This window comes from Gossypium raimondii, chromosome 11 (genome assembly GCF_025698545.1).
Source record: "Gossypium raimondii isolate GPD5lz chromosome 11, ASM2569854v1, whole genome shotgun sequence".
NCBI classification, from domain to species: domain Eukaryota; kingdom Viridiplantae; phylum Streptophyta; class Magnoliopsida; order Malvales; family Malvaceae; genus Gossypium; species Gossypium raimondii.
The window spans coordinates 62,642,729-62,778,024 of record NC_068575.1 but is presented as its reverse complement, the minus strand read 5'-3'; the positions used below and the strand labels follow the sequence as shown (position 1 = coordinate 62,778,024).

The 135,296-nt window shown below is 32.0% G+C and overlaps 17 protein-coding genes, 1 long non-coding RNA gene and 1 other non-coding gene across 24 annotated transcripts; 7 read left to right on the top strand and 12 right to left on the bottom strand.

The window, feature by feature from the left end:
• Positions 1-511: 511 nt before the first annotated feature.
• LOC105801721 (zinc finger protein BRUTUS) lies at positions 512-9,311 on the top strand. 2 transcript variants are annotated; one of them, XM_012632968.2, is made up of 14 exons: positions 513-1,049; positions 2,425-2,634; positions 3,495-3,689; positions 3,777-4,117; positions 4,636-4,864; positions 5,210-5,378; positions 5,488-6,714; positions 6,795-6,966; positions 7,134-7,355; positions 7,432-7,569; positions 8,055-8,289; positions 8,416-8,475; positions 8,788-8,859; positions 8,981-9,311. In XM_012632968.2, the coding sequence occupies exons 1-14, from the start codon at positions 765-767 to the stop codon at positions 9,128-9,130; spliced, it is 3,705 nt and encodes a 1,234-aa protein (XP_012488422.1). In that variant the 5' UTR covers positions 513-764; the 3' UTR covers positions 9,131-9,311. The 2 variants fall into 2 exon arrangements, with proteins under 2 accessions (XP_052479996.1, XP_012488422.1); XM_052624036.1 differs by having other exon boundaries at positions 512-1,049; positions 3,495-4,117.
• Positions 9,312-10,642: 1,331 nt separating this feature from the next.
• Positions 10,643-16,731, bottom strand: LOC105801722 (AMSH-like ubiquitin thioesterase 1). The gene is made up of 14 exons (XM_012632970.2): positions 16,337-16,731; positions 15,147-15,211; positions 14,963-15,038; positions 14,713-14,865; positions 14,450-14,544; positions 13,840-13,945; positions 13,722-13,768; positions 13,128-13,467; positions 12,928-13,017; positions 12,785-12,847; positions 12,585-12,659; positions 12,201-12,263; positions 11,161-11,213; positions 10,643-11,070 (listed from the first exon to the last, which is right to left on the bottom strand). Exons 1-14 carry the CDS (start codon positions 16,448-16,450, stop codon positions 10,896-10,898), a joined length of 1,515 nt encoding a protein of 504 aa, XP_012488424.1. The 5' UTR covers positions 16,451-16,731; the 3' UTR covers positions 10,643-10,895.
• A 1,343-nt stretch (positions 16,732-18,074) lies between these two features.
• Positions 18,075-20,094, bottom strand: LOC105801724 (40S ribosomal protein S7). The gene is made up of 6 exons (XM_012632972.2): positions 19,981-20,094; positions 19,325-19,399; positions 19,153-19,226; positions 18,943-19,066; positions 18,500-18,682; positions 18,075-18,406 (listed from the first exon to the last, which is right to left on the bottom strand). The coding sequence occupies exons 2-6, from the start codon at positions 19,397-19,399 to the stop codon at positions 18,287-18,289; spliced, it is 576 nt and encodes a 191-aa protein (XP_012488426.1). The 5' UTR covers positions 19,981-20,094; the 3' UTR covers positions 18,075-18,286.
• Positions 19,697-21,880, bottom strand: LOC105800876 (translationally-controlled tumor protein homolog). Its single transcript, XM_052623721.1, has 2 exons — positions 21,560-21,880; positions 19,697-19,714 (listed from the first exon to the last, which is right to left on the bottom strand). Exons 1-2 carry the CDS (start codon positions 21,878-21,880, stop codon positions 19,697-19,699), a joined length of 339 nt encoding a protein of 112 aa, XP_052479681.1.
• Positions 21,881-25,547: 3,667 nt separating this feature from the next.
• LOC105801725 (transcription factor BEE 3) lies at positions 25,548-27,542 on the top strand. The gene is made up of 6 exons (XM_012632973.2): positions 25,548-25,901; positions 25,988-26,107; positions 26,691-26,756; positions 26,867-26,935; positions 27,201-27,278; positions 27,395-27,542. The coding sequence occupies exons 1-6, from the start codon at positions 25,548-25,550 to the stop codon at positions 27,410-27,412; spliced, it is 705 nt and encodes a 234-aa protein (XP_012488427.1). The 3' UTR covers positions 27,413-27,542.
• On the bottom strand, positions 25,770-29,826 carry LOC105801726 (uncharacterized). Of its 2 annotated transcripts, XR_001136041.2 has the most exons (6): positions 29,589-29,826; positions 29,359-29,441; positions 29,003-29,253; positions 28,833-28,917; positions 26,831-26,860; positions 25,770-25,881 (listed from the first exon to the last, which is right to left on the bottom strand). It is a non-coding gene; the product is annotated as an uncharacterized LOC105801726 (long non-coding RNA). The 2 variants fall into 2 exon arrangements; XR_001136039.2 differs by lacking the exon at positions 26,831-26,860.
• Positions 29,827-30,221: 395 nt separating this feature from the next.
• LOC105801727 (kinesin-like protein KIN-14P) lies at positions 30,222-36,665 on the bottom strand. Of its 3 annotated transcripts, XM_012632980.2 has the most exons (22): positions 36,496-36,656; positions 36,347-36,399; positions 35,712-35,839; positions 35,492-35,626; positions 35,068-35,195; positions 34,880-34,963; positions 34,686-34,763; positions 34,514-34,606; positions 34,383-34,412; positions 33,653-34,072; positions 33,492-33,573; positions 33,317-33,412; positions 33,071-33,250; positions 32,876-32,982; positions 32,601-32,782; positions 32,337-32,501; positions 31,999-32,252; positions 31,728-31,891; positions 31,145-31,269; positions 30,917-31,048; positions 30,653-30,744; positions 30,222-30,573 (listed from the first exon to the last, which is right to left on the bottom strand). In XM_012632980.2, exons 3-22 carry the CDS (start codon positions 35,737-35,739, stop codon positions 30,509-30,511), a joined length of 2,640 nt encoding a protein of 879 aa, XP_012488434.1. In that variant the 5' UTR covers positions 35,740-35,839; positions 36,347-36,399; positions 36,496-36,656; the 3' UTR covers positions 30,222-30,508. The 3 variants fall into 3 exon arrangements, with proteins under 3 accessions (XP_012488434.1, XP_052479190.1, XP_052479191.1); XM_052623230.1 differs by lacking the exon at positions 36,347-36,399; XM_052623231.1 differs by lacking the exon at positions 30,222-30,573 and having other exon boundaries at positions 30,917-30,971; positions 36,496-36,665.
• A 28,239-nt stretch (positions 36,666-64,904) lies between these two features.
• LOC105801729 (hypothetical protein) lies at positions 64,905-65,952 on the top strand. The gene has a single exon (XM_012632983.2). It carries the CDS (start codon positions 65,089-65,091, stop codon positions 65,776-65,778), a length of 690 nt encoding a protein of 229 aa, XP_012488437.1. The 5' UTR covers positions 64,905-65,088; the 3' UTR covers positions 65,779-65,952.
• A 5,163-nt stretch (positions 65,953-71,115) lies between these two features.
• Positions 71,116-77,545, top strand: LOC105801730 (serine/threonine-protein phosphatase 2A 65 kDa regulatory subunit A beta isoform). Its single transcript, XM_012632984.2, has 13 exons — positions 71,116-71,283; positions 71,639-72,053; positions 72,503-72,749; positions 73,337-73,449; positions 74,108-74,187; positions 74,484-74,625; positions 74,750-74,830; positions 74,979-75,083; positions 75,565-75,747; positions 76,084-76,176; positions 76,305-76,444; positions 76,536-76,602; positions 77,236-77,545. The coding sequence occupies exons 2-13, from the start codon at positions 71,661-71,663 to the stop codon at positions 77,350-77,352; spliced, it is 1,761 nt and encodes a 586-aa protein (XP_012488438.1). The 5' UTR covers positions 71,116-71,283; positions 71,639-71,660; the 3' UTR covers positions 77,353-77,545.
• A 794-nt stretch (positions 77,546-78,339) lies between these two features.
• Positions 78,340-83,449, bottom strand: LOC105801731 (aspartyl protease APCB1). Its single transcript, XM_012632985.2, has 9 exons — positions 82,629-83,449; positions 81,462-81,579; positions 80,954-81,183; positions 80,620-80,859; positions 80,061-80,214; positions 79,879-79,964; positions 79,268-79,382; positions 78,927-78,999; positions 78,340-78,654 (listed from the first exon to the last, which is right to left on the bottom strand). Exons 1-9 carry the CDS (start codon positions 83,222-83,224, stop codon positions 78,536-78,538), a joined length of 1,731 nt encoding a protein of 576 aa, XP_012488439.1. The 5' UTR covers positions 83,225-83,449; the 3' UTR covers positions 78,340-78,535.
• A 1,364-nt stretch (positions 83,450-84,813) lies between these two features.
• LOC105801732 (DExH-box ATP-dependent RNA helicase DExH3) lies at positions 84,814-93,959 on the bottom strand. Of its 2 annotated transcripts, XM_052623801.1 has the most exons (19): positions 93,442-93,959; positions 92,950-93,104; positions 92,760-92,847; positions 92,274-92,516; positions 91,799-91,894; positions 91,091-91,279; positions 90,820-90,979; positions 90,608-90,738; positions 89,765-89,938; positions 89,364-89,636; positions 88,985-89,179; positions 88,181-88,384; positions 88,030-88,099; positions 87,779-87,927; positions 86,972-87,280; positions 86,638-86,697; positions 86,324-86,476; positions 86,088-86,198; positions 84,814-85,883 (listed from the first exon to the last, which is right to left on the bottom strand). In XM_052623801.1, the coding sequence occupies exons 1-19, from the start codon at positions 93,802-93,804 to the stop codon at positions 85,416-85,418; spliced, it is 3,591 nt and encodes a 1,196-aa protein (XP_052479761.1). In that variant the 5' UTR covers positions 93,805-93,959; the 3' UTR covers positions 84,814-85,415. The 2 variants fall into 2 exon arrangements, with proteins under 2 accessions (XP_052479761.1, XP_052479762.1); XM_052623802.1 differs by lacking the exons at positions 92,760-92,847; positions 92,950-93,104; positions 93,442-93,959 and having other exon boundaries at positions 92,278-92,418.
• A 3,231-nt stretch (positions 93,960-97,190) lies between these two features.
• Positions 97,191-99,166, top strand: LOC105801734 (T-complex protein 1 subunit delta). The gene has a single exon (XM_012632991.2). The coding sequence runs from the start codon at positions 97,391-97,393 to the stop codon at positions 98,990-98,992; it is 1,602 nt and encodes a 533-aa protein (XP_012488445.1). The 5' UTR covers positions 97,191-97,390; the 3' UTR covers positions 98,993-99,166.
• Positions 99,167-100,399: 1,233 nt separating this feature from the next.
• On the bottom strand, positions 100,400-101,420 carry LOC105801740 (hypothetical protein). Its single transcript, XM_012633001.2, has 3 exons — positions 101,151-101,420; positions 100,915-101,035; positions 100,400-100,725 (listed from the first exon to the last, which is right to left on the bottom strand). The coding sequence occupies exons 1-3, from the start codon at positions 101,334-101,336 to the stop codon at positions 100,565-100,567; spliced, it is 468 nt and encodes a 155-aa protein (XP_012488455.1). The 5' UTR covers positions 101,337-101,420; the 3' UTR covers positions 100,400-100,564.
• A 970-nt stretch (positions 101,421-102,390) lies between these two features.
• Positions 102,391-107,486, bottom strand: LOC105801738 (probable protein phosphatase 2C 8). Its single transcript, XM_012632996.2, has 10 exons — positions 107,135-107,486; positions 106,881-106,989; positions 106,074-106,110; positions 105,907-105,951; positions 105,160-105,212; positions 104,391-104,534; positions 103,882-103,965; positions 103,288-103,377; positions 103,132-103,179; positions 102,391-102,734 (listed from the first exon to the last, which is right to left on the bottom strand). The coding sequence occupies exons 1-10, from the start codon at positions 107,398-107,400 to the stop codon at positions 102,624-102,626; spliced, it is 987 nt and encodes a 328-aa protein (XP_012488450.1). The 5' UTR covers positions 107,401-107,486; the 3' UTR covers positions 102,391-102,623.
• Positions 107,487-110,948: 3,462 nt separating this feature from the next.
• Positions 110,949-114,706, bottom strand: LOC105801739 (probable lipid phosphate phosphatase 4). The gene is made up of 6 exons (XM_012632999.2): positions 114,491-114,706; positions 113,913-114,000; positions 113,623-113,826; positions 113,340-113,528; positions 113,156-113,215; positions 110,949-111,456 (listed from the first exon to the last, which is right to left on the bottom strand). The coding sequence occupies exons 1-6, from the start codon at positions 114,704-114,706 to the stop codon at positions 111,335-111,337; spliced, it is 879 nt and encodes a 292-aa protein (XP_012488453.1). The 3' UTR covers positions 110,949-111,334.
• A 1,243-nt stretch (positions 114,707-115,949) lies between these two features.
• Positions 115,950-118,234, bottom strand: LOC105801737 (protein PLANT CADMIUM RESISTANCE 6). The gene is made up of 4 exons (XM_012632995.2): positions 117,480-118,234; positions 117,244-117,315; positions 116,400-116,612; positions 115,950-116,293 (listed from the first exon to the last, which is right to left on the bottom strand). The coding sequence occupies exons 1-4, from the start codon at positions 118,138-118,140 to the stop codon at positions 116,214-116,216; spliced, it is 1,026 nt and encodes a 341-aa protein (XP_012488449.1). The 5' UTR covers positions 118,141-118,234; the 3' UTR covers positions 115,950-116,213.
• Positions 118,235-120,245: 2,011 nt separating this feature from the next.
• On the bottom strand, positions 120,246-120,317 carry TRNAD-GUC (transfer RNA aspartic acid (anticodon GUC)). Its single transcript has one exon. It is a non-coding gene; the product is annotated as a tRNA-Asp (tRNA).
• A 740-nt stretch (positions 120,318-121,057) lies between these two features.
• LOC105801735 (carbon catabolite repressor protein 4 homolog 3) lies at positions 121,058-126,845 on the top strand. Its single transcript, XM_012632992.2, has 13 exons — positions 121,058-121,408; positions 121,486-121,649; positions 121,727-121,792; positions 121,895-121,947; positions 122,034-122,115; positions 122,598-122,684; positions 122,993-123,085; positions 123,182-123,214; positions 123,342-123,454; positions 124,970-125,081; positions 125,202-125,287; positions 125,367-125,451; positions 126,332-126,845. Exons 1-13 carry the CDS (start codon positions 121,129-121,131, stop codon positions 126,434-126,436), a joined length of 1,359 nt encoding a protein of 452 aa, XP_012488446.1. The 5' UTR covers positions 121,058-121,128; the 3' UTR covers positions 126,437-126,845.
• Positions 126,846-128,593: 1,748 nt separating this feature from the next.
• LOC105801733 (hypothetical protein) lies at positions 128,594-134,656 on the top strand. Its single transcript, XM_012632990.2, has 9 exons — positions 128,594-129,044; positions 130,555-130,728; positions 131,365-131,761; positions 131,922-132,205; positions 132,312-132,380; positions 132,464-132,520; positions 133,188-133,240; positions 133,334-133,409; positions 133,503-134,656. Exons 1-9 carry the CDS (start codon positions 129,004-129,006, stop codon positions 134,434-134,436), a joined length of 2,085 nt encoding a protein of 694 aa, XP_012488444.1. The 5' UTR covers positions 128,594-129,003; the 3' UTR covers positions 134,437-134,656.
• The last annotated feature ends 640 nt before the right edge of the window (positions 134,657-135,296 follow it).

Genomic DNA, 135,296 nt, shown 5'->3' with positions numbered 1-135,296 from the left:
GCACCACCTACACTAATCAAAAGCTCTCATTCCCCTTTTATTTTGTAGTTCAATTTTTTCATGAAACAATTTTGAATATTACGAATTTACGAACCAAAATTTAAATAGTTTTTCTTTGATATCAGACACTAACCATCAAATTAACTTAGATATAAGGAATATTTTTCCACTCGTCTATGGGTAATGATCAGCTATATAGATTGCTGAATCATCGCTTATAGTTAACTAACAGATTTAAAAAAAAACACTTAGCAACTCAATGACTTAAATAAAAAATGCAAATAGTTTAGTTTTTTAAATAAAAACTTTCGAATAGTTTAGTGACTTAAATGAAAACTTTCGAATAGTTCAATGATTATTTTGTAACCTTTAAAAGTTAAACGACCAAAACGTAAATTTATTAATAATTTAGTGACCTTAGGTGCAATTTACCCAAGATTTATAGAACAATCCAGCGTGGCAAATCACGCCACGTGGCACCAACGAGGGTATAAAAACGACCACATTCCCCCACATTCTTATCACACCCCGGTCTTAAACATGGAACACCCTGCCTCGAGCCTTTCCTTCCCTCTCATCTCCCGTTGAAAATCTCAAACCAAATACCAAACAAAACAAAAACCGGAAATAGATATATTATTACGAAGAAGACAAATAACAAATAGAAAAAAAAAGTTAAAACAGCAGCAAGAAATTGAAGGGCGAAGGAGGAATTAGTTTAACAGAGAAAAACGGAGAAAGTCAAAGGAGCCAAGAGTTTTCAAATGGCGATTCCTATACCGGAATTGCGACGTGGAGACGAAGCGGTGGTGGTATCTACCGGCACGGTGAAACCGCCGCCATTTGGAGGTTTGTCGGAGGAGAGTGAAGAGAAGTCTCCGATTTTGATATTCTTGTTGTTTCATAAGGCGGTGCGGAATGAGCTGGATGCGCTTCACCGTTTGGCTTTGGCGTTTGCTACGGGAAACAGTGTTGATATTCAATCGCTGTTTCAACGGTACGGTTTCTTCAGATCGATTTATAAGCAACACTCTGTTGCCGAAGATGAGGTACTCTTTTCTTTTTGCTCTTAATTTTGTTAGAATTTTCGAATGCTCTGGTTGTTTCGGCAAGAGAGTTTTGAAATTTTGAACAACTTGTTTTTCTTTTATTTTTGAATTTGGTGAATTTTGGATAGTATTTTTAGTAAATCATTGGAATTTATGTCTCTACACGCCTAAGTATGTACGTGGACGACTGCCTGTTTGTACACCGTTTCATTTTAGGTTCTTAATTTCAATACTTGAGTTAATATTTTTCTTTGCTTGGTTTTTGGAAATTACGAAGGAATTAATCATTTAATTGCGATTTTTTTCTCTTGTTTCGAATTGGAGTGCATTCGTCGCATTTCAGTCTTTTTTTCCTTTAGCAGTGAAAAAGGAAAAGAATATATTTTGATTTGTAATCAGCTATGTTTTATTTATAAGCATTTTGACTGTCGGTTGGTGGTTTTAGTGGAGTCATTTTTTTCTTATGGAATTGATTTTAGTATTAATTTTCCATTTCCCTAATTTCATGACAAGTACTTCTGCTTCTTTTCAGAGGACTGTCCTTGTAGATAAATTATTGGGGGGAAAAAACCTTAGTGGAATACTTTTTCACTAATGATGCAATATATATTCTTGGTTTTGTTTTAAATTTTAACAATTTCGGTGAAGAATGTTGAAATTTTATTTTTCTAAAACTTGAAACATGATAAGTTGAACTTGTGTTGATTTATTGAATTGAGTATTTGCAAAATGTACCAATGTAGGATGCTATGAGTCTAACAGAGGCAAGCTTGTGAATTTTCTTTTTAATTTGCAAAACAAGTTTCAGTTGCCACTTTTACTTCTAGAGGAGCATCACAGTTTGGAATATTATAAATATTGCAAGTTAGAGGCAAAGATTTTTGGTTTAAAATAATTTCCTTGCTAAGATGTTTGGTTTCAATGATTAATTAAATTTCATTTCTCCATCAATGGCTTTGAAAAAAAAATGTATTGTTTTTACTGATCTAAGCATACCATTCAAAGAGTCTGCATCTATAACTGAAAAGAAAAAATTATTAATGTCTGGTTTTTCTGAAATTTGATTACACTTCCATTGGATTTTCTATCTTTTATTTTTTGGTAGTGTGACAACTAAAAGTTTCTGAACTTGCAATGTAATCTTTGAAACTGAAAGTTCTGGTACCTCCTGCTTGCATTTTGTTTTTTGAGAGAAGTGGCAGGATGCTCTCCTGATGTTATCAGGAAATATGCATGACCATGGTTACTTAATACCAACTGTTAGCTGCAATTCTAAGATTTCAATTTTGATTCCTGGAAGCAGTCTAGTGCATTCTTTGTTTCCTCTTCTTTCTACTATATCAGAAATTTTACAGCATATGGATTTGAAATGCAGGTTATTTTTCCAGCCCTTGATATACGTGTAAAAAATGTGGCAAAAACTTACTCCCTTGAACACAAAGGTGAAAGCAACCTTTTTGACCATCTATTTGAGCTTTTAAGTTCTTATATGGAAGATGACGAGAGCTTCCCAAAGGAGTTAGCTTCTTGTACGGGGGCCCTTCGAACATCAATTAGTCAGCATATGGACAAAGAAGAGGAACAGGTATGAGCTTATGTAGTGTTGCTTTTCTATTTCAGAATTTATGCGATGTATTGAACAAATTCCTTGCTTAGGGTATCCTAAATATAACTAAGATAAAAGATCCACACATTTCTTTTGTGCTTGACAACTGCTTTTCATGTGTTCAATTTCAAAAGAACTAGTGTGTGCATAGTTGGTTTTTAACCTAATAAGTTAGCTTCTTTTTATTGTGGTGTGCATGCTCCTTTGTTATAAACAATTAGTCTTTCTCTCAATTTTAGTTTTTTTTTTTTTACTTGGTAGCTTACTTCATTTAATTATTTCTGATTATTGTTTACCATGTTTTATTGACAGTGTTTTAAATTATGCACAATTTGAGGCTTGGTTTGACAAATGTATTGAAAAGTGCATTTCTTTTATATGTTATGAATCTGCATAGGACTAATGAGTAAATTGTTTTTCTCCCCCAAGTGCTGTATCTATGACATATATATCAACAGATATCCAATAATTTTGTGCAAGTTTGTTAGGCTGTATTGATTTTTCTCCAAGAATTATTCAGTTTCATGCTTTTAATGCTATGTGTTCAATTTAACTTACTGGATATGCAGCTGCTCTATTGTTTTTGACATGTTAAATTCCCAAGCTATGCAAAGAAGAGGCCAATTTGATATTATAACTTTTTTTGCTTCATAAAGCATGAATTTTAAACAGCTACAGATCCATTGCAATAGTTATTCCTTTATCATCTAAAACTAATTCTCTCAACATGAGTCAGTTGTCTTCTCTCTTTACTGCTTTAATCATCAATCCAGAAGACCACATGTGCTATAATAAGGCTGTATTTTCGGGTTACATGGTATTCTCTTTGAATATGACAGGTTTTTCCCTTGCTTATTGAAAAGTTCTCACTTGAAGAGCAAGCATCGCTAGTCTGGCAGTTTTTATGCAGCATTCCTGTGAATATGGTGGCAGAGTTCCTTCCATGGCTTTCATCATTTCTCTCACCTGATGAATATCAGGACATGCAGAAATGCTTAAGCAAAATAGTTCCCGAAGAAAAGCTTCTGCAGCAGGCAAGATTTCTATTTTCACCAAACCATTTATATATTTTGGACAATTTTTTTATGAGCTTCCTAAGTGTTAATTCTTTACTTTTAAAGGTTATCTTTACATGGATGGAAGGGAGAAATGATGCTAACTTATTAGGAAAATATCATTTAGATTCTCCTGATGGCTTAAGCCAATCATTGGACAGTAGAACCTGTCCTTGTGAGTTACCAAAGACCGGGAAAAGAAAATATTTGGAGCCTGGTAGTATTCTTTCTGAGACGGATGGCACACATCCATTGAATGAAATATTGCTTTGGCATAATGCTATTAAGAGAGAATTGACTGAGATAGCTGAGGAGGCTAGGAAGATTCAACTTTCTGGGGATTTTGTTGATCTATCAGTCTTTAATGAACGATTGCAATTTATTGCTGAGGTTTGCATCTTTCACAGGTATTTTTCTTGTAATCTTCTTGTTTTTCTGTTAGTTTCTCCGCTTACTAATAAATTCTACCTTAAAAATCCACTGGGTCTAACTTTCTACCTTTGCCCCAGAGAAGTTATTGCAAGCATCCAGCCTATTATGCCTTGAAAATTAATTTTTCCTTTAATTTAATATATATTCCTTTTAAAACTCATTTATCATTTTATTTAAAATAAAATTAAATATAAATTCTATTATCAAAATGAGTTCCCACATTAGCATAAAAAATATTTGAAGATCAATCTAAATATGAATAGTATATGTTCCCAGGTCAGAGCAATCTAAAGCTGTCCCCCTGCCATTGCAGTTTTTTTTTTTTTTTGTAAAAGCCCTCCCCTCTTTTCTTCAGCTCCCATCTCAAAAAACATAAAAATAAATAAATAAATAAAAGATCCTGCCAGGGCAAGGTGGATTGCTAGTTTTGCTGTATACTTGTTTGCTTATATTTTAAGCAGGAGATTGATGATTGGATTGCTCTATTATGAAGTATTGCAGAGGACAAGGTAATATTCCCTGCGGTTGATGAAGAACTGTCTTTCATCCAAGAGCATGCTGAAGAAGAAAGCCAATTCAACGACTTTAGGTGTTTGATTGAAAGTATTCAAAATGCAGGAGCAGTTTCTACTTCAGCTGCTGAATTTTATTCCAAGTTATGTGAGCATGCTGATCAAATAATGGAAACTATAATGACTCATTTCCATAATGAGGAAGTTCAGGTGAGCTGTTTTTTTGGGGTTGTTCGGTAGTGCTCTGGTAAAACATGAAGTTTTATATTCCCGAACTGTCCCAATTGCACATTACTACACAGCCATATATGCATACACCCACATCACCTGGGAAGGAGAAAAAAAAAGGGGTGGGGGGTTGAGATGAGGGAGAGAGGCTGTCGGGTCCTATGACAATATGTGGAAGTGCTATATGATAATATTCTATGATTTATTTAAGTATATTGGAACTAAAGCTCTATGTTTCCATGTGCTGTAATTGATTAGACTATTTTGTGCAGTTCTAGAAACCTATGGTTATGTGAATGTTTCTACCCTATTCTTGTTGATTTCTAGGTTCTTCCAATTGCGAAAAAGAACTTTAGTTTCAAAAGGCAGCGTGAACTTTTGTATCAAAGCTTGTGTGTAATGCCCTTGAGAGTGATTGAGCGCGTCTTGCCATGGCTGGTTGGGTCATTAACTGATCATGAAGCCCGGAATTTCCTGAAGAACATGCAGTTGGCAGGTCTACACATCCGTTCTCTATACAGCAGTTTAGTCAATTTATGTAATACAATTAAAGCTTTCACTGCTTGATTTACCCTTTCTAACTCACTGATACTTATTTGATTCAGCTCCAGCAACAGATAGCGCTCTCATGACACTTTTTTCTGGGTGGGCTTGCAAGGGTCGAAACCAAGGCATGTGTTTGTCTCCAAATGGAAATGGTTGCTGTGTTAAAAGGTTCAGTGACATTGAAGAAGATTTTGTTCAATCATGTTGTGCATGCACTTCTTCCATGTGTATGAACGAGACCTGTTCAACAATTCATGGAGATGAAGTTAAAAGGCCAGTCAAAAGAAACATTTCTGATTCATGCAAAACCGGCAATGCTGCTGAGCTGTCAGTTAGTGTCGATGCCCATGAGCAACCTTGTAATGAAAGGTCTTGCTGTGTTCCTGGTTTAGGAGTAAATACTAATAATCTGGGGTTTGGTTCTCTTTTAACAGCCAAGTCTCTGAGATCTTTGTCTTTTAGCTCCTCCGCTCCATCTCTAAATTCCAGTCTTTTTGTCTGGGAAACAGATAATAACTTGTCTGACATTGGCTCAGCAGATCGACCAATTGATACAATTTTCAAATTTCATAAAGCCATCAGCAAAGACTTGGAATATCTGGATGTTGAATCTGGAAAGCTTGGCGATTGTGATGAGACATTCCTTAGGCAGTTTATTGGAAGATTTCATCTATTATGGGGTTTATACAGAGCTCATAGTAATGCCGAGGATGATATTGTTTTCCCAGCATTGGAGTCTAAAGAGACACTTCATAACGTCAGTCACTCATATACACTAGATCATAAGCAGGAGGAAAAATTGTTTGAAGACATTAACAGTGTTCTTTCTGAACTCTCACACCTTCATGAAAGTTTTACCGTAGGTCATATACCGACTGATACTGGCACTGAACTTTCTGGTGCCTACAATGGTGATTGTCTGAGAAAATATAATGAGCTGGCTACTAAGCTTCAGGGGATGTGCAAATCAATCAGAGTTACCCTGGATCATCATATTTACCGAGAGGAACTTGAGCTTTGGCCGTTATTTGGTAGATATTTCTCTGTGGAGGAGCAAGACAAACTAGTTGGGCGCATAATTGGCACCACAGGTGCTGAAGTGCTTCAGTCAATGCTGCCATGGGTAACTGCAGCCCTTACTCAGGAGGAGCAAAATAAAATGATGGACACATGGAAGCAAGCAACCAAAAACACAATGTTCAATGAATGGCTAAATGAATGCTGGAAAAAACCCTCCGAATCATCTTTGCAGAATGAAATGTCAGAAACTGGCATTTCTCTAAAAGGTATTTGGTAATGATATGCATTTGGTTTGAACATTGTTGCGTGGAACATTTTAATTTATTTCTCAAATGTTCTGCTCTAGGTAATGATTTTCAAGACAGTTTGGAACAATGTGATCAAATGTTTAAGCCTGGGTGGAAAGATATTTTTCGAATGAATCAAAATGAGCTTGAGTCAGAGATACGGAAGGTTTATCGGGACTCAACTCTTGATCCTAGGAGAAAAGCATATCTTGTTCAGAACCTTTTAACTAGGTTTGTTCCATGATATTTATCTGCTTTGTCTATTCTAATTCCTAGCGTCATTGGCATTATATTATGTGTTTCTTACCCTCTGTTTCTTTTTATTTTTGGTTCATCATTGATTCTTTGTTATTCTTTTGACATGAGTTATTAATCAGTTAGTAAATTGTTTATTTTAGTCGTTGGATAGCTGCTCAGCAGAAGTTACCCCAAGCAGCATCCAGTGAAGCTTCTGACGGCGAAGATGTATGGGGATGTTCTCCATCATTTCGAGATCCAGGGAAACAAATATTTGGGTGCGAGCACTACAAAAGAAACTGCAAACTCCGTGCTGCTTGCTGTGGGAAGTTGTTTACTTGCAGGTTTTGTCATGACAATGTGAGCGATCATTCAATGGATAGGTAAGTTTGAATAACTTTTCTCTAATTCGAGGTTAGAGTTCTGTGCATATGATTTTTTTTCTCTCAACCATTTCAGGAAAGCAACCTTAGAGATGATGTGCATGAGTTGCCTCAAGATTCAACCCGTTGGTCCAATTTGCATTACACCTTCCTGCAGTGGACTTTCAATGGCAAAGTATTATTGTAGCATATGCAAGTTTTTTGATGATGAAAGGTATTTGTTCTTCTTGGCAGTTTTCATCTTGCAGCAAAACTTTACCTCCACTTGAATCTATCCGAACTCTTTTCATCATATTTCATATTCAACCTGTAGAGGATTACCCTTTTAAATTGTTGTAAACCACCTTTATCCTTATGAAGACGAGCACACACTTTTTTAACCCCCATTGTCAGAGCTCTTAGAAAACAACATATCCATTTCTGACACTCATACCTAAGTCCGAGTAACATGCTTGTCCACCATTTTCTCCTTTCCTTTCCCCTCATAGCTATAACATGTAAAGGCCTTTGCACTACACTTGCATGCTGAGAAAGTAGTAAAAATAATTGTTTTGTTTCAAGGTTGTAACCAGAATGAGAATTTGCACTTGTACCATGATCACTAATTTGGAAATACTAATGAATGGTTCAGCGGTTTTAGATTCTACTGGAAGAGACGGTGCTAATCTTTGACCTATCCTAATAATTTTTCTGCTGCAGGAATGTGTATCATTGTCCATTTTGCAATCTATGCCGTGTTGGTAAAGGACTTGGCATTGATTATTTTCATTGCATGACATGCAATTGTTGCCTTGGGACAAAGTTAGTGAACCACAAGTGCCTGGAGAAAGGTTTAGAAACCAACTGCCCTATTTGTTGTGATTTTTTGTTCACATCAAGTGCAACAGTCAGAGCTCTACCTTGCGGCCATTACATGCATTCAGCTTGTTTTCAGGTTCTTGGCTTTCCTTTTCTCCTACTCCCAGTACCCATTTTTCACTTGTTTCTTTATGTATGATTATCTTTGAAGGAACACTGCCAAATTGGTTATATGCTAACTTCACATCTTTTGCTCTGTTAGGCATATACTTGCAGTCATTACACCTGTCCACTTTGCAGTAAATCCTTGGGAGATATGGCGGTAAAAAAACTTTCTTGCACCTTAGCTTCTTATGACTTGTAAAGAGCTATATATGTTTTCATGTTTCTCATATCAATATTGAAGATGGCATATCGGTACACTGGTGTGCTCATTTTTTTATGCCTTTTCATATATTTCTAGGCTCAAACCCCTTTAAGCACTAAGATACATGTAGGATATGAACTGCTGTTCACTTAGTCCTCATTACATCGATCCCTGGATAAGAGACAATTATCCTGTTATAATGAGCTTCAAAGTTCCATCTTGGTGAAGCATATTTATGTGATCTTTTTCATTTTGGTTAACTTTCAGGTTTACTTCGGTATGCTTGACGCATTGTTGGCTGCTGAAGAGCTTCCAGAAGAATACAGGGATCGGTGTCAGGTTTATTCTTTTCTTACCTCAAAGGACAAACTGGCTAAATGTTACCCCTTAAAAGATAACTATAGAATGAACTAAGTTCTGAATTTTATCTTTACTAATGGCATATATACACAATCCACAGGACATTCTCTGCAACGACTGTGATCAAAAGGGCACAGCTCGGTTCCATTGGTTGTATCACAAGTGTGGATATTGTGGATCGTACAACACTCGCGTGATCAAGACCTCGACCCAGACACCAACAACAGACTGCTCTACTGTGAATCAATGAAAGGTTTCTCTTCTTTCCCAAATAATGTATAGGTGGTAGTTTGTAAATAACATGTATAGGCAAATTATTTTTTCCCCCCAATTGCGGCATAGTTTCCTTTTGGGAGCATCTAGACGCTCTGATAGAAAACACTACCAAGGCATTGAAAAGTTATAAATGTTTAGAACTATTTGCTTCTCTATACCTCCCTTAACCTTTTTTTTTTTTCCCTTTTTGGTGCCGAGTCAAGTTATAAATCGAGGGAGGGAGAGTATTTTTGAACCTAATCATTAGGGTGCTGATAAGCGATTTTAATCACTATAAACTAGTTGGTGTTAGTTGACAATGTAGCCAGTATCGTATCGGTATAAGCCCGTACTGATTGGTATACATTGACAATATATAGAAGTAAAATGAAACGACATTCTTAGCTTAAAAACCAGTTGCACCGAATATACAAGTTTTTTTTTTTTTTTTTTTTTCATTTTTGGCATAATTATATTTAAAAATTAAATTGTTTTTATCAGTACCGGATAAAATTTATTATGGTTGTAAAATATATATATGTTTAGTTAAATTTTTTTTATGTTTGCATGTAACTATATAGTAATCGAAGTATATATAATTTTGTTTACATAATATATCTTTAAATTTAAAATGGTATGTTGAAGGTCACTGGTATTTACCAATATCAGATCAAAATCGTTGTTCCCACCGGTATGGTGTTCACTATTTCGATTAATCACTCTTTGGAGGATTGCTTTTTCGGTGCTGAAAAGATGGAGTCAAATTGAATCATCAAATCGGTTTAGTGAACACAAAATCGAACATCTACTTAACGATCAATAAAAGGAAAAACAGTTTAATTTTGTAACTTCTACTATAAATTTGTTTTTACAGACCGAGGTTAATTTAGACAATAATGACATTAATTTGGGCGATTAAAGCATGATTACTATAAAATTTAATTTAATTTACTTTTTTTATATAACGCTTATTTTTATCCATAATTTTTTCTTAATCTCACGCATTTTCTGAATTCCTACAATAGTAACAATACCAATTAACTATACAATGTGATTCCACAGAAAATGACATCCCATCTGAAGAGGATTTCTTCAACATGTTTTTACATTTTGGATAGCGCCAGCAAAAGCAAGAACCAACTCGATAGTTTCCAAAATCGGGATCTGTTAATTGCCTACCCTTAACTATATAGTTGGACAAAAGCTAATTCAACTATATAGTTAAGGCTTTCAGTTCACTTAAATTCATAAAAATAAAAAAATATATATATCAAAAATTCAGTTCAACTGTCACCAGCTAATTTTTTACCCGATTCAATCAGTCTATACTAATTCCCAGATTAACCAGTTCAATACCCTTCTCTGAATTAATGCCTCAACCCAATCAATCCAACCGGTCGATCTGATTCAAACAACCTTGTCATATACTTTAGATTTTATAGATTGCTTTTAAAGAAAACTCCTGGTTTCCTTTGTTTTAAATTAGAAACCCCGGGGAAAATTAGGGTTTACAAAAAATCCAATTCAACTTCAAATGAATTAGAATTTCTCTTGTTTAATACAACAAAAGAATGGAATCCAGAGCCACTTGATGTTTTGTATCCCCCCTCCCTCAAATCCGTATTTTCCTAAACATGCAAATACTATGGTATACAGTCTTGTTTCTCAAATGTCTCTTTTCCTTTTAAACAAACAGGCACTTTTTACACTTACTGATGGTCAATCAACCATTTGCACATATGATGGCTATGATTGTGAGATCATCGAAGATCGATGACGTCAAAGTTCAGATTTGGATTCATATACACATCTGTACATGTACTGTAAAGGGGGCCACCATCTGGAGGTTGAATGTGTGGATGAAAGCCACGTTTCTGGCACTGTCTAATGACGGACATCCCACCCGGAGTTGTCAAACGAAAAATTCCATGTTTTCTGCACTTGGAATGATGAAAAGTTATCGGTAACTGGACATATAGAAAAAGGATAAAAAATTGATTACTCATATAATAATATGCTTCCCACCTCGAAGCATCTCTTGGTGCCATTACGATTGCTACGGATTCCGGCAACATAATCTAGATACACAAACAACGACTTCAGAACGTTTAAATAACAATAAGAAAACACACATTGGCTTCTCTACCGCTAAAATGTGGATACAAAGTTACCAAGAGAAAGGACAACACAAGAGCAGGGTATTTTTAGATCGGTACGCTGAAAGTAACTCCTTCCAAATGTTTAAAACCATATTCTAGAAAATCCCGCAGGGAGGAGAAAACGTGGTTCTACGGGGTACTGATCTCCTCTTCTAATTTCATAAGCAGAATGCTAAAAGAACATCTAAAAACAGGTTCAGAAAGACCACCGTGCAATTTTTGGTTACATAGACATTGGGAAACCATGGAAAATAAGAAAGTTTAAAAAATAAGAACACAGGACCAATCGATTCTGAGGTTCTTGTTTGAACACCCTGGATCAAATATGAAGCACGATTTCAAAACAGATGATTAGTGTTTCACTAGAAACGGGTTTAACCACTTATATTAAACACTGAAATTCCTTCTGTCCTACCAAATCTGGAAATTGGACATTTGATGCCACCACAAAATCTGAAAGTTAGGTTAGTGTGAAGGAGACGAGTAAGAGGGTTCAGAGACGGGGAAGGAGAAAAAAAAAATTCTATCTGAAAGAAGAGAAGATGTAAAGAAAAACAGAAGTTTTTATTTATTTTTCTGCCACATCACGTGGCACTTTTGTGACAAGCACATGCCATGTCACCAGCATCATACGTACATACTCCGTCATGATGTTATCTGTGACTTATTTTTGAGTGACCATAGAAACTTAAATGTTACTGACTAAAACGCTAGATTTCATAATCGGTTGACCAAAATAAAAACGTCACCCGAACTCCCAAAGTTGGGTAACTATTTGTGTATTTTACCGTTCAAACTAATGACCAAAATGACATTAGCAGTGAAAAATGAAATAGCTGAAAATATTTACAAATGAACCAAAATCTGTAACAGACTAGTTTTATAATGATACAAAAAGGCACATACCTGGTATGAGTAGTGAGTATGGAGATCAATTGATGACATGAAACATGATTGCGTAGGATGTGTCTGAGGATACAAACATAAAAAGATATCATAGAAAATATGTTATCAGGCATGCTAAATGTCAATTATGAAAAAGGAACAGATTTGAAAACTATGTTGCGATATATGCTGCTGTATACTCATACATATGACATAAGATCCGCACAAATATCTTCCAAAAGTAGAGAACTTAGGAAAAACAAACAAGGATTTATCAAGCCTTTAGGTTATTAAGTTCACTCATCAACACAAACGTGAATAACTCACCTAAAACCAAACTGCAAAATCCATTTGTAGCTGAGCACATGTTTAAATATGAGGTTAAGTAGATTATTAAACACTTACATGAATCCAACCCAGTGGAAAGAGAGATCTCTTATCCTGTACTTCAAATATTTCCTCCTCATTTGTTGTTTGGCACTAATAAAAAGAAAGTGTAATAATAGGAATCACATAACCCGCTAAAACAAGAGTAAAAGAAAATGAAAGTTTTGTGACGAAAATATTGAATTTAGATATGGTAATTCAAAATGAGACAAGCATACTGAGTCAGATGTTGATTCCTGCTTTGGGATAATAAGTGCTGTAACATAGAACTTCCTATTTTTCTGCAGACCAGTATCACAATAAAACTTCAGTATTACATTATGTGCAGATCAACAAAATGTCTTAAGGCATCAGTACTTACAAGTGAACCTGCAAGAACACCACAAGTTTCTAAATTCCTATTTGTATTTGATTTAGCCAGCTTCATGAAGCTTTCCATCATTGTTGTTGACTGAACAACAAATGGCAAGTCAAGAAAAGTGGGGCTTGTTGAGGATATAAACATGAAAAGATGAAGATAACATAGAATAAACATCAACAAAAGATGTCATAAAAACTTACAATGTGCAACTGTAGAGGAGATTCAGAAGGAACAAGAGCTTCCGTTGAGGGGTTATCTATTCTACAATCTGTCTCCTTCACCTGGGGAGATATTGCATGAACCAAATCCTGTACTTCTGCAAGTACAGGAGGAGGAGATGGCTGTCTGGTAACATTTATATGAACCGGAGCGGTTTCTGATTCTTCAAAAGAAATCATTGGACAAGGTTCATCCACATGAGACTTCTGACTATTCTCACAATTGCCAACAGTAACAGTTGATTCTATGCTTGATGCTTCAGGTTCTGAGTTGCTATGATCACTTTTGTCTGGAAGTTTATTTTGTATAGCCTGCTGCAAACTGTTTACACATGAAGACCATCAGATAGAAAAGTATTCATGAATTTCTCCAAAACAATCAAACTAAATAAAGAAAAAGATAATAGCATCACAATTGGAGTTTTTCAAATTTACTTCAAAACCAATATGCTTCTAAAAAATAATCCTTCAATGCCTCTAGAAACCATCTTATTTTCCTTTAACATCAATTCAATCAATGTAACTGTGATCAACAATAAGTTATTACACATTCCCAAAACCAAAAAAGGAGCGGACCTTGGAAATTCAATTGGAGTCAGGTCAATATTGCTTGGATATTGCACCTGCATTAAGAAAACTTATGTAAGCCAAGTTTCTTTGTGAGGACCAAATAATTAGGAAGATACTATCATACCCGTATATTAGTTTTAGGAGGCTGCCACTGCCCATAAAGCCCATTTGGACCCAGAATAGAATGTTTCGAGAGGGTTTCGTCCTTTGGACGCATCAGGTTTAATGACCTAAAATAAGCAACAAAAGAAGGGCCCTCAAAAACACTTTTCCATTGTAGCATGCACTAAACTCTGGAGGTTAAACTCTAGATTCAATTCCTAAAACATAAAAAAGGCCAAAGCTTGAAAATTGTAACAGTACAGAATTAAACTCCAGATTCAATTCCATTGTAACTTCCTCATTTTCAAATATCCATTTTGATGCATTTAGCATCAAGAAATGATACTGGTATATAGAACAGTCAGTAATACTCCTATAAGGAAATTAAAAGTACAAAGGCATAAGCTAAAGACTCATAAAGTTGAACAGAAGAAAAGAGTTTTGCACATGCAACAGTAGGTAATCACTTGGAGTTGTCTATTGCAGCAACCAAATATTAGACATGAGCAGGATGGGGAAAAGACCAAAGAAGAACTTTCTACCCTGTTCAGGTGCTGAAACCAACTCTTTATTTCAAGGTCTGAACTCTAAGCAACAATACTGGAAACCCTAAAATTAAGAAAGCAACTTACATCCTCCTGAACTGCTCTTCCATTGGTTTAGAATATGATAATTGCTGAGCTATTGGACCATAAGAATTAAATTCTCGCGCAGCTGGTTTAACTGCCTGCAATTTAACAACAGAATTCATTTTAAATCTGAATCTACAAATAAATTAGAAATTGTGTAGATACAATTATAAAAAAACACTAACTCAGACTATGTGATCAAGAGGCAATCATAAAAAAAATTAAAGTAACAGCTTATTAGCAGAATAGAGAAGCACTAACAGTACCTTTGTCATACCATAGTATGTTAAACTCTGGTTTTTAACAGCAGATTGCTGTAACGAATTACTTTGATTAGTATATCTTCTGTTTAATTCATTGATCTTCTGCTGCACTGCTGGCTTCAATTCTTCTAGCTCATTCAAGGCATTGAGTAGTCTCTACAGCAAAATTTTGAAAATCAAATTTCATATCAAACCTTTCAACCTATAACAGATGCGAGTAAAGATGGGAAATCAAGGAGAGAGAAGTAATTACACTTTTCAAGTAGACCTTTTGGCTTTGTAGTGATGCTCTATAATCTCGATGGAATGGTATTGTTTCAGAAACCAAACTGAAGAAAAAGGGCAGGTGAGGAGGGGTACAAGTAACCTTACATACATTTTAAAGGAATACTAAAATTATCAAATAATCCACAATGAAGTGTCCTTGTCTCACTCACCCTGAAAACCTTAGAAGCATGATGTATAGATCTATGATGTTCTTCTCAGCTCGAAAGATGTCAGCCTAAATAGCATTGAGTATATTATAAAAATCAGACCATTTAGAGCAAGAAGGCAATAATTTGATATATTAAGAAACAGCATACAAGCATAGTGATGTTAAAAAAATAATTATAAGGCAAGTATAAAGCATGACCACCAAAATCTTTAACAAAGATTAGCAAGAATCTAATGTTGCACCTTTACTTGGCAGTCCAATCAGTAATGTATATGCATTAAACCCTAAAGAACAAACCCCAATGGAGTCATCAACACTCCAAATCCAAAGTAATCCTTTCAGCAAGTTCAAAATAATTCGCTTTCCATTCTCAGTACAATTTAACAATTTGCATCACAGACAAAATGCTTTGCTACTTTTTCAAACTCATTTCACTCTCAACATTTCTTAGCTTCAATACAAGCCTAACTTCTCATATTACACTCCACGTTTTAGTAAATGGAAATGCTATACAAGACTAAACAAACATCGATATGAACACATAAATAGGCCCTTAAGATTTAACACTCCCTCTTTAATAATTAATAACCAAAACTTTCATGAAAGCAAGTGTCATTTATGCATCAAGTTCACAACCAAAAGACAAGAATGCATATTTGAACTTTAATTGGAAATTCAGGGTAATAGTATTCCACCAGATAAATTGTGTACATCAGCATCAATTTTATACCACAATCTTCCATACTCTTTACCGTTATCTTTTATCCATGCTGGCATTATAGTAATTAAAACTTTCCATCCATTGAAAGCTACATCGTATCCCAGCTTTAGTTCTTGGATTTTGGCTTCCAGAAACAAACATAAAAATTTGATTTACATACAAAAATGCAAATGCTTCTCAATAATTAAAAGATAAACAAAATTACACTCTTCATAGAGAACATGACTTTGCTAAAACCGTCATGTTACATTGGCGTTCCATTATAGTTATTTTTTTCATTTGAAATTTTTCCCCTATTTTGCTAACTATTTAGGAACCAAAACCAACAGCGATATCCAATCGAGGTTTAAGTCAGTTAATCAACTAAAAATTACCAAAATTTGGAAACACAAACAGCACAAAAGATACAATATAAATACAGAACTAATTTAACATGAAAATATAAAAATTTAATTTCTTAAAAAAGAAACCTGTTTGAGAATATTGTCGGCAATCCGGTAGTAATAGCGGAGGGGGATCCGATTATCAACATCGAGTCTTTGCGCACTCGCCGCTATGTTTATTCTTTCCGTCGAGGACATCATCCCTTCCTTTCTTCTCCTTCAAAACTTCCCTTCCCTTTCGTTTCCTTTTCCAATTATCAATACAACATCCGTCGGATCGGCGATTCGGTAATGAATTCGGAGAGCCTTGAAGCTTCGAAAGGGGTCGTCAACGGCGGATCGGGAGAGAAGGAAGGGATAGGATTGAAAGAGGAAAAGTCATTCTGCTATCCCGTAGGGGCAATTATGGAAATGCAGGGACTCTTATTTCGACATTTTATTATACATTTTCAGGGTACGTTTGGTGTATAGGATTTTACAAGATTCAGTTGACCGAAACGGAATAAGAATGAGAATAGTATGATGATGATATATGTAAAATCACCTTTTCATCCCCTTCTCCTTAATGTTTTAACTCTAAAATTTTATTACAACTATTATTTTAACAATTTATTCAAAAAATATATTATATTAATCTCTTGCTAAAAATGTTAAATAGAAATGATAATGTATTATAAACTAATTATTTTAATATTATGATCTCTTGTGTTCAAATTTTATGATCGCTATTTTTACATTAAAAATTTTATTTAGCGGTGATGGAAAATTTTAACTCCACAAATTTTAACATGTGTCTTTAAATTAAATTAAATTTATTTTTTAAAATATGTGACAAAATCTTAATCATACTTGTAAAAATAATTTCTATACCAAATAATTACTTTTATAAAAATTTAAATATTCTTAAAATAATATTTGTCCAAGTAATTACCGTTATATAATACTTGTTGTTTCATTATAAAGGTAAAAAATGTAATTTCACAATTGAAACTTTAGTTGATTAAGTGGTACAAATTCAATCAAACTTTTAATAATATAGATAAATATTTCAAAATATTTAATCTATAATATATATCAAAGGAAATTCTTACTTGACACGTGTTCAGTATTATTTTTGTATTTTACAGAAATTTTGGTAAATATCACTTTTGGTCCCTCTAGTTGACACATGTTCAGCCTCTGTTTTCTTTTCCTTTCTGATTAGTCACAAAGTTACTAAAATAAGTGGTTACCCAATTCATTTTTTTGCTTAAATTTTCCTTACCCCTCCACAACCTCCACTTTTTGCCTTCTCACTTTATGCTTCCACCTCTCTCTCTTCCATTTTTTTATTTATTTTTTTATTGTAATTATGATATCTATTATCAATAACTAATTTTCTTACAAGAAGTAAACAATTGATCATAAAATATATTCTATTCTCCAAACACATAATTAAAGAATGGAGTAAATAATCACCGTTTTAATTTTCTTACTTTCATTTCATTTCAAGAAAACCGAATATCTTGAGCGCCACCGTCGATGGTCTTTGATAGTAAAGAGTCTAGCTCTCTTGCCCCTTTCAAATGGGGTGGTGTCAATTTCGTAGTAATCACACGTTGAATGACAATAAACATCCACTCAAAATCAAGATCATGAAAAACTGCATTCTCTACTGTAATTAAAAAAAACACCTTACTGATCCACGAACTGTCCCAGAGGCTTTTTCATTTGCTAAACCATTTTTTTTTGTTCGAGGAACGATGATCATTCGATGAGATAAAGCATAGTAAAATGGATTTTATGAGAAAATTGAGTCATTCATTAGCTTGAACCAACGAAAACCTTTTCAAACTCACAAACCTACATAATTAAATGCCATTACCCAATAGTGAAATATACGTTCATAACAAAGAAAATAAATTCACCATGACACTTTCTCTGCTAGTTTAGCAACTTATAAATGTCGATGTCAAAATTTTAAATACCCTCACAAAAATAAGTTTCAAGGGTAAAAGGACCAGACAGAAGGTGTCATATCTTTTAAAAAGGCCTTCTTTATGCCTCTGTAACTGGGAACTCAAACACAACATCCTTCCCTGCGAGCTTCCGGTAAACTGCTGAAAAGGTTTCGAGCTTGTATTCTGTGTTGTTTCGTTCTTTGGGGTCCAAAAAGACCTGTACAAAAAGGGTGCCAAACAATGAATAAGCAACATTTCCCAAACTGTTTTAGTATTAGAATAAAAATATTTCATTGCAGCAGTGTTGTACCTTCATTATCTTCGATCCATCGATTCTATATCTAGTACGCTTCCCGACAATCTCAGCAGGTAAAACAACATCTTCGAGCATTGCCTCGTGTACGGCAGTCAGTGTACGGCTGCGTGGCCTCTGAACAGCTGAGCCCTTCTTTGGAGGCCTCAATATCCTTCGAGTTGCAATAAGAATCACATCCTATCACAGACGCATGAACTAAGTTAAAGCTTAAAGACAAGAAGATGCATACATCAAGCATATCAATAAAAACATTCCAACTTCATCACAAAGAGTACAACATAAAAACTTAAGATAAACAGTAACTACATATCAAGCAAGGGATTCACAAAGACATATGTCTCATTTCTTGTTGAACTGCAATGTCTAAATGACCAACTTCCAAATTTCATTTAAACTGCCCCTAATTTGAAGAAAAAATAGCTTAGTCCATTCCTCACCTTGCCACTGAACTTCTTTTCGAGTTCCCTCACAAGCTTAACATGAACCTTACGGAAAGCTTTCCTCAATCTGTAGGGAACATGGACAACAACAGCTTTTCGGCTCCCAGAAACATCGATTTGGCTGCAAGTGAATAAGTAATATAGTCATATGGTTGATAAATACAGAAGTAACTTTACAGTTACTGGATCCCAACAAAACATTCTTACACTGCTGAATTAATGTAAAGATCTTTGAGGTCACTTTTCAGGTCCTGGTTGGTATTCTCCAAATCAAAGAATGCCTGTTACAAACATACATCCACAAATAATGGAATCACACCCGGGATTGCACATTCTCAAGAACTTTACAAATTAAAAAATTTTAAGAGTAATTTAAAACCTGTGCAACCGACTCCTCGAATTCGGTTGGTTCAACATCCTTATCTTTGTGGATCTTCTTCATCGACGTATACATCTTCAAGATTTGCATTGCAAGATTCATAAATAAAAGAAGTCAAAAACCAGTTTCCATACATAAAAATATAATTACAAAATCATACTGAAAAAAGAATAGGTTAAGTAAAATGCCTTCCTAATTTAACTAAATATTAAACTAAGATCCAACTTCTGGAACTATAGCTCAATTTATACCAGTTTCAATATTCAATAACAAGTTTAATAATTGATAAAATTTTCATTCAATCTGTTCAAATTACATGTTCTATTCTATGAAAGGAAATAAATGAATATTTCCACTAGAAATGGTTTACACTCATTTGACAACAAATTCCTAAATAGAAGGGGGAAAAAACAGCTTATCACACATCGACGCTGCTCATAGGCTTACATAAATCTCATCGATCTAAGTGGTTGTTAATTGTTTAGGAAAAAGCAATTTACAATACCGAAATCTGCATACATACACTCGAAATTTTATGGATTCCAAACAAATTTTCGCACAAGCGAAAACAAATAACCTTAAAACTACAAATTCAAACAAATTCCCGCAATATCTAGGCGATGAAGCAAGTAATAGGAAAATGAAAGGTGGCGTACCTTGGCGAAGAATGATAGAGTCGAGAGAGAAGTATAAGCGGCTCAGTTAAAATCTTTAGGGTTTCTACCGAAATACTTAATTTATAGTGTGACATTAGAAGTGGCCCGTTTCGCTAGGGTTTTTATATATAAAAGTATGGCTATGTACTCAAAGTCATGTTCCATTTTAAATTTTTTACTCGAAAAAATAAATAAATAAATTTTCATATATCTATATTAGACTTTTTTTAATTATCTTTAAAAATTGTTGTAGCTGATAAAATAATCGATCATGAGTATAGTTTAAATTATATCGACCATCGAGATTAAGTTTATTTACAAGTTTGAGAATACTGTGGTATTTAAACACTTTACAAGATCTTTTAGGATTACATATATTCAACTAGTTTTACTGAAGTATTTCATTAGACAAGTAGATAAGTTTTTTCATTTGTTTCACGAATCGAATTAAATGAAGTAGGTTAAATAAGTTTCATTTAATTAATTGACATTGTTAGGCAATATCATATTATTGATTACAAACTTTTATCCGCGACCCATAACACTAACAAGTGTATTAAAATAAGAAGAAAGTTGGAAGGATCTTAACCTAAAGAATGTTGCATTTTTTTCTTCCCGCAAGTACAAAAATGTTGTGTCAACAGCACCGTTCTTATAGTAAGCAAACAGTAATCACTCGCTGAGGCAGATTTTGGGCCAGTTCTTCATTGCTTTTGAAAAGTGCTATGGAAAAGTGCTTTTGAGAAGTACTTTTGAAAAGTTTGGTTTAAATTTTGAGTGTTTAGCATTGCTGTCAAAAAGTACTTTTGAGAAATAAAATGTCTATTTTAGACATGTTATTATCAAGTAACAAATATGCATTTAAATAATATTTAAATTAGTTAATATTATTATATTTTAGTAAGAATATAAAGAATTTATTATAACTTGTTGTCAATATTTTAATATATGAAATATAAATTTTAAATATTTTTAAGTAATAAATATTAATTATTTATAAAATTTAATTAGAATATATAAACTATATTTTAAATATTTAAATATAACCATTAAATATTTGTAATTAGTATTTTAAAAATATTTTTTTATTTTTAATTAATTATTTTAACACAATTGTAATTAAGCACCAAGAAAAAAGAAAAGAAAAACACTATGTTATTGGATGGGTGAAAAAGTAATTAAGCACCAAAAATGCTTTTAGAAGAGAAAAAGCTAAAATTTTTAGCTTTTCCTTTTCAGCTTCTTTTCAGAAGTGTTTTTCAAAAGTACTTCAGAAAAGCTAAAAATTTCAGCCAAAAGTAGCTTATTCTTCACAGCTTTTCTTTCAAAAGTGTTTTTGGAGTCAGAAATGTTTTTTTTAAGCAATGAAAAACTGGCCCTTAGGGGGTTAGGAAGCCCAGTGTCTATTAAAATCTAAATTTTATCATTTTGATTTATTAAATTTTTTAAAATTTTTAATTAATAAAAGTGAAATTATATTTTAACCCCTTAAAAATAATAATTTTTTATTTAATCCTTTAAAATTATAAATATATAGATGGTTTAATTTCGGCCTACTGATTTTTTTTCCTCGCTTCACCCTTTGATCACCCGTCGTCTCGGACAAAAATTGAAAGTCCTTTAGTTTGAAAAGCAAAAACTTGGTTGCTCCCTCATTATTTTTCTTGAAGGTCTCTTTCTTCTTTGCATCCAATTCCGATGTCAAGTTCTTGATTAACTTGTTCATGAACACGACAAACTGCTTCTTGTCAGAAGGTGTTGCTTCTAGCCTAAAAGGGTAGACAATGTGAACAACCTTCACAGCTTGGTCATCACCACCTTGGGCAGAAGGATTGGTTGCATGACCCACTTTAGCATCCCATTCTCGATTACCCGTAAGGAGATTCTGGTAAACCAACATGATTGCGGTCTCTCTCGAAGCGAAAAGCTAAACGCTTTTTTTAGTTCTGACTTCTGAGAGTGGAAGAGAGAGACGCAGGCGGTGACATAGGCACAAGTTGAAAGTTTGATTTATATAGCTAGTAAGATTTCAAATTAACTTACTCATATGTTGCTTTTTCACTGTTACTAGTTGGAAGTATTTCAAATTTACTTCATAAATTATATATAATCATTATAAATATTATACTTTTTCATTAACATCTAATGAGAAAATTGAATTGAATATAAAATTATTTGATTCCTGAGCATATAATTATAAAATATGTATTCGTTAAAGAAAATGGTACTTGATCTGATTTCTTAAATAATTAACAAGAAATAAATTGAAATGAATATTGGTGGGCCTAATATTGAGTTCCAAAGCCCAAAACTATTTAGCAAATTGACGTCCTGAAATCAAGTCCAATTTTAATTTTAAGATCCAAATATACAAAGGCCCAAGACATGGAATTTAAGCAGGTTTAAAAAAGCGTAAGCTACATCTAATGTCCCTCAACTATTAGTAAATATATATTTTAGTCACTCAATTTTAAAAAGTTAAATGGTCACGAATTATTCAAAAATTTTCGTTATTGTATGGCCTTTTAGGATGTTAAAATCATTATTGTATGGCCTTTTTTGTCCTTATCGTCTGCACTAATCAAAAACTTTTTTTCTCTTCACGTTTATAGTTCAATTTTTTTTCATGAAACAGCTTTGAACGTCGTGAATTTTCGAACCAACATCCAAACACTTTTCTTCTCTGATCTCTGACACTGGCCGTTAGATTAACTTAGATCTAAAATATGTTATTCTATTTGTCAATGGGTATTGATCTACTGTACCTATTGTCGATTTGTCACTTTGAGCTTGCTAACTAGACTTTTGAAAAATAAAAATTTAACAGCCCAATGATTTAAATAAAAACTATCGAATAGTTCAATGACTTAAATGAAAACTTTCAGATAGTTCAAAAATCATTTTACAACTTTTTTGAAATTAAATGACTAAAATATAAACTTACTAATAATTTAGCGATCTTTCATAATTTACCCTTAAAAACAAAGAAAATTGACTCTCAATTTATTTATTTTATTATAAATCTCAAATAATTAATTTTATCAATTTATAAAACATGATGCATGACCTTCAATTGATGCAATTATACATATAAAATTTGATTATACATATAAATTTTTAATTTTTATTTAATTATACATATTTAAAAAATAAAACAGAGGTATGTACTTATTTTCATATTAGATAAAAATGATCATATGTATATGTTGATAGCAATAATATTAATTTCTTTTTTCTCCATCACACCAAATATAGTGTTAAAGATTGTCATAGTTATGGTCCCCATAACTTGGAACTAACGTGTACTTACTTCCAAGTGTTTATGCCTCAAAAAAATTATATTCCTAAAGTCAAACAAATCCTATTTTGGGTGGGAAAACACTTAAATTGAGTAAAATGGGTTGCTTAAATTGTTACCGTGGGAATCTATTATCATTATTATTATTGGGCCACCAGTTTCCTACTTTCCGTTAAATTCCTCAAACACTATCCAATTTTGCTTCAATTTTACAAATTATTTTTAATATATATATAGCTAAACTACTACTATTTATCTTGTCTTGTTTTTAATGGAAACCTATCGATTTATGCTTTTAGTAGGGACTATGATTTTTTGAATTTAAACGTGATTTGATAAATAAATAAATAAATTCAACAATAATGTAAATTTGATCGAATAAATTATTTCCGAATAGTTTATTTGAAATGATATCCGACTTAAGTTTTATATAAAGTGTAATTAAATCAATTTATATATACTTTTATTCTTGTTTTAAAATTGTTATTATTTATCTCATTATTTTTTATTTATGTTTTTTGTAGATGACGATGCATTGGTTATGAAGTGCAATTTGCATTGAATTTATAATGGATTCATAAGAGAAATTGAATTCAGAGTTGATACTTTATAATATTTTATGACACTTTTCAATACTTAAAATTAAATAAAATTTTATAATGTCTAATTCCTTTTAATAGAATTTTATTTAAACACAAATTGATTGATTAATTAAATTATTTAAAATTAAAATAAATAAATTGGAAAAGAAAAACTTAAATTTGAATAACATCAAGTCAAATGATAAAAACTTAAAATAACTCACATTTTACATAATTATTTGTATTATTTAAAAAATTCTAAATTAGAATATACTATTTTAGGATTATTTATATATGGACACGAAACTAAAGGATATAGGCATAAACGACATCGGAAAAGGACTACGTGCCCATGCAACTTGGTCTGCTAATATTATTGTTGGCCACGTTAATCTTCAAGCGGTCGGCACAAAAGAAGCCAACATTAATTTATATCGAGTATTTTATTTGTATGAATTTTATTTTTATATTAACTATTTGTAAAATATACAAGGAAGAGTAAATGGGGTCAATTTTCTGATGAGCGGAGCTGAGATTATTTTATTTTTATTGTTTACTTTCAATTTTATGTCTTTGTAGTCAAGTAAAGCTTCTATTTTTTTTAGACATGTTCACATGATTGGATAAAAAATATAAAACATGTCTACACAAGTTATCAAATATGATCAAATGATTGCATGGAAGCTATGCATTTAAAGTATTATTTTATTTTTAAATTTTAAATGTAATTTAAATAGTTAATATTGTTAAAGTTTTTTATTAAATTTATTGGTGTGATATTTTGAAATAAAAAATTCACTTGATGTCATGCAACACCTGGATTTAATAGATAAATTTTAACGGAATTAACAATTAAATTTACATTTTAAATCTAAAATAAAAGTGATTCTAGATTTGGTTATCTAAACCCGTCTATATATAAAATTATTAACCCAAACCTATTCTAGGCTTTCGGTCTTATTATTTTTGAAAATATTTATATTTTTAATTTAACAATTAATAATTTTATATTATTCATCAATTAAAATTTTAAACAAGACTAACCCAAGTCCAATATCATATTATTCTAGGTCTGCCCATTTAAAACCAGCCCAAACTAAGCTCAAGCTTTAAATATTTAAATTTAAGCTTAACTTATATTTTAGACAAGTTTAAGCATTTGCTTAAATTTATTTTTCAAATCTAATATTTTTACTTATGGAAGAACAATTTTCAGTTAAACTGAATTAATTGATTTAGTTTATTTTGATTTAGGCATTTTGTGCGGTTATTTTAATTGATTATCTATTGTTAAAATTTTAAATTAATTCGACCGAAAAATTAACTTAATTTAATACATATTATTTATTTATAATATATAATATATTATTTAAGTTTAATAACTAAAGTTGATTAAATCGATTAACTGATTGACCTAAAGTCAATTTAATTATGTTGATTGTTGAGCTTTAAATTGATGAATCAGATTTCGTAGATTATAATCAATTAAATTAAATAGGTTTAATAAAAAACTGACGCAATTTACTAAAAGGCCGAATACTCTCCTCTATATAAACCTTCTCAATTTCGGATCAAACTTCGAGTTTTATCATGATCTCACATTATAAATACTACTCCCATTTCTTATCATCCGAAACACCCATTCGATTGTATCCCCCCCCCAAAAAAAAAAAAAGAAGAAAAATCTCATGGCTGATTTCACATTCTTGGATATCGATCCTACCATGGAATTACTTAACCAATTCCCTGAACTAAAATCCTTGAATTACCAAAGCTTTTCACCTTTCTCCACCACTGACAACAACCTGTTCAACAATAAAGCTCAAAAGATCCCAACCATTAATAACTGGGGAGAAGAAGATAATAACTTACCAGGTTTTACCCACAATTCAGTACCATCAGTTTCTCAGCCCATTTTCACACCTGGAAATGAATTCCATGAAGAAACCCACAAGAGAAAAGAATTGGATTTCGCATGGGAAACTAGTTTCTGGAATTCATCGTCTCCCCATGTTTATGAAACTGAGATCAACATAAGAAACGTAAACACGTATATGATGTTCTGAAATCATTTTCTTGAATTCTCTTTTCATTTTTTTTAGTGTTTTTTGGTTTTACTGTCTTGAAGAATCCAGGAAGAGGGAAAAGAGCAAAAAGCAATGGCAAGGAAGAAGAGAAACCAAAAGAAGTGGTTCATGTTAGAGCTAGACGAGGTCAAGCTACCAATAGTCACTGTGTTGCAGAGAGGGTTATATACTTATAACTCAATTTCCTTTCTCATGAAATTCAATATTGCTGGGGTACCAAGTACTTCGGTAGAAGTCTTCGAACTGTCGTTCTTCAAGTAGCTGACTCGGCCCCTCAGCAACTAAATATATTGCTTCAGTATTATGATTTTATCCCTAACCTCCATGTAGAGCCGTATACAATTCATGGAAAGAGATGTCTTGACTGGTGTAGATAAGTATCTGCAAAACTCGGAGAAGGTGTCTATATAAGGCGTAAGAATAATAATGGAGTTATCTGAATGCCGGACGACTCAAACCACCAACCGATGCTTAAAAGCGCCTTGGTTGGTAGGTAGAATCTCGGGGTGCTCCTGTAATTTTATTATATTCACATGTCCTATATAGATATCTTTCTCAAATCCTGCAGATACCTATCTCCATCAATTAAGACGTCCCCTCCATAAATTATACACGACTCACCGTGAAAATTGAGAACAAAACTGTAACACGCCTTCGGTTGTTGGGGGACCGAATTAGCTGTCCAAAGAACAACACTTCAAAGGTCGATAATGAAAATGAAGCATTTTCTTTTCTGCCAAACAGGTTAGAAGAGGGAAAATAAATGAGAGACTAAGAAGCTTGCAAGATATAGTCCCAGGGTGCTATAGGGTAATTATTATAATATTATGCTTCGAGTTGCATCATGCATATGGTATAGCAAAAACAACAAAGATCGTACATACATGATTTTTTTATTCTGATGTGTTGATAATCTGCAGAATATGGGGATGGCAGTAATGTTAGACGAGATAATCAATTATGTCCAGTTCTTGCAGAACCAGATCGAGGTACGTTGAATAACAAACACATCATTTATTCACAATTTTCTTGCTTTCAAGCCATTTTTCATGCGAAGGACAATATAGTCAATACATGTACATATGCATGTATGAATGGCTGATAAATTAACAGGAAACAAAAAAACCGAAAATCGATTCAAATTTATTTAGTTTCGGTTTATCCGAAAATTCATTTTCTTGCAAAATAATTTTTTTTTTCAAAATTAAATCCAACCGCATGATTATAATCTCTCATGTATATGAAATATTACAGTTTCTTTCAATGAAGTTGACGGCAGCAAGTGCATGCTATGACTTCAACTCAGATTCAGACGATATGGAAACCATGCAGGTGCTTAAATTAATTTCCTAACTACATTTTTTTCCTTTATTTAAAATTTCAAATTCTTTATAATGAATTGAATCTCACAAAATAATTGGTTTCCAATGCATAAAAAAAATCATCAGAGGAGGCAAAAAGGTTGAAAAGATTGATGAAAAAAGGATATACAGGAGGGTCAAAGCTGCTTGCTTTCACTCATCTCTTTGACTTTAATTTCTAGATGTTATATATCTCTTTATTCAAGATCATATTATCAAATTAAATAAATATTTTGTTAACTAATAATTATAATTTTTAACTAAATAATTCAATTTAAAGGGTTGACCCAATGACTGAAAGTATCGTTAATTGGACTATTTTTTAATTCAGTACATAACTGATTTTATAATTTACAAGGTAGGAATACGAGTTTCGAACAAAACACGGTTTCAAAGTTCAGTCAAAGATGAAAAACATGTATCCAAAAGATTAAGGTACAAATTAAAGACAAAAAATTGTAACACTTGCCACTCTTTTTATGATGCATTCCCTATATCCAAATAGACAAATTGACACTTTCAATGTGTTCAAAACAATGGCATAAAAACAACATTTCACCAACAAAGCTGTTGCCCTTTGAAGCAATTCAAAAATACCAAGCAAAAGGGTATCTCAAGTCCCTATTATCAAGCAAAATGCCATTGCTCTAAATAGGAAACAATGAACTATAATAATTCTCATTGTTTATAAACAAGAGATGATCTTGGAAGAGATCGGCTTTCTTATTGGAAGAAGCCTTTAAAGTGTCACTCTTTGAGCAGTTGATCAGACCCTCAAACAAAGGTATTGTTCTCAAGATGTCTATGCATGATTTTAGCCCCCAGTTTTTGTCTCCCGACTCAATGTTGAGTCCTCAACGGGTTCACGGAGTTTAGTGGGAGCGCTTGATCCAATAATACCAAGTGGTAGTGTTCTTGCCCAATAATGCCTATTAAGGGCATGGATTTGAACCCCCACTAAACTCTGTGAACTCTTCGAGAGCTCTCCGCAAGTCCGGAGACAAAAACCTAGGGCTAAAACCGAGCATAGACATCCTGAGAACAATACTTCTATTAAGGGTCCAAGACCGGCCTAGAGAGTGACTTCCTCTCAACATTACTTCTACTCGGGAGAGTATTAGCACCAGTACGTGTCCAACAAAGGCATCAATAAGCCAACTCCATGGCATAACAAGCCAGCAATTGTATGCTTGCAAGCTTTCTATGGCACTACTAATGAATAAGAAAGAAGGGAAGGCTACAGCATTTTGCATATTATTAAGGCTTGTGTTCTGTTCTTGGGACAGGGAAGGCTATCCCATATCTGGAATTTTCACCCATCAAAGCTTGAATCTTACATGACTAACTTTTAAGGTTCATTTATTTTAGTTATCAATCCAATAAAAATCAGCATGCAAGGCTCGAAATTCATGTTACGACACTGAGTTTCAATAAAATTTGTGCACGAACCATTTCTGTAGAAACTCACATTGCATTGCAACATCGAATCAAACAGACAACGTTCCAATAGGCATGAGGAGCTTACCATTTTCATTTTGATTAGAGTGATGGTGAATGGATTCATTGTTGCTAGAAGAAGAGGGTTCAACAGCACTATTAGCATCGGGTGCCTAATAAAAATAAATGAAGATTTCAATATATATGATACTCATTTCATCACAAACATTGAATGAATGAAACGATATATAGACATACCTCTTTGTTAAGCAAGCGAGAAGTGGCAATCATTAGATTATTCAGATCTTCGCCAGGAAATTGCTTTTAAAAAAGAAGAAGATAAAATCATCTTCACAACTTCATTCAGTCTTTGAAGCTCAGCTTTCAAGTCCTCTCATTCTTCATTTCTTTGCATTGATTGAAAATGCGAAGGACCAGCCTTAACCGAGACGAAGAAGCAACCGCTCCTACACAACCACCATGCCCTTTTTTATTCGGTCCTTGAACTTCTGGAATGTTATATACATAAAGAAAAAATAAATAATTTCAAAAAAAAAAAATTAAGGATACATGAACACGATGATTTATTTTCCAATTGGTGTTTGCATATATACCAAAAGCAAGCTGCTCCAGAGATTGCTGTTCATGTTGTGGTGGCATTGATTGATGCTTTTGAGGTTGAACAGTAGATTCAGCTCTGCGATTCGCAGGGACAATATTTCGGCGTTTGCGTTTCGCCATTTCAAATCAAATTCAATAATCGAAAAGGGAAAAAATCATTATAAAAGAATATTAAATGCGAATAAAATATGCTTATTAAACGAAATTTGAATGCTGATTTTACCCTTTTTCCTTTGAAGAGAGCTATCGGGCGTAGCGAAGGTGCAGGGGAACAAATAACTGAGGAGGGGTTTTCCGGATTTTGGTTTTAGGGTAAATAAGATTAGGGTTGGGATTTTTTATTTGTTTAGTATTAGTTTTTAGAGACGAAAAGCGACATAAACCGTCGGTATATGTCCGAGAGATGGTAACAGAAAGCTTTTGAAGTTAGATCAGTACCGACGGATTTATCGTTTAGTTTCTGTTCTGGCGGGAAATATAAGCCTGTCAGCCAAGTAGGATTTTTTTTATCCGTGAGACATAAGATTTGTGTTTTGTGTCATCATTACTTTAGAACTATTCAAAAAATATTTTTATTTTTTAGATATATTACTTTTTAATGCTTAGGAGATGATGATGTTGTTTTATCTCTAAATAAAGAAAAAACATACGGAAAAAAGGTAATATTTGAGTTTATATTGAAGTTAGAAAATGTATTATTCGATTTTTCTTAATATGGAAAAAAGATGGTGAGAAGATTTGTTATTATTAGAAATAATGAAAAAATATTGTTATATTACTGTTTAAAATTTAGGCATATTTAAAAGTTAAGTTACCCATACAATACAACAAAATCTCGAAAATAAATTTCACGAAATTGCAAGAGGTAATAGAAGGGAATTAGAAAGGAGCCATCGTTAGAAGACATACAAATTTTGTACATATGTACATACTCCAATAAACATCAATTACAGTGGTGATCCAAGGGCGCAAGAGAAAAGAATTATACTTTTTAAGAAGAAATCAAATTTTGTAGCCAATTCCAATTGGATCCAAAACGGGCTACCATATAATTAATAACTCCAAAGACCAATGATAAATACAGCCTCAACACTATAAAACAAGGATTGTTGTGACCAACTGCAACTTTTTTGAGTATCTAATTTACACCTTTTTCCTGACAACAGGCTTAACCAAATTTGAACTCGAGCTGAGAGTCTTTTTAATGGCTGAAAAGATTAATAAAAGAGAAAACTTTAGAATGATACCATATAAAAAGGTCTAATTTTTGTATGAAAAGTTCCGTACCGGGTGAAGAAGCTCTCGGAGATTCTGATTTTGATGTTGGTGTTGCTTGTGCAGGTTTTTGTAAAACTCGGACCTTTGGTACGACCTTGGGCCTGCAGAAAGTTAACTTGCATTGAGTATAGCTTAATACGATCGCATTCAGAGTCTGCCCGATGAAATCGAACATCGAACACATACAGACATGTCTGCCTATGTGTATGTATGTACTAATTGCAAATTTCTATATCTGTACTAAAGCTAAAAGAGCATTAAACCGATACTCACTTCCCCAGAGATACGCCTTCGGGGGAATGCACGTATTCAGCTGAGCCATCAGTTTCTGTTCCCATAGAAAGAGCAGCATCAGTTATTTCGGATTTTTCATCGTCCGTTGAACCGGTTTCAGACTGCTTATCACTGTGAAACCAGTTGTAATGATCAGAAACTGTTTTCTCAGTATGTCCTAAAAGCCTATTCGGAGTTTTTGGCCTATAGATGGGGGAAGAATCATACCTCAAAGAGCCTGTTCCGGGCTGCTCACCATCGATCCCGGGGTATCCGTTTTTTAGATCTTTAAGTAAATGCAACCGTTCAATCTCCTCGTCCTTTTTAGCTATCGTGTCCTTGAGAGATGCCATCTGCAGAGCCGGTTAAACTTAAGAGAACAATAACGTGAATGGAGATTCTATGTTGTGTATATATGTATGAATGTATGTATGTATCCGTATCCATAATTCAAGTGAAGAACATAGGGAAAGTTGTTGCTAAAACATAATCAAAGTAACATTATTCCATCTACTAAAGCTAAATGAAGTACATTTGGTACGTATTCATCCATTGCCAACCAATCTGTCCGGTCCATTTCGTGCCTCTAAACCGACTTTTTTGAAACAAAAGCGTAAGCAAAAGATGTTGCAAATACTTCTTATAACACAAATATTTCAACAAAGCATAAAATCTTTTATATAGTATCACGTTTCAGGTAATGTTATATGCTGAACCATGAAAAGATCATACGCATTTATGAATCCAGTCAAGTTCCAAATCAAAAATTATAAACTCATATACGAAATAAAAGAGGAAAACAAAACCGTACCTGCTCCATTAGTTCCTTAACATCCTTCCCTTCTTTGCTACTTCGTGCAGCACCTAACTCAACTCCGGAAACTCGTTCTGCAAACTTCAAAGTACTCAAACTTTCAGAATATGAAGTGACATCGGGATTGAGCTGCACAAACATAAGGGTCTTTGCTTGTCCTCCTGGAATATATATGAAAAAACCACTTAGACGAACCATGATATCGGTTTTATCATTCTAAAACCCGGACGTGATTTCATACAGTTTCAGAACATAGTGAAATAAGTACCGAGAGAGCTTTGAAGTACTTGAGTGAGCTTGCTATTTCTGTATGGTACATGAGGGCTCTTTTGTGCAAGAGCAAAAATTACATCTCCAAGGGAAGACAAAGATTTATTAATATGTTGTGCTTCCTTAAGTCTATCACCGGTTACCTCGGATCTATCTACTCTTTCACTACCTGCTAAATCTACCAAATGCAGATTACCATATATATAATCTCCCGCCTTCAAATCCTTCCCACGAACATGCACGGTGACAATGCTATAACCAAAAACACTAAATCATACGTCGCAGAGGAAATATTCTAACTCGAGATGTGTATTGTAAAAGATTAAATATACGAACCTGTGTGATCGACTACTTCTTTCATTTAATGCAGTAGCACTAACGGTTCGATTCTTGAACCCAAGATTAATTAAATCAATTACATCTGTGGTTGATAGAACAGGGTGCATGCTAGCATCAGGTACAGCTAGTCCATTAGGTTGAGAGATACTGGTAACCCCCATTGTGTGCGGATTAAGGAACACAAAGATAACTATATCGCAACAATAATATCGAAAGTAAAAACACTTGAAAAGAGAATGTATTCGGTGAAAAAAAGGATATTTCTTTGCAGGACCAGTACGATTTGATAATAAATCACGCACTTGATCGTTGTATATTTCTACCACTTGAACCCCAACTTCATATTGAAAGGTACTTCTTCTATTTTGAGAGATTTTGAAGAGATTATTCAAAGCTCGAAAATTAACACCCCATTCTTCTTCGGTTGCATCATTAGGACCAGTCTGGAAATGTCAAACGAAAAAAAGAATGGGATTTGTTCGAAATGTTTGTGTAACTTCATGCGCTTAAGAATAAATGAATGCTTAGTTCCTTACCATTGTATATGTTTTCCCCGAACCGGTTTGACCATAAGCAAATATGCAAACGTTATATCCATCGACTACCGATTGAATAAAAGGTTGAATATCAGCAAATACCTCTCCTGTCCTTAGTTAAAGAGTTCTAAAATTAGATAATCACAATGTTTTCGCAAACTAATATTTAATTTGGCAATGAATAGAAACAAAAACCTTGAGTAGCAGCTGGACCAAAAACTTTATTGAACTTAAATGTCTTTTGTCCCTCTTTCCCTGGCTTGGCCGGGTTTGTAACAACCAACTGTCCGTTATCACCGATACTTTCTACGATTGTCTGTTTTCCATTTTGTCCAGGCAGAAATGGCCTTACTCGACAGAAAACTCTAATGTTACCTGGAAATAAAAAAAGGGTTAGAAAATAAAAGCCGATAACTTAGTATAGAAGCTACTTCTAGGCACCTCTCAAATCTTGAATCTCATTGAAAAGCTTCCGGTTTTCATTTAGAACTTCACGGTAGTTCCCTGCTGCATCTGCTAATGCTTTAAGCTTTACTTCTGAACAAGAAAAAGGTTCTCATAAGAACTCTTATCACTAACAATCCAAGTTGACAAAACTTTTCCACAAGAAACGTACCTAATAGATTAAATTCCTCGAAATAGCTCTTTTGTGTTTTCAAAAGTTCTTGCTTGATGGCATTGGAAGTAAACCTTAAATCCTGAATACTCGTACGAATTAGTATGAAGGATGTTTGAAGAACAAAATACAAATCCAAGATGGTAGAAATCCATAGGTACCCTCATTGCGTGAAACTGAGAATCCATAAAACTTTGGTAGGTGTTCACTTTCATGCTCCAACTCTGACATTTCGACTTGGCACTCGTTTCGAGCTCTTTCACTCTATTGTTGGAATCATTTAGGAGGGACTCAAGCTCGTTTAACCTCGCTTGAAGTCCTGCCTTGACACCCTCAGTCTCTTTTTGCATTTCCAAGCACTGCTGCTCGTGTATTGTTTTGGCCATTTCTAGTTCTTGTTTCAGTGATGCAATTTCACGAATGTGTTTCTCGGTTTCCTGTTTAATGGCTTGTTTATCAATTTTGTGTTTACTGGTTTCGTGTTCATGGGTTTCACGTTTATCAGTTTCTTTCACCGACTCTCTTTTGTCCTTCACCTTCTCCTCAACTTTCCGATTTTCTTCCACTTTGGGGCTCTCAGTCTACAGAAAAAGAGAAAAGATTCCATGAGAAATATATGTATATATATAGTGTTGAAAGGTATATGTAACAAGGAGTGACCACAAAATCTAATAACAAGGAGGAAAGAACCTCCAAAACCGGGATACATAGGAGATCATGATTGGTTTAATTTAGTAACTTCATTTAAAAGAAACCTCATTTGAGATTTTTGCAATAAGTAATGGATAAACAATGTGGAAACCAATAGCTAATAATGAATGCCTGTGATAATATAGGACAAAAGCAGTTCAAGGCTGTTGAACAACGGGAAATAATCGTTTTTCTTCGAACCTTTGTCTGCTGAGGATGAACCGTGACAATCTGTACCAAATAAGGTCATGAAATACGCCCAGTTTAGCATCTACAACTAAAAGAGAAATGCATTTTGGAATCTAAAAAAGTAATCTTTTTTTTCTTCCAACCTTAATCTCTTCACTGTTCCCGGCTGCAAGGGTCTCAAGTACTCTGATTCTCGATTTGTATTTCTCCTCTCGAATCTTGAAAAGATTGTTTTGCTGCGGGCCATAAACCACATAAAAATCCATAGAAAAACCAAGAAAATATCCAAAGCAAGATATTTAGAATAGGATTTACGGTTCGTAGATGATCTGCTTGAGTTGATATACGTCGTTCAATCTCCTGCACAACTTTTCTCAAGAGACATGCTACACGCTGAGCAACAAACGTAACATCATCATGTTTTTTATACCAAAATATACAAATGCGTACGTAAAGAAAGGTACACATTCGCATAAAAGTTTAATGTATAACTTAAAATACCCCCTTACATGAGGAATTTCACCATTCTTTCTATCTAAACTTTCATCCAAAATTCCATTCACGACACTTAAAAGCGACTGAGTCGGAGCATTCTGCATGCAGAAAACACGAGAGAAGGCATTATATACATACAAATAAATCCTTTGGGGTATTAAAAAATGGAAGGCATTAAACATAGTGAATGTTGACAGCTTACATCTAAACTGTTAGACTTCATCATCTCTGAAATTTTTGCCCCGGGGAGATCAGCGTAGCGCCCTTGTTTCCATTGAAACACCTCATGAAAATTGTGTCCACCATGATGCAGTCCTGTAGTTGATTGTTCTGCAGAAGATGAAAAACAAGAAGAGTAAACCGGAGACATGAACAGGCAAAATAATTGCATTTAGCCGTATACATGCATGAAGTAAACGGATACACACACATATATATACGGTTTCAATATACATGTTATTTTTGTATTCTTGTGCATAACTAGACCATCAAACTGAATAGCCAGTTAACTAGAACCATCTTAAATCTATACATACATTACTTATAGCACTTAAATAGCAAAATATGGCAGATGCAACATTATCGAACATGGATTAGGAGGCACTATAACGAAGCATGCAACTTACGCTGATTTTTTAAGTCAGAGGAAGCCTTCCTCCTTTCTTCTCCGGATAATGGTGTGAGAGGACCACGGAGTGGTGCATCCCCAGGAACATTTCCCGCTTTAGTATTAGAATTCTTATTGGACAAGTTACCACCAGCTAAGGAGGAAAATGAAAAAACTAAACCATTTAGTTAAAACAAACAAAAAGGAAGTGCAAGGGAGTGATGGAATATCAGCTTTACATTGATTCTCGTAGTTACTGTTTGCCATTGGTTCGAAAAAACGGACAAGCAGTTATGTTAGAGCTGTCAAGTCCTGATCAAGTTGTAAGAACTTTTGGTCCCTCGTTAACATTTTGTGTAAACCGGTCCTGTTAAACAATTAACTCCAATTAATGAGCATGTTTTACATTAGAACAAACAAGACAGAACCTAACTCAGTGTTCTTACAAAAACACAAAAGGTAGCCATTATTCATTAATAGTTAGAATCATACAGAATTAAGCTAACTAAACCAAATGATACTATCAATACGTATGTATATAATATCTTGAGCTAACACTGATATTACTGCATAATAAACCATGTTGCTTTCTATTGGAATATCATTACTACATTGTATACGGTTGTTCAAACATGTATTTGTATTATACTTATGATATACTATTATAGTAAAATTTTCATAAAGAACACAAAGAGAAACGAATTGAAACAAGACCCGTCTATGCTATGTCCAACACTTGTATTCAATAAATTCAAACATGTATTACAAAATAATAAGAAAATTCTTACCCGAATCCGAATAACATATATATTCACTAAAAATAAGCTAAAAATATGATAAAAACAGTGAACACAAGCCAAGATTTTCAGTTTACCATTGGAAAAAAAATTGAATTTGGAATTTACCAATGTCCCACATTCTACAATCCTATACACAAAGCTAAAGATTATCATCAACATTGTTAAAATACAAAAAATAACATAAAAAATCAACAAAGTTCGTAGAAAAAAAAAATCCCATTACCATGAAATAGTGGAGACATTGATAAATCCCAAGTTCAAACCTTTGAAGAAAAAAAAAAGACCCAATGTAGAGCCAGGCACGCTAATCAAACTCAAAGGTGAAATGAAGTTTCCTTTGGGATTAAAACAAAATAAAAATGATGGAATTTGACTGTTTTTTCGTTTTAAATTGTTTGGTATTCCGTGTACCAATGGTGTTTCTAAGGGACAATAGTTGGGAGAAATGAAGCGACAAACTAGGAAACCAACTCTGTCATTGAGTGTTTGCCACGTGTCCAGGATCCGACATAGATGCTCCATGTTTTTTGCTTTTTATTTTTGTTGTTATTTTAAAACTGGGAAATTGAAAAAAAATAAAACAGATTAAGCAGATAATCTGTATTAGTTAAACCTAACAAATCATTACCAAATTTTACATTACGATTCTGTTTGCTTTAAAACTGTACTCAACTTTTCATATATTGTGCTTTTTAATATTAATTTTTGATGTGTTATAATATTATGTGGATTTTATTTATTTTCACGTGTTAAATTTTATGCTCCTCTTCAATTTCATCCATTCTTTAACTTTCAATTAATTATTAAAAATAATCAAATTAAACTACTGTAATTTTACTTACGAAAACTAATATACTTTATTATTTTGCATGTAAAATAATTAAATGTATTAACAAAATTCATGTTTACCTGATTGAATAAATGCTATAAAATAATAATAATAATAAAATCCAAGTAACAGTTAGGAGAAGCTGCTGCTGCCTACTCGTTGACGAGTTTGAAAATTAGATATGAAAAAGCATCGATGGGATAATAAGGCTAAGAATTACAAATATAAAATTTTAAAATTATTGGTGGATGTATTATTGAGTTAAATAATTTAATTTAATGATTATGTTTAATATTAAATAAGAATTAATGTTTAATTCTGTATTTGTGGGTGTATTCTTTTACTAAAAATACATTTTAACAATTTTTTATGATTACTTTTTGGGATAAATATTAAAATTAATATATAATGTATAATGTCATACATTAATTTTATGCGAAATTTTAATTTGATTTCATTTTATAAATCACTAATAACATTATCAAATTATCATCATTTTATGTTGATACATTGCATACACAAACAATTAAATTAATCTAATATAAAAATAAATATATACAATTACATTAAAATTAAAGTTGATATATAAATTTAATATTTATTCTTTATTTTCTTTTCATTATTATGATATTTTGGGCCTTGGTCTTCCTTCTGGAGGAACCCAATCTCCTTTTCTAGATTTTATTGTGAGATGGGTCATGGCAAAAACCTTAGCATTTAAATCCAAGAAAATTTGGATTAAAGCTCTCTTTTAGCATTGAAATAACATCTCTTAACCATTATTCGAATCTAGTGATTAAACTTAGATATTCTTACAATTAGTTACAACAAAAATATATATGATACTAAGTAAATTGGGTGATCTCTTCGTTTTAGTTACTATGAAGCTTCATAAAAACTAAAATTTCAAGTTTAACCCGACTTGGCTCCCAAATAAATCGAATTTAAATGTACCTTTTTCACGTATCTACACTCAAAAAAAAAAAAAACAGTCGAAAGTTAGTACCTAAAAAAAGCAAATTGTATAGGTATATGTATGTGTGTGTACAAGAGGAAAAAAAAAAGGTAGATGTGATGAAAACAGGAGCTCCCTTCAGTCCAATGGGCGGGCAAAGTATGAGGAAGGAGTTGGTGCTCCCATGCCATGCATCGGGCCAAACTTAACCCTTCGTAAATATTCGTCATTTCCAGCTAGTCAGCCAATATATATAATAGAATAGAAAGGTTAAGCGTAACCGAATGCATGAGATGGCAGCTCTTTCAGCCATCTCTGCCCCCTGTATTGAACTGAGTGGAGCTCCTTTGCTTCCTGCTATGCCTGCCTGGCTCCTTCCCACCTTGGCTGCTTCCTTAAATACTAACTCCCAGCCCCTCCCATCCAATTCTAATGGCTTGCGAGTCTAATCCAACTTTTCATTTTTAATATACTATTATATTATGAAATTATGTTTTTTACTTTTATTATACAAAAAAAGTGTAAATATAAATGAATTCGAATTTAAAAATTGATAAACGAGTTTAATCGATATTGAATAGTTCGATTATGTCTCGAACATTGAAATTGATATTTGATCGAGCATCGAATTTCAAGTCGATATTAAGCTCGAACTTGCTATTATTCAAGTTTCGCAGCTTGATTACACCTCCAATATCGAGTTAACTCAAGAGTCTTCATCCAAGTTTTTGTTCATTTTTCTTAATTTTTTTATTACTTGTTTATTTGCAAAATAGTCACTAAATTATTTGAAATTTTTCATTTAAATCATTAGGCTATTAAAATTGTTAATGTATGGTCTTCTCTATTTACACCGTCTGCACCAATCGAAAGCTCTCGCTTCCTTTCTTTTCTATAGTTTTGTTTTGTTTTCATGAAACAGTTTTAGATGTCACAAATCTATGAACCAAAATCCAAACAAATTCCTTTTTTGATTTCTGATACTAATCGTCATATCAACTTAGGTCTAAGGTATGATCTTCTACTCATCAATGACTACTAATCCACCGTACCAATCATCGCTTGGATCTTGCTAGCCGGACTTTAAAAAAAATATTATCAATCCAGTGAATTAAGTAAAAACTTTCAATTAATTTAATGACTTAAATGAAAACTTTCAAATGGTTTAGTGGTCATTTTGTATCTTTTACATTTGAGTGACCGAAACATAAATTTGCTAATCATTAAGTGACCTTAAGTGTAGTTTATCCAAATACTTATCATAATAAAATAAATTATATTTTTAATATGATATTTCTTTATACCTCGTGTTAAGATTATTACCTTGTACGAAATAAAAGTAATGATAAAAGAATAAAAATAAAAATCTCATTAATTACAAAGAAAATATTGAAAATATACTAAAAATCAATTCTTTATCGAACTAATCTAATTTTCATTCAATCTTTTTATTGATTCAACAAGTTTTTCACAATTCAGAGTTTATCAAATTTTGACACCCACTAAACCGAATTCATCACTAATTTTTTATTCAACTCGGGTTGCTTTAAAAGGAAAATTATTCATTGCTGTTGACAAAGAAAACCACATTAGGGGAATATTCTCAATCTTTCATGTTAATCCTGTTGCCATTTGGTTTCGGTGAGGGTTTCTTTTTTATTTAATACATTATGGGCGGCGTATAAACGTACACATTCCTAGTTAATTATGTAATGTTTCTTGTATTTAATTTTTTTAAGTTTTTCTAATAAGGTGTAATAGCATGATTAACTGTCGACATATACACGACGTCAAAGGAGCAAGGAAATAATATATAAAAGTAGCACCTCTTCAACCTACACCCAAAATATCTTAAAACTCTCAAATTAACCATTAATTCAATTTAAATTTTCTTTAAAAAATTAGAATTTTATTTATTTATTATAAATTATAAAATTATTGAAAGATGTAAAATTAATGATTTTATAAATTTATTTTTATTACCACTAAAATAATTTAACATAAATGAGCTTATCAATATAATTATTAAATAATTACCTTAACATATTAAATAATCATTTTGCGTCATTATACTTCGACAATGAAGTGCTTTGAAAGCTTCGGTTGCGTTGCGTTACCGTAATTTCCAGGTTATATATATGCTTTGACAATGCCCTGCGAAAACCCCACCCTTCAACTTCCCTCTTCAATCTCTAAACAATCATTTAATTAAATCCATAACAAATATCTCATCATGACACAAATATATTTCTTTAATTATATTTTTTTGAGTCTGTTGAGTTTTAGTACTGTTGTCAGTACAAGAGGGAATAGGTTCGCGTGCCTTGAAGCACATTATCCTCCTATCTAAACATTAAGGAGGGGTTATAGGTAATTCTAGATATTATCTTAAAAAGAGACATATATAATAAGATTATTTTTTAGAAAAATATTTTTCATATCTGAAAAATCCCATAATAATCTAATTCATTGATTAGATCATAATCTATTTTTTTTCCGTATATAAAATTATATATTTTATATTTTTAGTGTATCAAATAGGTTTAAATATATATTGGGTCCTTTAACTTGACACTTTTTCTCAATTTGATATTTTAAAAAAAAATTCTTTTTCAAATTATTACTTAAATTTTTATTCTATCAACTCTTCTAATACCATTGTTTTATAACATCATTAAGCTTGGACATGTAACCCATTCGTTTCAGTAAAAAGCCGAAGGCAGTAGGGTTAGCAAAGGTATTGGTCTAACAGCCCATTACCAATTACGTCACCCAAGGCCCAAACTAAATTCAAATTTTACTTGGTCCAACAGCCCATTAACAATTACGTACGAAACCTTTTCTAAGGGTAAACTACTTTATTAGTCACTAAGTTATGAGAGAATTTTTGTTTTAGTCACTTAACTAAAATAAATTATAATTTTGTCACTGAACTATTCAAAAGCTAAGTGACCGAATTGAAATTTTTTTAATTAAGTGGCCAAGATGAAAACTTACCCATAATTTAATGACTAAATGTATAATTTACCTTTTCTTTATAGAAAGTTTATCTCTCAATTTCTAATTTAGTAATCATATAGATGTTACATGTCAAACATAGTGACATTTTAAATCTATGTTGGTTTCTTTATTTCTTTTAATTACATCAATGGATATTATTAAAATTAATTATTGTAAACATTAAATTTAAAATATGTTATTAATTCAAAATAATTTATTACGTGACGTAATTTACACGTGTAAAACTCAAATCAATATACTTAATATCTCAACACTTGAACATTTTCATTTCAATTAAAATTTTATTGACATGTGTATCACGGTAAGAGTTTTATTACTGAAATTGGAATACAAGCACAGTTGAAACTATGTGGTTGGGATGAGCCATCCACCACCCCGACCTCAATTTCTTTGATTCAACTCAACGTAATCTCCATCTTTTTAGTTTCCATGTAGTAATCTCAATTTTCTTCTTCAACAATTTATTCATAAAACTTTGAACCAACCACCATTGACAGCACTTTGCTGTTTTTAAGGTTTTTTAAATTGTAAAATTTGAATTCCTTTTTCCAAGGTTTATTTATTTATAATTAAATAAATTATTCTTTGACATGCTTAAAGCATTAAAGTTGAAGATTCTTTAGAATTTAGTTTAATGGATTTGGAAATTGGAAATTTGTGTGTTTTTTAAAGGTATAACTTTAATATTTGACAAGTAGGTTGTTAGTTGCAATAGAATTTTTTTTCCTTTTGTGATTCTTTTTATGAAGTGGACATTTGATGATAGAATATAATGTTGGTTTTATTTGTGATGGTGATCCATCTTGCTTGGAACTTGATTAATATCAATTTAGTGATTAATATGTACTATACGTAGGGTATTTGGATGATAGCGGTGGTCTATTTATTTATGTGTATATCATTTAAGTTTTATATATTTCTTTAAAAAGTGAATGTTGAAACATTAAGTTAAACCCAGCAATCAAATACGTGTCTGAATTTTCCTAAATTTCGAATAATTGAATTAAATAAAATTTTCGTTGAAATTTATTTCGGGTTTATAAAAGCAAAAATGAAATCAAAACAATGTTATAGAGTATCCAAAATCTAAGAAAAACAAGGATCTTTGAGTTATTCTATCATGGTTGGAATATTCTCCAAGCAAATGTGCAACATTTTGTCTTCCATGTTTTATGTTTCACAAGAAAACTTTTCATTTCGCATCAAATATATTTACTTAGATGAATTTCAGAACTATAAAAAAAGATTTATTATGGTTAAAGTCGTGTATTTTTCAGCACATATTAGAAAAGATTACACTTCTCCTCATCGAGATGCAAAAAAGAATATTGGCGAATCACAGTAATCAATCTTCAAATGTTAACAAAATTTGAACACTTTTCCTCTCAACAAGCTTAGATAACAATGTTCGATTAAAAGAGAATGATGGGTTTTTAAATGTGATGATGAAAGTAGAACATTGCAAACATTGGGAAATTTTATTCGGATGCTTAATTTGATATATTCTTATAGCGATAAGACAATAATCCTTCAAAAACTGTAATGAACTCTTTATTCAAAATACAAAAAAAGAGGAAATTTTGCAAGTATTTCAACTAAAGTAAAAATTGTTATTTTCTTGAAGAAACTCGAGATCAATCTAAAATGGAGCAAATGTAATCTAAAAGTGCGAGATTTATCTTCTTCTATACTACAATACAATCATTTTCAGCAATGAGCGCTGTAAAAATAATCTCCTCTCTGATTGTTTGCTATATATATAATTGCTGAAACATTTTATACAAATTCACTTATAGATGACTTTCATGACATGGAAGAAGGACGCCTTCTGTTTTTATATTTAAAATATTATTTTAGCAGTGAATGTTAATGTTTTATCATAATTTCTCTAAACATATCATATAGTTTCATATACGAATAATGTAAATATATTTACATTTTATTTTATTCACAAGCTCATATCTATATACCGTATTCGAATACATGTAGCGATATCATCAATAAGAAAGTGGAGCTTAATTAATAAGCAAATAGCTTTTAGAAAAATAAAAGAGCATAAAGAAGAAATGTTAATTAAGCTTTGTGATAAAAGCATATTATTAGCAACTACAAGTATGCAAAAGAAAGTAGGATTAGCATCTTAAAGTGGGTTTCAACATATTGGCAAACAAGAAAGAAGATAATAGTTTGTATTTATTACCTTTTTATACTTGATTCTTAAATCTTACTAGTGGGCTGCGCAAATCTTCCTCCATTATTGTTTCATTTCAACACATTCTCTTTCTTTTTCCTTTTTCGGTCTCCATTATTGTTTTGTATTCAACTGTCATATGTAAAAAAAAAATAAAATTAAGGGATTAAGTAGTAAATTTACCATTTTAGGGGTTAAAGTCATTATGTACCTTATTTGCTTTTGTCATTGAATAGTTACATTAAATTTCGACTAAGTTTACAGTTGAATCGAGTCACTCTTAAACAAAAAATAAAAATATTCAATATTATTCTCTCCATCCACGAGACTTGAACTCAAAAACCTTATTCAATAAGTATCGAACTTACCATTCAACCCAACAAGTTTTTGTACTTTTTTTAAGCCTCTGATCGAGTTGGTGTTACGAGTTAACTGCACGCCAACTCACTTGAGAAATACTAAAATACCCTTTTACATAAAAAAAAGGTGTATTAAGTGTGCTTTTATCTTTTTACATTTTTATATAAAATCAATAAAAACTCAATTGTAGTACAATTTGAACTCGTGATACAATAAATTTTAAATATTTAATTTTATCATTTCAACCAAAATTTTAATTATTTTATTACTTTTTTAAAAGAATGTAGTCAATACATAATTATGTTATTCACCTCTATACGGAGACCAGGGACAACTTGGCTCCCAAAATTTTTAAAATTTAATTAGTCCTCAATTTTAAAAATTTTCATTATGCCTTTATTTTAATTATTCACTTTCAATTTTTTTAGGAATTCTCATTATTCTAACCATCTTTTAATATTTTTATTAGATCGTTAATTTTTAAATAAATCATTAAACTCTTTAAAATTTTAGTTAATGTGGTATAATAAGAAAGCATTTAAACACCTTTTGCATTCTCTAGGTTTGCTAACCACACATTTCAATAAACAAACAATAAATAAAAGGTAAAAAAATGAACTATTAATAATGGTATATTTTGTGTTGTTAAAATAAAAAAGCATTATTACTGTTTTTATATAAAATTTGACATATTAAAAATTAGTATCGTATTTAATATTATGGAGCTAAAAAAAAAAAAGAAAGATAAATGCATAAGTAGGTAACATTTGAGGTGAGTATTATAGGCCAAATGTCAAATCAATTTGATGGCAATGTTTTTGTTTTGTGAATTATGTGGGGACTGCATCAACTGTTTAAATAATTTTGTCAACAGTGTCAGAGAAGAAAAAAGCAAAACAGTCTATAATTGTTTGTGGGGTCTTTTCTCTTTGAGTCTACTCATTCAATTTTACCTAAATATAATAATTGAAAATAAAAAGGGCAAGTCTTCAATACAACTGTTCATGCCCCGACAGCTGGTTTGGATCCGGTTGGGTTTAATTTTTTTCTTTTTCGAGTCAGTCTGATTTGACATGATTTATTATTTAAAGTAATTTTATTTTAATATTTATATATTTTATAATTAGATGAAATAAAAATTCCTTTTCTACTTTGACCCGTGAACATCTTTAATTTGAGATAATTTGTAATCAATGAGGCTTGAGGTTTTAGATCTTTTAAGTATTTATATTTAAGTCGCATCATGCACAATTATCTTGCATTGGTCTTCAGTTTCATTATGTGTTATTATCGGTTATATTTTAAGTTTTGGTCTATTTACGTTTTTTATTGATTTGATTTTACTTTATAGTTATTCATATATATACTTATACTCATAAACTCTTAAAAAGAAAATAGGAAACAGTGAAACTTCATAGGGTCTTTCTGTCCAAGTGTGGGTATTCCGTATATTTATAAATATATCTATTTCATCGAGCCTCTCTCCGAGGTAATGCCCAAATCGTTATGCCTTTTGTTCGAGTCATAATTATATTTATTACTTTTTAGATGTAAAGGTTTTTTAATCAATTTTCAAATTGATGTCTAGATAATTTGTGACACCAACTTAATCAAATAGTTAAATATAATATAAATAATTAATTGTAGAAATCTTAATTCAAATTTAAATATTAGCACCAACATGTATATTATCAAAATTTTGTACCCTTAATCTCTGTAATGAGATCTTTTCAACTCACTCATTAGAATATTTTATTCTAAATAGGAGGTAGAATTAATATCTAAGATGACATGACACTTTTCATGCCAACACTACTAAAACCTTAGAATCAAAACAAAATTATGTCATTGCATTATTTTTCTTTATTCTAATAGTATGATCCATACTCTACCTCATTACCCATTAGGATGGCATTAAAAATATTCCTTTAAAAGCACCTCAATAATGCAACTTTGATCTCATTCCGATTAAGTAAATAAATAAAACAAACAAAGAATAAAGCATATATATTTAAAGTTAAGTATTTTGTATTTTTGGGTGGAGATAAAAGGTCAATTTATAAATTTAGGCACCAAAACATATATATTTTCTTTTGAATGAAAATTTATTAAAATTCAAAAAAAATCAAAGAGTGTAAAGAAAATGAAATTCCTTATAAGCCCTTTGAATTAGTCTGTATTAGAAGTGTTCATCATCGTATGATTTATTTTAGGTATATATTTTTCATTTTGAGGTAGGTATTTTTTATTTAAAATAAAATATATATTTATATTTATATTTATACGTTTTTATAATTAGGATTAAATAAATTTTATTAATTTTAAATTAAAAAAGTCTATTGTCGAGCTTGGACGTGCTAAGTTTAAGCTCGAGTTTATATTTTTTATTTTTGAAATTGAGTGTGGATTCAATCCATAAACATCTTTAGTTCACACATATATGTATATGACATCCTTGGATAGTGATAACCAAAGATTAACCGAGCATTACATGTTATGATATTAATATTAGTATTCATTTGAATACAACTAAATAGATTGTATTCAAACAAGTTAATGATTAAAGATTTATTGGAATATAAATTAAAGTTTAGAGGCTTATTTGGCTGTAATAAAAAAAAAGTATAGGGAATTATCCAAAGATAGTCATAGAGTTCAAGGACCCAGTTAGTGTTTTAGCCATTTTTATGTTGCAAATCCAATTACAAATCCAAGTATAAATAGTACATATCCCAATATTAACCATTAAAAGCATGATCAGACGAATAATTAGAATCTATTTGAATTTAAATCAAAATAAATATGGATAAGACGTACACATAAAGATAAATTCTCCAAATGAAAAAATTTTCAATTTAATAATCTTAAAATAAAGAAACTATAAGTCAATATATAATAAAATTATATTTTACCCTAAAAATGAAAAGAATATATGTTCAATTATTTAAAAATAATGAATTAATAAACTAATAAACGATAAACTTATATTTTGATATCTTAAAATTTTATAATTAACTTTCACATCCCCCACTAAAAAATTCTAGATTTGTGCCTGCATACACGTGATAGTGGGAGTTAAACCAATATAAAATATTGATTGAGAACGGCCAGGGGCGGAGCCTCCCCCACCCCACCCCCTAAAAAAAGAAAAATTGCTTATCTAGTCAATTTAATTTCTAAAAAATCACAAGTTAGTATAATGGTAAAATAATATTTTTAGCCCTAATTTTTACCTCTTAAATCAATTTTCTAGTTTCGTCCTTGATAAACACGTACATAATTTACGAAATGTGAGACTTGAACTTAAAACTCCAAATTCTTAAACCTCAAATTTGCCATTAAACCGACACCATATTAAAATGGTTTTTGTGTGTGAAGTGAACTTGAAATTATTCTTACCTACAACTTGGTTATTTGAATCATAGAAGAAATCCCATTCTTTATTAAAGTTGTATCAAGTTTTCATCCTCGGAATTTTCTTTATCACTTTAGAGACGCCAAGTATTTTGGTAAGAAATATATGCTTTTGGATAGCTTGTTTCATTTAAAAGCAAAAGGCTTATTTTGAAATTCTGAATTGTAAAATGGATGCGGTAAATATCTTGATTTTGAGATTTTCGAAGTTTTTCCCAAAATTGTATCCTTCATTTTCTTTTGTTTCAGTTTTACTTTATTTATAGTTTTTAGTTTTAAAAGTTAAACAGTAACCTTTTACTTTTCTTAAAAAATTATTTTAAATTATATCATATTATATTTGATATGTTATTTAACAATTAAATTAACTGTTTTAATAATAGAATTAATCAATATAACATCAATAATTTAAAGATGCAATTAATCAATGATGGTCGTAATTTGAATAAATTGATCTTTATTGTTTTATTATTAAAAATGAATGATCTATAGAACTAATTTTATCACGTGCTATTTTAATGGATATAACATGGTAAGTTTCGTTAAAATTAGAAGTATGTTTGGTCCTCAACTTTGAAATAAATCCTAAGATAGTATATAAAATAAAATAAATCATTTATTACTTTGTGAATGAAAATAAAAGAAAATTGTGAAAAACCCAAAATAATTCTCAATTCGATATACGCGGAAATGAAAAACTTTAAAAATAAAATCAATTAGGTGGGATAGGCAATTAGGCAAAAGCAACTTTAAAAGTAACAACAAAAGTGTGGGAAATCTTCTTTTACAAACTTCCCAATTTTAATAACACCTAAATGTGTACATGAGTTATTTTAAAAGATATATACGACACTAATTTTTTAAGTAAAATTAGAATTTGTCACATTTTATTATTTGAGCGAAAATAATTAAAATGTTTAAAATATAAAATAAAAATTATTAGAGGTATGAGAAAGTGGAAATAAAAAATGAGAAGTGAAAATGACCAAAAAAGTTACCTAATTGGATGAAATGAATCTGTGATTGTTAGGAAAATAATTATACCTATCATATAAAATGTAATTATATAATTTTAAATTCTAAAAATAAGTTATAAAAAAAGTGACAATATTATTTCAGATTTTTTCTAGATAGATATTGAAACGTAAAATTAAATCATTGTTTCTAGTATATTATTCTAAGCGGTATTCGACAATACTATTATTAATAAAATTTAGAATAAATAAAATCCTATTTATTATTTTATAATTTTGAATTCTTTGAATTATTCTTTCTCCAACATTAAATATATACTCGTAGTGATTATCAGTTAATTATTAGTCAAATATAAATAATTTATAATAAATAACACATAATTATATGTCCAACTAAAAGTCTTAAATTTAAATTACTATTAATATGGTATAAAATAATATTTTAAATTTACACTATATGCATATATATTTGAAATTTCGAATATAACCATTTATAATTACTTGCATAATTGTCTCAATTTTCATACAAAATTTGTTTTAAAAATTATAATTTAAAATAGTTTTTAAATAAAGTAGTGTCCAACTAAATCATGAGATGATATCAATATATTTTATTAAAATAATATTGTTTGTACTTTTGTTTATTTTCAATTAGATACAACATAAAATATAGTAATAGAAAAGTCTAGACGCACCAAGGAATCCTCAAAGACCTGAAAAAAATGCAAACAACGTTTGACATATTTAATTAATAAATATTAATTGGATTGCCGTCATAGTATTTGATAAGATTTTAAAAATTAAATCATTTGTGCTATATTTTTATTATGTGATTTAATCCCATTTTATCTTATTTAATATGGGCTCATTGACAAAATTAAGACCCTATTTTTTAAAATTCCAACATTAATTTAATTTAAATCACTTTCATATTTATTTCCCATCAATTATAGCATTATGGAAAAAGAGCTTTATTGACAATGTTGGCTTCCATGATGGCTTTTGAGAAATTAAAGAAAAAACACACACACGCACATAGCTTTAAAATAAAATAAATATTAAATATGGGTAATTAGTTGAAATATACTGTTTTTGACCGAAAATTTGATTTACTTTTAACTATTAGAGTTAACAAATGGTTGATTTTTTTAATTTAAAATTATCGGATTTTTATCACTTATAAAAAATAAAATCTTTTGTGCAATAAAAATAAAAGCAATTTTATTTTCTTTTTATTGTTTCTGTTTTACTCTTCTTTAATTTATTTGTAAAAGAAAATGTCAAAGGAATTCATGATGCTGCCTTTGAATTAAATAGATGTATTTAAACTTTTGAAATTGTGACTTAATTGGATGATATTTGTCAACCAGATTTGAGCAAGTAGGCTTTTTGGAGGGTTATTTGCTTCTTTTTTAATAAAGAAAATGCATAAAAGTGAAATTACTTTATTAATCATTAATTTTAAAATAGATGGAAACAAAAATTCTTATATTTTTATTAATAATTAATAAGACTTCTATATAATTTTGTATTGTATATTTTTGAAGAAAATATTCTAAATTTAAGCTATAGTTAGAGATAAGTTTGGTTCAGTCTTTTTTTTTTTAAGAGTGTGTTATAATTCGATTAAATTTAATTCTCGATTTTTATGAAAATAATCAATTTAATTCAAATATTTATATTTTAAATTCATGTCCATAACTAATTAAACACCTTAATTGAATCGATTTTAATTTCTCAAATTTATACTTATACCAACATAAATCCTTTGCCCTTCTATTTCCAAGAAAGCAACTACATCACTCTCTCTTTATTTTGACTAACAAAAATAGCAATTTATAAATAAATTTCTATATGTATTTAGACTCTTAATAGATATAAAATTATGGGGAAAAAATCTCACACAATTTGTGGAATATTTTAAACTTTACAAACGAGTTAAGGGTTTGTAATCCACATTTTAATTATGTTTGTGAAAATAATTTGTCAAAATTATTATATTAATGAGTAATTACTCAGTATGCTAGCAATAGAAAGTTTTTAATCTAGGGTTAAAATTCAGTTTCATGGTTTATTTATTTATTTTAATTTTTAAATACGACTTAATAATATATGGCAACATTTTAATCTCACTGGTAAGATTAAAATTGCTACTGTTAGTGTACAAAATAATTATCTTATATTATTAATATTATAAATATTTTATGACTACTTTAAAATATTTCATCAAATCGAGCTAAGTGCCTTAAACTATTTTTTTAATATATGGAAAATTCCAACTCACACTTGTAGTTCCCCCAAAATACGATATTATTATATCGATTAAGTTAATAGTCAGTAAACAACTTGAATCTCAAAATCAAGACAGTAACGTCGAATAAGACGTTAAAACTGTTTTAATGTTAGATATTAATTAAGTTTTTTTTCCTTTAAAATTAAATCTTAACCCATTTTATAAGGCAATATCATGGTTAGGTTTAAATAATTAAACCTTACTAGGGTAAACTTTTGAACAAAGCTTTGCTTTTTCAAAGACGTGGATACGATTAAACCTAATAATTCTCAAATAAATTCTAAGACTTGCTCAAAAAACATCTACGACTAACATTTATTACTCTTTATATTTTTATGAATATTTATCAAGTTCCTAAACTTTATTTAGTATATTTCGATCACTTAACTTTTAAAAGTTACATAATAGTCAGTAATGTTATTAAAAAATAACGTTGCACATCAATTCAAAGGATTAATAGTTAACTTGTCCCTAAACTATAGTTAAAAAATCATTTTGATATTTTTAAATTTTATTAACAATAATTGTAAAATCATATAAAAATCAATTCTGTCAAGGAAAAGCCAAGGACTTTGCACCTAATTTTTTCACATCCAATGTCATAAAAATCTCATTCTTTCAACTTTTATAAAAAAAATATTAAATACCCATTCACATTGATCCTACTCGTTTCTTTTTCATTTGCTTTGTTGTTTCACACTCTCTTCATTTTCATCTTTTTCTTTTTTCTCTTTATTCATGCAATTCGGCATCGGTTTCACTCTTCCTAGATCATTAAAAATAATATATATGTTTTTATTTATAGTTAAATGTAAAATATTGACTTGAAATTTGAGAGAATAAAAAGAGCACTTTGTATTATAAATTTAAAAAAGCCCAAAATTCCAAAACTGAAACTTACCAATGAACCTAGACATTATAATAAAACATTTTGCTCTTCTCTCTTGCTTTCTTACTTTTTTCTCTCTCACTTTTTTCATAATTATCAAGAAAATCTCGTAGATAGGTCGTTCTTGATAAAACCTTTTACATTTCTCAAGAATGAAAGTAGTGTTGCAAGCCTGAATTTTGTTTATTGAATACTCGAGCAGCAATAATCAGTCTAATAGTGGAATCTGAATATTGCATTGAGATGTATTTTGGTAGGGCTTTGAGAAAAAAAACAATTTATTTTTTCATAGCAATTCATGAGATTGAAGGTGTTCATCAATGGTGGAAAACAAATAGGATTTAGTTTGTTTTATATAATAAAAAATTGCAAGAAATGTTAGTTTAATTTTTTTTTAGTTTTAGTTTAAAGAATTTTTAGATTTATACATATTTTTATATATTTTATATTTGTATATATTTTAAAATTTTGTGATCTTAATTAATTTTATAGATTTTTAAGATTTTTAAAATTTTTAAAATTATTGTTAAGAAAATTTAAAATATCAAAATGATGTTTTAACTATAGCTCAAGGACCAAATTAGCTATTAGTCATTTAAATTAATGTGCAACGTTACTTTTTTAATATAAGTTTATAATCGAGTGACAAAATGTAACAATTTGATAACATTAGTGACCATTACGTAACTTTTAAAAGTTGAATGGTTAAAATGTAATTTAAAATAAAATTTAGGGCAGTTAGTATAGTTTACCCATATATAAACTAACATTTATTTGGTATAGTTTACATGTATTTATAAAAAAAAATTGGACTTTGTATTAATAATATAATAAATCTATGTTATAATTTCACGAGTCAAATAAAATCAACTAACTACATCAACTGGTAATTAAAAGAAATAAAAGAATCTATTTTATTGATAAATCAATAAATTATATTATAAGGATATTGTTATTTTTAAAAAACTTCCTCTAGAAATTACCTTTATTGAAACGTGCAATTGTCATATATTTTAATTAAAAATAAGAATTTAACATTTTATTGACTTTTTATATGTATAACTTTTTTTATTTAGAAATTAAACCATAACCCTTGGTATAAGGCAACCTTATAGAGTGGTTTGGTTTGAATATTTAAACGACTATTAGATATGACTTTTGGACCGAAAACTTGCCTTTAAAAGTAAAAACACAAAAACCTTAGTAAATTAAAGTGTTCAATTTTTTTTTTCTTTTTTCCTTCTCTTTTATTGGAGTGGGTGGAGAAATTACTTTGTACGATGATGGAGACAAAGGTTGGTCCACTCCTATTATCTTTTACAAAAACCGATTATTCTTATCATTCATCATTTTTAAATTTGTATATTTTTTATTTAGTATAATTAATTTTGATCCATTTATATATATATTTAAATAAATATATTAAATAGATGCAATTATTTGTGTATGGGTTATATAAAGTAAAAATGATGTTATATCGATAATCGAGGTAGTGATTTGTAAAATTTCATATACAAATTTACATAAAATCAAAATTTATGTATAATAATGAAAAATGGATCAAGTTTATTTTAATAATTATTGTGGGTTAGTATTTTATACACTAATAATCTATTTTTTATTCCACAAGCAATTTTAAAAGATTATCATGTATTTTTTTAAAAATATTTTACTATATTCCTATAGGATAAACACTAGCCGTGCTTCAACTATCGTCATTATCTTGTTAATTATAAAACTAAAATAGATTTACACAAATTTTTTAAAAATTTTATATAATTAATATTTTAAATGTTAATCTATTATATAAATGCGAACAAAGAAAAGTATGGTAGTGGAAATATTAAAATGATAATAGAAAAAAAATAAAAATATAAAATTACGAGAATGATGATGATGAGTTGAAAATGAGATGCCTTGAAAGTGAAGCAAAATCACAAGAAATGTGTGATTATAAAAATACATACGAAGTTGTGGGAAAGTCCTAGTGATAGCTTTTTAAAACTTATCTCCACCTAGCCACCCACGAGGTTTCCATTTTTTTATAGAATTATTTTTTTGACACGCGATAACTTGAATACAATACGAATTTTTTTTAAAATGTTATATTAAAAGTTAATACAATATAAATATGTTAAATTTATTATTATTTTTAAGTCTTTTATTAAATAGATGTTACTTTCAATAGGTAACCATTTTAGTAATAAATTTATCAAAATTTCTCACTTTAATATTTAATAGATATTATTATGGAGGTTATTATCTTTTTATATAAAATTTTAAAAATATTTATCTAAAGTTTGAATCTAAAACATCTATTATTATATTTAAATATTTTAGTGCCATCTTCAACTAAATCAATGAATTTTACGAAAGCTCTTTATTTTTAATAAGTAATTAAAATTATTTGAGGATAATTTTGTTTAATTTTATCAAAAAATTAAATTTATTACACATTTTTACATGCGATAAAATCTAATATTATATAGGAAATTTATGAGATATGAAAAAAATATAATAAATATATGAAAAATGAAATTTCTTTTTTAAGGAAAAAAAAGGAAGAGGTGGGGCGTACACTCAATAGAAAAGATGTTCCCAATTCCCGTAGAGTGGTCCAATTAAGCAAAGCTCGTGAACAAGAAATTTGTACCCACTCCTTTTATTTTAATTTTAACTAGTTTATGGCTATGTGAAAGTTTTATTGAATAGGGTTAAATCAAATCAACTAATTTTTATTTTTTTTAAATCAAAACGATTAGATATTTGAGATGGAAAATTTTATTAGAGTTGGGAATGAATTTTTATTATAAATTAAATATTTTTGTAAAAGTTTTCATTCTAAAATTTTATATAATAAATGTTATAATAATTGATATAATAATTAAATATAATTTTAGTTGAAGTAATTTTATGGTTAAAAAGAAGTTTTTGATAACTATACGATTAATAGATGATATTATTTTAGTCAAAATCTTAAATATAATATAAGATTTATGTGAAACCTTTTTAAATAAAAAATAAGATTATAATATTCAATAGTCTACAAGAATTAATTTATTGAATTTAAAATAAATTTTAAATTAAATTTAAGCATGACAAAACATCCTAAAAAAAATCACAAATAACATGGGACTTAATATTTAGGGTAAATTACAAAGTTGCTAAATTATTACTAAGTCTATGTATTGATCACTCAACTTCATAAGGTTACAGAATGGTTACTGAACTATTTAAAAGTTTTTATTTAAGTTATTGGATTATTAAAATTACTACAGTGCGGCCTTTTTAGTTCGCACTGCCTGTACCAATGGAAAGCTCTCCTTTCCCTTTTTTCTACAGTTCAATATTTTTTCACACAACAACTTTGAACGTCACAAATATACAATTAAAATTCAAATAATATTATTCTCCAATCTTCAACAATAATTGAGAGATCAACTTGGATCTAAAATATGTCATTCCACTCATCAATGAGCACTGATCCATCATATGAGTCATCGCTCGGAGCTCGCTAGCCAAACTTTAGAAAAAACTAACAATCTAGTGGTTTAAATGAAAATTTTCAAATAGTTCAATGACTATTTGTAATTTTTGAAGCTGAATAACTAAAACGTAAACTTACTAAAAATTTAATAACATTGATATAATTCACCTTAATATTTAATATAAAACCCCTTTGGATCAAAATGTAAACACATACAATTTCAAAGTGCACTATTTTTTTAGATAAATCGCAATTGCATTGCATAAAGAGTGTGAAATTGTTTTTACAATAAAAGCAATCAAAAAGTAATGAAAGTAAGATCGACCGGTAGTCCACTATATGCTGGTTGATGGGAACTACCACTTGAAACTTCTTAAAATAGTTTCCTAACAACCGTTCTTTCCATTATCATAACCGCTTGTGGAGATTTTAAAAATGAGTTTGGATGAGCGGTGCGTTTACCTATGCTTAGTGTAAAAAACAGTAATGGCGGTGAGATTAGATATTGTAGCGACACTGTAGCGTGAGACAAAAAGTAAACTAAACACACCGCACCACATCCAATCGCCTATACAAACCCACCCTAAGGCTGCAACGTGAACCATTTGTCATGGCACCTAACATGTCGACGGTTCTTTATGCAGTTGTTTGCCTTCTCGAATTTCATTGAAATATGGTATCACCGTTAGCCACACACTTTTTTTCCTTATTGTTTTTATTTTATTGTCGTGCTAAAATCATTTGGACAAGTTCTTTCGATAATAGTTTCGAGCATATCTAGCTCTATTGTATAGTTACAAGAAAACTAAATAAAAATTTACCACAATTTAAAAAAAAATGTCCAAGTAAAGATTTATTACTTACTCGTTTTAAAACTCAAATCCGGATGAATTTTGTGGGTGAATAATCATTAGCTATCAAATCATACACGAGAATTCTTCCAGCATTTATCTTAAAGAGTGATAAGCAAGAATTTTGGTCACCGGCCCTTCAAAATATTATGTTCCCCTTCAGTCCCAAAATTATAATTATCCCAAGGTTAACCGATGGGGTGTAGGCAAGAACCTTTGCCCTAACATAAAATGAAGAATTTGTATTTTCACTCTCCAAAACATTAAAAATTAAATTTAAGTTTAAAAAATGAATATTTTAATTTATCTGTAAAACTATAATTTTATCCTGAATACTAATATAAAATTTCCATGTAGTTATCCATATCTTTCAGCCATAAAAAAGTCACTAAATTATTAGTTAATTTATGATTTTAGTTCACTGCCTTTTAAGGTTTTTTTTTTTTTAAAGTTAGATTAGAGAACTCTAAGAATGATTCGAAAATCTGTATAGTTGATTAATGTCTTTTGACAAGTAATAGAACATATCTTAGATCCAAGTCGATCTGACGGTCAATGTGAGAGATGGAAAAAGAAAATTATTTTATAAAAATAAAATTGAACTATAAAAATAAAGAGTAATAAGAGTTTTCGATTGAAACAAGTGACTTAAATAATAACTTTCAAATAATTTAATAACTATTTTATAATTTTTAAGGTTAAATAATCAAAATGCAACTTTATTAATAATTTAATAATATAGAGTATAATTTACCTTTTTAAATATGTCAAAAAAAATTTGGTCCATCAATTATGTCAATTCTAATAACAAAATTTTAAATTATATTTTATATATTAAAACAGAAAAAGCAAAATTCGAAATGAAACAAAAAAAAAAAAAGGTATTCTAGTCAGCAAACACCCAAAAAAATGAAAAAATGAAAAAGTTGAAAAGAGAAAAGTAGGTGTAGTATAGTAATTTTAGACTGTCGTACAAGGATGTTTATGTAAATCTAGAACTTGGAAAAAAAATATCTAAAGTAGTTATTGATAATCTCACCTGCCCTATCGTGAAACCCACGACACCAGAAATAGCGGGCATGACGTGACTGACAAATTTTTAATTTCAATTTTTCTAACTGACGACAATGATAAAGACATCATCTGTAGCATGTGATCTGATCTGCTTTGCTCCCTATTCCACGTGTCAAAATTTTAACGGACTTTGTAATTTCGTAGTACGACAAAACTCGTTATTACCGGAAGAGCCGGTTCCCTGGAAACATGGGCGGTGTATTTACACGCAAGGAACGGTCGGTAATTATCACGGTTTCGTGTGCGACTATTATTATGGTCACAAAAACACGTGGCGCGGTGCATAAAACATGAGCGTCGGCGGTAAGTTTGGCTCGGCTCGGGAAAAGGTTCTGGAGCTAGTCACGCGGCCAGACAGATCGAGAGAGTACAAAATTTTGTTTTTGGTGAAGTTTTTTTATTGATAAATATTAAATATATTCATCCACTTTAATTCAATATATAAATCTTCATTTAATGTAACTATACATATAAAATTTAAACTCCGGTTTATGTATCTATATAAAATTTTAATTTTAAATTGATTGTACATATTTTAAAATATATATTTAATTTTATATTAAATTAATATAATTATTTGTGTATGTAATATATCAAAATATAATGGTGCTGATTTAATAATGATGTTAGTAATTTATGAAAATTACATCAAATTAAAATTTTATGTATAAAATTATACAATATCCAAATTCATATATAACGCACATTGAATGGAAGTTTATATATAATTTTGATATTTACTCTCAATTTTATTTTTTCAATTAAATATCAGTATCATTTTATTATAAGATCTTATTCTAGTGAAAACTTGTGAGATCTTTTTAAATCAACAGTTTTGGTTAAAAGATAAAAGTAAGGAAATTGTAGCCGTTTGATCAATCTATGTAAAAACTCAAAATTTGTGTTCGTATCCTGTAACTTGTTAAATCAATTATTAAGTATGTGTTTTTCTCTAAAAATCAATTTCACTTTTTTTAATATGAAAATCGATTGAATTAATTAAAAAATAAACTCATATTTCTCAATACAAATTCTAGTAGCATAATCAAAGACGAAGTGTAGGTTTGGATGGGCAATTGGGTGCGGTGCGTTTAGTTTATTTTTTGTCTCATACTACAATATCTAATCTCACCGCCACCGCTATTTCTACTACAATATCTAATCTCACCGCCACCGCTATTTCTACACTAACTACAGATAAATGTATCGCCCATTCAAACTCATCCGAATTAATGTATTTTTTCTTCCTCCCTATTTCAACTATCAATTTAAAAGGATCCTACAAAAATCCGACTGTAATGATATCTTCAAATAGATATTATCCTAAATATCTACAAAAAAAAATCTTTTTTTTATTTTTATTTATTTTTTGCACGTACTTTGATGCATATGAATGTTGAATTTTGTATGATATATAATCTTTTCAAGTTCAGAGAATAAATAAAGAGAGAATTTCAATTGACGATTTAACATTAGATCTCGACTGTAATGAGTACTAAATTTTGTTTTAAATATATAAAGAGAGAAATAATTATTTGATGCACAAATCGTGAATTTTTTATAATAAAATATGATAAATAAAATTTAAAAATTATATCTATGTGAACTCGAACCAAGGTGACAGGTTTAATATTTAAAACATTTGAAAAGAATTTTTTATGGAGTTGAAATGATAGTCAATTTATTTAAAATTTAAATGTCTTATTTTCAACATTTCCAGCTTTACTAAGGATTTTAATGAAAACATGTTTTTCTCTTGTTTTTCAGTTTTTACATATTTTCATTTTTATTTACGGCAAATCATATTTAAAATTTTCAATTAACTTTTTTATCATTTTCAAAGAAAATAAAATGAATTATTAAACTAAGCAGAGCCTAAATATTTTCATTTGGAGGAAAATTAGGCTTTAGTTTGATTTCTCAAAATATTTTTATTTTCATTTTCATTCTAATTTTAGAAAACATTTTCATATATTTATAAATTGATAAACGTATTTAATAAATATAAATAAAATTGGTTTTAATAATGGCCACATAAAAATATGTTTGGTGACTATTTTTATAATAAAAATACAAGGAATAATTTTTTTATATTTATACTGAATTGAATTAAGATACAATATTTAATATTTAAAATTATATTTTTGTGTTTATATGAGTTTGAATCTGGCTAATTCATTTAAAGTTAAAATGTCTTGTTTTAATCATTTTCACTTTTTACAAAGTATTTTTTTGAATAATTTCATTTTAAATTTTAATCATATATGCTCCTTTTAACATAATGTGCTACAGTACACTCGAACTCACATTCTCCTACACTGACAACAATGTTAATGTCAAGCGAGTTGAGTTTTTTTTCACATATTTTTATTTCTATTCTCCAAATATAATTTCTAAATAACTTAATACAAAATTTGGTACCTAAGTTTGACATTTTTTTTCTAATGCACCACTTGTGTGTTTTTTTTGTCTAATATAGTATTTATATTTGATAAAAGTTATACGTTTTGATACTTGAAGGTAACACTGTTAGTTTTAGTGTTTAATTTGGATTTTAAAGTTAATTTGATGAAAATCATAACTAACTAATAATATCACCAGTTAAATTTCATCAAATTAACCTTAAAACTCGGATTAGATCACATCTATCAAACTGTATTTGCCAAATTAAACAGATTCACAGTTAATAGTAAATTCATTTTATTAAAAAATCATGAAAAACCCAAACCTAATAATATTGGTTATTAACTTTAATTAAATCAATTAGGGATGAGCAAAACTCGATTCGACTAAAAATTGAAAAAAATTGAATTTCGAGCTAAACGAATCGAGTTATTTGAGTCAACTCGATTTTTTTGAATTTCTAATTCAAATAGAGTTTAATTTTTGAATTCGAATAAATCGAATATCAAACTATAATATTTTATATTTTTACCACAAACAATTTTACTTTCCTTTCTATACTTTTACTCCCCTCCCATTCCACTCCCGTCTAACTCAAATCCATTCCCCCCAATTTTTTTTTATTTTCCCGCCATTTACTTTCCCCAAAATTGTACTCCCCAACCCTTAAATTTTTTTTATTTTCCCCTAAATTTTTACTTTTCACCATTTACCTTCAAATAAAGATCTTCCAAGAAATATTTAAACCTAAATAGTAATAATTTTATTTATATCTACTATTTATATTATTAAAATAAATTAAATTTCACATTTTTACTATTTATATTATTGAATTGTTTAATCATATAAAATATTTATAAATTTATGTTAAAATTGAATTATTGATGATGGCATAAAATATTTGTGTTAAAATTTTATGTTGGTATCAATTTCACATTTTATCTTTAAGATAACTTTTTTTAAATAACATTTTTATATTTAACATATTTTTAATTTCAAAATACATAGTGACAAAAATCAGAAAATAATTGAAGCAACTAAGCAAGAGAAGAAGCTAACCCGTATATAAAAGATTAATAAATAAATTATGAGTAGATGAAAGTTAATAACAAATTTGATTACGGTGCGAAAATTTGATTATTGTAGGTGACAGTTGTTACAATGACCCAAAATCATTTTTTTAATTTAACTCGAATAAATATGTTCGATTTGATTCAAATTCCATTTCACTCAACTCGATTAACTCAAAATTTTTTTCATTTGATTCGATCGAATGCTCACCCCTAAAATCAACCCTAAAAACCCTAATTAAATACTAAAAAGTTAGCATCGATACCTTTGAGTATTAAAATATATAACTTTTGTCAAATATAAGTATCAAACTAGACGAAAAAACAACAACACATGTATCGGAGTAAAAAAAAATGTCAAACTCATATACCAAACAATATATAAAGCATTTTAAAATTTTCAATCAAACATGTTTTCTACAATATGTTTCATTTTATAAGAAATGAAAACGAAAATCCTAAAATTTTCAGTAATTCGCCTGAGATTTTAATCCTTGATTAAATTGCAACATTTATTTAACTAATTTTTAATAAATAAAAGCTAATTAATTTTTTCTTAAAAATTATTCATCCGTTTTAAATATTATTGTTTTTAAAACATAAATTTTATGTATGCAAAATAGTTTTATTTATTTATTTTAAATATAGTAATATAGTAATGATAAAATCTACATAAAAACTCTGAAAATTTCTCTTTCTTTCTCTAAGTGGTTTACTTCTTATATTTTGTTTATCCATAATATAGTAATGATAAAATTGTCTGCTTTTTCCTCTCCTATCAAACCATTTCATTCTTTATTATTCTTGTTTACTACATATATTCTCTTTTCAATTTGCATATCTATTTTGTGGGTATCTTTATTTTCTTTATAAGTAGTTTTTTGGAAAGTGAGTAGGTCTTCATCAACTTCTTAATCTCTTTCTATTTTGAGAGTGTTTTAAAATAATAAATAATTTCATGTGTTGATTTGGACCTGTGTTGTCTTAAGTTTTATATTTTTTTTGTTTGTTTTTTCATTGTTTAATAAGTCTTCAATTTTAAAACTTTTTATCTGTTCTTATAACATGTATTTTTAGTGCTGCTTATGCATGTAATTGTAGCTTTACAAGTGAGATTTTAGGAATGATTTTGTTGTCGTCCTCTCTAGTTTGATAAATGCTTGATTCTTTTATCGATTTTTGCTCGTCGCTTTGGACCATTCAGGGTTAATTTATTTATCGTATTAAGTGCTTGCAATCACTCCAGGTATGTCTTGCTTGAGTTGTGACAAAGACAATTGTCAACGTGTTATATTCTATTGATGTTGAGGTTAAAGCATTTGTTATGTTTATAGAGCTTGTCCTTCAATAGCTACGATGAATGCTTGTAATTTTTATCTCTGAATTATATGGTTCCATTAATTGAATGAATTAATGAATTTATCTTTGAAATATATGTATTTATTTTTATTTGAAAATTTCTACTATTAATTAAATTATAAAAAATAGATAAAAGTTAAATATAAGTTTTAGTAATAAATTAACATACAAGTATTTAAGTATATTTAAGAAAAACTATGAAATTTTAAAATTTTAAGTTTGAAGCTCACTGTGTGCAAAACATGTGTGCATTACATTTCAACCATGTATATATATTTAATTTAAGGGTCTGTTTGATTGAAAGAATTGATTTTCCGGAAAATCATTTCCAACTTTTCCAACGTTTGATTGGCGGAAAATATTTTCCATTTGGAAAATGAACTCCAAAACAAGGGAAAATGGGTTACATTTTAGGGAAAATGTCTTACCCTTTCAATTTCCGTAAGACATTTTCCGTGCTCTCCTCTCTATCGCCTCATTCATTCCTTCCTTCATTTCTGGTAGAAAATTACTTCTATTTATCGATTTTCCAGTAACTTGTTTTTTTAATTATTCAATACTTGTTTTTTTAACACAATTACAAATAATTTATTTGATATTAATTTTTTTTCAATTTATAACGATTAATATTGTGGCTTAATAATTGAGTATTATTATAAATAAATCATTGCAATATATGTAAAAATAATTTAAAATATAAAATTTATTAATATATATTAATATATGTAAAAACAATTTTTTGAAAAATATTTCAGAAATCGCCAAACAATAGAAAATATTTTACATGATTCAATCAAACACCGAAAATATTTTCCAAGAAATCATTTTACGAGAAAAGTAAAACATTTTCCGAAATCATTTTACGAAAAATATTTTACTGGCAATCAAACAGACCCTAAGTTGAGATTAAACGCCTCATAATTAGAGGTGTTTATGGGCCGGGCTAGACCAGATTATGTTTTATAGTTATTTAAATGATTTTTTTATATTTGTAATTATAATTGTATTTGTAAAAAAACTACACTTACATATATTAATTGAAAATTACGTTATGCATTCACAGGTTTAAATCAATGTGTAATATAATTTAATTTAATAATTTTTCATCAAATTATAAAAAATTGAAATTGAGAAATATTAGAAAAACTAAATTTATTTTAAAAATCTAACAAAGAAAAGTTAATAACATAAATTTTAAATAATCTTACGTTTCCATCAATAAAATATCAAAAACTACATTCCAGTTACTAATTGCAGATGGGATCGGACCGCATTTAATTATTGATTTATATTTTAAAAACTTAAATTATTAATTTTATAAATTTTGAGAGAAAGTTAACAATTATTGATTTATATTTAAACCGTTACTATGAAATATGAACTATTTAACATTTATTGTATAATAAATAGTTAGTTTTATTAGCATAAACTTTTTAGGCAAATTGGTTACCCAAAATTTAATGAGAAATAGTGTGGAAATAGTAAAAAAATAAAATAGATTAGGTAATATATACATTAATAAAAATAAATCCGGCATTAATTGAAACTGATGAATTTATAAAATAATACAACATATAAATGTTGCATTACTTAAAATGATAAAAGTACAGCCATTAAAAATCACGGCGTTTTAAATTCAAAAATATTTATGTGAGTATATTTTTTACTTTCTTTATATAAAAGAAAAAAACTCTCAAAATTATATATATTTTACATTGTAAAGCAATTTAATTGAGTCGATGCTCAATTAACTTGTAACACAAACATGAACAATGGCTCAACGTGTACAAGATTTATGACTATATAATGCTTTAGTTGTAATGGGTATTTTTATTTGTAAAATATATAAAAAAACTATTGTAATAGTATTAGTTACGAGAATGGATGGTATGAAACTATGATTTCATGTCATCCTTATCTCTTTGCAAGAGGAGAATGACAAATCAAATTTTTTCTCCCGATTTTCAACTTTTTTCCTCCTGAAAAAAATTCAAATTCAATTAAAAATGTTAAAAATCAAAAGGAAAAATCTGATTAGTTATTTTCCTATTGGAAAGGGACAGGGATGACATGAAATCACAACTTTATATAATCATTTCCCATTATTTACATGGTAAAAATCAAATTATTTTAGTAATTGATGGATGATATTAAATTAATTGAGGGTTATAAAAAGTTGTCAACAATAAAAACGAACAGTGGTTAAAGCCTTTATTGACATTTTAATGACTAGGGTTGGAACCCTACCGATGTAAACTTATTTTGTAAAAAGAAAAAAGAAAAAAACAATTACAAAGAGTTTAAAATTGTGAGTAATTTAAAAATATTTCAAAAAATATATTTTTGTACTAAATTTATTTTTATGCAATATTTGATTTTTTTATACAATAAAATATCAAACTATCACACACACCCATTTAAGCCACATTATAGGCATAATTTGCAAATCGATTTATTTTTTGCGTACAATATTAAAACTTTTTGATACTATAGAATTTTAAACACACCCATTTAAACTATCCGACGTGCATAACCTGTGGATCGATCCCACCACAACCTTGGAGATATGATGAACAACCTTGATCAATAAGCTAAATGTTGGGGTTCTATGCAATATTAGATATTGTAATAACTTATTCAAAAATGGATATAGGTGAGCTGTATTTTAATACTATTGTACAAACCTTCGATTATTAGATTTTTATTTATTTTATTTAAAGATGATATAAAATTATGTAACTACGAAAGTATCATAATAATATTATTTATAATTTTAAAAAGATGTATTTCTATAATTCTATTATTGAATTGGTGACTCGATTCAGTAAAATGCTCCTATTAAATTATATAATTATTTTTGACAGTGTCGTATATTTATATAAAGAATTTGTTTTATCGTATCTTAATAATATTTATATATATTAAAACAATTAAATTGAATACCTAGTAATATAAAAAATCGGTAGATTAGTTGGAAACTGCGTGAGATATTTAAACAACTCAAAATAAAAACAAACAAACCTGAACAAGAAAGAAAAGAAAAGGGAAGAACATGTCAAAAATCAAAGCTTAAAAAAGGGCAAATTAATTATTATTTAAAAAAGAAAAGCAAATAGAAAAAAAGGCTGGACCTGCAAAAGAGAGCGATGTCCACGCCACCAGTGGATTCTCTCCCACCCTTGGAAACGGACTTCAAAGTTCTACATTTAAATTTAGTTAATTACTTAATTTGACAGAAAAAGCAGAAAAATCCAGAAAAAGCAAAAAAAAAAAAGCAGTGAATGACTCATCAAATAGACCTGCCTCCGCTCCGATCTACACGCGCCTGTCTTTGTCAAGAATTAATTATTTTTTATTTAATATTTTAAATTTGAATTTTCTTTTTATGAAATAAAAAAATGGATAAATTCAAAAATTGCCTCATGTTTGCAACCACTATATATTCACATTCCTTATCTCTTTCCCACTCACCCAATACCCCGTATTTTCTCTCTCTACACTTTCACTTTCTCTCTCTAGAAACCTTCTCTCTAAACAGTTTATTATATTTTTTTTCCAAATCCTTTATAAAATCACCAGTAACTCTCTGATTTGAAAACTGAGGGTTTTTTTTTTCTGCAATTTTTTTGGAACTGAAGGTTTACTAATGGTTATGGAGGATAACGAAGGAAATAAGAAGAGAGCCCGGGAAGAGTCAGAGGCTAACTCGGTGCCCAATACAAAACTCGCTCGAGTTGACTCGGACGATAATAAGGGTCCCGACTCCGACTCTCCCGAGGCTACTCGTGTAGAACCTGATCCTGATGATGGAGAAGATAATTTGCCGGAAACAAGGCATATACCGGAGGAATTGCTGAACATCCTCGACGATTCAGATCCGGTTAGTGGACCAGTTCCGGCGATTCAGGGACTCGATTCGGTCATCAGGAGTTTCGAAGAAGAGATCTTAATTCCGGAACAGGTGGCTTTACCGGAAATGGTATTGGATTCCGGCGAGTCGAGGCCGGAGTTAGGGTTTCTGTTTGAAGCTTCGGATGATGAACTGGGTCTGCCACCGAGTTTACCGGCGGTTGAGGTGGAGCAGAGATTTGAGACAGCCTTTGATGTGGATGAAGGTGGAGGGTCAGGTGGCGTTGGATTTGGGGAAATGATGGGGAATGAGTTCCCGATTCCGATCTACGAACCGTTTGAATTCGGAATCGGCGTTGACTCAGATACCAATAACAGTTTCCATAGTAATAATACCGGCGATTTCGTGGCGTTAGGAGGTTTGTTTGAACCGGCGGCTGATATTTCGGAGCTGACGTGGCGGCCTGAGTCACTTTCCGCCTTGTAGTGAAAATTAAATAAATAAAAAACAACCGAAACGGTTCGTTTTGGCTCCGTATACATCACGTGGACATATTCGTTTTTTTTGGGGGTAATTACACAAATATACATGTGGTCTAGATTTAGTTTTAAGCCTGAAATATCAGTTCTTAATCGTAATAATACGACATTTATTTAAAAATCTTCCGTCTATTTGTAATTTAAACTTAACACTGTTGATTAAATTTAATTTCTAGTAATATTTAGTTTTCTCGCTTAAATAATGATTTTGAAATAAAATTGTAATAAGTGTGTTTTTCTAATTCAATTAAAATAAACCATCTTTTAAATGCAAATTAAAATTTTAAATCTAAAATAACCTCTCGTTTTTCAGATGATGTTTATTACATTTCGGTTTAGGAATGCTGTTTTTTACTTTTATGAGTTTGAAGTTCCTTTTGTTAATAGTTTGAAGATTTTCTATTGCTGGTTTCATGATTTTTCTATGTTGAAGATTTATAATTTTGTTTTAGATATGTGATTTTCTTATGCTCTCCTTTATGTTAAATTTATATTTATATTTATAGTGTTTTCAAATTTTAAAATGTGTATTTAGAGTATTTTTTAATTTTAAAATTTCATATCAATAATTTTAATCAACTTAAAATTTGAAGGTTTAACTTTATTTTTAATATAAAAACATTTTCGGTTAGATTTTCTGGACAAGTATAACCATGTTAAATAAAAATTAATACAAATTATAAACAACAAGAATACAAAGTACAAATAATATAAAATTAAAAACAAATTAATACACACATATAAGAAAAAAGAAAAAGACAAAACAGCCGACCGTGTAATATAATAGTATATGTGACGGAGTTTACCTTTTGATTTTGTAATAAATTTTAGAATGAGTTAAATTCATTATTTAAATTTAAATTTGATTACTTAAGACTGTGAATGCGCTTTTCAATAAATTTTTAAATATATTTCATAAAACCATTCGTAACACTTTAAATATTTAAAGTTGAAGATATGGGGTAATTTATCAAAAAAGTCGTTTTTATTTTATTTTACCGAAATAGGTCGATTTTTAATTATTTACCGAAATGAACTATTTTCTGGGAAATCGCGTCCACGTCAGCGAGATGTCGAGTGCGATGTCAGGACATCAGCGTCCCGTCGGCAGCGACCTGCGGCGTGGAAGGAAATCGCTCCCTCAAGGACGCGATTTCCTTCCACGATTAGCGTGTCGCTACCGACGTGACGCGATGTCCTGCCACATAGCGCGTTTTTGGGGACGCGATTTTGACGCTTTTTTCACGTTTGGTTTTTTTAGCTTTTAGGGTTTATGGTTTAGGCTTTTTAGGGTTTTTAGGTCCCGTAATAAATTATTTCGAGTTGATGTTTCTGGTCAAATAGTATAAAATCGCTTCTACCAGGATGTTATTTGAGAAGAAATTGTGAAATCGCGCCATCGTGGACGCGATTTTGCTACAGTAGGTCATGTAATAAATATTTTTTGACGTTTCTGAGCAAATAATATAAAATCGACTCTACCAGGATGCTATTTGAGAAGAAATTGTGAAATCGCGCCCTCGTGGACGCGATTTTGCTACAGTAGGTCATGTAAGATTTTTTTTTTTGACGTTTCTAAGCAAATAGTATAAAATCGCCTCTACCAGGATGTTATTTGAGAAGAAATTGTGAAATCGCGCCCTCGTAGACGCGATTTTTCTACAGTAGCAAGTTTGGGCTGAGGCTATAAATTAAGTAGAAAATGTTCTTAGAATGCATAAGTCATAGCAGAAACAATTTAGTGAGGCTATGAAAGTTAGAGTTTCAAAATGAGTGAACTTATTAGTGCTGTTATTTACTACGATGGTGAGGTTTGCCACACCGAGAATGGTGTTGTTTTTTGTCGGAGAATACGGTGCGACTGTCATTTAACTAGAACATAGATTTGATAAAACTTCGTAAAAGAATTAGGCGTAAAATCTTCAGAACGACGCCAATGAAAGTTCTGTCAATCACGTATCGATTTTGTTCTTGTGTTGATCCGGTGACATATGACTCGTTCGACATAAAAGGTGCTCGTAGCTTGGAGGCAATGGTGCAGACTCATCTTGCTAGTGGAGCAATTTATATTGAGTTATATGTATAATTTACGTCGCCAACTGATGTACTTCCGTTCGGTGTTCAAGATGTATACACGACCCCTAGCAGACACTCGGTTAGCGGGTTACAAAATACGAAACGACCCATGTTTGGTGGCGGTGCGAATGCACATCCCCGCAAGACACTCGCCGGTGGATGGGACATGTCGTCGGTGCCTCGGCGTTTGATCTTTGGAAATACGTCTTCGGGAGGCGCATCAAGTTCTAGTGGATGGCAATCTACATCCAAATGGGGACGTTATCAAATGCCCAGAAGAAGGGATGACGGACTACCTACGACGTCAACCGGTGAGGGGACGTCGTACGCTGCAGATGATTGTGGGTTAGAAGATAACTCCGATGTGGATCCACCTCGAGAGCCCGGGCCGGATGGTGCAGAAGTGGGATTATTTTCTAAACCGCAGCCGATTCCAACAGAGGGTGAAGATGCTGAAAGGAGTTCAGGTGAAGAAGAAAATCCACGATTCAGAGCATACTCACCTCCAGCCCACATGCATAATGTCGATCTGTCAGCGGACGATGCGTTAGAGTTTCCAGATCTACCACACTGGTTGCGCGATTGTATAAGTTTGGGGGTAGATTTCGGTGAACTTGAAGTTGGTAATCAGTTTACCAACAAGGATAGTTTTATTGGTGCTTTGAAACAGCATAGCATAAAAAACGGCGTTAATTACTACGTCGTTAAATCAAAATCTGATAAGTTTGAGGCGAAGTGTGCGGTGCAAGACGGCACATGTTCATGGAAAATCGTCGACTCGTTAAGGAAAAGAACAGGGTTATGGGAGATAAAAAAGTACAAAGGTCCACATACATGTGCTGCAGGTACATGATTGAATGTTCCGGGAATAAATATTATTTTGCAATGTTGCATTGTTTAATGTACTCCCTCTGTAGGTGTTTTACAAGATCATCCTAAAATGGATTCAGCTATGTTAGCTAGCTTGATACTGCCCACGATAAAAGCAGATCCTAGGACTTCAGTGCCGGTGATAATTGCCAATATCCGTAGCCAAATTGCTAGATTGGGCAGACTCGGTGTCTGGGTGCCCGTCCACCGGCAATCCCAACTGCAGACTGACATCTTCTAGAGTGATAGTGCACTCTCTACATGGAAGATGGAATGTGTGCGTCTCGAGTCTCCACCTCTCGATCAACGCACTGATCAATTTCGGGTCCAACTTGCATCCTCAGCCTACCGTCGCCACGTGCCAAAAACCCACTTCCCGCAGGTAGTTCTGTACTAACGGTAATGGAGGAGCTTGCATATTCCGGATATTGCATTCCAATACCCGATCTTCAGACTTTTATAACAAATAATAAATTAATAATTATCTAAAAATAAATAAATAAATAAATCTTAAATAATATTTAAAAATTAAATTTAATACTTACCATTTTCATTTGCTCCACCGATATGTGATTCCTATCAAGACGAATTAATGATCCGGCCATTGATGAAAATATAAAAAATTTAAAATTATTTTAAAAATATAAAAATTTAAAATTATTTTAAAAATGAAATTGAGGGAAATTGAAATTAAATATGGATTTGAGAGAATTTTGGAAGGAAATTGAGAGGAACTTGAAATTAAATATGGGTTTGAGAGAATTTTAGAAGGAAATTGAGAGAATTTTGGAAGGAAATTGAGAGGATTAGAGAGGAAAAATTAGATAGGATTTGTATGTGAAAAAAAATAAAGGGGTGGGGGTATTTATAGTTTTTTTTACCGTTAGGGAACAACGGTCAAAATTTTGACCGTTGGGATACTTCATTCACGTTTGACCTACATCAGCGTCCACGTCGTAGCGACCTGGCGGCGTGGACGCGATGTCTCCGACATCGCACTCGACATCGCTGGCGGCGTGGACGCGATTTTCCGGAAAATGGCCCATTCCGGTAAATAATAAAAAAATCAGCCCATTTCGATAAATTTAAAAAAAACCCGACTTTTTTAGATAATTTTCCCGAAGATATGATGTATTTAAGTGTAATAAATCTGGCAACATTTAAAATAATAGCAGCAAAATAGTTTATATATAAGGTTCAAGTCATATGTCCAATTCAAGACACTTCTTCTCTTATTCTTTTTTAATATTTTTTAAATCTGATCAATAATTGAACAGATTATTATTTAATTAAAAAATTATTAAAAATGTAAAAAATTAAAAAAGAAGATTCAATTCAAAATTACTTTTAAATCAATTCCTCAACCAATTTTTTATTCAATCGATCCAATCTGATTCAAATAAAATTGCTTTTCTCTTGTCTTTGTACCTCAAAACGTACCATTTTCTCAACATGGATCTCTGTAGGTATTGTTATGCCGACAGAAATATATGCCGGAAAAGATATTTGAATGCAGCTCCAGTTGCATCATGTTTATCTGACTGGCTTGCATACATGAAGCAGGAACAAAAAAAATTCAATCTTAGCTATAATAAAACAACATATATGTCAGAAATATATTTTTCTTTCTCTTTTCTGAGGCATTCAAATATACCATCTTGTTTATCTAGCCAAGGGCTTGCATTTGTCAGAAAATGGTGGGTTCTGAGGTACAGTACAGGGAAGAGAAAAGAGAGAAAAAAAGAGTGTTAGGATAGTTACAAAAAAAAGTTCTTAGAGTAATTAAATTAATCAATTTTTTTAAATAATCAAAATAGTAACGACGTTAATTCAAGGTGACTTATTATATAATCACGAAATCACCCTTACAATGAAGTAAAAAATATTTATTCCATAAAATAAAAATCTTAAAACTTTATTCTTTTCACAAAATTTTAAAGTTTATTTTAACATTTATAAAAAAAGTATAATAAATTTAATGTTTATTCCAAACATCTCTATTGGGATAAAATTTCCGTCTCAACCCTAATTGGAGGTTGCTAAATATTGAACACAACGTCTTATGTCATATAATATAATATTTTTATTAGTAGGTTAGGAAGTAAAATATAATTTAATTACTTTTATATTTTAAAATATTTTGTATAATTGTATGGTTGGGGTCTATAAAATTCAAAATATAAACATTTAGGTCAAGCTGTAAAATATTCAAAATTAACCTAAATCTAATATAATTATCTCAATATTTAGAAATGTAATAATATTTTTTAAAAGTAGGAATGTAATAAGTTGAACTTATTAACTAGATATAGTAGAAACATAGAAAAAAGTGAAAAGAAAAGTTGTGGCGCCGAGTAATTTCCCACAAATTAAGTCTTCAAAAAAAAAAAAAACACTGAATTTAAAAAATCTACCACCTTTTACAGATCAAAACCCTCTTAATTTCTCCGCTTAAGGATCAGATCGGGTTTCGAACGGTCGCGCTCTTAACTCGAACCCTCGAAAGGTACTTGTTTTTTCCTTGCTATTTCCCGGTAAGAAAATTTTGTTCTCAGAATTATAAACCTTCTTCTTGTTTTTGTTGGTCGTTTTCAGCTTTAGCCGTTTTATGTTTCAAAGATTTTTCAAATTATTTGGAAATTTTTATAGATTGGTTCACTTTGTTTTAGCACTTATTAGGGTTTCGTCTTATCCTACTTTTTTGCAATTAGTGCGTGGTTAATATCATTCCTCTCACTCTTTTAACACTCTGTTTAGTTGCTTAGGGCATGCAGGAAAAGGTGTATGATTGACTTGGGTTACTACGTAGTTCTGGTTTTTTAACTGTTATTGATTATTTTGAGTTTATTTGTATATTTTAGGTGTAAAATCTTGTGAGTTAAGATGTCAATGATTGAAGAGCCTTTGTATCCCATTGCGGTGTTGATTGATGAGCTCAAGAATGAAGATATCCAGCTTCGTTTGAACTCGATTCGTAGACTTTCTACTATTGCACGTGCACTTGGGGAAGAAAGGACTCGGAAGGAATTGATTCCGTTTCTGAGTGAGAATAATGATGACGACGATGAAGTTCTACTTGCTATGGCAGAAGAATTGGGGGTTTTTATTCCTTATGTTGGAGGTGTGGAATATGCTAATGTATTGTTACCTCCATTGGAGACTCTTTGCACTGTTGAGGAAACTTGTGTGAGGGATAAGGCTGTGGAGTCATTGTGTAGAATTGGTGCGCAGATGAGGGAGCAGGACTTGGTTGAGTATTTTATTCCACTAGTGAAGGTTGGTGTTCTGATTTGTGTTTCCATTTTCCTTATGCATAATGCATAATGCATTTTGTATTCAATATTCTTTTTATGTTCATTGAGGTAGTAATTCGGAAGTTGAATCCTGAATGTGTTGAAATGCAGATGCATGATATAGTTTTTTCTATCTTCTTTTCTTTATCTTAGGGAAGATGAGGTAAAATACTGCAACAAGTAACTACATGAATTTGATGAAGTTTTGATTTTGCTTTAACATTTGTGTGGTGAAAGAATGGGAAAAGAAACATTTTTTTGTGTTTCTAAATTAGGAATATCATGCTGGTCTGCTTTAAACTAACAACCAGGACATGTTATTCTTTATATATGCTCAAATCAGTTTTTAGATGTAATACTAATTAATACTTATTTGGAACTAAAAATAGACTCATTGTTGTTCCTTTGAATGTGGTAATCGCATACTACCAGAGATTGGCTGCTGGTGAGTGGTTTACAGCTCGAGTTTCCTCGTGTGGATTGTTTCATATTGCATACCCTAGTGCCCCGGAGGCACTAAAAACTGAATTAAGAGCGATATACAGTCAGCTTTGCCAAGATGACATGCCAATGGTTAGGAGATCTGCTGCGACCAATCTTGGAAAATTTGCTGCTACTGTAGAAGCACCTCATTTGAAGGTGGACATCATGTCTATGTTTGATGATTTGACACATGATGGTATGTAGATTGCCTAATTTATTCATTTTATTCTAATTATGGTTACTTGTTTTGCTGGTAAATCATTGTTGACTCTATGCTTTAAAATAAATTATATGGATAAAAGTGCAGGGTAAGTGATTTGAGTTAAACAATACTAGTTTGAATAGTAGTTAAACAATACTAGTTTGAAATCTTGAAGGGAGAGTTTAGTGGCATTTATGATGTTTCTCATCCGTTTAGAAGGGAATTGGGAAAGGGGGTAGTTATTAGTTCCTTTAGTTCTAAGGAATGTTGCCCTTCTTTTGATATTTAAAAAAGAAAATAGACAGTTATTGAGAGTCACCCAAAATACATCATAGTATATTTGAGCAGTTTTACCAACTCCAGCATCTATAACCATTTTTTCTCCTTCACTGAAACAAATTTATCAAATTATTGATGAAATTTATTTATTTTGCATGCTTAAATAACCACCCTGTATCTCTATAATTTATCACTGTTCTTTGCTGATTATGCATTTTAGTTTGCAGATTTACTTTTCCAGTATTGTTATCAAGTTCTTACTTACCAGGCCTCTAAACTTATTTCCTATTTTTATACTGCAGATCAAGATTCTGTTCGCCTATTGGCTGTTGAGGGTTGTGCAGCTCTTGGAAAGTTGTTGGAACCCCAAGATTGTGTAGCACATTTTCTCCCTGTTATAGTTAATTTCTCACAGGTAGACCATGTTGTTTAAGTTCATTGCATCTCTAGAAAACTTCAGAAAAGCATTTTCCGTAGTCATTGCGGAGGTTGGGAACTTCTTTGACCCATTCCTCTAAGGTCAAGAATTAAACTTAGCCGCTGTTCTTTAGAACTCATGACGTTCCTGGATCCCAGCTGTTATAAAAAGCATTGGTGTCAGTGGTCATCTTGCTTCCATGGCCAGTTTTGCATCTGCAAAATGGTTCTGGATATCTTTGAATAAAAATGGATTATCACTATCTTTGATTCTACCACAAATAGCATTTTATCCGTTTTGTTTAAGGTCTTCAATCTGCGCTTTGCTGATCCAGTGGGATGTTTCATATCCTTTGTTTTAAGTTTTAACCAACTTCTTGAAACTATGGTTTTTGATTCACCCTACTAGAAATTGATTAACCTCTAAGGTTATAAATTTTTTTATATGCTTCACAATGTTCATTTGGTAGAATGCATCCTGTACTAATTTTAAGTCAATATATTTAGTTCTTAATTCTTGCTTCTTGAAGTGAAAAAAAATGGAAAATTATTATTCTCTAAATTTATATTTACCTTTCTCCTCTCTCTCTTTTACTGTTCTTCACTTCGGTAATTTATATGAGCAATTTTTTGAATTGGCATTACTCGGGTTCTAGGATAAGTCTTGGCGTGTTCGTTACATGGTCGCAAATCAATTATACGAGCTGTGTGAAGCTGTCGGACCTGAGCCTACTAGGTAATCTCTACAATTATGTGGCAATAGCAATTATAAATTTTTTTGACTTCTATTGTTATCCCTGTTAGGGTTATCCAATTTCACCTTCCTGTTCCCCCTGATCTCTACGGATGAATTTATTCATTTCCTCGCTATTTAATTGGAATTTGATGCTATTGTCTTAGGTTCTTTATCAATTATAATGCTCTGGTCATTCAGAAGTGATTTTTGTTAGCATTTGCTTTTCTATGAACCTTATCTTAGTGATGAGTTTGTTAGTTATCAATCAAATGATGTTGTAAGGTTTACATGTTTAGGTCGGAACTAGTACCTGCTTATGTTCGCCTACTTCGTGATAATGAAGCTGAAGTGCGGATAGCTGCTGCTGGAAAAGTAACTAAGTTTTGCCGAATTCTGAATCCAGAACTAGCTATTCAGCACATTCTTCCTTGTGTCAAGGTAAAAGTACTCTTGGAAGACCTTGCCTACTTAATCCAAGGTTTTTCTTTATTTGATGAATTAATCTAGTTCTTCTGCATCCTGGATATTCACTGTCTAAATTTTTTAATGCTGCCTATTGCAGGAACTATCTACGGATTCATCCCAGCATGTTCGATCTGCTTTGGCCTCAGTTATAATGGGAATGGCACCTGTTTTAGGGAAGGTAGTAATTCCGTATTGTTAATCTTATGTGGATTCTACAAAAAAAATGTTTCTTATTTTTCTATTGCATCCATTCTATGCATGTTGCCAACTTTCATTTGCTCCCCCCCCCCCCCCGAGTATAACATAATCTCCTTTGATGGTTGTAGGATGCGACCATAGAGCAATTGCTTCCAATATTTCTTTCTCTTCTGAAAGATGAATTTCCAGATGTCCGACTGAACATCATTAGCAAGCTTGATCAAGTCAACCAGGTAGGTTATTCTTAAGATATAACTTATGATTTTTCAAGAACAATATCAACGTTTTCTTTATCTTCTATATACAGTTCCCCCCCCATCTTTTGGTGATACTGTTCAACAGTTTTTATCATATTATCTTCTTGGATGCATGCCAATCTGTCAATCTCAAATGAGTGGTGGAAATTCCTCCATGCTTGGTCAATCCCTTTAAATAAAGATGTTAAATTTCTGTTGATGTATTAAGGTCTTCCCCCCTAACATGAATCTCTGGGATTTGGATTCAATGATGTGTTGTAAATGAAATTTTTGGTTCAAACAAGGGAACTAATAATTTTTGGTTCAAGCTTAGGTGATGTGTCATTTAAATATTTGACTGCCAGTTATCATCTGTTGTTTGGTGCACCAGTTGGAAGAACTGCTTACTATGAGCATGTTAGTGAATATCTCTCTCTTATATTCATTTGCAGCTTAGTTAATATAGCTGTCATGGCAGGTGATTGGAATTGATCTGCTGTCGCAGTCCCTATTACCAGCCATTGTGGAGCTTGCAGAGGATAGACACTGGAGGGTTCGGCTTGCGATAATAGAATACATCCCTTTATTGGCAAGTCAGTTGGGTGTTGGCTTTTTCGATGACAAACTTGGTGCACTCTGCATGCAATGGTTGAAAGATAAGGTGCAAAGAACTTTGATATGGAGCAAAAATGGCATCATGCATCTTTCTTTATGATCCCATCCCGGTTTAATTGTCTCGTAATTAAGTATATGCCAATGCCAATCTGTAATTGCTCCCTGCTTATTTGAGAGTCCACAATTGGATGTTGTTCTTACTAATTTTATAATAAAATCAGTGGTTTCTGGTGGAATAGGAGAGAAAACTAATGTTTAAAACTATTTTGTCTGCTTGAGGGTCTACTTACATATTACCAGTCTACCTTTAAGAGGTGATACTAGGACATGATGTGTGATATTTCAAAGTAAACTTAGCTAACTTCATTGGTTTTCGTTGTAGGTTTATTCCATTCGTGATGCTGCTGCTAATAATGTGAAGCGCCTGGCTGAAGAATTTGGACCAGATTGGGCAATGCAGCATATAGTTCCACAGGTTAGTCTGGTTGTCTAAACAATACCTTGTTTCCCTGTTTTTGTAATTCTAAACAAGTGAAGATAAAGTAGACATACTAAGATTTTGGTTCTCGATATGATGTCTCTTTTTGGTAAATCCATTTACAGGTTTTAGACATGATTAACAATCCTCATTATCTGTATCGGATGACCATTCTACATGCAATTTCTCTACTTGCCCCCGTTATGGGCTCAGATATTACTTGCTCAAAACTTCTCCCTGTGGTTATCAATGCTTCAAAAGATAGGTAATGCTGGTGCATCCTGAAGTTTGATTTAAAAGCTTATTTGTTTGAATTGTTTGATTCGGCTTATGAAGCTAAAACTTGCATGACACAGGGTACCCAACATCAAGTTTAATGTGGCCAAGGTGCTGCAGTCACTTATTCCTATTGTTGATCAATCTGTGAGTAAATTTATCTTACTTTAATAATTATCATGTGTTAATATTTTTATATTTGTTTTTTCCCTTTAAATACATTATACATTGAGTGTGCTTAGTTTAATTTCTCCTGTTTCTGAAATTTGGTAGATGTTTCACTTACCTAAAAAAGTGAAAGAAATGTTATATGCGAATCAACAAGGGGTAGGGGTGTAATTGAGCCGGAGCTGAATCGAAATAGTGGCAAGCTCAAGCTAGACTTGAAATTTGAGGCTTGATACTTGGCTTCAGTTCAATTAGACATCAATTGCTATGCTTGAGCTTGATTAAGCTAGTTTGTACTTAAGCTCTTTCTATGTAATGAGCGTATAAATATAATTAATATAAAAATATATTAAAATGAAAAGCTCTATTAAACTTGTGAGCCGTTTGAATTGAGTATTAATGTGCTTGAATTTGGCTCCATCAAAAGATTGAGCTTACTTGCTTGATAATTATCGAACTGAATTTGAGTTGTTCTCGAATAGCTTGCGAGCAGCAGTATCACACGCTAATAATGAGGGAAAGTAAAAAAGGAAAAAGAAAGCAAGCTTGTATTCCATGTTACCCGGATTTGGAATTATTAGTGTTTAGTAAAATTGATGATGAATAATACAGGTGGTGGAGAAGACGATCCGTCCATGCTTAGTTGAATTGAGTGAGGATCCTGATGTGGATGTGAGGTTTTTCGCCACTCAAGCCCTAGAGTCATGCAATCAGGTCATGATGTCTTAGCTTTTTCTCACAAGATTCTCTTTTAACTCTTTTTTTCTTTTCTTTTATTGTTCCTCTCTCTGCTGCTAAGATCCTTTTCAGACTTGCTCTTCATTGCTAAGAAAATTGTGTAGGCTTATATCTGGATTATCCCATCACATGGCTTTTACTTTTACTGTTATTATTCTAATGATCGAAGTAAAGAAATTCTTGATGTGGTACTGGTATTATTACACATACAAGATTAGAAAAAAAGGGCAACAAATAATTAAACTTAGCAGCCATACCTGATTGGGGATGATGCACATCAGCAATGCATGAACTTGGGGTATTTCACAGATTTTTGAAAATAACTTGAACAATCGGAAATCGTGATGGCGGTGAGGATATTATTCAAACCCCAAGACCTTAGTTTAGTTGATTTACATAGTTACTTTTATGGGATGGTACAATTTTGAAGCTATATTTTCAGTATTTGTAATTCGTTATCTATTATGACATTTAATTGTCAAAATGAAGTTATTGTTCCCCTTGGGTGCATCAAAATACCGTATTCTGCTGGTAGACTCGTCTTACAAAATGCTCGATCGACTTCTTGGAGAATTCGATAGTTTTAAGACTTATATGGAAAAATTAATTGAATAAGCAATTTATTCAAGCACGTAATAGCCCAAGTGGTACCATATATACTTATATGCTATAGGTTACCCCACAAGTCTTGATACGCTCACATTTTGATTATGCTATTTCAACTGAGAATGTCAATTATGTGTATTTTTTTATTATTTTTATATCAAATAAATTTTTGTAACTTATTCAACATAATCAGTACAGCATGAGAAGCATTGAACTGAGCACGCATTTTTACATTACAGATAGCGACCGAGTCTATATAGTATTATGTGGGATAAATTTATTAATGGCTGGCTGGTTGGTGTCTAAAGTGTAATAAGCTCTTATGAATATACACGCATGTTTTTCAACATAATCAGTACAGCATGAGAAGCATTGAACTGAACACGCATTTTTACATTACAGATAGCGACCGAGTCTATTTAGTATTATGTGGGATAAATTTACAAATGGCTGGCTGGTTGGTGTCTAAAGTGTAATAAGCTCTTATGAATATACACACATGTTTTTCATCTACTTAAGTTGCAATTGTGTCATAACAATAATAGTAATGATAGATGCCAGTCACTAGCTATCCTTCAAAGAAGGGAAGGCTCTTGAATCTACTAGGCTTCCCACAACCCGATGGACCCCAGCCTATCTTCTGCTTCTCATTATCATAAACCACCAATTGCCCCCTCAGTGATATATCTGCAAATACATACAGAGAAAAGAATTCGACAAAATGTAGGTCTGTCAGTTTATTTTCTTGAACGAAACATGCATATTTTCCAAAAGGAGAGCTAAAAGTTCTGTTTCTCGCATTACCTACCTAGGGAAGAGGATGTTTTGACATGTTAAAACTATATTAAAAGCCAATCAAAGATTATGAACTATGTTAAACTTTTCTAAAGCAATACAATAAGCTGAATAAAAGGTTTTGGTCATTCATACATGCAAGTACTAGTGAAAACTATTCTAACCTCCAAGTATAAATGTGGATCCATCATGTACATTGTTTCCATCCAGGATGCCCAAGCATGCATTACCCTTCTTCTGCATTACAGGAAACTGCATCATAAAGGGCTTCCATGGAACCATCTTGTGTGAAAATAAACTTTGTTATTCAGACTCGGGTACGAGTCTTGAATATGGGTAAATGTCCCAAACGTGGGACAGGTTTAAAATTTTCTTCAATATGGGTATGCCCTTTTATCCCGATAACCAAGTTCAAATGTGCATCAAGCACATGAACTTCAAGAAAAATGAAAAGTTGGAGCAACAAAGAAAAGAAACTAGTCCTTAGTAGTTGGGAAATCCTTACACTAATGATCAAGTACCCTTCTGGAGGAATATGAAACTTCTTGGATATAATCCACCATTTGCTCCCAAACTGAAGGGTTAAAGTCTTGAAGTACTTGTTAACATCCATAATAGTTCTGCATCCAGAAATATAAGAATAAAAAGTTCAAGCAACCGAGAAACAATTCTTTGCTTCTTATCCCTTACAAAAGCCATTAGAACAGGCTACGTGCAAAATTTCTCCTCAGCTGAAAACAATATGAAAAGAAAAATGGTAAATGTACTTGAGAGACCTGGATCAATTTAGTCCCTGTACTATTAAAAAGAATCAAATAAGGCCAAATTGGTAGAGTTAACACTTACTGTTTAAAAAATATCATTTTTTGAAGTTTTTATGGTTCTGTAAATAAAATCTTCTGTAATTGGAAAAAGATAATTTTCAAGACATGTTTTATATAGTAAATGTTAACTTTGTTCCAAACTGGACTTATTTGATTCTTTTAAATATCATATGGACTAAATTGATTCATTTAATAGTAGAGGGACTAATTTGATTCAGTCCCTATAATACAAGGACCTCCCAGGTACTTCAACCAAGGAAAAATCTACCTATTGAAACAACAGATAGGCTACCTGATAGGAAATGGAGCCCGCCAACAGACTGGAAGTGTTGGATCTGATGCATCTTGGATAAATCCTAGCTCGGAAACCTCACTAAGCTGCATCAAGTAACAGGTAGTCAATACAGTTAGATGGAAAGTCTTTCTAAAAAAGTGACTTTGTCTTTCAATCGAGCTGAAGATGGAAATGCTTACAGAAGAGACCAATTCGGCATATGATTGTTTTGTGAAGTACGTATAAGAACTGCCACTGTCAAACACAACTCTTGCCTTGTCGCTGTCTTTTGCACCTAAACTTAGGGAGCTACTTCCGTAATTGATTTTCACAAGTTGTGTGTGGTAAAATTCTCTGAAGGTATATAATCAAATTCAAAACAGAAGTAAGAGCTCAAAGCTGAAGAGGAACCGAACAGCAGACGAGAAATTGCAGAAGTTAAATGACAAAATAGTTAAGTGATTATAACAATGAAAAGCTAAAGGAGAAGGGACAGTGCAAAGCTTCCTAACTGAACAACAACTAGTGTAGATGCTGATTGCGACATTTACAATAAATAGCCTCATATTTGCAAGGATATATGTCCAAAAACTAACCTTTGTTACAACATAGTGAAGATGGAAAAATTAGGGTATATAGGCTTTTCTAGGCTAGGCTACTTAGTAGTTATTTAGATCCGAAACCCATTTTATGTAGAAAACAAGAAAATTTCTCAAGGAAGCATAAACAAGATGCAAAGTTTCAGAGATTCATGCTCACATTAAAGGGCTTCCAAGCATAGGAACCCATGACATGCCCCAGTTTGGTACAAAATCATCACCTAAGAACATATATCCGCCGGAAGCGACATCTGTTGCAAGGCAATGACCAACCACATTGTTAATAATCCCTTTGCTTGCCAATTGAGAAGGCAAGCTAACTTTAGCCTTGCTTAGTCCAAGAATTCCATCTGTCTTTGATAGTGTGTTCAAAAGTATGCCTTGTTGATCATATGCGCACCTTAGGACAGATAAATTAAAAAGTTATTCACACATATTGGGAGGAAGATTAGATGGATGAATACCCAATAGTCAAGTATGTTGAGAAAAGATACCCGAAAACAACATCTAAGTTGGTAATTGATCCATTTGGATTCACTAAGTGAAGCTTATCTTTTGCAAGAACCCCCAGGGAGGAGCTACGATCAGCATATTCAATCTCGTAGTCACACTGTTGGCAAGTTTCACAAATTTGAGGCTTCTGATTCTTTTGTACCTCCATGCACATTGAGTCCCCTGATGCTACGATATTGACTTTTGTGGGTTTGTATAGAGGATTTGCTCCCTACATCAACCGTATCCATTAGAGTATGCACGATCCGTCGATCCCTATTTCAAACATGACGAATGTTTGGGGTTTATTTCTTATTTGACGGCCTTATCTTGGTAATTGCTCGTTTTCCCTCCATCTAAGCTCTGTTTTAAGTGTTTTCATTGTTCAAATAGCAACTAGGAATTCATTACATCAGCTACCAGTATACTTCTAGAATGATTAGTGTAATTTAATGATACCATCTATATATGCACAAGATAAAGACTAGTAGACAGTGAGAAATGCGTTACCTTGGCACAACTGCTGCAAGGAGCATCGCATTGAATCCATGTTAAGTCACTCCCAGTATCAATGTCAAGAAAATAACGTCTTTGAGGATTCCCAAGAAGCATGTATGTGAAGTACAATCTGAAAAATTATAAAGAAAAATCACACATTAAGCAAACAATAAAAGTTATAGCTAATAACGAGTAGTTGACAACAAATTACAAGAACCACAATCAACTTCATCTTGTATCTCCTGCAGTCAATCTCTAAAGGAAATACACAAGAACTATCGCCACAGCAACATCTTTTTTAAGCTTTGGGTTAATGATAACTTTTACAAGATTGACATTTTCAAAGAGCAGCTGCAGCATGATCTATAACTAGCACTTCTGTTGATATATCTTCGTAAGACAAATTCCCAAACATACTCTGCCAATTGGTTTGAGCATTCATATAAACACCCTTCCTACTTGTAGTTGCATAAAACAAAGGGTAAAGCTTTTATACAGGAAACTTTAATGCTCCGTTTGGAAACTTGAATTTGAAAATTTGGATTTGGATTTCAATTATTATGTAAATAGTAAGAATGAAATGCATATATTATATTCAAATTAGTCTAGACTCAGTCTAATATATATTAGAAAAGTATAATCACAAGGAAATGTCAAATCCAAATATATTTTACGGATTTCAAATTCATTACTAAATAGGCTTCTAGCAAATCCATGGATTTAAGAAATCATCATAAAGGTTACATTTCTATATAATTTACTACTCAATTTACACTATTTTTTGAAATCCAAATCCAAATCCAAATTCTGAAATCCTAGTTCCCAAACGCTACCTAAAGAAAAGGAGTATTGTAGCAATGCTTTTATTTCGTGTCGACAATGGCCCAAAAAAACAGTGACTAATAATTATAATTATGGAAAGAAGAAGCATTCTTAATGAACGAATCCAACAAAGGTAATTTAAAGATATGAAACGAGACAATCACATTGGTTTTCATAGCTCTCAAATGTACAACAAAGAACAGTATAAAGCTGGCTGCTTGTAATCCAACACAAAGTTTCCTTTTTTTTTTTTTTTGGCACCTTAGCGTCACAAGCAAAAACTTGAATTGCCCTAAAATCAACATCTATTTCTCTAATCCATGATACTAAAGAAAAAGAAACAAGATTTAAACATACCCATCCGGATAAACATTCCCCCTAACAGGCAAAATAGTAGCAGATGAATCCATCACAATAGAATTAGCAGCCACCAATTTGTTAACCATCTTAGTCTCCATTGCACCCCCATTAATCGAAACCACCAAATTCTCCTTATCAACAACATCCACAAACCTCCCCAACTTGAGCTCCAAATCAGCAGCCCCCAGTTTATGATACAAAGGAAAGATAAAAGACTGTGGCTTATCATCATCATCATTATCGTTGGAATTCTTCAGCTCTACAAAAGTACTAGAAAAACACGAACTATAAAGAAGAAGAGCAAAAAGAGAGACACCCAGAAATCCTAACAGCTTTCTGGGGTTTTCAGAAAAGAACCCAGAGAATGAGAATCCAAGTTGAGGACTTTGGGATGAAGGTGGAGGTGATGATACAACACGGGTTGTTGGCAAAACCTGGTCTGGCTCTTGGGTTGTGAGGGATTGAGGTAAAACATCATTAGTAAGTGTAAAAGCTGTGATGGTTTTGCCAAAAGAAGGGTTGTCAGATGGTGGAAGAGTGATTATCACAACACCTGTTACTTGTTGTTGAGGCCTTTCATCATCAAAATCCATCTCTCTCAGTGTTTTTCTATTTGATGATCAGATTAAGAGGAGAAATTGGGGAGTTTTGGGGAACAATTTGTGATTGTATTGTGTTACGGAAGAAGAATGTTGTCCATTGGACGAGAAATGGGGAGGTTTTGATCCTAGGGAGAGATGCAATGTAAACGGAGGCTTTGAACTGGAATTGGAATTAGAATAGTTAAAAAGTCGATTCGTTTCCAAACTACAAGTCAACGTGAAGTTTTATGTAAAGCGACGCATTGAATAGAAAATAAAGTATCATTTCTACTTTAATACAATGAAAGATCCCGGAAAGGATCATTTCAGCTCTGACTTGTCCTCTTTCATGAATATGAATATAATTATATTTTACTTTTTTACTTAAAAAATAAATAAACGAATTTTCATATATTAGATAAAAAATAAATTAATCTTTCTATTAAAATTCACTGTTAAAAATATATAACAATAATAATTTATTCTAAATATACCATCACCGTACTTTTATTGTTTTCTATTTTAATAATAAAATTATATTCATTCAACATAAATAATAATAATTCTCGATATCTGTGGGAGAATAAAGTCACGCTTGATTTTGAGGTTTTCTTATTTTTTTAAAACATATATATTGTATTTATGTATTTGAACTTGTTTCAACTTTGCAGAACTATTTTAATGAAAATAATAAGAACATTTCTTTTATTGTTTTTAAATCTTCACATTTTTATTTTTATTGTCGGTTTTTACAAATTGTTTTGACATTTGCTTTTAGTTTTTAGTGTTTTTCATTTTATTAAAGAAAATGATCTCTATATTAATTTTATCCAATTATTATATATGATTATGAAAATACGCCTTGGATATTGATGTATTGTGATATCAGTAGCATGAACATAAAGCACGTTTAGTAAACACCATTCAAAAGTATAAAACATCGTAAAGCAAGTTTTGCAAAAGAACAAATACATTCGATCCAACCATGAAACTAGTTTAGCAAAAAATTAAAGTCCCATCGTGTGATCCCAACTTAAGGGAAAGAACACAATATCAGCAATTAACAAGAAATTGAAAAAATAGGGTAAAAATATCATAGAAGCTCCCCTGCTAAAAGTCAGACTGTATTTTACTCTTTTACTAAAAAAATGAACAAATTAATCTTTGTATGTTAAATCAAAAAGCAAATTGATATTTTCTATTAAAAATTTCATCCATTAGAATGGTTAAAATGGATAAAACTGGTATGACTGACAAAATAACCAAACAGTGATACATGACTTACCATACGTACCTCGTATTGATGTACATGGACAAATTTTCAACAGTAGAAATGAATTAAGTTATGAACAAAAAGACGATATTGCTCCTTGATCTATAGTATGGGGACTAATTTGTCATTTTATTGAGTAAAAGGCAAAATACAATCCAACTCCTAGTATAGGGACCTCTATGCTATTTTTACCAAGAAATGAGACCAACTTGCATTATCAAGCTCAAGCAGTCACATTCATGTTAATAGTGTAATTTCACAGATTACCATGCTCTACTCTACATTAACTTGTCTTGAAAGAAAAAGAGGAAATATCTGCTAGTTCAAATGATCAATAATCAAGGTCTAAAGCATATGTTCTTTAAGGATTTTAGTATATAAGGATTCCCAACTAGGACCAACAAGAGACTGTAAACCTAGTCAGTGGTAGTTTATTACAAGCTGTGATCGAAAGGCTTTCTCATAAATAACCATACAAAAGCCTTGGATAAATCTATAACTATTGTCAACTCCTAGTTTCGATAAAAAAAAAATTGATTTATAACTTATGGCTAAACCAGTAGCAACAAAATATGAAGTAATAGCACTCACCTTGAACGAGAGCCGACAAAGGTAACACCCTTTCCAAATTGGCCATTTTCTCCAGCTTCTGCCTCCATGGGATCTTTCACTTAAGTTTTGGCCCTTTCCAAATTGGCCATTTTCTCCAGCTTCTGCCTCCATGGGATCTTTCACTTAAGTTTTGGCCTCTAAAGGGGTATTACCTTCCATCCCATTAAAAAACAAGGGTTCTAAACGTCGGCATGTCATAGGTTCAATAAAATTCCATAGAAAGACTGAACTCCGAGATTGTGGTGCCTCAGGACTGTTGTCTTTCTGCTTCGCTGCTAAGTGATAACGATGACACATTATCCACCTAAATATCTAGACTTAACTCCACTTAGCATCACTGACTGAAGTTTTCCTCCGGCTTTTGCTCTTTTTAAGAAGCAATGAGGCATGGTCAATATCTCGGGAAGTTGAATGGTCTTCACCCCTCAACCACAGTAAAGCCTGAGCAGCTGCATCCTTTTCTGCAAGTTTCTTGCTGCTACAAGGCTGCCCAACAAAATCCAGCCCATTAAAGATGACTGTAGATCGGAACTGGTTGTTCTTTAGTTGCTTTGTCTTGTAAGTGGGTGGTCCATGTCCAGCCCTGGTAAGGACTGTTTGCAGATGATTCTTCGAATTATCAGCCTCGCTCTTACCTGGTGTTTTAACAGTGGCTGTCTTCTTTGAAGACAACGTCACCTGACGGCCAAAGACAAATCTACCTTCACATCGATCTTCTGAGACCAGCAATCTTACTGCCGAGAGGAGCTCATTGCTAGAATGCATGTCTAATGTAGGATCCAAAAGCTGCCAACAAACCATCCGCATAAATTAAATGTTCGAGATGTTAGCTTTTGGCAGTGAATTGAAAGAGAATGGCATAAACAAAGATAAGAAACTAGGATTTGTAAAGTAGGAAATCCAAATTCAGGTGAAAATGAAACCAAAAAACAAACTAGCTCTCTAGATTTTATCAAAATATTGGACCTATAAGGCAAAGATAATACTTACTTTCCTCTGAATTAGTTCTTCTAGCTCTCTTTTCACGCTTAAATACATAACAGCTAAAGCAGGTTTCATGAAGAACTCCAAATATCCTCCCAACATCTTCAGATGTCCATCCTATCAACACCCAAGAAAAGGTTCAACATAAATTCTATGCCAAGTAAGACTGAATTCAGGCAAATAATCTTCACTCCAAGAAGAAATGGAGCACGCAAATATAACAATTCAATTGAGTAACTTACTAGTCCACCTCTAGAGATGTTCCCTCCAAATAAGAGCAGTATGGAATCAGAAACACCAGTTGAATCGCGGAGGAATACTGCATTCACTTTTACCTTTTCATTGAAAACCAGCCAAGGGTATGGAACTTTGGGAACTTCAGCATTCACCGAATTCTAATTTATGTCAAACAAACAAGTTGAAAATCAATTAATAAATAAGTAATAAATTTGAAACTTAGCATTCTAATGAACTATTTCTTTACCATTCAAGCAGTTACTTGAAACAATGAATTATGAAAGGAAAAAGAAGACCAATGAAGTATAATGCAAATTACCGAGTGTAAAAGAACTTGACCATCCTCCATTGTTTTCATTGCAATTGACTTCTCTTTGTTCTGTAAAATGAAATTGCATAAGTGCATATTTCATAAAATATATTAAAAAGAAAAGCCTAATAATCCTAAATGATGGATAAACTGTAAGGCATTGACCAGACAATTCTTTTTGATAAATAAAAATACTCTTTTATCATCCTTCCCCATCAGAATATCAACATAGATGAGAAATATATGTTAACAAAGATGCGTAATCAAAACAGAATAACAACAACAGCAGCAGCAACAACAATAACAACAGAACAATAGTTGAGTGAAATGCTGCAAAACTCACCACAACAGAGCATATCCCTGGAAACAAGCCAGCACAAATAACTGCCCTGACAAGATGTTCATCGTGGCTCCACTTATTGCAGTTTTCTACATTTTGATCAACTAGACCAGCATCCTTGAGCAAATAGAAGAACTGCTTTCGTAGAGAGTGAATAGCCTTGAGAGTTTGTGCAGAAAGAAAATTCTTCCAACAATACTCATAACCAGACTGCTCCCTTTCAGCTTCTTTCCAACCCTCATAGGCTCGGATAACTGCAATATGATCACTGTATTCCTGGCCAGCGAATTGGGCTTTTGCCGTTTCAGCAAGCTGCCACAATGAGAAAGAAAGATTAAAAGGGCTCCCAATAAACATCACAAGCATAATTTTCCCAAGTTCTAAAGTAATAAACTCTGTTTATGCATCATCAAACCAAAAGAATAAAAGAGTACAGAGCTTCACACTTATCTAGATATTGGGAAATAGGGAGATTCAAACCCTTAACCTTATTCAATATTTAAGGTTAATACCAATGGCAAGTCAAAGCAGGAGAAACTACAACCCAGAGTCTTCGATTTTTACAATAACTAAAGATGACAATAATATAAAAGAATGAAACAAAGAGAAAAAGAACAAATGAACACGTCTTTAAGGAACATAGGAAATGCATTGCACTAAGATGTCAAAAGGACAATGCTGGAAGAAAGACCGATTCTAAAATTTACACCTAGAAACAAAACAAGGAACTTGAATAAAGATGCTGGAAAAAGATTCATATTAAAATTCACATTTACAAAAGATTAAGCTAGAATAAGACAACAAACTTACATCCTTCTTATCAAATGGCATCAGGAATGGATCACGGACACTGAGCCCAGCAACAACAGTCATTATTGGATCCAAACAGTTGAAAATAGCACCCAGTATCAGCATTTTTCCAAGTTTAGGCTCAACCGGAAGCATTGACAAGTTGCGTCCTGCAAGGTCACAATACAAGTCATGGGTCTTTCTTCATGAAAAAAAAAAATTATATCCATATTTGAAAACCTATGGTCCTTTACAATAACTAATTGCCATACCTAGCACTGTCAAATTCTCGTTTTCATCTAAAGCTCCAATAATCTTCAGATATTCAACAGCATTTTGTACCTGTAAAGAAACAAAATGCGTGAACCAATATGTACAATAACATATGGGTAATGCCAACAGTTAGAAGTAATTGCAAATTACCGACAGAAGTTCCGGAGGCTGCAATGCCCTAGAAAGGAACTCGGTGATACCTCCAAGCTCTAGACTTTTGATTTGCAAACATAAAGACTGCAATGGTGTCCTTAAAAGCTCTGGAAGTTGATAATCAGCAAAAGTATCGTAAACACATTTGGGATAAAGATGGTAACACTCGCCAGGTTGAACACGACCAGCTCTTCCCCTTCTCTAAAGAACAAAAACAGAAAGTAGCATGTCAGTCTAGATAATGAAGTCAAATAGAACAATAAAATTAATCAACTAAAAGAAACTAATCACTATAAATAAGCTCCACTAAGTAGCAGCAAACATTCTTTTCACAAAACATTGTTAATGTCCTACATCAGGTTGTAAGTTAGTTGGACACACAAATTGAATACAGATGCCATGGAAGGTTAAATTCCCCGAATACGTGCAAGTCGATAAAAACAGTTCCTAAGCAAAATTAACATAAAGTTCATAACCATAGCATATCTTGGCCTATATCACCTAAATCAGCAAAAAGGACCATTTACTTCCATGTTCTGTACCGTGATTTTCACTGGTATTGAAAACATTGGACCACTAAAAATAACAATGAATGAGGTGTTTTCGCCAAGCACATCACATGGAGATTGTCTTTTGAGAAAACATATATTTTTTTATATTTAGGTTTTCTAACAAGTAACAGTTAGAAAATTGGCAACTATAAGAAGTACATCCAATATTGCGGATGCATATAGAAACTCAACTTCATATGTAAATCCCTAACTGCAGATATAGTAATTAGATAACTATCAGAAGTCTTACTTGCCGGGCAGCAGCCTTTGATATCCAAGATGGAAGCAAACAAGGAGTATTATTTAATGCATCATAGGATGTTTCTTTTGCCTTTCCACAATCAACCACAAAAACCACATCATTGATGGTGATGCTAGTCTCAGCCATATTAGTAGCTAGAACTATTTTCCTCACTCCATCTTCTGGCTTTTCAAATATTAACCTCTGCATGCCAAGAAACATGAAAGAAAAAATTGTAAAAGAGGAAGTGAAGGAAGGGAAACAAACCAAAGAGCAGTTACTGAAAATCGTCATTCTTTCAAGAGCAAGAAAAAATATTTTGACCAGTTAAACCGTCCATAGCTACTAACAATATGCACAGGATATGGAAAGTAAAAACTGTATTCACCTGCTCAGAGCTAGGCATGGAACCATGGCATGCAAGCAACAACACCTTGCTAGGGTCACCTAGGAGAGGATGTGCCTGGAGCTGACCTTTTAGAGAATTTATGTCATCCCAACCAGTCATGAAAACCAAAATAGCACCAGGCCTCTCTTTCCTCACTATGTGGCAAAGAACATGCTCAATGAGATTGAAGCCAATTGAGTCAGGATTCCAACAGGACAAAGATTCTCGTGTGCGTAAACTACATCCCCTGAAATCAGCATCTTCAAGCACATCCTGTCCACAAGTTCAAGGGCAGAGATGAAAATTTCAAAAACAGGCAGCCTATAGTTGACCAAGAATTTCAGTTTTCACAACCAAAATCATGCAACAAAGACTAGATGACCTCGCAAAAATTTCAATACCTCAACAGCAGAAGTTAGCTGACTCTTCCTCTTTTTAAAAGATTGGGCCTGCTTCTGCATTTTCCACATCTTTTCTTGACCATAATCATCAATTTGATTATATGGAGTTAACCTGTATCCAGTCATCTCTAGAATATTCTCCAGAAAATGTGCTCGTACAGGATATGTAAAACCCTGAAAACAAAATAAACCAAAATACAGATAACAACAGCAAATTGTTTCTTTTAAAGGAAAGAAAGTTGGGGGTGTTCTCCTTGTAGCCTTCTTTAAGTGTACATACGAAATGTATCAATTCCACCATCAAACATTCAACTTTTCACTCCCTACTTATGAGTTCAGGCACTCTTCAAACAAGCATAACTGTACAACTGCTACATGCTTCAGCTCGTAGGTTTTAGCAACTGAGTTATAGCTCTTAAAATTACATACCTAGACTTCAATTCTGTTCCTTAATTACAATATCTGTCAACATAAACCTTATTTTTCAAGCAAATCACTAATGACAATATTTAGATTCAAAATTCATTTAGATTCATCAAAGGGAACCCAAGCAGAATTTTTAAAATTCATTTAGATTCATAAGTAATTATACTTGCATGACTACAAACACAAAAGCAAATGACAAATCAGTTGCTAATTGATAGACACCTCTTCTTTACACAAAAAGAAAATAAATTTGTAATAACACCAAGTAGCTTATGCTACTAGGAACACTGTGGATGGAGAGCTGGAGAAGGAATCCACCATGTCAATAACAAACATACAATCAATCACTCAGTGGAATTATGGAATTGCATTGTAATACTACTGGTCCAATATTCAAATTATCATAGCAGAACTTACAGGAATATGGATTGTTGGGGCACCACCATAGTAAGAAGAAAAGAGTTCAGCATTTAAGGTTGCACTCATCAAAATCAACCTCAACTCTGGCCGACGTGGAAGGAGATCTTTCAACACAATAAGAAGAAAATCTGAAAGATATGCAAACGGTGGTTAATGTCACAGAAAATATCACTACAACAGTATAAAATTCAACAAGATCCCAAACTCACCTTCATTCATTCCTCGTTCATGAATCTCATCAACAATAACATGACTTACACCTCTCAAATCTCTGTCAACAAGTAGTCGCCTAAGTAAAATTCCAGTTGTACAAAAAAGGAGGCGAGTGTCTCTCCCTTTCATTCCCTCAAGGCGTACTTTATAGCCGACCTTTCAAGAATAACATACCATATAATTAATTACCAAGAAACACAAATAAATTCACATTTCACAAGCATGAGTCATCAAAATAAGATGAATGGCATAATTGCAGAAACTAACAGATTCTCCCAATTTCTCCCCTCTTTCAGCAGCAACTCTTTCAGAAACAGCCATAGCAGATATTCTTCTAGGCTGAGTACATATAATACTACAGGAAGCTCCACGAGCAGCTTCAATCTCAGATTCTAATATGTACTGAGGAAGTTGTGTGGTTTTACCACAACCAGTTTCGCCAGAGACAACAACCACCTGCAAGATCAAAACACATAGCAACATTTCAAATAACAAAAGAATCCACAAGTAACTACGGAATACAGAGCACTACAAAATTTCTTAAACAATATGGACAGCCATGATGGCATGAATGCAATAAAAATAAAAACGATTTGTCTACTTCACTTTTAATCTCATTCCTGAATCCTAAGGTACATCACACAAATTTTTTACATCAATATTTTGGTAGTAATGATTAAGCAAGATAATGATACAAAAAAAAGAAGGGAGTTGATCAATTCTCTTATTGCAATCAATCCTATAAATATTTTATATTTTAATATTAGTTCATTTTGTTGAAAGAATAGATGCAGCTAGGGGATGCCAATTTGGAACTTCATATAGTTTTGTATTTTCATTGGATATCAAGGTTTGTAGGTTACAGCACACACCAATTATAATTTTGATGATTCTATACCAGAATAGACCTAAAAATGTGATATATAAACTGCAACAGTAGGAAACTGAAATGAATTGCAGTGACATCAATTTCACCTGATTCTGTGAGATAGCATTTAGCAATGCATCTCTCTCTTTATATGCAGGCAAGCTTCTACGAAATTCAAGCATCTTTTGGCCTTCAGGAGACTCCTATAGAAGATAGATATTAGCAACATTTAAATTACTGACAGAAAAGGGGCAAGCATGCGTATAAAATACATAAAAGAGAAATACAGGATGTACATATATTCTCTCAGTTACTAGTTTAAATATACACCGAGCACATACTATCTATTTTCTACTAGGACCTAAATATTTCAAATCCATAAAAAAGCAAAAACACAAAGGGGGCAAAGGAAGAATAAAAAAGATCACAGACAACACAATTAGGCATGGACGCCCCAAACAGAATGAGAGATGCCACACATATGCATGAGCTAATTCATATATATTATAAACATAAAAAACGAATTATTGTAAGGTGGACCTAGGATGACCGAGCATAATTAAAGAAATCGAAAAATGAAACCTGCCATTCTTGTTGCTTATCACGTATTTGCAAACTTCTCCGTCGAAGAATTCTCTCCAAGGCAACACTATTCTGTGCAAAGGGCTCTGGATTAACAGGTACTTCATCTGCAGCAGGTATTCCACCACTATTTGATCTAATCAAGGGCTTATCCAGAGACCTACCACTGCTCATAGCCTTATGAGAAAGGTAAGCTTTGAGGTGAAGGTCTACATCTCTTTGCAAGCCAAAAGGTAAGACCACCTGACAGTAGGATAAGAATTTTTTAGGAAGAGCATGATAGGCAAAAAGATACAACATATAAGAGCATTAAGAACTACTCAGAGACTTCAGTTAATATTCTACAAAAATTGCCTACTTTATGCAAAGACTGCATGAATATTGTGCAAGTCTTTAAAGAGCTCAATTAGGAACATATCCCTTTTCTGTTCGCATACACACTCAAGTGAAAAAGAAAGAAAATGGGCAATTACTGGATGGATGTACCTCTCTTTGTGGACGCTTATCATCAAGATCAGATCTATAATTCGGCAATGGAAGTTTACTAAAAACAACCACCTTTGCATATTGACGACTGCCAAGACAGATTATATTTCAGAACTCAATCACAATAGCAAAAAATGGGGAAAGATAGATAAAAGATACAACATGCATGCAATGATAGAACTTAAAACACCTATTTAAACCCATTCTCGTTGCCAGAGCTGAAAGTTGCTCAAAGTCACGCCTATCCTTCCTCTCCCTAGATACTACCTCTTGCTCATCTTTGTTACGAAGAAGCATAGTCAATTTCCATCTCCATTCATCAATATTATCAAGCGTTGAAGCACCCTAACCGACATGAACAAACAAAAACCAAGCAACCGTCCATCAATAGATATAAGAACAATACTACAAGAACATGTTTCTTTTCAAAACAAACTCAATAATTAATTTGATCAGCAAAGAAAACAGTCCCAAGTCAGTTAACCAACTATTCATAAAACTGATAATTGACTCAATAAGTGATTGGAAAATCATTATTTTTCCATTGCAAAGGCCAACACCTCGCAATATGATTAAAAGGTACAACAAACTCCTCTCCACCCTCTAACTTAACGGCAGCAAAAAACAAAAACAAAAAGTGTATCTAAAAAATCTTTAAAAAAAGGGTATCTAAAAACCCAACCATTTGACTCTGAGACTGTGGAGACCCAAATTCATGGTCCGAATCATCGCCGGAAACATCCTGGTAAGCATAACGGCCATAATTAGAGCTTTGCAGCTCCGAATAAGGCAAGGCAACGTTCCTCCAATCCAAGGCAATAGTCCTGGAAGAAGAAGCAGCAGTCCCAGACTTTGAGCACCTAACGAGGCCATTCCTCAAATGCAAACGCCGGAAAGAACCAGGGGATTGGGTCCTGGGGACAAAGGAAAATGAACATGGTTTTAAAAGGATTTTAGGGGAGTTGTTAAGTTGGAGGGAAGCAGGTCGCAGAGACATGGCGGTTGTCCTGAGATAACCCTGAAATATAGCTGAGTAACACGACATTTTTTGGGGGATTGTTCTGGTTTTTAATCCTTTCTCAGTGGGGTTTTGATTACATTTGAAGATGCTCGTTAGGGTTTTTGGTGAAGAGGGGGTTTTGGGTTTGCTTTGAAGAGATGAGCCTATGAAATTGTTTATGTGGCCATGTAAAGGAACTGTAATCTGCGGCTGCTGGCTGTTCCCGTGTGTCTATTTGGGGGTAATATCATAATTTACTCTCTAATTTTTTAAAATTGTTTTCCAGTCCTCTTGTCTTATTAATATTGCCTTCTGAATTTTTTTAGGGGTAAACTACGCTAGTAATCACTAAACTATTTATAAATATCTTTTTTGGCTACCTAATTATGAAAAGTTATAAAATTGTCACTCAATTATTAGTAAATTTCTTTTTTGGTAACGCAACTATGAAAAGTTACAAATTGACGGGCAATTTACCATTAAAAGCCTAATTTTTTTTAAATTTACCGAAATGGGCCCGGTATTTTATTATTTACCGGAATGGGCCATTTTCCCCTAAATCTCGTCCACGTCAGCGCAATTTCAGGGGACGTGCCAGGAAATCGCGGTCACGTAAGCACGCTTTATTGACATGGCAACAAATCGCATCCTCTAAAGCGCGATTTGTGTCCACGTCAGCAAAGCGCGCTGACGTGGATGCGATTTGCCTCGCGCGTGAACAGTGCAACGGTCATTGACCGTTGCCCCCCCCCAACGGTCCAAAAAAAAACTATAAATACCCCCACCCCTTTTTTCACAAACTAATCCTCTCTCAAATTTCCTCTCAATTTCTTCTAAATTTCCTCTCAATTTGCTCTCAAATTCCTTCACAATTTCTCTCAAATCCATATTTATTTTTAATTTTCTCTCAAGTTCCTCTTAAATTTCTCTTAAATCCCTATTTTTAAATAATTTTAAAAAATATTTTTTTTAAAAATTTTTTAAACCGTAAAAATTTGTACGATTTCAGCAATGGCCGGAGAATTGACTCGTCTTGATAAGCATCACATATCGGTGGAACAAATGAAAATGGTAAGCGTTAAATTTAATTTTTAAATATTATTTAAGAATTTTTTATTTATGCATTTTTAGATAATTATTAAATTATTATTTGTTATAAAAGTCTGTAGATCGAATATTGGAATGCAATATCCGGAATATGCATTGTCCTCCATCATCGTTGGTAGAGAACTACTTGCGGGAAGCGGGTTTTTGGCACGTGGCGACGGTAGGCCGGGGATATAAGGTGGACCCGAAACTAATCAGTGCGCTGATCGAAAGGTGGAGACCCGAGACGCACACATTCCATCTTTCACGTGGAAAGTGCACTATCACTTTGGAAGATGTCAATCTGCAATTGAGATTACCGGTGGACAGGTACCCAATCATCGGGTCTGCCCAATCTAGCAATTGGCTTGCGGTCTGCTACGAGCTTTTGGACACTATTCCAGAGAAAATGGACGGAGGTAAGATCGAGATGGGCTGGTTACGAGACACATTCCCGGATCCGGATGAAGATTCAACAGAAATAGAAAGAATCCGATATGCTCGGACATACATTATTCAGTTAATTGGAGGTTATCTGATGCCCGACTTCAAAAGCGCGTACACGTGGGCGCGATTTCCTGGCACATCCCCTGACATTGCGCTGACGTGGACGCGATTTAGGAGAAAATGGTCCATTCCGGTAAATAATAAAATACTGGGCCCATTTCTATAAATTTTAAAAAAATGGCTTTTTTGGGTATTTTGCCCCAAACTGACCACCCAACTATTCAATTTTTTTTTGTCAGCACTTGTCTAACTATGGCAACTTTTAAAACTGTCATAATAGCAACTTTAGCTCTCAATATTTGCACATTGTGTAATTTGAATTTTCTTTTACAATTTTACTTTTAGTTGTGACATTGAGGATTAATTTTTAAAGAACGAGAAAAAAGATGAAAGTTACTTTATCTTGGATTTTTAGATGTTTTGTTTTTTTGTATATTTTCAATCAAATTTAATTGTTATTTTTTAAATCTTTTAGGTGAAATGGTTACAAAGAAATGCAAAATAGCAAAAGACTAGATTACACAACGTAAATATTGAAGGTTAAACCTTTTAGAATAAAGACTAAATTGACACAATGTATAAATGTCGAGAGTTAAAATTGCTATTATACCAATTTTAAAAGTTGTCATTGTTAGCCATCTATTAACAAAATAGTTGAATGATCATTTTATAATATTTCATAGTTGATAGGCAAAAAATTTACTAATATTTAATTGAGTAGTAATGTAATTTACGCAATTTTTACCATTATCCCTTGGAGATAGTGCTTTTCAGCTTGCATGAGTTTACTTGCATAATAAATCTGGTTCTTAAACTTTATTAGTTTTATATTAGTTTAAGAAATTAGTAGTTTTCAATTTTGATCACTAAATCTAAACTTGGATTTCATTACAATATAATGTGTAAACTTTTTAAAATTGTATCACGTTATAATCGAAATAATAGAGTTAAAATTTAAACTATGCGTCTATCAATTTGAGAAAATAAAATATGTAAATTAATAATAATTAAATATTCATAAAATAAGAAAATACCAAAATAGAAAATTTACAATAAATAGGAATTGAAAATGAACAAAATACAATGAAAATGTTAATTTATTTAAAAAAAATGCTAATCAATGTTGAGTGTAATGACAACACATATTACATTTTCAAAAGAATATCTAAGTTTGAACGTTGGAGACAACATTATTGGAGGTGACATCCACTTCGAAAATGGACCTTAAAATGGATGAAAAAATAAAAATAAAAAGAAACAATTCAAAAAATTTCATTTAAATTGTTGTTGTATGACCTTATCCGTTTGTATCGTCTATACCAATTGAAAGTTGCATTTTTTATTTTTATTTTTCTATTATTTAATTTTTTTTCATGAAACAATTTTGAATTTCATGAATTTGCTAACCAAAATTCAAATAACTTTCTTCTGCAATTTTTGTCACTAACTATCAGATCAGTTTAGATTTAAGGAATGTTTTTCTGCTCGTCAATTGGTATTGATCTATCGTATCAATCATCAAATCGTCACTTGGAGCTCACTAGTTAAACTTGAGAAAAAAACTTAACAATCCAATGATTTAAATAAAATATTTTGAATTGTTCAATGACTTAAATAAAAACTTCCAAAAAGTTCAGAGACTTAAATGAAAATTTTACAATAATTTAATGATCATTTTGTAACTTTTTGAAGTTAAGTAACAAAAACGTACACTTATTACTAGATTAGTAACATCGGATGAAATTCACCCAAACTAAAAAGCTCAGGCAAACATCCCTCTAAACCCTAAGCTAAGGCTTCATTTGGGATACCTTATAGAAACACTTGAGAAGCAACCTCAATTCCAAATAATTTTGACAACTTCCAAACAACCCTCTAAACCCGAAAAAATCAGATACGAGAAACCTTGCGACTTTTGTCTCCCCCTCTCTAATATCGTAACTCGACTCTCTCGATCCCACTCTTCTAGAACTCTCTTTCTTCCAGTGTTTTCCCCTGCACCTCCGATCCACTGAATCAATTCCCATACCCACCGGAAATGGCAGCCGTTACAGCAGCTCAGCCGCGCTCTTCCAAGACAGAGTCGTACGTTGACAACAAGCGCAAAGAAGACATCCGCCAAGCCAACATCAAAGCAGCTCGAGCCGTTGCCGACGCCGTTCGAACTAGCTTAGGTCCTAAAGGTATGGACAAAATGATCTCGACCGCCAACGGCGAAGTCATCATAACCAACGACGGCGCCACTATCTTGAACAAGATGGAAGTCCTCCAGCCCGCCGCTAAAATGCTCGTAGACTTATCTAAATCGCAAGATTCTGCTGCCGGTGACGGTACCACTACCGTTGTCGTCATCGCCGGCGCCCTTCTTAAACAGTGTTTATTGCTTCTTACCAATGGTATCCATCCTACTGTTATCTCTGATTCTCTCCACAAGGCTTCGACTAAAGCCGTCGATGTACTCACCGCCATGGCCGTCCCTCTCGAGATCTCTGACCGTGAATCTTTAATCAAATCCGCCAGCACTTCGTTGAACAGCAAGGTTGTTAGCCAATACTCGACTCTACTGGCACCGTTGGCCGTTGATTCAGTTCTCTCGGTCGTGGATCCAGCAAAACCGGATATGGTTGATTTACGAGACATCAAGATTGTGAAAAAGCTGGGCGGAACCGTGGACGATACTGAGTTAGTTAAAGGGCTGGTTTTTGATAAGAAAGCGAGTCATGCAGCTGGAGGACCAACCAGAATGGAGAACGCAAAAATTGCGGTAATTCAATTTCAAATTTCCCCTCCTAAAACTGATATTGAACAGAGTATTGTAGTTTCAGATTATACTCAAATGGATAGGATATTGAAAGAGGAAAGGAATTACATTTTGGGTATGATTAAGAAGATCAAGGCAACGGGATGTAATGTTTTGTTGATTCAAAAGAGTATTTTGAGGGATGCTGTTACTGATTTGTCATTGCATTATCTGGCCAAAGCTAAGATTATGGTTATTAAGGACGTTGAGAGGGAGGACATTGAGTTTATCACCAAGACCTTGAATTGTTTGCCTATTGCTAATATTGAGCATTTTCGAGCTGAGAAGTTGGGGCATGCTGATCTTGTCGAGGAGGTTTCACTTGGTGATGGGAAAATTGTTAAAGTTACTGGGATTAAGGATATGGGAAGGACTACTACTGTTTTGATTCGTGGTTCGAATCAGTTAGTTATCGATGAAGCCGAGAGGAGTTTACATGATGCTTTGTGTGTGGTTAGGTGTTTGGTTAGCAAGAGGTTTTTGATTGCCGGTGGCGGTGCTCCGGAGATTGAGTTGTCCAGGCAGCTTGGTGCTTGGTCTAAGGTGTTGCATGGTATGGAGGGCTATTGTGTGAGGTCATTTGCTGAAGCACTGGAAGTTATTCCTTACACATTGGCTGAAAATGCCGGGTTGAACCCTATTGCTATTGTGACTGAGCTGAGGAATCGACATGCTCAAGGAGAGATCAATGCTGGGATCAATGTGAGGAAAGGACAGATTACTAATATCTTGGAGGAGAATGTAGTGCAGCCTTTGCTTGTAAGCACAAGTGCAATTACACTGGCTACAGAGTGTGTGAGAATGATTTTGAAGATTGATGATATCGTTAATGTTAGGTAATTTCATGCTCTGGAGATGATATGTGTTTCTCTAGTTATCTTTTGCATCTGTTGGCTATTTGAATTAGTAGTTATGTTTCATTTTAGACTCGACTATGGTTAGAATTATGAAATGGCAATCTACTGCCAAATATTTGCTTTCATCGAGGATATTATATGGTGGCTTTTTCTTGAATTTTCTTTTTTGTTTGTTTGTTTTCTTTTCAAAGCTGTGTTTTTTGGTGAACAATGAAACAATACACATGCAGCATGCACATCTTACGATTCAAGCACTTCTCTAGAATGAGAATTAATGTCTAGCAGATTTGACTTCAATGCAACATGTTTTGATTGGAATACTAGATGTGATTGTTTAATAAGTTTTAAGTGTAATAGTTATAATAAAGTAGTGATATGATTGTTACTATAAGTTGAAGCCTTTGTTACTTGCCCCGAATGTCAGTGTTGGATATGGTTACGTGTCTTTCACAGGAATGTTTAATTTTTAAAATTTTTCATGCATCTGGAGGGTCCTTGGAGTGTTATACCCCAATATTTATATCCGAATGTTGGACACGGGTACTCCTATAATAATGAATGGTTGGAGCATATGTTGAAGCTACAAACATATTTAATTTCTCTATCATCACGTGCTGTATGTTAGCATCCTATGTTACTCGGCCTCTGGTGTGAGTCTTGGATACAATATGTATCAGACACCAGTATGGTTAGATTTTTGTAAACCTTTCAATGTATTTGGAGGATATTTGAAGGTCATATCCCCATATTCATATGTTGGAAATAAGTGTTAGATATAATTACTTCAAGAAGAAATCAAGAATCCGAACAATATAGTTGGCATCCTATCGTATATATGGAGGGTCTTGTCTCGGTACTTGAGTCTGAAAATGCGTTCAATATAAGTCCCTTAACATTGGTAAGGTATGAAAAATCAAGAGTCCGAGCAACGTAGCTGGCATCTTATCATGTTTTTGGAGGGTTCAAATCATCATTGTACAATATATATATAAACTTAGAGAAAAAATTAAAAATATACATTTGATTCGACTTTGAGTCCGGTAGGTTTAGATGGGTACTCTCGCATTGTTGTTTATTATACATACTTTTACATTAAAATTGTAGGTATGTGAAGATTTCAGCAGCAGTGCTTTTGTAGCTTTTAGTATGGATGATGTTTGGACATGACACGACAAACACAATACTAAAATGTGTCAAAAATTAATAGAAATTAAATTGTCAATGGAAAAAATATAATATAAATATGCAAAATTCTAAATCTCTAGTTCCAAAATTGTCTAGGGAAACAATGCATTTGGTGTAAAAAATGATTGGAGCACACACGCAATGAACTTTGATTTCGAAGGAGCAAGATGAGGGCTGATAATCCAATTAAACCACATTGCAGCACTTAATTTCAACTAGAAAACTTCATTTAACCACTGCTAAACATTGAAAACAAAAAGATACAAGCTCCACAATATTCCTTTGGATTGAACCCACAAAATATACCCAAAAAGAGAACCTTCACAAAATCTCCTTTACCGGCTGAATCAACAATATGACATAAGAAACTTTAACTCCAATCAACTTTTCTCAGGGTCTCAATCACTGGTTCAAAATCGCTACTCATTGGAACGATGTTTGTCATACGAAGATGTTCTGCTTTGCACCTTTTTGGTGTGTTCAATGTCACCTTCAATAATTCTCCCACCAATACTTTACTAGCTATTTTAACTGTATTATGAACCAAAACACAAACTCCATGATTGCTCAAAACACCCAAAGCTTCCAAACAACAATATATTAGTAATTATCAATCTAAAAAATGAAATAATTCTAGACTTATCTGCTCATTTACCCAATATTTTAAAAAGTTGATAAAACATCACAATTGTTGTTGAAAAAGCAAGAAAAAAAAATTACCAGCACAAGGGTGCAGAATTGAAAAATCAAAGAATTCCTGAGCTGAACAACCAAAGATGACTTGTGCAGCCCTATCAAAAGCTACAACATTCATAACCCTTGTCTCCGTTCCAATTGAAAACTGCCCTAACCCGAAAACAAAAAACAAAAAAACAAATGATTGCCTTTCAATGAAACCCAGAAACACATGGTTTACGAAAAGCAAAGTTAATGCAAAGAGAAAGACATGGACATACGAGTAAGCGGAAGAGTCGCTTAGAACTGCGCCGGCGACCGGCGCATTTGCGATTGTTGCAGATAAACTCGGCCGGCTTGTCATCAGGGACAGGCGTTTCGCAAAAACGACAAACTTTATAAGAGAAACAAGATTGATCCATTGCTAAAATTGAACATACTAACCTTGTTGATTCATTACCTTGCATCCTTTAAAGCTTGTCTTTTTTCGTTCTTCTCCTTTTCAGTTTTTACTCACAGTGTTTTGCCCTTCCCACTTTCCCGTCATTTAAAGTTTCAGCTTAATGCCCGCTTTGGCCCTAATTTATATATTTTTTTCCCACTTTAATTATTTTTTTAAAAATTCATTTTAATACTTAAATTATTATTTGTTACATGATTTAACTCACCGTTTTAAAAAATAAAATAAAATGAACTCGAATTATTATTATTTTTAAATGAATATTTAATTAATAAATTACAACTGAATAATATGAGTGCTATTAAAACACATCACATCACTCATTTAAAAAAATGCATTATATATTATTTTAATTAAAATATATTATATAACATATAAATATTTCTAAAATGTAAAAATAAAATTTTAAAATATATAAATACAAATTTTAAAATGTCAAAATAATATGTATATTCTAAAAACACGTGACAACTGATGGTCCATGAACAAGGAGTAATGGCTACTGTCAAATTTTGTGCTCCAGAATTTTGACAAAGAAGATAAAAAGAAAAGGAGAAGAAAAATAAATAAATTTTAAAAAATTAAAATTTTAAGTTTTGAAATTCTTAGAATTAAATTTATTTTTAAAAAATTTAAAATTAAATCAAATTACGTCATTTATAAGCATTTAAAATTATTATTTTAGAATAAAAGATCAAATGGACTCAAATTTGTAAAACCTTAAAACTAAATTTGTCATAGAAAAGAATACAAGTTTGACCTATCCTTCTCCTCTGTATAGCAATCCTTAAAATTAAAAGGAATTCATTTAAAATTTTTATAATTTATAAAATTTTAAATTAGTAATAATAAAATTATACTTTTAATCTAAAAATTAATAAAATTATAAAAATATTTAATGGTGAAATTGTAATTTTATTATCATAAAATATACAATTTAATTTCAGCCCTCCAAAAAATTTTCTAGCTCCGCCACTACGGTATAGTATATAAGTATGTATCTAACACAGTCTGTTCAAGTTTTTCAAGAAAATAAGAGTTTCATACATTTGAAGGTCATATCTGTATAACCATGTCTAGATGTGCATCGAATCTTAGACATAAGTAATAATAATAGTCAAAGTAACATATTTGATACAATTCGAATAGAGAAAAAGTCTATTTCAACTAACATGAAAAAGCAAAACTGAGTGGATTGGGCATAGTATCTGCTAATGAACACTCTTTGCAGTTTGTGCAATCAAAAAAGAAATAACAAAGCATGCCTGAAACTACAATTGTTGAAATGCCAGAATTACTTGCGCCTAAAGACAATAACAATCGCGGTGCAGTTATCTTTACACCGCCTCTCACGAACAGCTTCCCTTACGAGACGGCGACTGACGGCTGTAACAGGTAAACCCTCCTGCGTAACATGTTTCAGAAAGCATTAGATATAAACAACCAGACATCATAATGAGGCACTTCACATAACCATTAATAGAAAATAGCTAACTCAATCAAGTTCCTCATGACAATCCCATTTCGTCTGAAGCCGACAGACCCCTTAATGGGTCAGTATTGTGGTTGAGCCAGGGTCCATCCATACACATGCCAAGGCCCAAGGCTAGGAGACGATCACCCTCACCTATAAAAACTTGCCCTTAGCCTTGGGAAGACTTTATGTTCCTATTGGACCCCTTTTACACTATAAAAACAGAGCTCCTCCACCTATGGCTCTCCGGACGTCTTCCATTGTGTGAATGTCTCTTATTTGTCATCAACACCTAGTTATAGAGGAAAGAAGATAAACCATTCCGTACCTTCAGTAACTTGTGAACAAATTCAACAGCATCACTTGGTCCGAATACCTAGAACATTTTTATTGAAAAAAAAATTAAAACATTGATTTAAGACTTAAAATATAAATGACCATGATATTATATGATTTGAGATGTTGAAACTAAAAGAAGACATACCCCCCAGAGGCCATCACAACCAAGAATAATGAAGTGTTCTCTATCTGTGATGTCAAAAGAATGAATATCTGGAGTAGCAACAACACCAACCTGCAATTTGCTTACTTCTTTAAGATACCAAGTTTTCATATATTTAAAAGGAAATAAAAACGATCAAAATAAGGTAAAAGTATCATGGAGACCCTTGTACTAGGAGTCGGATTGCATTTTATCCCTTCCACTTAAAAAATAGACAAATTAGTCCCTATACATTGGATCAAAGAGCAAATTGATCCTTCTGTTAAAAATTCCATCTATTTCTACCGTTAAAAATTGATCCCTATGTGTCAGAATGAGGTACACATGGCATGCCACATGTAATTGTCTGATTATTTTGGCAGCAACGTCAGTTTTTAACAGTAGAAATTGATGAAGTTTTTACTAGAAAGGACCAATTTGCTCTTTAATCTAACATACAGAGACTAAATTGCCCATTTTTTTAGCAAAAAGGGACAAAATATAATCTGACTCTTAGTAAAGGGCCTCCATAGTACTTTTACCTCAAAATAAAGCTATGTGAATCATGGTGTAAACTATCACTAAATCAGAATGGACCTTTTTGAATTGGCGATCTCCAAATGCCCTAGACACTTCAAGACGCCCCTGTAATCGTCCGTTTGAGCCCACAGTACCACCAGCCTGGAAAACAATACAGAACACTTGTAAGGTGTACAGAATACATAGATCGAAACAATACTACCCAGCGTTTGACATTATGTTGTAATTTCATGCAGTTCAAAAGATGACATTCCAAGACTTCATAAAAGATCAACATCTGTACTTAATGCAAGGGAAAAGAAAGAATCACTCCTAGAACCGATATCAAATTATGATTCGGCCCATAAAACCAGTCAACTTACTGACTTGGCTGTTCCACTTTTGCATCCATTTTCATGCAAGAGTACCTTTCATTGTTTAACACTAGTCCATTCAATAATTAAAGGTCAAAATTTAAGCTCATTTCTAGATCATGACTACAATTATTCTAATATTGTTTGTCCACCAAGTAATCTTCTAATGATCAAGATAGTGTACCATGCTCTGTCCCTCCATGTAATCTTTACCTTCTGAATGCGAGCACGTTCTTGTGGATATATGGCTTTATGCTCCCTGGTCAAAACAATGGCCTTCAATGCACTTCCTTTATCTGACCCGTCAATGGATCTTGCTACTACTGCTTTTGCATCCCCAATATTTGCAATGAAAACCTTTGAATTACATGCAAAGGAAAAATTAATCAAAAACACATCTCAAAGGCAATAATATTTGACAGAATACAATTGTTCGAGAGCATAAGGAAAAGTAATAAAGTAAAATTTCCTTCCCAAGGTTAATTAAAACTTTTCCAATTAAGTGATGAAAAGCATGCATCTCAGAAGGTAAAAGTACTATTGAGCCCCCTGTACTAGGAGTTTGATTGTATTTTGCTCTCTTTACTCAAAAAATAGACAAATTAGTCTCTGTATGTTAGATCAAAGAGCAAACTAGTGCTCTTGTTAAAAATTTCATCCATTTTTAATGTGAAAAACTAGCGTGGCTGATGGAATAACCAGAGAGTTACACATATGTGTACCTCATTTTGACATACAACGGCCAATTTTCAATAGAAGAAATTGATGAAATTTTTAACAGAAAGACCAGTTTACTCTTTGGTCTAACATATCGGGATTAATTTGCCCATTTTCTGAGTAAAGGAGGCAAAATGCAATCCGACTCCTAATACAAGAGCCTCCGTGATACTTTCACCCATCTCCCAATTGTATTCTAACCAAATTACTCCAGTTAAATAATAGAATTATTGAAATAATTGTAGTCACAATTGACAACTATTACCATTTTTTCAATCACCCACACACAAACAGCTGTAGCACCATCTTGCCATCCCCCTGATAAGATTGAAAGAAACTTTCACGTAAATATAAATTTTGTAACAAAGTAGATCAAGTTGTTGGCTTTTCAATTTTCACCTGCTTACAAGAATTAGAATGGCTAATTTATAAAAACGAAACAACAAAATAAATCAGAAATTTTCCTGGCAGTATATAGGGTCATTAGTTTTTAAACCACAATATATATTCTTTTCCCCCTCACAATTGGGAGTAATACAACCACAGATCATCTTGCTCAGTTAACAATGCAATCTTGAAGGAAAAACTTTAGGAGTTTTTCATATGCTTTTTTGACCGTTTTAGAGGATGAAAACCAGAAGAAATTCCACATGAAGAACAATACCATAAGGGGTTCTGATGTTCATTTACCTCACCACAATAAACAGGAGATTCCACATTCGTGCTATGAACATTTATTTTAGGACAGTCGCACAAATGATTTTTTGTAAAACAAGAAAATGAGAAAGGGGAGGGGTTTGAAGAGTTTTGCACTTCATAACTGTAAGCATTTTTTGTCTTTTTGCACCACCTTTCCCTTCTTTTAAGCTTGATGCAACGTGAAACACACAAAACAAAACAAAATGGTAATTTATGATTCATCTCTGCTCCCCCACCCTCAAAGCAATTTTCCGGCTTTGCCCCTGGAAACCATAAAGATAGCAAATACTGCACAAATAGCTAACGTAGGTACCTGAAGAACTTTCTTTAAGTAGATCCTCATCAGTTTTCCGGAAACCTAGATTAGCAAAGAGAAAACAAATAAAAATCTTAAATGAAGAACAAGAAGGAAAAAGCTGGGAAAGAAAAAAAGAAGCAAAAATCAAATACTATAAATGATACATGTAAAATGTAACATACCATCAAGAATAGCTCTTTTGGCAGCCTTCACGTCTAACTGTAATATCATTGAGCACAATGAAATGTAAATTATTTACAACACAATACAAACAATTCAAACATAAAAAATAAACAGTTGGCTGCAAGTAGTATCAAGCTGTAACACCTGATGGAATTTATAAGAAATCACATAATAAAATATAAGAATAAAATGGTAAGATAGCCATAAGATTTAACAAGTCATCAAAAATAATTGTCAAAAGTGTTGTGATTTGCTTTACAATGGCAGATAACAGCCTTGATTTTGAGAAAAGATAAATAGTAAGCGAGAGAACTAAAGGCGAATTCATTCTTTCATCTATCCATGAAGAAAATAAATGGTAACTTAGTAGCTACAAGATTTCTAATATATCAAAGTGGTTAGAACTAGAGATTCCAACTAGGAGGTCTCAACTCTCAAGTTAAAATATGAGGATGCCAGAGGCTGTGCCTCCCTTTGTGTAGCCTAAGACACACACACACATTCTTACGTACATACATACATACTTGTACACATTCTTACCTATCATGCAGAGATATATGTATGTACGTAGGTAGGTATATATGTCTATCATCTCTTAATCCAAATTTAAAGAAATGCATCAGAAAATCAAACATGTTTAAAATTAGACCACACAAAGACACACATTCTTACATACATACGTACTTATACACATTCTTACCTACATACAAACATATATGTATATGTTTATATCATCTATTAATCCGAATTTAAACAAACGCATCAAAAAATCAAACATGTTTAAAATTAGACCAAGCAAAACACACCAACTCACGTGGTAAGCCAGCAGAAACAACATTAGCGTGCAAATGCCTCTGAGCATACTCCGCCGCTAACCGCCCTCCATGCCCATCGTATATTGCAAAGTGCCCACATCTAGGAATCCACCAAAACAATTTTTTTTTCTTTAGACAAAAGCATAAAAGACTATTGCTCTTTCACAATATCCACAACCGATTATAGCTTTTAAAAAACAGCTAAAAACTTTAAATTTGAGGCACATTGAGATAAAATTTAAAACCTTAATTTTCCAGGAGAATCTAGGGTAGCATCGAGCATGATAACCCAAGCATCTTCCATGGTGTGCCTCGACCCTTTATCCTCTGCCACGTCAGCTTCTATATCCAAAGACTTTTCTCCCTTTTCTGATTCTTCTTGAACTGGAGTTTGGGTTTTGGGTTTCTTTGCCGCCGAATCGGAGCTGTCATCGTCAACTTCAGGTTGGCGCTTGAGATTGGATTCCGAATTTGAGCCCTCCGCTTGGGTATTTGAGCTAGTGGTTCTCATTGTGGTTTAGATACGGCCAAATATGGCTTTTTTCGGGTGGAACTGCAACTCGTTTTGCTAGACGTCGAATGAAGAGCGAGAGGAGCCTAGTATTTGTTGGTACAGCTTTTCTGAAGGGGTTAATATACTATGCGGTACCTGAGTTTGATTTTAATATTCAATTTGGTACTTGAATTTTTTACTTTAGTTAACTACACCCAAGGTCACTAAACTATTATTATATTTACATTTTGGTTACTCAACTTTAAAAAGTTACAAAATAGTCATAGAACTATTTGAAAGTTTTCATTTAAGATATTGGATTGTTAAAATAATTATTGTATGGCCTTTTATATTCACATCGTCTGCACCAATGAAAAACTCTTTTTGTCCTTCTCTTCTACAATTCTATTTTTCCCATGAAATAACTTTCAACATCACAAATTTGCGAGTCAAAATCTAAATAACATTCTTCTTCAATCTTCGACACTGACCGTTAAATTGAATTAGATCTAAGATATGTTCTTTTACTCATTAATAGTTATTGATCCACCGTAACTATCGTTAAATTGTCTCTTGAAGTTCACTGGCCAGACTTTTAAAAAATAATAATAATAAAGTCTTCAATAATTTTTTTTGAATAGCTCAATGACCATTTCGTAACTTTTTTAAGTTGAGTGACCAAAACATAAACTTACCAATAGCTTAGTGACATTGGTTGTAGTTTACCCTTTATTTTAATTTGGTACTTGTGTTTTGTTTTGATATTCAATTTGGTACATGAGTGTTTTTTTTTTCAATTAAGTGTTTCAACTAGAGCATAGTATCAAATATTTATTAGGTCACATAATAATGTTTGGTCTAAGGATCAAATTTGAACATTGAAGACAAATCCAGTGTCAAATTGAGACAAAATTTTAAGTACTAAATTGAATATTGAAATCAAACTCAAGCACTAAATGATATATTGATTCTTTTAGTAAAAATACCGAAGAAAATAGAGTTTTTGCCATTTGAGGATGATATTTTCTTAATAATATAATTTTATTATTTTCAATTTTATTTTTCTAAACAACAATTAACAAACATTTAAGCTTGTTACATTTTTAACCCATTGTTTCAATCACAAAACTAGCAATCAAAATTATTTTCTTTGAAAGATTATTATTTTCTATATGGGCACTTTTTAATTTTTAAAAATTAATTTTTATTTTTTTCGCTACCTAAAACATTAAATTATTAATAAGTTTACATTTTAATTTTTAAAAAATAACTTCATTAAATTATTTTATTTTCGAAAAGATGAAATTTATCATTGATTGAAAATGATGATAAAACAAGTATAAAAAAATTCAAATTGAAGTGAAACAACTCAAAGAAACTTACTGTGGGTAAAATTCATAAAAGTATTTAGCAAGCTCTCTATTATACAATAGGATTGAATTAGCTTTTTATCGATTAATAAATTAATTTAATCAATATATTATTAAAAATAATTAAGTAAGACTAAAATATTTATTATTAAAAGATATATTTTTTAATTTACCGGCTAAAAATAAGGAAAAAATATTACAGAAGAAAAGATACTACTAAATGATTAACAAAGAACGTTAATCAACATTACATGGATTCGAATTAAGTGTTGAATATAAGTGAAATATAGAAAGAAAAAAAACCCTAAAAACCCACTCTCCCTTATAAGTAGACCTTACTAATTATCAACTAAACATTGGGACTTAGGCTTTGGAAATCTCTTAAACAAATAAACATTACCATTATTATTAAGCTGCTTAACATGTGCAGCAAAACATAGCATCATTTCCACGTATGCATCTCTCCACTTCCTCAGTGATTCAACAGGCAAACTCGGAACCTTCCGAACCATCGCTTCGCCTGTCCCCCGCCGACACGACTCTTCCAACGTCGACACCGTTTCCTTGTCTTCATCTTCGTGCTTGAGTATAGTATGTTTCAGCCTTTGGTATTTTTTCCTCCTCTTGTACCTCTTCATGTTCAGACACATTGGGACTTTGCTAGTTTCCATGTTTTGTAATAGAGAGATTAAGGTGGACAATGGCATTTTGAGCTAAAACAAAGTATAAGCAAAATATAAACTATTTTTCGTGAACAAAAAGAAAATGGGTATCAAGATCAGTGATTTAATTGAATGATAAAAAAAATGATAGGTGTAAAGGTGAAGTTAAAAAGGGGAAATTGGGTGATGGAGAAATTAATGTGGCCAACTGTTTATATAAATGAAGTTGATTGTTTTAGGTTGTGAATGGCATAATTGAGTAGAGCTGCCTATGCCTTTAGATAGGCAGATCTTTCAAGCGATCTTCTTTGAAGGTGGTACTCTTAAAATTTTTAATTATAATTTTTAATGCAATTATTTATGAAATAATATATTTAGTGGTCTCAATTTATTATAAAAATACAGTATTTTTAAAAAATAGGGTGCTTTATTTAGAAAAATATGGTAGATTTTCTCTTTAAAGAGTAATCATGTTATGTCAAATGACGAGTTTATTATGTATTTGAGACATGTCATATTTTATAATTTAAAAAAAATAGATTAGATTGTCACGTGCCATCCCTTTCTAAAACCACCAAACTAGGCGGTGGTTTCATGGGGAGTTAACACATGGCAATCGGGTATAATATTATTATTTTTTAAACTTAATGTGTGATACATGTCATATGCAAAGTGAAATCACTATTTGATATGATAGGATCACTTTTTACAGAGAAAAATTACCATATTTTTTTCTAAATAATTTTTAAAAATACATTACTTTTATAAAGTACTCATGGACTTAAGAATGGTAAAACTCAAATTGTTCTATGATTTTGAATTGATTCACTTTGAATGGAGCGAATTCTCTTTGAAAAACCGATGTGGGGTGGGACAAGACGAGGTGAATTGTTATTTTCTTTTACTGTGGGTATGATGTGATTATAAAAATTGCTTCCCCACCATGCGTCGCTTCTCTATATGAAATTATTATTTTACCATTGTATATGTAACTATTAGAAGAGTAAAATGTGTGTAATAAAAAAAGATAATATAATTTATTTTTAAATATTTTTGTTTGAAGAATTTTGTTTAAATGTTTGCTTATCTTTCGAAAAGATTACACATTTATAAAGATGTTGGGGTGGGTGGTGGAGCAAAATGTGTCAACTCTAGAGCGACAATAAATTTAGCAACATTCGTCCCCATCATATTTTAGGTCTAAAAAATTAATAATTTAATCTAAGATATTCTAAAATAAAATTTTTAATTAAACCTATTCAAAAAATTAAAATTTTATTATTATTATTAAAAATTAATTCTTTAAATGATCATGATTATCTCTTCCAATAATATCATATCTTAATTTTGTCCCGCCTAATCATAAAAAGGAAGGTACAAAAAGCTCGATGAAGGAGGCATTAGCTATAAAGCAAACTAAGAACATAGATTGCTTTTAGCAGGACATTAGCCCAACAGTTCGACTCTTTGCATCCCTACACAATCTTAATAATATAACGATGAATAGATTTCAAAACTTTTGCATATTCCCATTGTCAATAGTAACATACAGAGGAAGCACTACGAGATAGCCATCATCTCATCTACCCATGCATCGGTGAAATTGGAGTCAAACATTCCCCAAAGGTTCGGGGAATAAAAAAAGTAACTTACATTCCTCATCTATAAAAACGCCACCGCACACGTCCCAAATTTCCTCGTCTACATTAAATTTAAGACAACCCGCAACAGGCGGAAACCGTCTCCTTTGTTTCGAGACATGACGAATAATATAGTGCATAGGAGATGAGACGTACACATATATTATTAGTACAATTGTTTGCATTTATTTGGTGAACTCTATATGTTACGTGTACATTCACATATACAAACATTCACTTAATAATATGTTAATATGGTTCTGGACTTTGATTCTACTTATCACATAGGTTGTGTTTCAATATCATTAGATTCATTCTTGCTTGGAGATCTGACTGTGCTTTCTGGACTTTCATCACTTTGTCTTTCCGCAATCATCTTAAAGTATGCATGAGGTGCCCAACCTGATTATTCAGACAATTAATGAATACGATACAAGAAAAAAGAACTAAAACGTGATATTATACAATGAGAAGTGAAAATAACATGCAACATATGAAAAAATCATGTGACTATAGTATCTATAAACTTCAAAGCAGAAAATCTTATGAAAATAAAGGGTCAATTTTTGTTAGTACCTATACCATACATAAGTTGTAAATTTAGTCTCAATGCTCTAATTTGTTCAATTTTAATCTTTGTACTTTTTAACCTTGGGAATTCCAATCCAGAACCAAATGGTAGCACTTAAATCTGTTTAGATCAAATTTTGTTATTGGTCCTATAAGTTTAGATTTAGTCATTGTTCTATAATTTGATCAATTTTAGTTCCAATACTTTTTAAATTTTGAAAATTTAATCTTAACTCAAGTAATAGTCGTTAAATCCATTAGCTAAAATAACGTGAAAATAACAATTACATAACAAACTAATATTTTATTACACATGTGATAATATGTTTCTTGTATAAGATTTTAAAATGATAAAATTTAACGACCACCATTTGGTCAAATTAAAAATTTAAAACTACATAAACTGAAAATATCAAATTATAAAGGTTAAATATGCAAATTATGCATATCAAAATAGAGTGATCGAAGTTTGTAAGCGGAAACAGAATACTTGAACCCAACTTCATTTATAAAACTAGTCCTTCCAATATGCATGTTCAACTCCATCTTAAAATGCTACTATTTCACGGTTCATCTATTTTACTCAATCTTAGAGTAGTGTTGAGGGATTTCTATTTCTTTTAGAAGAAGTTATCGAAGTGTCGTTTGTTTAGAGTCAATGGATACTTCAACACATTCGGTATTATCTCCAATTAAAGCCTTATCTCTTAATTTTGACGAGAGCTCGAGTGTCAAATGTTGACTAAAAAGGTAGTGCATGGATTCAACAGGGTGGGAATGCCTTGTCAGGTTAGACCATGCATGGTGCATGGTCACCTACCAAGAAAATGCAAGCATTTGTGCTTGATAAAGTTTGAATTCGTACCTCACAACATATAACACACTTGTGGGCAAGATCATGTGTGGCTCACGACCACCTACTAAGAAAATGTGATCATTTGCACTTGATAATATTTGAGCCTGTGCCATAAAACACATAGAACACTAGAGTGCTTAGTGGTGTAGTTGTCAACAAGTTCCCTATATGTTGTAAGCCATGAACTCAAACCCAACCAAGCACAAATATTCATATTTCCTTGGTAGGTTATTGTGCGCCATGCACAGTCTAACCCAACAAAGCACTCCTACTATGTTAAATCCATAATTGTTTTAGGTAGCTTCAGTCATTTGGCTCTCATTAGAGTCAAAAGTTAAAACCTCGACTACATATAATATTAGACATGTTGAATGATTCATCAGCTCCAAACGAAAAATATTTTAAAGACTTCTCTCAAATGAGTTAAAGATCCCTCAATAAGTGGGCATCAAATATTGGTATGCAACCAACACAAATATACTTATTTTAAAGTTATGAATGTGAAGGATCATAATTTCATATCCGTATCTGTATGTATCAAGTACAAATCCGTGTAAGGAAAATGTTTATATATCGCAGTGCTGCAAATACCTTGAATGCCAGATACACATTCCTAATTTGCATATAATATTTATAGCAACATCTCTAGGATAAAATTTCTGTGTAGAGACATACCATCTTCATAATGAGGACAGGGAAAGAATTGCAGGTAACAAAATGCTGCCATGGACGTTCCTGCATCAATCAAAAAAAAAAAAAAAGGAACATTTTTTTCATTATTTCAATGCTAATTAGCGTCAATTAATCAATGGGAAATCAATTAAGTCCAAGTTTACTGAAAAATGGGAGAGAGAGACACCTATAAGAGCTCCGGCAAAAACATCCGTCCAATGATGCCAGTAATCGTCCACTCGAGAAATACCCACGAGAACAGCGGCAAGTACCGGGAAAATCACGATACAAAGTTTCGAGACATTGCCTCCGCGATTGAATGCTCTTAGCTTTCCCGACAAGTACAACGAAAGGAAACAAAGACCTGCAAAGGACCCTGCATATGATCGGAAAACCAAAACTGTTATATGTTTCCTCGAAGCATGATCGAAACTCAGCCGGAAATCTACAAAATACACGCAGATCGTTACATGAAGTATGACCACTAGGGAAACTTTTGTATCCTTCCTTTACAATCTTTGCATCCCCATGGCAGATAACATCCCCTGTAACTTGGTCAAACACCGCCTTCCCATCGGGGAAACATCGAAAAAAGAAATTCGGTCTCGGCCTACCGACGGCATCTTTGATCGAATCCGTAATAACTCCGGACAAAAGAACGGAATATAGAATACCTAAGTTGCATGTTTAAAAGCGTTTCAATGAGTAAAGACAATGACCATATTGTGTTAACACAACTTAAATTGAAACAAAAGTATACCTAGTATAGCATGGTGAAAATCATAAATGTCCTTTCTCAAATAGTAGTATACACCAAAAATAATGAAAGGCACCAATACTGCAATAACCTGTAAAAATGTGTTACTAGATTTTTTTTTTGGCATATCGGTAAATTTAGCCTTTAATATTTATATATTTTAATAATTTAATCCTTATTTATTTTAGTTAAATTTAACCCACAACTTTTAAAATACCAAATTTGACCATCAACCTTTAAAATTAAATGTTAAATTTTAAACATGAAAACTCGCATGATAATCCACGTGTACTTTATGCAATTTTTGAATTTTTATGAACGATATGTATACATGTTTTGAATTTTTATAATTTTATAATTTTAAATTATTTGTTGATGTGACATATAAGGTAATAGTGTCATGCCAATATTTTAGAAAAAGAAATATTTTAGTTAACATTTCCTTTAAATAAACTCTTTTTAAAATGTTAATAGTGAAATTTAATTAAAAAAATCGTAAACAACAATAACTAAATTTATTATAGTGTCTATTTTTTCTAATTATTTTAGGGAAATCTTGAAGTTGCAATACACATGCATACCGGTACGACCAACACCGGAACGGTATTTTCATGGAAAGGGAATTTTAAATCTGTCATCATTTCTTGTCCGACGAAGCGGTGAAAGGGCTCGACGTAATTCAACAAACCGTCGATGACGACAAGAATTACGAGGATTAGCCAGTTATGTATATGTGCTTTGACCACCTTGACTCCATGAGATTTTATCGTATGAGTTCCCAACAATATGTCTGTCATCTTTCCAACTGGAAACAATGATCAAAATCAAATCATTCGAAACATTTAGAATTCAAATCTCGGTATCTTCGATACACCCTATATTGATGATTAGAACACATAAAAATAAAATACCTTAAGAGGATGATAACTGTGGAATGTTGAAAATGGAGTCAAAGGGCAAAGAGAGGAAGCAAGGTTTTTTTTTTTTTTTTCTTTCTTTCTTTCTTCCTTTTTCCTATTTCTTTTGTTCCAGGGAAGAATTTAATTTATTTTTCAACTCCATAAACAAAAAATAGTAATAAATTTTGGGTTGGAGATGAAAGGAAATAACCCAGATTCTTGGTATGATTAGCATTTAGCACCATTCATTATTTTTCATTGAAGAAAATAAATTTATTAATTTTCTCTTCTTCTTTTTTAAAAATATTTAACCGCAAGGATATGACATTTCGGACATTTAGTAACTAATATTAAAATTTGCTAATTATATCATCGATTAATATGTTGCTATTATTAGCTTTGTTCAAATTTATTTACATCAATTTTATTTTTTCAAGGTTACAATTAAAATATAAATATAAATACATGTTTGAGTAATTACAAGTATTAAATTGTTATTAAAGCGGCAATAGAAGAATCCGTGAAAGATTCAAGCAAAGTTTGGTTGATGGGTTTCGATATGGTAACAGAGGTGTCTAATGTTTTCCAAGTTAAGGCACAAATAGTTGTTGAAGGCTTGAAGTTGGTTTGGCCAAAGGACTTCACTCAAGTAGAGATTGATTGTGATAATGCAATGTTAAATGATACTATTCGAAATGAATTCGCATCAATTAGTTATAATATTACAGAAGTCTGATTAATACATGAATGGTACACTAAGGATTGGAAAGTGAAGTTTAGACATGTATTGGTGGTTGATGTAGTAGGGAAACTAAATCAATTAATTATTCTCACAAATCCATCACGGTATGTTAGAAGACTATTAGAGGAAGATGTTCATAGCTCGCTGCATGAGGATGCCTTTATCCGTATACATTCCAGTTTTTAGGCATGTATTTTCATTTTCTATCAAAAAAATATATATTACAAATGAATTGTGCAAGAAATCATAAGGTAAAATCAAACCATTACAACACAAATAAATTAAAAATTACAATTCAAATTAAAACTGCTAAACTAGATTAAAACTCACACATGAAACTATGGGATTCAAAGATTTACATATATAATATTGCACATAGTAAAACTGAAACCTGAATACTTAAAATCCAATATCTCAGTTTTGAATTAAAATTTTATTAATTATATTTTATCATGTTAAAGCCGAAATTTACCCATTATCGAGGCCAAAAAGGCATTTATGTTTTACAACCAAATCATGCTTTTGTTGAGATAATTTATTTTATCGACGGAAATTAAATTGAAACAGCATTTGACATATAATTAAACCAATCCAAACATAAAATAATTACCAAAAACAAAAAAAAAAACAAAACATTCGTAAAATGGCAGTTTCCTCATCATCTCAAGCTATCATTCTTTGGTTCATCGGTGCCATCATCACTGGCTGTTGCACCTGCTTCTTTGCCAAGTTTCCTTGCCACCCTAAAATATATATATAATTTAAATTACGAATATAATAAATGTTATTATAATTCATTAATTACAATAATTACAAAAAAGAAGACATGATGTAATTATTGATTATTACCAATAGAAGGATCCCAGCCCCTAAGCTGAAGCTCCCTGTATTCTTGACAAAGAGCACACCACTCGCAAAGGAAGTGAGTGACCCAATCGGGTGCCGGAGCTTCCGGCAAACCGAATTTGTTTCTTAGTTTGGTTCTGTAAGTGCACGACATTAGGCACGGCAATCCAATTAAGAACGCGATTGCACCGTAAAGCAGTCCACTGGTTCCACAAGCTGTTGAGTCCATTAATATAGACATGATCAAAAAACATGTTGTCTTTCTTCTTTTTTGATAAAAAAATATTTTCAACGCCTCTCAATATTAAGTAAGTTGGTCTATCTAAAAAAAATCGAATTAATTCAGTCTCTGTCAATTCCTAAAGTGAGCAATTGAAGATAATTGATTATGACGTTAATATTTTCTATCAATTTTATAAAATTTTAATTGGTATAATGATAAATTTATCCCTCAAAGTTTACACATAATTTCAATTTAATTTTGATTTAACAAATTTAGCTCGCAATATTTGTGTACGGGCTAAATTTGTTAAATTTTAGAATCAAAATAAATTTGTTATTATACTAATCAAAATTAGGCACAATTGACGAAAGACATTAGCATCGTGATTAATTGTATTTAGTTGTTCACTTTTAAAATTAACAGATGTTAAATTGCTCTAATTTTTCTAGATGAAAGGAATCGAGAGGTAATTTATCCTTTTTTTTAAATCATATCAAATTTTTCATTAATATATATTAAAACCATTGAACAATGATGTTAAATACACATTTTTTTTTCTTCCAAAATCCGTTATAAAATGTATTTAAAAAATGAGAATATTTTCAAATGTCTCTCTATGCTTACTTGTGTGGCCGTCATCCACGATTTCGGCGATCTGGCCGAATGTCAAACATGGGAAGAAGGCTGTCACTAGAGCTGAAATTTAAAAATAAAATCGAAATTAATCATTATAAGTTATGTGATGATAAATGAATAAAAAAATATTAACCCATGATAATAACATAAATTGCATGGAAAATGAAGCGAGAACGTGTGTGCATGAACCCGCAGTGATATTGAAAACTTTAAAGAAGATTTACCGTTCATCGGATCATCCATGAAATCAAAAAGGCCAGTCCGCCAACCGTCAACACCACCATTCACCACCGGGATCCCTGCCACATGTTTATGCGGTGAAACAGGCGGCATGCCCTGTCCTTGATCAGGAGGCAAGAATGCCGGTTGAGGAAACACTTGTGGCGCTACGTTAGGGGCGTAAACGGTCTGAGGCTGCGTCGCTTGTGGTCCTACATTTGCGTACATCTGATTTGCCGCTGGACTTTTCGGCGGATACTGTACTGGCTGTGGCGGATACGCCGCCGCCGCTGGCTGCTGGTTCGTCCCGTTAGGGTACGCTGGATTGTATTGCATGTTTTGTTGCGGTGGGTACGGCGCGGGCCACTGCGGTGGAGGATAGGCTTGGTTAGGTTGTTCTGATGGTGGTGGGTACTGCGGAGGCTGCTGTTGAGCAGGTAGTGGGTATTGCGGTGGCTGTTGCTGAGCAGGTGGTGGGTATTGCGGTGGTTGTTGCGGCGGGAATTGAGGTTGTTGTTGGCCTTGTTGATTGCTGTTTTCATAAGGTGGTGGCGGTGGATATTCATCGGCCACATTCGGAGTTGGTTCATGGGTCGGGTCGTATTCTTGAGGGTGAAGTTCGTATTCGGCTTGTATTTGTTCAGGGTCTGTATCAGGGCGTCCCATTGTCTTCTTCTGCTCTCACTGTTCTTTTTGTGCTCTCTTGTGAGATAGAAGATGATAGCTAAAACAAGGTTCTATGGTTACTTATAATTAGTCTAAGATTCTATAAGGCGGAAAAAAGGTAAGTGAGGAAGCAGCAAAATTTGAAAATAAAATATGAACGAAGTTGCCTACGAAAATGATGGGAATTATTGGCTTAATTAGAACATTTTTAAATGAATTTACATTTAGTACCGTGAGTTTAGTTTTTGTGCGTGTGTGTTTTATAGTTACAATATTTAATTTTATTATCATCGTTATTTTTGTATTAATTATAGATAAACACTATTTTTCAAGGAGGCTTTAATCCGTAGAATTTGGACATAAATGTAAGCTAAGAAAAGATTAAAACAATGATGTTTATCAAAATATGGGTAAGAAAAAAAGTCAAAATGTAAATATATAATAAATTCGGAACATAAAGATTAAACTGTCATAGTTTATTAAAAAAATTAAAAATTATATTAAAATCAATTCCAAATTTAATTTTAGAACAAATCCTATCTCGACACTCTTATTAAAAAAAAGTTATGGGCTAATTGGCAAGTTGCATGTAGACAGTGGGTGGTAAACAAATAGAATTGACCTGGGAGAGAGTTGACTTTTGTGGTTCTAAAACATTAAAAGTCTACGGCGACGTGACAGTGACACATGGGTTAAAATGGTTGGCGGGGTTTACTTTGACTATAGTTCTGTGTCCGAAGGCGTAGACTTTCAACCTCCTCTGATTCTTGGCAAAAACGCTGGCAACGAGACCCCACTGGAAAGCCATGTGCCACTGTCGACATTAACACGTAAACTCTAGTTGAATTTCACTGTCTGATCACCCTAGGTACAAAGATTCTTTGATTAGTCAAATCCCGATTCATTTTCTCATTATTCTCAAATGATGTTATAAGAAATAATCAAACGGAACTCTTTCTAATCGTTTTCAATTTTCATTTACAAATATTTTAAGAAAACGAAAAAGAGGACTAAATTGTTATTTAAAAAAAAAAAATAAAGTCATTATAACTGATATCATTGATAAATATGTTCTCTCACTTTAGCAATGCAATTGTGAATATTTTTGTTACATTTATCTTCTTGATTATATATGTTGCAAATTTAAGTTTTGTCGTTTGATCATGCTTTTCATAAACAATAATTTTGTTTAATATGTAATTATACATTTTCTACTGAAACTTGTAATTTTTCTGCTGATGTTAATGGTTGATATAATTGTAAATTATAATTTTAAAAATTGGTATAATGAAAAGTTTAACCTTTGTTATTTACATCTTTTGTTAATTTGGTCTAACTTTTTGAAAACAGTTGAATTGTTATTTTTTAACAAAATACTAATTAAAATGTTAAATTTTTAAACATGACAAATCACATAGGAGTCTATACATACTTTATACTTTTTCTTATTTCTTTAATACCCTTATAGTTTTTAAAATTATTTCTTGATGTTGCATAGCATTTCATAATTTGTTATATAATTTTTATGTCAACATTGTTAAAAAATAAGTTAATATTTTATTTATATACTAATTATTTAGTCTTATCTCTCATTTATATTACATTCAAATAAACTGTTTATAAATATTTAATTTAGTCCGTAAGAGTTTTGATTTTAATGTAATGTGGGGTTGATAAATAATTAAAAAAACAAAGACAGTTATTAAGTCAGCATGGTGTAACGACACAGAAGACATGGTGATTCTCTTTCAGTCATCAATGGATGAAGTTGCCATGAAACAAATGCGCGCACGGTATGCGCATAGCTAAATTCTTCTTCATAATCGTTTCTCTTTTTTTCTTTCAAGACAAGTTATACATTCATCTATAGATAAATAGAAATGAGAAATCGATAAATAAAGTACGGTACTACTCCAAAATCGAAAGTCAAGGATCTTTATCATGGCCGATGGTATGGTAATGCCGTCAAAAACTAAGAAATTTATTGAATCAACGAACGTACGGCTTCAGAGGTGGAGGCTGCGGCTGCGCCACCCGTAAAGGTTTAAGGAAGGGGAGTTCAATTAAGGAAGCGAATGGTGGATTGGCTAGAAAAAACAATAAATCGCCGTTGCCGGGGATCGAACCCGGGTCACCCGCGTGACAGGCGGGAATACTTACCACTATACTACAACGACCTGTTGATGGGAAGTGTCAAATATGCCACCCAAGTAAAGATAATTACTGTAATTCTAGTCCTATCTTATATAATATATAGGTAAACTACATCCGTGGTCAATAAATTATTACTAAATTTACGTTTTGGTCAATAAACTTTAAAATGTTACAAAATGAACACTAAATTGTTCAAAAGTTTAGTTTTTATTTAAGTTACTGAACTATTTCAAAGTTTTTTATTCAAGTCACTAGGTTGTTAGATTTTTTTTAAAGTTTGGCTAGCGAGCTCTAAGCGATGATTCAATAAACGATGCGGTGGATTAGTACCTATTGACAAGTAAAAGAACATATCTTAAATCCAAGTCGAATGGATAGTCAGTGTTTGAGATTGGAGAAGAAAGTTATTTAGATTTTGGTTCGCAGATTTATGACATTCAAAGTTGTTTCATAAAAAAAATAAACTACAAAAAAGGAGAATGAAAACTTTCGATTGGTGCAAGCGGTGCAAATAACTAATGTCATACAACATTGATTTTAATAGTCGAGTGCCTTAAATAAAAATTTTCAAATAGTTTAACGTCTATTTTGTAATTTTTTAAAGTTTAGTCATCAAAACATAAATTTACTAATAGTTTAGTGATATTTTGTGTATTTTATGAATTTTAATGATAATTTTCCTAAATTTTTTCAAATTATAATAAAACAAAAACAACAATTACAATAACAGGATAAAGTAAGCTCCATAAAGAGTGGCGCCAAAAGACCAAAATGAAGGACACTTGGCAGTTAACAGTTAACAGTTGAGCCATTTATCCCCTTTCTTCTTCTTCAATGGGGTTCGCCTGTGGTTCTTTGCTCCACCCTTTTATCTCCATAACAATGGCTTCCCCAACTCTAAGCCAATCATTGCCTAAACCCTTTTCCTTCAAGCCCACCATTGCCATTTCTTCTTCCATGGTTAGCCCAACAAGTTCTTCTTCGTCCTCTTCCACTGGTTCCTACAGTCCCCACTGGGACAACTCCATTCTTCGACAACCGACCACATCGTACGATTCTCCTCCTGAGATACTCCGCCAGTGGATCGAACTCCAACAACCTCTAGCTTCTCACGGTAAACGATTCAGTCAGTACTTTTTTCAAACAGATTGTGGGTATGTAATTAATTTTATTGATTAATTTTTGTTCCAGATAGATTTACTGTGGCATCATATAACATATTGGGAGATAGAAATGCTTCAAAACATAAAGATTTGTACCTAAATGTTCCTTCAAATTACATAAGATGGGGTTACCGGAAAAGGGTTTTATGTGAAGAAATAATGAGATGGAACCCAGATATAATCTGTATGCAGGTAAGCATTTTCTTGTGTATTTATTTAAATTTCTTCATACTTTTCAATTAAAGGGTACTGTGGTTTTATTGCCTTAGGAGGTGGATAAGTACTTTGATCTAAGGAACACCATGGAGAAGGCAGGATATGTTGGGTCTTATAAGGTTAAAATTTGCTGTTGGTGGTTTATTTTGTTTATGCATTTTAGGAAAAAAAAAGTTATTATCAGGAAAAACTATGAGATTTGACATGAAATTAATTGGCAGCGACGTACCGGAGATAATGTTGATGGGTGTGCTACATTTTGGAAACCTGACAAGTGAGGAAGTTGTAGCAACTTTGATGAATGTTTCTGAAAAGTTGACTTGTGTGATTATATATTGTTTTCTTCCTTTCTATGGTTAGGTTCCGATTGTTGGAGAGGGAAAGCATCGAATTTAAGGGATTCGGTCTTCGTGATAATGTTGCTCAGCTTTCTGTTTTTGAGGTAGGCATGAATTAACGCTGGTGTGTCTTTATGGTTCAAATATATATATTTATATAAATATAAATATATTGGTGTTTTTAAAATGTTGAATTAATTCCTTACGGCAATTTTGCTCTGGATGTTTGATTTCAAGCCTTCTTTTCAATACTTACAATCTTATAGACATTTCAAACTAATCTTGATTCTTCTTCCTCAGTTAGCATTTCTTAATATGATATAATAATATCATATGATAAGCATATCACACTATGAAAGATTACTATTAGTATTATCATCCTCGTATGTGTATCACACCATGAAAGATTATTGAAGATTAAGCCTTCACATAGGTTCTGTTTCAACTTGATAATCATGTTTCTACAAATAATTTGCATCATACTTAAAATATTGCCATTGTCTTTTTTAACATGTTCATATTGCCTTATGCTGTTCATAGAAGAGTTGTTTTCCTTTCTATATTTGACTCCATTACATACAGACAGATGTGCAGAGTTGAATCTAGAAGACTAGTTGTTGGTAACATTCATGTGCTTTATAACCCAAGCCGTGGAGAAGTAAAGTTAGGCCAAGTAAGTCTCTTTATGTTATTTATATATAAAGTCATTGTTCTATAACCATGTTTTGAACCAGCATGAATTATACTTACTTAAATATGGTTCTTGGAGTTTATTTGTATGCCTTTGCAAGAAGCATTTCTTGTTCAAATGGCACACAAAAGATAATGAAGCTTACTCATTTAGATGCTAGCATCATTTCCTTGATGCATTGGTCATCCTTTGATTTATGTCCCTTCCTTTATTGATGTTCCTCTTTGTAATATAGTGTATTAGATATTTGCAGGTGTTAACGGTTTGTCATTGATATTTTACTCATCTAGATTCGTTTTCTCTCTTCGAGGGCACAATTACTCTCCAACAGATGGGGGAATGCCCCAGTTGTACTTGGGGGTGATTTTAATAGCACTCCTCAGGTGTGCATGTAAACTTCAGTCTGTTTACATATCATACTTTTAGCACCTGCAATTATTCTTCTCGATAAATGCTGATCATTTCAATGTTTATGACAGAGTGCAATATACAAGTTCTTGTCAACATCAGAGGTAAGATTCTGTAGCATTTTTATCTATGAACATTGTTCTGTCACAAGGTTCCCTTCTCCATAGTATGCCAGTGATGGTTGATAAATCTAATCATATATAAACATATTGCATATTCTTTCTTTTGCAGCTTAACGTCAAGTTGTATAACAGAAGAGAGTTGTCGGGTCAGAGAAGTTGCTATCCCTCTGAAGTTTTGGGTGGTAACAGAGAATCAAGAAGTTCAATTTCTGTTATGGACAGGTAATTTTTCCTCTTTCAACACCCTATCCTTTTTATCTTTGGTTAAACAGCCTATCTTTGGTTCCAACTTGTGTATGTTTGTGCATCTATACATATGTGCGATAGAAATGTTGCATATGTAAAATTTTAATACGAATTAAAGTTTCAATACTAAAAAAGCCTATCATCCAACTACAGTAATTAAAGTAAGTATATAATTACTTCATATTGCAAAAGGAAAACATAAGATTAAATACAATTTATATTGTACAATGTAATGGTTTAACATTTTCTTCTTTCTTATAAACATATAATAAAAGATATTAACACAATAACCAATGGAATATATGCATTTAATTCATTGAAAAGGTAATAGAGAGAGTCAAGCTAATAAAATGAATGAAGTTTAGAGTAAAAGTTCTATTGAATTTATCATATCAATTTGTAAATTCTACAAAAGGGGAAGTCAAATTAAAAATTCTTGGAGGGAGGGGGCGGGGGAAAATATAATTTTATCATATTTTGGGTAATAATGTAATACCTCGAAAGGGTCCTAAAGTAACTACAAAGAATTTCGGAGGCCAAGGCCTCTACTTAACCCTTCTAAAATTGTCTCTGAATGCATCTCTTTTAGAAAAATTGGACGAAACCCAATCGTTCTTATGGTTGGTAGGGGCGAGCGTTCGATCAAATCGAGTAAAAATATTTCGAGTTAATCAAGTTGATGATTCATATTTTATCATCCTAACTCAATTTGAAATTTTTTCAAATCAAGTCAAGCGAAATGAAATTTAAGTCGAATTAAATAGAGTGAAATTATTCAAGTTAAATTAAAAAATTAAACATGTCAAATTAAAATATTGTTACAGTCTAACTAATTTCATGTTAGAGCAGATAAATTTGAAACCATTTCAGAGCAAAAGAAAAAAAAAAACATAGTTTAGTATTGTAAACTTGAAACATTAATTAACTTATTTAGATCACAAAATATTATTTTAGAATTTTAAAAATTTTAACTTTATATATTCTTTAGAGTTTTTAAAATTTCATAATTTTTAAAATATAAATTTTGGTATTTTTATAAATATTTTGATTTTTTTGTAATTTTTGTTGAGATAGTGACCAATTTGGTCATTTTCAAAATTTACAGGGATCAAAGGGGTATCTACACCAATCTATCATTAGAATTATTCGAGTCATTCAAATTGTAAAATTCAATTGACTCGAACTCAAAACTCGAATTACTTATTCGAGTTGACTCGAAAAAATCGAATAACTTGATTCAATCAACTCAAAATTCGAATTTTTATTTTTATTTGTTCGAAGCAAATCAAGTTTTGCTTATGATGGAGTGTCGTTGCTTAGAGGAAGTAGTGGCCATCTATTTGAGGATTTAGTAAAATTTCAGTATCATTCACACACAGACACAAAAAAACCATGTTTAGGTGTTTTTCTTGGAATTTGTCGTGTCAAACTTATATTTCTTCTTCTAATGGTAATTTTCAATTAATAGAATTCAATACTTTCTCATTTCAGAGTTTTGAATGATTGTTGGACTGATGAGGAGGTTAAAGCTGCAACTGGAACTGCTAATAGCCGTTTAGTTATGCATCCATTGCAGCTTAATAGCTCCTATGCCACAGTAAAGGTATACACGGACGCATTTAGATACATATACATGCACAAAGAATTAAACAGTTCTGTATCATTATCTTTCAGCTCCAGTTATTTGCGAAATTTGTAACAGTTAATATTATCATTTTCTCAGGGTTCTACAAATACAAGGCACTCCAACGGTGAACCTTTAGCCACTTCCTACCACTCTAAGTTTCTTGGAACTGTTGACTATTTATGGTACAAGGCTTTCTGGAATTTTGTACTAGCAATTTTAATGACATCGTATCAAAGCTTAAGGTTGCTTGACTTGGTACAGGTACTCGGAAGGCGTTCTACCTATTAGAGTTCTGGATACTCTTCCAATTGATATTCTCACGAGGACTGGTGGCCTTCCATGCAAGGTAAGACCAATATATAACTAACTAAACTGCCCTGTTCTTTAGAGTCGTAGCTAATCGACAATTTATTATTACATATTTATCTGTAGCATCGTTTTTGTCTTCGGAGGGAGACAGTTGGAATAGAACAGTATGATGGAGCATTATGTTGCTTCAACTCTTCATTTCTCTTAATGCATCCCACATTGGGTTAAATCACTATTTGGGGTCTGAACTTGGCAACTATTCTCTAATTGAGGCCTGAATTTTTTTCGTCTAAGTTAGTCCCTGAACTTGGTTATTATTTTCATAATGGAACTTGAGCTTGGCAAGCATTCTTATATTGGGGCCTGAACTTTAGGGTTTCCAATGAAATTTCATGGATTAACATAGACACAAAAAAAAAGTTCAAGTCTCGATGTGGGAACAATTACCTAGTTTAGGGCTTAACTTGGACAAAAAATGTTCAGGCCTTAATATGAGAATGCTTGTCAAATTTAGGGCCTAATTTGGACCAAAAAAAGTTTAGGCCTCAATATAAGAATAGTTGTCAAGTTCAGGCCTAAATAGTTATTTAACTCTCCCACATTTTCAGCATGGGGCGTGGGAATATGACCCTCTACGGACCCTCGTAAATATGAAAAAACTTTTGAATGCCATTGAATGCCCTGCCGGTTATGTAAGGGACTCATTAGGATGAATTGATAAATGCATTTTTGTTTGCATTTTCAGCCATCAAATGATGAATGTCTATGCATATGATTTGAAGTTCGAAGCTTCAGATGGTATTGCATATGTTTTGGTGCCTTCAAATAGTTTCCTTTTCATCTGTTGAAGTGTGATGATTTGAGCATATTAATCTCATATTCATTTCCTATCTGACCCTTGTTCTGTTATCATACAGAAAATCGGAAGCGATCATTTGGCCTTGGTTTCTGAATTTGCCTTCTCTAAAAGTACCATAGAAGATGATAACCTGACTACACCAGCAGTCCTTTGTTTGGATTAAATCCCCTAATCCGACTCCAAACATAAACAGTAAACACAAAAACATACCGGAGTTGTAAACACTGGCGTATTTAGTCTTGGTTGGGACGATCAACGTCAGGTGTGGGTGATAACTGATAACTATGCTCTGACACATATTAAAGGTTGCATGAGCTTTATTAGCAATCAATATATCGTGATCTGCAAGTACGGTTGCTTTCGTTGCTTTCATGGAATGTGTTGTGTAAATAAAGCTTCCTTTGCTTCAGAAAAGTAATTATAAAATAAGGCTTCCTTTTTCAGCATATGCAGATTTTGTTTTTGTATTTATTGTCTGAAACAAGTTGATGGAGAGAGTGGGTGACATTAAATATTTGGACCATCCATGTGCACGTCATCCTCGTATGTTAATAAAATGTATTTTTTTATGATATGGATTTATATTTGGTTAGTGAATTAAATAATGTCACCACATCATTGATTCAATAATCACTGTGTTAACTGTGCATCAAATTTGACAAATTTAGGGGCTAATATGTATATTAAGCCGAAATTATAATAAGGTATTTAGAGGTAAATATACTGTACAATTTATCATGTGATTCATGTCTAGTGGTGTAATGATTTAGACAAACTTAATTTCTTTCAAAAGATTGAAAGCAATGTTTACCTACTCATTTTAAAAACAATCGCAGTCATGCTTATTTTAATTTTTTAATTTATATACCAAATTAAGGTTATAATGTTTGATATATATATATTGAAATTTCCATCAACGGTTTGCTTCCCTAATCACTTTATTAAAGATCTCATGATAATTTTCATCAAAAAACTATAAGTTATTAGTTTTCAATAATATTTTTTGAAAACAATATTTATTTACTTATTTTAAACAATAATAAAATAATACATCTACATTCAAAGGAAAAGTAATTCCTAGTCTTTTGTATTTTTGATAAGTAATTCCAAAGTCAATTATTATTTTGGTCAATATGATGATAAAACTTGCATTAATTAAAGTTTCTAGTTGAGTTTGAATAAACCATTCTCCCGTTAGAAAATAAAATTTAGTAAACTTTAATTTCGAGTCAAATTAATCATGACAAAGGCATATGTTTACCCATTAAAATAAATACTTTTACATTTATATTAGATTTAGAGTTAAATCAAATCATATTTATAAATTAAGGTAAAGTTCTTTTCTGGTTTTTAATTTATAATATTTAAATTCATTTTTTATTTTATCAACATTTAAATAAATATTAGATTATAATATACTCATGAAAAATAATTATATAATAAATATTTTTAAAAATATTGCTGAAATAATAAATTAATTATTTATGTATATTTCTCTAGATTTTATATAGAATTATAAAAGATAAAGAATCGTCATAATAATACTTGTTATTTTGTAAAAAAAGAAAGAAAGATTTTTAAAAATAATTTTGAGTTGAAATTGATTAATAGGTGATATCAATTTAGTTAAATTTTTAAATAATAATTTAGATATAAATATTTATAAAATGATAAGGGTAAACTACACTTAAACTATTAGTAAGTTTATGTTTTGGTCACTTAACTACAAAAAGTAACAAAATGATTATTAAACTATTTTAAAGTTTTAATTTAAGTTGTTGGGATGTTAATTTTTTTTTAAAGTTCGACTAGTGAGCTCTAAGCCACGATTTAACAATCGATATGATGGATCGATAGCCATCAATAAATAGAAAAATATACTTTAGGTCCAAGTTGATCTAACAGTTAATGTTGAAGATTGAATTAAAAAGTTATTTAGATTCTGATTTGTAAATTCATAATTTTTAAAATTATTTCGTAAAAAAATTCAACTATAAAAAAAAAATGAAAGCTTTCAATTGATATAAGCGAATCAAGTAGAGAAAATCATAAATCAACAAATTTAATGATTTAGTGACTAAAATATAAAATGATTAATAATTTAGTAACAGTAGTTATAGTTTACCCAATTAACAAATAAATAATAATAAATTGAGTGACTTTGACAGTGTCAGGAAAGGTTCTCTGAACTTCCACGTCAAAAATAGACCCGCATTTTTCGTCTGGCGCTGCAACGAAGTCGTCCTGTGGGACCGACACAATTAACCAATAAAAAATCCGCACCCTATCTGAGTCGTCCATTCTGACCAAAAAGTTCTGAGCCGGCCATTTCAATCTGATAACGTTCCTGATTCATTTCCCCTCACGATTGCAGTCCACCGACGTTACCACTCTCATTTAAAAACTGGAGGATCCAGCATGACGCCCAATCATAATCCTCCACGTGGCTCCCCATGGGAAATATAATGGCGCGATGATTTGGAAAATGATATATAAACTTGATTACTTCGTACGGCAAGAATCGCGGGGTTGCCAAAAAGCAATCCCTCTTTATCAGCAGATTTCATTTCAACGATTTTCTAACTTCCCCACACTTTTCTCTTTTGTTTTCGTCTCCGTTTCGCCGATTCAAAATTCTTTCGATGGGATTTTGATTTTTGATTTTCTTTTTGGTGGGAATCGAGAGATCGAAAATCGAAAAAAGGAAGAGCAAAAAATAAGAGTAGAATTATGCGGCGTCTCGTTGACAGCGCCCTCGCTATTACAAAAGAGTGAGTTATCTTTTTTTTCTATCCCTCTCCGTATATTTATACGTGTATTTGTATGCGCTGTTGTCGGATTTTTTTTTATTTTTGGGAGATTATTTGATTGATTTCGGAATTTTTCTAGGGATTAAGCTTAAGATTTTATCGGCATTATTGTCGGGGGAAGTAATTGGGTTGGGAGCTTTTATTAGCTGAATCCAGTTCATTGAAACGGAAAAAAAGAGTAAATGCTAGGGTTTTCTGGGTGTTGTTTTTATGAGAGTTTTTTTAAATGATGATTTTGTTTTTGGAGTGTGGATCTTAATGGCGAAAGAAATTAAATAATTAGTTAATTACTTCTCTTGTTAGTTTGACGACTATGTTGATATTTGTTAATTTGTTTTAGAAAACCAAGAGAAAAGAACCTATATAGTTTACAAGTCTATGACAATATTACCAGTATTAAATACTTATGGAGGAATTACGATTGGAAACTAATTTGGCTTTTTTTTTTAATGAATTAGTTGAATTATAAATATTGAAAAAAAATGAAAGTATTTAGTTCGATATTTGATGAACTATTCATGACCGGATTCACCAAAACCAATACTTGCAACACGTAATGTGATTAAGCATACACGTGATCAAAGAACATACATAAGTTATATTGTGTTCTCAAGTGAATTCCACAAGTTTGCCCGAAAGCTTGATCAACCCAAGGGCCATTTTAAGGTAGAGTCACTCTTCTGCTAGCAAGAGTAAGATGATGACCAAAATAAAACTCCCATTCGGACAAGTACTTCTTCGAGAGCTTTTATCATTTATTGGGTGTAATAATATGTTGGTAGGGATGATTGAAAAATAGGGGTGGAGTGTTGTCTCCTGTAAATTAATTCTTTATAGAACAATTCTCCTCTTAGTGGCTAGGATAGAGATAGTTTGGCTAGTAAAAAGGCTAGGGCCAAACACACTAAAGGCAGTGCGGCATAGCATGGGTATAAATACTCCTGCCCTTCTGTACTTTAAGTCTTTCGATACTCTCAATGCCCTGTATTAACAATGTAATGACTAGGAATAACTTTTATGACTTTGATCCATAAAGATCTAATAGTTATAGTTTTTTTATAATTCTTATGCAATTCCTTTATACACAATGGACTTATCCCAATTAGTACTTAGTAACTCTTACTTTTGTTTATTATGGATCAGTGATTAATATGCATTATTGGTAGTATAGCTTTGATCAGTCCAATAGGCATACCCCAACATTCTCTTTACTCATTCACTTTCTTACATGTACGTCTCTATGCCTTTGTAAGAGCTTGGAACTGTAGTTTCCTAAAACTCCATTTGATTGGTGCTTTTGCCTTTTACTTTTTTGCTTTATTTTCCTTTTGCTATAGTTTTGTTTTCTTTAAATTTTTCCCTTTTTCCTTTATATTGCAAAAAAAAAAAAAAAACAACGACAACAACAAAAATTCCTGCCAAAGGAATATTCTTATTATGGGCAACCGACTTGTTTTTATTTCTAATGCAGATTGCTGAAGACTTTTATGTATGAGTCTTTGAACAATACTGCACGGTTGATAAATGAAGTATCAGCACTTTTATTGTCCATTCTTCTTGGAAAGGCAAATATTCTCGAAGGTGTTCAAGGATGGGAGCTTAGGCCAACTTTTCATGGACCTCGGTTTCCACGCTGGATGGAAAAGTATGTTTTTTTTCCCCGAAGTGTTATGAGAAAAGAAATATGTCTTAAGTATCAAGGACTATGTTTTTCTTTTGTTTTAGCTATTTATGTGCTTAAGTAGATCCTTTTACCAGAGTGATTATCATTTAAGTTCATAGTTTTCTTGTTTTTTTGGCCTTGTCTTTTCTTCACTATATTAATTATGGGAAGCACTAAAATATTAAATGGGAGAGCTAAAACAGAGTTCTGCTGACTTTTCTTGTTGGAGAAGTTTAGCGATGGTTGCTGGCACTAGTGTCTTTTTTCATCATTGGTTCAATGTACTTTCGTAGAGCCTATCCTAATTGGCTTCTTAAATGCTAAATATATATATTTTTAAATTTCATTCTTTTTAAGAATAATATTAAATGCTATTGCTTATGAAAATTGCCTACAAACACCTTTGATTTGGCTGGTCATGAAGACCCTTTTTTTTGGCATAACTGCAGAATCACAATGGTTTAAACATGAATGGGTGTCATCAGAAATTTCTTAAATTCGTTGGTACTCTCTTGCTTAAATGGTCTAAAATCTGGAAGTTGCTCCTTTACTTTTCCATATTAAGTAATTCTAGTATCAATTAGTAGTTGACATTTTGACTTTTCTTGTTGACCGCAGTGGTGTTTCCTCATTCAACCAGTTCATTCATGAACTTTCTCTGGAGTCTGATACTTCAAGTATAGACTACTCTTCCGATGACAACAATCTTGATGAGACATACCCTGCGTCACCATCATCTCATGGGTCAAGAAGCTCCAGGACAAGCTTTCCTATCAATAATGCTTGGCATTGGACAGACTTGATGGCATGCATATTGTCATTGATTTTGTTACCTGCTAGGCTTCTGCTGTGGATGCCATTTCTTGTTTTCCGTTTGTTAAATATTTGGGGATCAAAGACTTCTTCAGATCCAGGAAACCCCCATCTTAGGAATTTTCACTCCTTTAGGAACATGCACACCACCAAGGACCATGTTGTCAACCGCAGCATTGACAGGAGGCGTGGAGTCGTTGAGGTTTCTACAAGAACTTGCATCTTACTGCCTCTAGAAGTTTTCTGTTTTCATTGCCTCAGTCTATTTCGCTTGCATCATTATTTTCTGCTTTGCATTGCCTCATTTTTGCCATTATTTTTTCATAGCTTTTACTTACTCATTGTGATGTGATGACAATCAGGATCTTCATCTAGCAATTGAGATTTTCATTGAAGCTATATTTGATATGCTTCACAAGACTGTGCATTGTGTGCTCTCCCCATCTTCAGCTTTTAGAATCTTCAGAAAATTGTTCTCATCTGCAAGTGCTGGTGTTAAGGATGTTGACAATGATGTCTTGAATGCTTCAATTCCCCCAGTGACTCTTGGAGATAAAGATCCAGCTCCTACAGAAAGGAATCCTACTCTTCACCATGCTCTTAACACTGATGCTAGAACTTGTAAGGATATCATAACAGAGCTTGGGTAAGTGCAGTCTTATTTTTTATCTTTTTTCTTTCCCTTTTTCCCTTCTATTACCCTGAAATTCTGCATATCTTTTGTTAGTTGCGTACTCATCTTCCTGTTTTAGGTACCCATATGAAGCCATTCATGTTACTACCGCCGATGGATATATTCTTCTTTTAGAAAGAATACCAAGGTATAATTGTTTATTTTTCAGTTTCAGTTTTTCACTTTCTCTTGAATGCTATGATTCTTGATGCCTCTAGTCTGATATTGCAGACGTGATGCACGGAAGGCTGTCTATCTACAGCATGGTATTTTTGATTCATCCGTGGGGTAAGTAACAATCTGCAGTCTTCCTGCCACTCTGCTGTGATTTCTTTGCTGGTGGTTCACTTTGTGGTTATGTATTATGCTGGTTTACAGGAATTATTACTTTTGCACAATGCAAACTAGTGTTTTCTTAGGGATTATTTTAAGTGCTATTAATGATTTCATTTTAAAAAGGATGTCCATATTTAATGGTTCTACCATTTTACGCGTTGAATGAATATTTTTTGTACTGTGGGTACACTTTGGAGAAAATGATGACTTCAGGTAATATCAAAGTACTCATGTCCAACAATATGGATGGACAATATAGGTATAGGGTATGATCCGCCAAACATATGAAAAAAATGTAAACCTGTGTTGGACACATGCCTATAATTGACACCTTCTCCCGTGTCTGGTTAACATAACCTTTCTCAATTATTCTTTAAGTAAAATAGAATTGGTTTGGGGCAGCACTTGCTTAGAAATCCATCTTATCTATTGAAAGACACTAATATATGCAAGTGATGCCTATGAATTTAGATCCCTCTCCTTATGGTATTGTGGTAAGCATTCTATATTGTCGGAACCATATTAATTATTATCCTGATTACTTGTAATTTATTCCTTTCCCCCTTCTACTTAAATAGTTGCAATGTATTGGTTTTATGAGTTGATTTCTCTTTTGCAGTTGGGTTTCTAATGGTGTTGTTGGTTCTTCAGCTTTCGCAGCATATGATCAAGGTTTTTAATTATACTTGAGAGTATTTACATCATTCATAGAATACTAGCATAGTATAAAATTTCAGTGTAATGATGTTATTGCTTTAATTACAGGCTACGACGTCTTCCTTGGGAATTTGCGTGGTCTAGTCTCTAGGGGGCATGTGGATAAAAATATCCCCTCACGGAAGTAAGTAAATATATGATTTCACTATCAATATGTTTTGATTTATTGTTTCTCAGACATTAAAACTGGAAATTAAAACACACTATTTTGACTCAGATATTGGTGGTTCACAGTAAATGAGCTTGGGACAAAAGATGTTCCGGCTATGATAGAGAAGATTCATGAAATTAAAACTGACGAATTAAAAATGATTCAACCTGATGAAGAAACAAACGATGAGCAGCCATACAAACTCAGTGCAATCGCTCATAGTCTGGGTGGAGCTGTTATGCTGATGTATACTGTGACACGCTTGATTGAACAAAAGCCTCACAGGCTCTCAAGATTGACTTTACTTTCGCCTGCAGGCTTCCATGATGAGACTATTTTTATCCTTACAGTGGCGCATTATTTCGTTGTTCCTTTGGGTCCGATTCTGGCGTTTTTCGTGCCTGCCTTGTATATACCGACCCGATTCTTCCGCATGCTGTTCAACAAGTTAGCTAGGGACTTCCATAACTACCCTGCCCTTGGGGGACTAATACAAACCGTACTGAGTTATACCTTTGGGGGAGATAGCTCGAACTGGGTTGGGGTGATGGGATTACCTCATTATAATATGGATGACATGCCAGGGCTCTCACTAGGTGTGATTCACCACCTTGCACAAGTAAAGTGGAGGGGAAAATTTGTAATGTATGACTATGGGAATGCATCAGCCAATATGAAGGCATATGGATCTCCGGTGCCAATAGACTTGGGTGAATATTATTCGCTTATCGATATCCCAATTGATTTGATCGCTGGGCGGAAGGACAAGATAATTAGTGCAGCAATGGTTACAAGGCACTACAAGTTAATGAAGGATGCAAGTGTAAATGTATCATACAAGGAATTTGAGTATGGACACTTAGACTTTACAAAATCGAACCAGGAAGACATCTTAGCTTACGTAATGTCTCGCCTACTGCTCGTGGAGCCTGCTCTAAAGCACCAGACTAGCCAAAAGAAGACTCTGAAATTGAAGAAGAAAGGACAGGCTAGCTCTTAAAACTCCAATTTACTACTAAAACCATGCGTTCCCATGTGTCTTGTTGTAATTGAATATTGATGATAGATCATAGATGCATGTTACTGTATGTTAGTTACTAGATTTATATGTCCTTAAAAAACCCCCCAAAAATGTATTTATATCATATATAGAGATATATTCTGACCGAGGAAGTCAATTGTTTAATTCAGTGAAAGTGGTGGTTACTGCTTGTTATCTATTTCTTTTCTTTGTGGGGCTTCAAAAACTAATTTGTAGGCGTTGCCTTTGGAAGAGGACGTTTTCTATTTGTATGGTTGTGCAGGTGGTCTTTGTTATGGTGGAAGAGTGAATATTGGGCTCCACATTATCTTACCACTTGGTGGAGCCATCTCAGCCTACCAGCAATGATATATCTGAAACCAGTTGTGAATGAAGGCTTTAAATACATCTTTATCCTTTTGAAGAATTAAATATTGGGGTTAAATTCTATGCAAGTTGTGAATTTAGGGGTAAAAAAATTCATGGGAGACCGTCTTAAGAGTTCGATTGCATTTTGTCATGTTTACTCAAAAAATGAGCTAAATAGTCTTTGTACGTTAGGTTAAAAAGTAAATTGGTGTTTTTTTTTTAAATTCCATCTATTTCTACTATTAAACTTAGTTTTTGTACATCAACGTGAGGTACACGTGACAAAAGGAAAATTGATTCTTGAATCTCTTTCACGCTCATGTGACGTCGAGGTACTGCAAAATTCAATCCAATTTATCGTAATCGATTAGTTAACATATTGTTTAATTGTATTCTGAAACACAGAAAAAAATCATTGGCTTATCAAATTGAATGGCAGTAAACATACTTTTACATCAAAAAAGCGTATT

Bases quoted from the DNA above. Each gene is read 5' to 3' on its own strand.
- LOC105801721 (XM_052624036.1), top strand. From the start codon at position 765: ATGGCGATTCCTATACCGGAATTGCGACGTGGAGACGAAGCGGTGGTG. The intron at 7,570-8,054 runs GTATTTGTTCTT...TTTCTGCTGCAG, and splicing joins AAGTTTTTTGATGATGAAAG to GAATGTGTATCATTGTCCAT. The intron at 8,290-8,415 runs GTTCTTGGCTTT...TTGCTCTGTTAG, and splicing joins TGCATTCAGCTTGTTTTCAG to GCATATACTTGCAGTCATTA.
- LOC105801722 (XM_012632970.2), bottom strand. From the start codon at position 16,450: ATGATGTCCTCGACGGAAAGAATAAACATAGCGGCGAGTGCGCAAAGA. The intron at 14,866-14,962 runs GTAATTACTTCT...ATTTTGCTGTAG, and splicing joins AAAAGGTCTACTTGAAAAGT to AGACTACTCAATGCCTTGAA. The intron at 13,769-13,839 runs GTATGATAGTAT...TTCTTAATGCAG, and splicing joins CTCCTAAAACTAATATACGG to GTGCAATATCCAAGCAATAT.
- LOC105801724 (XM_012632972.2), bottom strand. From the start codon at position 19,399: ATGTATACGTCGATGAAGAAGATCCACAAAGATAAGGATGTTGAACCA. The intron at 19,227-19,324 runs GTTTTAAATTAC...TGTTTGTAACAG, and splicing joins TCGAGGAGTCGGTTGCACAG to GCATTCTTTGATTTGGAGAA. The intron at 19,067-19,152 runs GTAAGAATGTTT...ATTCACTTGCAG, and splicing joins CTTTACATTAATTCAGCAGT to CCAAATCGATGTTTCTGGGA.
- LOC105800876 (XM_052623721.1), bottom strand. From the start codon at position 21,880: ATGTTGGTTTACCAGAATCTCCTTACGGGTAATCGAGAATGGGATGCT.
- LOC105801725 (XM_012632973.2), top strand. From the start codon at position 25,548: ATGGCTGATTTCACATTCTTGGATATCGATCCTACCATGGAATTACTT. The intron at 25,902-25,987 runs GTAAACACGTAT...ACTGTCTTGAAG, and splicing joins CTGAGATCAACATAAGAAAC to AATCCAGGAAGAGGGAAAAG. The intron at 26,108-26,690 runs GTTATATACTTA...TCTGCCAAACAG, and splicing joins GTCACTGTGTTGCAGAGAGG to GTTAGAAGAGGGAAAATAAA.
- LOC105801727 (XM_012632980.2), bottom strand. From the start codon at position 35,739: ATGGCAAACAGTAACTACGAGAATCAAT. The intron at 34,964-35,067 runs GTAAGCTGTCAA...TTCTGCATGCAG, and splicing joins TGAAGTCTAACAGTTTAGAT to AATGCTCCGACTCAGTCGCT. The intron at 33,574-33,652 runs GTACCTATGGAT...ACGAGTATTCAG, and splicing joins CTCAGTTTCACGCAATGAGG to GATTTAAGGTTTACTTCCAA.
- LOC105801729 (XM_012632983.2), top strand. From the start codon at position 65,089: ATGGTTATGGAGGATAACGAAGGAAATAAGAAGAGAGCCCGGGAAGAG.
- LOC105801730 (XM_012632984.2), top strand. From the start codon at position 71,661: ATGTCAATGATTGAAGAGCCTTTGTATCCCATTGCGGTGTTGATTGAT. The intron at 72,750-73,336 runs GTATGTAGATTG...TTTATACTGCAG, and splicing joins TGATGATTTGACACATGATG to ATCAAGATTCTGTTCGCCTA. The intron at 74,188-74,483 runs GTAATCTCTACA...TTACATGTTTAG, and splicing joins GTCGGACCTGAGCCTACTAG to GTCGGAACTAGTACCTGCTT.
- LOC105801731 (XM_012632985.2), bottom strand. From the start codon at position 83,224: ATGGATTTTGATGATGAAAGGCCTCAACAACAAGTAACAGGTGTTGTG. The intron at 81,184-81,461 runs GTAACGCATTTC...CGGTTGATGTAG, and splicing joins CTTGCAGCAGTTGTGCCAAG to GGAGCAAATCCTCTATACAA. The intron at 79,965-80,060 runs GTAAGCATTTCC...TACTTGATGCAG, and splicing joins ATGCCGAATTGGTCTCTTCT to CTTAGTGAGGTTTCCGAGCT.
- LOC105801732 (XM_052623801.1), bottom strand. From the start codon at position 93,804: ATGTCGTGTTACTCAGCTATATTTCAGGGTTATCTCAGGACAACCGCC. The intron at 91,280-91,798 runs GTGAAATTGATG...TTGATCTTGCAG, and splicing joins ATGCTATCTCACAGAATCAG to GTGGTTGTTGTCTCTGGCGA. The intron at 89,180-89,363 runs GTGAATACAGTT...CTTGGCATGCAG, and splicing joins CCATGCCTAGCTCTGAGCAG to AGGTTAATATTTGAAAAGCC.
- LOC105801734 (XM_012632991.2), top strand. From the start codon at position 97,391: ATGGCAGCCGTTACAGCAGCTCAGCCGCGCTCTTCCAAGACAGAGTCG.
- LOC105801740 (XM_012633001.2), bottom strand. From the start codon at position 101,336: ATGCAAGGTAATGAATCAACAAGGTTAGTATGTTCAATTTTAGCAATG. The intron at 101,036-101,150 runs GTATGTCCATGT...GGGTTAGGGCAG, and splicing joins AGCGACTCTTCCGCTTACTC to TTTTCAATTGGAACGGAGAC. The intron at 100,726-100,914 runs GTAATTTTTTTT...TTCATAATACAG, and splicing joins AATTCTGCACCCTTGTGCTG to TTAAAATAGCTAGTAAAGTA.
- LOC105801738 (XM_012632996.2), bottom strand. From the start codon at position 107,400: ATGAGAACCACTAGCTCAAATACCCAAGCGGAGGGCTCAAATTCGGAA. The intron at 106,111-106,880 runs GTGTGTTTTGCT...ATGATATTACAG, and splicing joins CTGGCTTACCACGTGAGTTG to TTAGACGTGAAGGCTGCCAA. The intron at 103,180-103,287 runs GTATGTCTTCTT...AAAATGTTCTAG, and splicing joins GTTGTGATGGCCTCTGGGGG to GTATTCGGACCAAGTGATGC.
- LOC105801739 (XM_012632999.2), bottom strand. From the start codon at position 114,706: ATGACAGACATATTGTTGGGAACTCATACGATAAAATCTCATGGAGTC. The intron at 114,001-114,490 runs GTATGCATGTGT...ACATTTTTACAG, and splicing joins TTCCGGTGTTGGTCGTACCG to GTTATTGCAGTATTGGTGCC. The intron at 111,457-113,155 runs GTATGTCTCTAC...CTGAATAATCAG, and splicing joins CTGTCCTCATTATGAAGATG to GTTGGGCACCTCATGCATAC.
- LOC105801737 (XM_012632995.2), bottom strand. From the start codon at position 118,140: ATGGGACGCCCTGATACAGACCCTGAACAAATACAAGCCGAATACGAA. The intron at 117,316-117,479 runs GTAAATCTTCTT...TTTAAATTTCAG, and splicing joins CATGGATGATCCGATGAACG to CTCTAGTGACAGCCTTCTTC. The intron at 116,613-117,243 runs GTAAGCATAGAG...TGGACTCAACAG, and splicing joins CGTGGATGACGGCCACACAA to CTTGTGGAACCAGTGGACTG.
- LOC105801735 (XM_012632992.2), top strand. From the start codon at position 121,129: ATGGGGTTCGCCTGTGGTTCTTTGCTCCACCCTTTTATCTCCATAACA. The intron at 121,409-121,485 runs GTAAACGATTCA...TTTTTGTTCCAG, and splicing joins ACAACCTCTAGCTTCTCACG to ATAGATTTACTGTGGCATCA. The intron at 121,948-122,033 runs GTGAGGAAGTTG...TTCTATGGTTAG, and splicing joins ACATTTTGGAAACCTGACAA to GTTCCGATTGTTGGAGAGGG.
- LOC105801733 (XM_012632990.2), top strand. From the start codon at position 129,004: ATGCGGCGTCTCGTTGACAGCGCCCTCGCTATTACAAAAGA. The intron at 132,521-133,187 runs GTAAGTAACAAT...TCTCTTTTGCAG, and splicing joins ATTTTTGATTCATCCGTGGG to TTGGGTTTCTAATGGTGTTG. The intron at 133,241-133,333 runs GTTTTTAATTAT...CTTTAATTACAG, and splicing joins TTTCGCAGCATATGATCAAG to GCTACGACGTCTTCCTTGGG.